The sequence below is a fragment of the Magnolia sinica genome, chromosome 9, assembly GCF_029962835.1.
Source record: "Magnolia sinica isolate HGM2019 chromosome 9, MsV1, whole genome shotgun sequence".
In the NCBI taxonomy this organism is placed as follows: domain Eukaryota; kingdom Viridiplantae; phylum Streptophyta; class Magnoliopsida; order Magnoliales; family Magnoliaceae; genus Magnolia; species Magnolia sinica.
The window spans coordinates 1,677,144-1,821,322 of record NC_080581.1 but is presented as its reverse complement, the minus strand read 5'-3'; the positions used below and the strand labels follow the sequence as shown (position 1 = coordinate 1,821,322).

At 40.2% G+C, this 144,179-nt stretch overlaps 8 protein-coding genes across 14 annotated transcripts; 3 read left to right on the top strand and 5 right to left on the bottom strand.

Moving 5' to 3' along the window:
• Positions 1 to 1,479: 1,479 nt before the first annotated feature.
• On the bottom strand, positions 1,480 to 16,128 carry LOC131256617 (18S rRNA (guanine-N(7))-methyltransferase RID2). The gene is made up of 9 exons (XM_058257547.1): positions 15,856 to 16,128; positions 14,830 to 14,905; positions 13,272 to 13,355; positions 13,121 to 13,176; positions 10,639 to 10,695; positions 7,275 to 7,324; positions 7,029 to 7,181; positions 2,666 to 2,798; positions 1,480 to 2,036 (listed from the first exon to the last, which is right to left on the bottom strand). Exons 1-9 carry the CDS (start codon positions 15,955 to 15,957, stop codon positions 1,872 to 1,874), a joined length of 876 nt encoding a protein of 291 aa, XP_058113530.1. The 5' UTR covers positions 15,958 to 16,128; the 3' UTR covers positions 1,480 to 1,871.
• Positions 16,129 to 24,767: 8,639 nt separating this feature from the next.
• Positions 24,768 to 29,904, bottom strand: LOC131256616 (large ribosomal subunit protein P3-like). Its single transcript, XM_058257546.1, has 2 exons — positions 29,627 to 29,904; positions 24,768 to 25,125 (listed from the first exon to the last, which is right to left on the bottom strand). Exons 1-2 carry the CDS (start codon positions 29,822 to 29,824, stop codon positions 24,955 to 24,957), a joined length of 369 nt encoding a protein of 122 aa, XP_058113529.1. The 5' UTR covers positions 29,825 to 29,904; the 3' UTR covers positions 24,768 to 24,954.
• A 10,677-nt stretch (positions 29,905 to 40,581) lies between these two features.
• LOC131256098 (uncharacterized) lies at positions 40,582 to 41,342 on the top strand. The gene has a single exon (XM_058257147.1). The coding sequence runs from the start codon at positions 40,656 to 40,658 to the stop codon at positions 41,220 to 41,222; it is 567 nt and encodes a 188-aa protein (XP_058113130.1). The 5' UTR covers positions 40,582 to 40,655; the 3' UTR covers positions 41,223 to 41,342.
• Positions 41,343 to 41,993: 651 nt separating this feature from the next.
• Positions 41,994 to 51,606, bottom strand: LOC131256615 (bZIP transcription factor RISBZ4). 2 transcript variants are annotated; one of them, XM_058257545.1, is made up of 6 exons: positions 51,214 to 51,606; positions 47,250 to 47,361; positions 45,050 to 45,203; positions 44,723 to 44,798; positions 43,183 to 43,308; positions 41,994 to 42,564 (listed from the first exon to the last, which is right to left on the bottom strand). In XM_058257545.1, exons 1-6 carry the CDS (start codon positions 51,517 to 51,519, stop codon positions 42,226 to 42,228), a joined length of 1,113 nt encoding a protein of 370 aa, XP_058113528.1. In that variant the 5' UTR covers positions 51,520 to 51,606; the 3' UTR covers positions 41,994 to 42,225. The 2 variants fall into 2 exon arrangements, with proteins under 2 accessions (XP_058113528.1, XP_058113527.1); XM_058257544.1 differs by having other exon boundaries at positions 45,050 to 45,251; positions 51,214 to 51,605.
• Positions 51,607 to 57,990: 6,384 nt separating this feature from the next.
• Positions 57,991 to 67,481, bottom strand: LOC131256614 (probable mitochondrial adenine nucleotide transporter BTL1). 3 transcript variants are annotated; one of them, XM_058257543.1, is made up of 6 exons: positions 67,194 to 67,481; positions 66,918 to 67,055; positions 64,974 to 65,068; positions 62,747 to 63,080; positions 61,657 to 61,894; positions 57,991 to 58,456 (listed from the first exon to the last, which is right to left on the bottom strand). In XM_058257543.1, exons 2-6 carry the CDS (start codon positions 67,005 to 67,007, stop codon positions 58,206 to 58,208), a joined length of 1,008 nt encoding a protein of 335 aa, XP_058113526.1. In that variant the 5' UTR covers positions 67,008 to 67,055; positions 67,194 to 67,481; the 3' UTR covers positions 57,991 to 58,205. The 3 variants fall into 3 exon arrangements, with proteins under 3 accessions (XP_058113526.1, XP_058113524.1, XP_058113523.1); XM_058257541.1 differs by having other exon boundaries at positions 67,248 to 67,481; XM_058257540.1 differs by lacking the exon at positions 67,194 to 67,481 and having other exon boundaries at positions 66,918 to 67,158.
• Positions 67,482 to 78,136: 10,655 nt separating this feature from the next.
• LOC131256613 (RNA pseudouridine synthase 3, mitochondrial) lies at positions 78,137 to 88,032 on the top strand. Of its 2 annotated transcripts, none has more exons than XM_058257539.1 (9): positions 78,137 to 78,640; positions 80,182 to 80,253; positions 80,455 to 80,613; positions 81,128 to 81,175; positions 81,273 to 81,353; positions 82,012 to 82,128; positions 84,164 to 84,232; positions 85,888 to 86,046; positions 87,290 to 88,032. In XM_058257539.1, exons 1-9 carry the CDS (start codon positions 78,230 to 78,232, stop codon positions 87,665 to 87,667), a joined length of 1,494 nt encoding a protein of 497 aa, XP_058113522.1. In that variant the 5' UTR covers positions 78,137 to 78,229; the 3' UTR covers positions 87,668 to 88,032. The 2 variants fall into 2 exon arrangements, with proteins under 2 accessions (XP_058113522.1, XP_058113521.1); XM_058257538.1 differs by having other exon boundaries at positions 78,140 to 78,640; positions 84,131 to 84,232.
• Positions 88,033 to 89,822: 1,790 nt separating this feature from the next.
• On the top strand, positions 89,823 to 119,038 carry LOC131256610 (uncharacterized). Of its 3 annotated transcripts, XM_058257534.1 has the most exons (22): positions 89,823 to 90,066; positions 93,787 to 94,171; positions 96,799 to 96,915; positions 97,066 to 97,148; positions 99,791 to 99,937; positions 100,063 to 100,211; positions 100,302 to 100,432; positions 100,578 to 100,700; positions 100,855 to 100,928; positions 102,441 to 103,025; positions 103,283 to 103,394; positions 103,601 to 103,738; positions 104,874 to 105,203; positions 106,890 to 107,160; positions 108,093 to 109,798; positions 109,899 to 110,301; positions 110,408 to 111,339; positions 111,469 to 111,534; positions 111,611 to 111,736; positions 115,186 to 115,430; positions 115,519 to 117,152; positions 118,491 to 119,038. In XM_058257534.1, the coding sequence occupies exons 1-22, from the start codon at positions 89,945 to 89,947 to the stop codon at positions 118,643 to 118,645; spliced, it is 8,034 nt and encodes a 2,677-aa protein (XP_058113517.1). In that variant the 5' UTR covers positions 89,823 to 89,944; the 3' UTR covers positions 118,646 to 119,038. The 3 variants fall into 3 exon arrangements, with proteins under 3 accessions (XP_058113517.1, XP_058113518.1, XP_058113519.1); XM_058257535.1 differs by lacking the exons at positions 89,823 to 90,066; positions 93,787 to 94,171; positions 96,799 to 96,915; ... (1 more) ...; positions 99,791 to 99,937; positions 100,063 to 100,211 and having other exon boundaries at positions 100,332 to 100,361; XM_058257536.1 differs by lacking the exons at positions 89,823 to 90,066; positions 93,787 to 94,171; positions 96,799 to 96,915; ... (2 more) ...; positions 100,063 to 100,211; positions 100,302 to 100,432 and having other exon boundaries at positions 100,842 to 100,928.
• A 631-nt stretch (positions 119,039 to 119,669) lies between these two features.
• On the bottom strand, positions 119,670 to 132,416 carry LOC131256611 (cation transporter HKT1;3). The gene is made up of 3 exons (XM_058257537.1): positions 131,101 to 132,416; positions 127,323 to 127,547; positions 119,670 to 120,007 (listed from the first exon to the last, which is right to left on the bottom strand). The coding sequence occupies exons 1-3, from the start codon at positions 132,309 to 132,311 to the stop codon at positions 119,809 to 119,811; spliced, it is 1,635 nt and encodes a 544-aa protein (XP_058113520.1). The 5' UTR covers positions 132,312 to 132,416; the 3' UTR covers positions 119,670 to 119,808.
• Between the last annotated feature and the right edge of the window lie 11,763 nt (positions 132,417 to 144,179).

Below are 144,179 nucleotides of genomic sequence, written 5' to 3'. Positions count from 1 at the left end.
TCCCAAAAAATCTGACTAATTCAACACATGGGTGTGCCACTCCCAAAAGAGTTATACCTAAAACCCTAAAATTCATGTGAGATAGCCAACCGTAGTTCTGTAATACTGAGGCATATCAAATGAATGGATTGGATGGCATATAAACCCCAGAGTAAGCCCTACACAAACACAACAGTAGGTGTTCCATCCTGACAGTTTCTTATGTTGTGGCCTACCTGAATTTTTTTGTTATCGTGATTTTTGGGTTCAATGGTTAACATGAGGCAGTGCAACTGATGGACTGTCTGGATTCAATGAAAGTCCCACCCACACATCTCTTGCTTTGGAAGGCACGTAGTGCGGGTTACCCTAGAACGGTTCATCTCAAACATTGATGGATGAAATATACATCATTTAAGTACCCGCCTGAAAAAATTTATGGAAGAAAGAAAGCAGAATATTAAATACCATACAGGAAAAATAGTTCATCAAATAACATACAGCAAGAATGCGACATACGAAAGATATTGAGGACACTATCCTATTGATTGAGCAATCCTAACCTTTGATTCATGGACAATTGTTTGCTGAATTTGGGCCTTGGCTATTTTTTCAATTTCAACCATCCAATAAATTTTCAACGATCTAAATTAGGCACAACCATTTGGATGGTTTAGTTTGTGTTACTTACATGCAATTTCTTAGTGCATGTGTATAAACCATCATACTCCTGCCGACTACCAATTATTGAAATCTTCTGAGATGATCTCTTGTTAAAAAATCTCATGGGTCGTGTATTTGCCGGCCTAAAATTAAAAGGTCAAGCACGTTATTCTTATAGAGAAGTTGGACCAACATTATTATTTGGTGGTTGAACTAGAAGTTTGGTGGTCCCCAACTCCTATTACTCTTGTTAGGGAAGAAAAGATTGAGATGAACAAGTCATCTAATGCAACGCACCATCGAAATGCAAGCATGGCAGATTGGTGAAATATCCAAGCCATCCATCGAAAGGGTACAGCTATGAAGATACCTAATCCCAAAAATTAGATCAGTCCACTAGTCAGTTGTGCAACAGTTAACTGAATAAATGTATGGCTGTAAATAAGTTTGCCGATGTTTTCTAAGCAGTGCACCTATTTCTAATATCATGGCCCACCTACTAAGTGGACCAAAAATCACGACGATCGGACAGTTCTTCTTCTTTTTTTTTTAAATAGGTTGTGAGTTCCATATTAGGATGGTTAGTACTGTACCATCAGTCTGACTTTCGGGCATTGACCCATCTGCGGGACCCACCAGATGAACCATTCAGATCTTGCAAGTGTTCAAGTCTACGAGATTTCGAGTTGCTGATAACTTGTAGCGAAGTTTTGCAATCTCGTGTTTCCCAAGAATCAAAACCAGGACGGCCATGTCGGCCAGTCATGTACAGATACAGTCAAAAAAGGCAGCCCTTAAACAAATGCAGACAAATCTATAAAATATTGTTGAGATATATACTATGAAATCATGGGGGTCTAATCAGAGCACAACATGCTAATTTGCTTATTTGGTGTCCTGCACTCAAATTGGACAACTTCCAATGACCTGGACCATCGGTCCAGTGGGCCCCACCATGGATGGACCACTGTGCACCATCAAGCAGATTTGACTATCCTACACATCAAGTTTGGTCATTGGTGACCTTTTCCCATCGAGTACTGACAGCAGTATTTTCTTCTACCATCCAAAGGGCAAAATTGTGTTTTGCAAAATGGGGAGAGAAAAAACAAAAACAATTTTTTGCCATTGGTATGATTCTACATGAACCAACATTTCCTAATAAAAAGAAAAATAATGTTTTACCAAAAAAAAATTGCCGCCAAATGACTTCACAAGTTGAGAATAGATCAGAAGCGAGACTTTCGTTTGCGGGCCGTGTATTTCGTATCAGGAGGCAGGCTATGCCCTTTTCTCCTCATCTGTTCCTTCTTCTTCAGCACCCATTCTCTCCCTTTCCCCTTCTTGTTTACTTTCATCTTTTTCCTTGGCCTATGCCTATCTGAAATAGTGACCTGTATACCGAAAGATTCGAGGTCATCACTAAAACCAAATAGAATAATTGCATAGCAAATCCAATGCCATAGAAGAAGCTAGGTAGATCCTTGTGTTGTGAAGCATAAAAATAGAAAGATACATCCATATGAGAGTGTTGGAAGATACTTTATGTTTAGATGTTAATTCTTCAAGTTCTATTAAGTCTGCATGAACCTCTATGCACCTTCCTGAGCAAGCCTTACACTGTGTGTGGGGCATCCGATCTGAGACATGCACCAGGTGAACCCTCCTGAGTAGATGAACTGGTGCCAAAATTAGGTCGATCCATTCATAAGATGGGTCACTCTAATGCAGACCACTGGCAAGTTACTTTAGCACATGTTTTTGTGCATTCATCCCACCTGTAGAGTTGGCCAGCCTAATTTTCCAGCCTGGTCATCCATATGGTGGACCATCCGCTGCATGGCTCAGATGTTACACATATATGCCAGGTGAACATGTTTGGTTGCATGTAGGCTCCACAAGGATTTTAATTCCATATTAAGGTAACAAAATGGGGGGGGAGGGGGGGATCTAATAACATGTTCCTTGCAGAAAATGAATATAAGCATCAATAAATGAAGCATTCCTCAAAGTGACAGCTTACAGTATGATTCTCTTCATCACTGCTATCATCGTCACTGCAACTCTCGCCTTCTTCACCTTTAGCCTTTGGAAGAGCCGTGCTTAGGGACGGTGGGCCACATGTGAGAACAAGGAAGTACTTCTTTGCCCGCGTACTGTCATAATCACAAAATTCTTGGGCTAATGAGTGATTAAAATTGTGAAAGGAACATACTAACAGTAAATCAATATGTTCTATATGCAAAGTCCCATAAACCAACATCTTGGGAACCTTTTAGCCAAGGGAGTTTCACTTGTCAGTTGTAGATGAAGACCAGTATACAAGCTCCGATTAATATGATCTCACAAAATAGGACACCAAAGCAGAACATATGTACACATACACACACATATATGTGTGTACGAGCGGGTATCTTCATCTCATCAAAGGAGAGAATATAAATAATAAAAATACCTGCATTCTGCAGGATCAAAAGAACTATAGCCATTGATTGTGGAATGAATATTCAGGCTTTTTAGCCCATGGGCAAGTCATTAGCAGATTTGGCTTTTTTTAAGTATCAATGAATGTGTATGACATTCAATAAAGCAAACAAGCTTCTATAAAGGGGAAAAATGAGTTGGGAGTTCTGACCAAGTCCACTATGTTATGAAGCTATAGGTACAGCTGTGATAGGCTCATGGCCTACCATAGGGCTCAACACCCACCGTAGGGCCCGGCATGTGTTGATTTTGGACTATATAGGGCCTAAGTATTAAGAACCACAATTTACTATTTGTGGAAGATATGAGGGCTGATTTAAAGATGTTATTGAAAATTTTGAGGATTATTTCCTAGATTTGCCTTTACTATTATTGTGTTTGTTGCCATATTAAGTAGATTACATTGATTTGATATTAATTATGCTTGATTTAAATCTTCAAAAAATTTACGATTGATTTAAAATCAATCTCTTAGTTGGGGGAATTCTCACTAAAATATTCATTCAAGTGTAATGAAAGGGGAGTTGGTGTAGGAGGTAGGCATTTGAAATTTTCTAAGTGTGAGTTTTCTTAAGTTTTGTAAGAAAATGTTTGATATTAATTAAGTTATTTCTCCCTCTCTGCTCAAATATTCTTGTAGGTGTAAACTTGTCTGTCTTTTTTGCAATTCAGGTGTCCAGATCTCATTGACTCGATAACTAGATTGCACCATTTTGGTATCAGAGTGGGTGATCATTGGGGGAAGGTCCCCATCAAGGTCTAATCAACAAGTGACCCCAGCTTACGAAGATGCTAATTATTCGAATCCTTTGAATGTTGGAACGTGATAGGTAATCCAGAGTTAAGGTAGAAATTCCAAAATTCCATGGTCAGTTGCATGTTAATGACTTCACCTATTGGCTAAGCAAGGTCAAAAAGGTGTTCGAGTATAGGAAAATCACAGACAATCAGAAGGTGAAGTTAGTAGCTATGAAATTTTATAGTCACGAGTTAGCATGATGGAATGATCTCCAAGCAGAATGAATCTTCTATGTCAATGAAATAAATCAGTGAATGAATACTGAGGAGTTTCATACATTGACATTACGGTCAGGGTTCCATGAGTATGAAGATCAAAAGATTTCAAAATATCTTAATGATCTTAACCCGAGCATCAGAAATGAACCGACTTTCAAAGATGTATTTTAGATGTCTGATGTATATGCACTTAAAGTTGATGGGATAATTAATTGGGGAGTTGGGAGACAATTCAGTACCCTACCAAGATCGTCATCGATGACAGGGCAACATACTTCCCGCATTAGGCAACCACAAGACCTCTTATAGGTCGAGGAATGATAAGCCAACGTCTAACAACAAAGTCAAACCCCAACCCAGTAAGAGGTGGTTATGGATGAGGGACTAGTTTGCCTAAGACAAGGCAACACAATACTCCTTTCATGTGCTTCAACTGTGGGCAACCAAGACATTGTTCTTTTCACTAACCTCAACATCAGTCCATGATTAAAGTGAATTTGGCCAAGGAAGGAGAATATGTTGAAGACACTCCCCACTGCATGTAAATGAAAGCTAAATATGACACAATCTGAAAAACATCCATACAAGGATGGGGCACATATTGGGGAAGATGTAGCAAATGCATATGGTGATAGAGGTGAGTTATTGGTTATCCCAAGGACTCTGCTATTGACACCTGTAATTGATAAGGGACGATTGTTATGACACTACCTTCTACACCACTTGCACTTTTGGTGGAATGTGTGCACAATTTTGGTTTTGACGGAAGGAGCCATGGGAACATTGTCTCACAAGATATGGTAGATAAATTAAACCTCCAAGAACATAAGCATCCATGCCCGTACCAGATTCGTTCGTTCAAAAAACAGAGAAAAGTTTTTTTTTTTGTCAACTCCACGTGCTTAATTTCCTTCTCTATTGGATCTAAGTGCACAGATGATATGTGATGGGATGGGATGCATGCCACATTTTGTTAGAGAGACTGTTGTTTTGGGATCAAGATATGATGTATTTAACTCGGGTTAACACTTATTCCTTTATCAAGGATAGTGTTGATATCACATTGCACCCAATAAAACATCTTCCAACGCCCAAATCTGATAGAGAGGAAGCCATAAATCCTTCAATGTAGAAAAGATAGAAAAAGAATAGCAATTGACATCATGTATGTCTTGGTTAGTAAACGTGAAGTCAAGGTATTGAAAAATGGCTATGCAATGACCATAAGCTAAAGGTAACAGTGGCCACCGTTATGCATTACGAGGTTAACGACCGTTATAGAAAAATGACAGGTTACAGCCCATTTCGTACCATTACAGAATACTTTGGACGAAGAAACACAATCAGATGTTCTGCCTCCCATTGAGGAGCACCTTTGTGAATATCAAGACTTGGTGCCTTAAAAACTCCCAGATGGACTTCCTCTTATGAGGAACATTCGGCATCATATGATTTGGCACTAGGTTCGACTCTTATGAGGAACATTCAGCATCATATTGATTTAGCAATACGGACGAACATCCCGAATCTTGCACATTACTGAATGAGTCAAACCAAAGAAGTCGAACTCCTATTGATTGAATGGTCCTACATAAAGAAATTCAAAAGAAGAAAGAGAGGGAAGAAAATGAAGGAAGAAGTTGAACAAGTGCTGAAAGTGAAGACTATTCTCAAGAGGCCAATATAAGCACTACTTTTTGAAATGGAAGAAGAAGCCATATTCTGAACGCACATGGATCACAGTGACAAATTAAAAAGATTGGATCAGGACATCTGCACTTGTATGAAGCATCCAACTTGTTGGAGTGGAGTTCTTTCCAACCTAGGGGGAATCATGTAGGCCCACGGCCCACCATAGAACCCAGCATGATGTAGGCCCATGGCCCACCATTGGGCACGACATGTGTGTGCCGATTTTGGACTATTTGGGCCCTAAATATTAAGAATTGTAATTACCATTTGTGAAACATATGAGGGCTGATTTAAAGATGTGATTGAAGATTTTGATGATTATTTCCTAGATTTTCTTTTACTATTGTTATGCTTGTTGCCATCTTAGGTAGATTTTTTTCCTAAGTCTTGCAAGAAGTTTGATATCCAAAAAAAAAAAAAAAAAAAGATAAATAAAAAAATAAAAATTTGAATGATTACAGAATTTTATTAAGAAAGAAAAACAGAGGCCAAAACAAAAGTAGAAACAAGGGAGACACCGAGCATGTGGCCCAAATAAAGTTATTTCTCCGTCTCTACTCAAATATTCTTGTGGATGTACTCTTGTCCATTTCTTTGCGATTCAGGTGTCGAGATCTCATAGACTCGATAACCGGGTTGCACCAAACTGTTAGAATCCGAGTCCTACACAAGTATGGACTATGGAGCGTCGGTTAGGGAAACCCCAAAAAATAGGATTCATGGATTCGAAGGTATATATTTATCAGTTCTAGAAAATAAATCTCTTTACATTATTAGAGTTACAATGGCTTATACAGTGGGAACTTCAATGGGTCATATAAATGTAATTCATGATTCCCACTAGAAACAAACACTAAAATTAAGGTAATTGTAACTTCATGGTATGTGAAATTCAAATAAAACTGAATGAAATGAGATAGCATTGTCATGTCCAGACGATAATGTCAGAATCGCAACAAATTCGACATGGGTACTTCACCCCTTAGAACAATCCACTCAACATAGAAAATGTTACAGTAACCTGAAATGGGCAGCCTTCACTCGTGTATTCACAATTTAGCCAGGTCATGCACATACTACCGTAATTGCTACTAACTGTAGGTATTCCATACAAACAAGCAGCTTTATGGTGATTTATATAGAAGGACAGAAGACGACTTTGAGACTGCTGAAAATAAATCTATGCAATATACCTATGAGGGAAGTCAACAACCACGCCACCTGCAAATCCAGAACGCATTGCAGAAGTAGTTATCATCTCAAGCTGGGCTTCATTTTCAGGATACAGCTGCAAAACTGCTCTGGCTCCCCTCGTCAGGCATCTATATAGAGATCCAAAGAAAGCCCTGCAAAGAGGGTTGGCAAAAGTCAACATACAATCACCCAAAAGACATCCAATAAACAAAACCATTGCAGGATAGGCATTTTTTAATACGCACTTTAACCTCAATCTGGGCTCATTGGAAGCCTTGTCGGCATTGCATAACCACTGCTCCACCCAAAAAAGAAAAGAGTATCAAATCCATAGAGCCAAATACATTGAAACACATCTATAATGTTCCATCATCATATGCATACACATGGCAATACATACAAAGAAATTTTCTCCTAGGAACCGTTTCTCACAATAACTTGTGAGAAACCTCTGAGAACTCATACCACATAATGTGTATATGCAATCCAGGCCATATAGATCCTTCATGGCTTGGGCAAAAAACACGCCGTTTTGCAACTCAAGTGGGCCCCAATGAAAATCACGAGTGGACATCCCCTCCCACTTTTCTATGGCCCATCTGATTTTTGGATCAAGCTGGTTTCTGGACTGATGCAAGTTGATTTGGACCCACAATCCATGGGCAAGGCCCAATCCCATTAAGCCCAAGCCCAACAATTGGCCCATGAATAAGGAGGCCCAAGCCTCCTATTTAGGTAGTTAGCTAGCGAAATCAATTAGCTAGCTAAGAATAATCTAGTAGTCAAACATTTTTAATGTATTCTTATATCTTTTTATCTATTTTTATAATAAATCAGTTGTTGTCAATGACATTATATATTTTTCCTTATATGTACGTTTCAAAATCCCTTATAAAAGGGCCTAAGATGAGTAGCATGAAGGCACATTTGAATTGAATCAAAATCTCTTGAATTGTTTTCTTCTAATTGTTTGTGTCTCGTGCTTAAGATTGAAGGTGCCTACACTTAGGTGGATCCTTCCTATCAACCGGTTGCGCCAGTTTGGTATCAGAGCGGGTTCCAACGACTGGGTTGAAGTCTTGGATCAACAACAATCTCGATATTATTGTTTTCAAGTTCTTTAATCATAAAATTCTGCATATTTTTCTTATTTACTTCATTGCATCCATTCATCCTACCCCCATTCACCTTTTCCTTTTTTCTTTTACAAAACCCAAAAGTACAATTTACAGGGGGAAATTCTACCGAAATTTTTTAGCCATCTACCTCCAAATTCGCATCCGACCTGATGATGAATGAAAGACAGCATTTAAGACGAAAGACAGCCACTACGAGTGGCTAGTTATGTCATTCGGTCTCACAAATGTGCCTAGCACTTTCACGCGCGTCATGACGTAGTTGTTACGCCCTTTTATTGGTAAGTTTTTGTTGTATATTTTAACGACATTCTTATCTATAGTACGTCAAGAAAGGAGGACATCAATCACCTAAGTCTTATCTTCAAAGTCCTTCGTCGCGAGCGCTTCTACATCAACTTTAAAAAGTGTACCTTAATGAGTGCATTAGTGGTTTTTCGTAGGGTACATTGTCTCGTCACAAGGTGTAGAGGTGAACCCCGCTAAGGTGAAAACCATAGTTAATTGGTCAACACCTACGACTATCTCTAAAGTTCATAGTTTTCATGGCCTCGCTACATTTTATAGACATTTTGTGCGGAACTTCAACAGCATCATGACCCCAATCACCAATTGTATGAAACAAAGGGAGTTTCGTTATACAAGTGCAGCAACACGAGTGTTTGATAGGATCAAACGACAGATGACCGAAGCCCCAGTATTGCGCCTTCCAGACTTTAAGAAGGTATTTGAGGTGAGTTGTGACGCCTCTAATGTCCCCATTGGTGTTATCAGTCAGGAGGGCCATCCAACAGCTTTCTTCAGCGAAAAACTCTCCGATACCAAACCAGCGCAGCCGGCTAATGGGAATGATCCACCCAAGCGTAAGCACCTTCAATCTTAAGCACGAGACAAACAAATAGAAGAAAACAATTCAAGAGATTTTGATTCAATTCAAATGTGCCTTCATACTACTCATCTCAGGCCCTTATATAGGCTTTTGAAACGTATATATAAGGAAAAAATATATAATGTCATTGACAACTAATAACTTATTACAAATATGAAAAATAGATAAAAAGATATAAGAATGCATTAAAAATGTTTGAATTCTTAGCTAGCTGATTGATTTCGCTAACTAACTACCTAAATAGGAGGCTTAGGCCTCCTTGTTGGTAGGCCAACTGTTGGGCTTGGGCTTAATGGGCTTGCACATGGCCCATGGATCATGGGCCCAAATCAGCCTGCATCATGGGCCTAGGAGTTTCATAAGGTAACTCATCTAGTGGGGCAGATTGGATTTGGTGCACACATCACGTGGAATGAGTTCTCAAAGGGTTCTCACGAGAAAACCGGTTCCCAAGAGAAATTTTCTCATACATATCCGTGCATATATCTTTGTGTGTATATATGCATATATCTATATCAATACAAACACACACGTGTGTGTGTGTGTGTGTGTGTTGAGTGTCAGCAACCACTCAATAATTTAGTAAAGAGCATACTAGCATCTGGGAATGGCTTCAATAGCATGGTTCTGTATTTAAAGAGAAATATGCTCAAGTTGTAGCACAACCTATGTACTATGGTGCAGGAGCAGGTTGCATCAGCATGCCAAAGGCCGATACTGAAACAACAGTATACTGTAGATATACAGAAATTGTGCAAAAGAAATGCTTTCTAAAGCTTAATATGGATTCTAGTAAAGGGTAACAAGCTCCCTCAGGCATTGGCCATTTTCTGATACGAATGTCCCAAAATTCAAGCCCCTCCTTAAATAGCCCGAACTTACAATTCAATCTCCATTATCTTTCTGAAGTACTGTATCCCTTATCTCTCTTTTGATTGACTGAATTTCATTCCCATTGACAATTTGAAGGTAAAAACATCCATCTAGCATGATGTTTTGAGAACCCCAACAGATTTTTTATTTTATTTTTGCACAATAGAATTAAGCTAACCAAAAGTAATTATCATATTGTAAACTGACCAAGTTAACAGTGACATCAGAGCATAAAGGACCTGTTACTGACATAGGAAAACATTTCTCACAAGAATAACTGGACTGCTACAGTATGCGTGGACGCTTAAACGCAGACCAAGGAAACTAGCAGACACCTATGCATAGCCAAGGTCCCTGATTATATTGATTTAAAAATTAAAATAAAATAAAAAAAGATTGCCTACATCATGGAGTACAATGAGAACGGTTGCTTGAAACCAGCATTTAAGTAGAGTATGAATATCCAATACTACCAACTATTTCTGATATTTGACAATCGAAAACTATCAAGCACAGGATACCGGGGATGAACCAGATTGACTGCATTTGGGGGAAAAAAAACAACAACGATACCTAGCACAAGAAATCAGGAATACTGCATTAATAACAAGGTAAATAACCACAATTTCCTCTACAGCATTTCTAAAGGTGGTAAAACACCAAAGTCACAAGTCAGTTGGCCTAACGGAAATGTATAAGCAAACTGCTAACCTGAACTGCAGAGATACTTATGGCACCATCAACAACGCCAGGTCGCAAGCCTAAACCCTGGGTCATTCAATCACAAAAATTAGGTTGGCACTGCCCAAAAAACAGCAAATGCTAGTAAAACAGATTTGCCAGATAATTGTGCATATTTCAGATAGATCTGTTATAAATGAAATCACAAAAACTGCATATGATAATCACTTCAAAGATATACACGTGAACTTAATGTAAAAGATTCTCCTCTTTGTTGATGGTCAATATAATATACAAGGTTCTCCAGGCAAATGAATAGTTATGTATGCATCTATTGCATCAATATAGAAGTAACCACCCTAAGAGAAAGCAATGGACTCTCCAGTCTCACCCATGATCTGCAAACTAATTCAATGAATTGATTAGCATGTCCAAACCTTTTCTCCATTAATTTCTTGCTAAAAAGGTGAACCGTAAATCATGGGAGCCAACTGAGCAAGGAACGGGCAGCTATGGGATAACCTGTTTTCGGTTCAAGAAAAAAGCAACCTATGTTGACATATCTCCCTGATGCAAGACGGATGGCCTAAACTAGGATGATGTAAATAAATAAATTAACAACTTACCAGAGTAAATCAAAGCATAAAATAAAGCTAATCTACCAAAAATTTAGAGAAAGCAAATATTCAATTAAGCTCAAGTTTAAGACCACATCACAATCCCACAAAATAGATCGTTAAGGTTATTGATCGGACATGGGCCAATGGAAGGTAGAACTGGATTCGGGGATTCACTCACGGTTTGCTAGGGTTTGAATGGATTAGGCTTTGGGGTTTGGAAATCAAGAAATTGAGAATTTAGGATTTTATAAAAGGCTAGGGTTAGGGTTAGGGTTAAGGGTTAGAATTTTATAAAAAAGAGAAGAAGAGAAATGAAAAATGGAGGGGAGGCCGTTCGGTTGTATAGATGTTGTATGGACAGGTCCGTGTAGTGTACGATCACATCCATACAGTTGTCTGGACAGTGTGGTGGAGCTAGGTTGGTTTGGTTGGTGATGAGTTGGGTTGATGATGATGATGGAGTTAGGGTTTGAGAAGAAAGAGAAAAAGAATATATTCAATGGAAAAGGAAGGTTTGAGAGAAGAAAAAATACATTGATATGAATAAGAAAGATAACTTATCACTCAAATGGCTTCACACCAAATTCCATTCACAGGAAGTTTTCTTGCTCAAAAGAAGCAATGTAGAGAAATTCCATTCAATATGTCCATAATCTCAAGTCTCAAACAAGTATATATAAGAAAACCTAAGCAAACCCTAAGTCTAAAACTATTCTTAACCGTCTAAATCTATTAACGGTCAAGATCAAAACATAAAAATCTAATAACCTAAAATAAAACTGAAAAATAAAGCAAAAATAAAGATGTGTCACACCACACGGCACAAGGATGATCTCCAACGTACAATAGGTACACGTGATCAACGGCCTGGATGGGTGTGGTCCAATGTGTCCTTGGCTCGGATGTGCAGATTAGAGTATCTGTAAACCTAAACCCGAGTATCCTAACATATCCAACAATCCGGATCACCAAACTGATGTGTCCAAGATACTCAATGGCATGGTCTAACATTTGTAACGTCCAAATGTGGTCTAGGTCAGGCTACGTGACATCCAAACGGTCCAAAGATGTATCAATCAGTTCCAAATAAGCAATCGACATGCATCTTCCAAGTGTGGGGTCTTCAAAAATGCATAACCATGCATGTGGGGTCTTTAACACGGCTAAGAGCTCGAATTGGGTCCATTGGGCCCCATGTAATTATCATCCAACCGTAATGAAATTGGGGTTTCATTACGGTTGGGGCCTCGGCTCTCCTCCTCCTCGTGTAGGTGCTCGAATGCCCTCATCAAAACATCAGAAATCCAAATATAAAATCGACTAGTTGCAATTATCTCTCAAATCTGTCTCCTGACAGAGCATGTAGGAAAAATGGTGCAACCACTAGACCCAACTTTATATATAAATTGTAAAACATTTTTCTTTAAAACAGTGAACGGTGTGCAGCTTACAATCCGATGGAATGTACCATATGCATCCATACTTCAGCACCAACCTTCCAATTTTTTTTTCAATGTAGGAAAAGGGGGTTTCATTTACTCAAGCCTTGGGTCCCTATCCTTGTTAAGGAAAGATAGCATCATGTTGAAGGGCATTCTTCCCAGATATAAAGCTCATGCCCACGCTCCCGAAGTAGTCTGCTTCTCTCTTTCCTTCAGCTAAGACGCATAAATATCCAAGGTTCCAAGCCTCCCCACTAGCAAGCAAGTTATCAATTTTCACTAAGATAAGTAACCATTGATTAATGGGTTTCACATTTTTTCTAAACTACGATCACAATATACAGGTAAGTCCTTTGTTAGTGAATCCTATCCATTATTTCACGTTGTAGTTCCCAACAACAAAACAATCACATACACAGGGAAGTATGATTTCCAACTTAAAAAGGATACCTGACCCATGTCTGCAAGCAAAAGATCACCTTCCACTTCCCGCTCCAAGGCAACATCTGAGGTGAAATGATCATTGATAAAGATAGCAAAGGAATGGAATTAGCACGCTATCCACTTTAGATTATATGCAAAACCAGTGGTGTTCACATACCAAGCATCGATTGCGAGATATCTAGGCCAATCCAATGGTGCCCATTCTCAGAGAGTGTCTCCCCACTAAGTCCTGACCCACAACCTACATAAGTAAGCAAGAAAAAGTGGTCACATAACAACCCTCCAATATCCTCCCTTAAATAAGATAAAAGAAACATAACGAGTTTGGTTCAAGGGGAAAGCCATTAACAAAATATCCGGTATCAAGATTTAAAAACTTGAAGCCCAAGTCAAGCAAAATGAGGTATGAATCAACAAAACTCAGTTCACTACCAAAACAAAATTTTCTAGTTTAAAAACCTTGATCTGAATTTTTCTTTACTAATACTTCAAAATTTTCACGTGGCCTATAAATTTGTTGTGGGTTTAAACAAAGGAGTGTGCCAACCTGACTCGCATAGGCACATAGAGAACCTGATTTGCAATAACTGAGGGCACTACTTGGGACAAACATGCATAAGATCCACCTCGTCCATCAGGTGTGCCACCACATTTTGACCATGGATCCTAAAAATTAATTGGATCTAATAAGAGAGATGGGTCATACCCTAATGAACAGTGTGAAAGCATGCTTAAAAACCTTTAAAGCCATGTGGTATGGCGATTTTAATGTTGGGACTTCCCATCTTAATAATTTTCCATGTTGTATCCCACCTGAGTGTTGAATTAGCCTCTTTTCGGGCCCCAGTCCAAACACAGCACAGCAAACTTCATGGACGGGGTGGATCTCATCAAAGCCAACCCCCCAACCAAAAAAAGAAGAGTACAAAAGTTTCATGGGAGACTGGACGTAGTTCATTCGACTCATCAAATGCTTTGCGTACTCAAAATGAGTTTTCAAACAATGTTAGCACTTCACGACTGCAACTATTGGACCCGGATCCGAGCATAATCCTCTCATGAAATTCAATGCTCGGCCTTTCCTTAGGATTGAAATGGCTGGCTTGTGTTTATTGATCTTCCTCATTTCGGTGGGCACTTGTAGATGTAGGGCCACTTTTAATTCATCCGTAACATTCATCCAGTGAGCTGCGTAGCTGATGCACAATACTGCACAAAACTCTCCACTAAAACAAGCCTAGCCATTCAAAAATTAAGCTGCAAATAGACAACTAAAAAAGAAAATACAGCCAATGGTCCTATGATCAGGAAGAAGTCTACCATTCAGGTGGCTGTAATGGTTGAGTGAGGAGATATATGGACCATAATCAATCCATGGTGGGAGCCATCATATGAACGACAAGGGTCATGGAAAGATGGTCCCAACCTGTACAAAATGCTGGCCAAACGAAATGTTGAGCATTGCATACCTTTTCATTGTACTATAAAGGATGGAATAATGTGCCTCTGTACCACCCATGATCTGTACCATGACCATGACCACAAACACGATTTCCAAAATTGGCAATCCCGATTATAAAAGGACGAAAATAGCAATCAGTATCTAAATCAACCGATTCAAACAATTGAGAGAGTGATGGATCTCCCACTCTACCCACATTCGAATCCGAAAGAAAGAGAAGGCGAGAGAGGGAGAGAGAGCTCTAGTGATTCACCTATATCAAGTAGAACTCTAGGAATCCCATCATCTGGCAAAGCAAGAAGCTCCAATGCTCTCTCCGTAAGCTTCGCCTTTAAGAAACAAAAAACACAATTTACAAATTAAGAAAGGAGGCATAATAAAAATCGCATCCCCAAAAAAAAGGGGGGGGGGGGGGGTGGGGGAATTGGTATTTCCAACTTAAAAATCGTTACTTTCACTCTCCACAAGGGTAATTTTGCAATTTCAAACTTCTTTATAAATACATGATAGAAAAACAATACCATGACTAATTACCTCTTTAGAGATGAAAATTAAGGCCGGATCCACTACAAAGCTTTTTAAGTTAAGCTTGACCTACAACACGATGTGTGGGGTCCACCGTCACATATACATGACATCCACTCCATCCATCATGTGCACCCTTCAGGTTCTCCGTGCTACCCAAAAATCAGGGCAACCCAATACTCAAGTGTGCAACACCACATGGAACAGTTGGGACGACTACACCCACCATTAAAAACCTTCCAGATTGTATGTAGAACCCACCATGTTTTGTATATGCCATCCAATCCATTCAGAAAATGTGCCCCACTAGGATGACTAGACAACCCAAAAATTCACCATTCCCAAACTCAGGCCACGTGATTTTAGAATGTCTTAGGCATGATTTCACTACAAAGTTTCATAGCAGGTCCGGCCTTAAGAAAATATCCAATTTCAGAAACTGAAACTACATCACTCCCCAAAAAGGAGGAGAAATGCAACTTCAGTTTGTGGAATTGATATGTACACCAAACCTTTTCATAGCTACAGCTACATACCGAGATTTTTGGTGATCCAACGGTACAATTCTATCTAACCGTAACACCAAAATGTAGAATAAGGGAGTCTCAATCAAAAGAAAAAAAAAAAAAAAGAGCTGAAACTAGCATTTTTTTTTTTTCCACACATTGATAGAGAGAGAGAGAGAGTGGGGAAAAAGGAATTAAAGCATATACACAGAAACCATTTGCAGTAGAACGGAATCAATGAAATTCACCTGAATTTCGATTATACGTGATGAAGTGGTGTATTTCCGAGCTTCCTCTTCGTTGTAGAAGAACTCCGGAGGGGCTTTAAGCTCCGGCCTTGACGACGGCATTGTTACTAGAAAATCGTGATGTTTTTGGATTCGAATTGAAAAGGATTGCGATTTATCAGAAACCCAAAAGCCTAAAAAACGAACATATAAATTGGGTTTTATCAGAGAGACTACAGAGAAGATGAAAGAAAGAGAGAAGTTGAAAGGGTTAGGGTTTTAGAAGTTCTGGCGAGTTGCGGGCGCCGCGCCGGACAGGAAGTTGATGCGGTCGGAAGTTAGTTAGGGCCCACAGAAATGTCCGTGAAAAATCCTCCCCGTCCATCAGTTTCTCCGGATGATATTAGGGAATCTTCCAAAAAATGAAGTAGATCCAAAACTCTAAGTGGACCACACTACAGGAAACAGTGGGGGTGGAACGCCCACAGTCAAAACCTTCATGGCGCCACAGATGTTTGGATCAGGCTAGTATTGGTTTTTTCAGTTCCACCCGGTTGGAATGACCTTATGAACGGTTTTGATGGCATATAAACATTATGATGGCCATGGTACAGTTTCAATGGTGGGTGCGTGGTCCACTTGATTTTTGGATCTGCCTCAATTTTAAGAACATGTCCTAACATGAGCTGGATAAACTGATGGACGTGGTGGATTTCTCATGGACATTCTTGTGGGCCTTAAATCCGTGGCTGGAATGAGATTCCCATGGTAAATGATTATTTTCAAGTTATGGTACCATTTAGATGTACTATGGACGAAAAATCAAGCTTATTTAATCATCTGAGTATTAAAATTAAATTAGTGGACATTTATTTAACGGTTAAAAATGAAAAATATTGATGGTTGTATTTTATTAAACAAGTGTCCAAAAATCAGAGGTCAGGATTGTTCGAACAATATGTTGTTTTACTGGAGCTAACTAATGTAAGTTTCACAACTTATTGACGGTTCACATTTCTGATGGGTCACAGCATACGGATCAAATGAATGGCTCAGAAAAAAATCTCTTTTTGGCCCTTTGTGCATTGTGGCCAGCATGGGGTGAAACCGTTCTGATTGTATCAAAGAGGATCTAGCCTTCATCACCGGCCAGATGGAAGGATCAGATCTCACAAACATAAACCACAGACGTCAGTGTGCGTGAGTAGATTAGTTTTGGGATACCGCCTGCCTTCATGGAGCCCTGTGCCAGAATGGGGGTAATTAAAATGGCCCAAAACTATGATGTAATGTGGACTATCATTATAATTTCAAGCCATTGCTTTTTTAGCCTTCTAGATATTTTTTAGCTTTTTTGAGATGAAAAAAAAAAATCTCTCTTCGAGCCGACCTCTCAAAAGACGGTAACTTTTCGCATAAGCGGAGAGGGTCTTTTGTGAATTGAGGAATGGGCCCCACTAAATTAAAGATTGGGTAACCCCTAATCAATAATAATCGTGAACTCACAATAGGATTATTTTAAAAAATATTTTTTTTTGTGGCCTACGACTACATTAACACGATGAGCTAATTTCAAATTGTTTCGTTAGATGTAGTCTATTCATAATGAGTTTTGCCCTCAAACTTAAAAAAATTACATGAAAATAAAACCTATTTCATGTGGACAATTTAGATATGCTACAAGATGACTTGGTCGGCCTCTCACAATATGTGAGATGGGTTTAATAGCATTTTCTCTCTCTTCCTTCTTTATTTATTTATTTTTTTCACAAGAGGATATTATTTTGACCATAAGGATTATTGCCACCTTCGGGCCACCTACTCTGGTGAGCTTCTAGCATGCACCAAACATCATTTTCTCCATTCTAACAAGTTTTTGAGTGTTTTTTTTTTTTTTTTTTGTCACTCTCCGACGTAGAAGCTATGATTATAAAATGTAGGTTTATGTCAGGATAATAGTGATTTTTGTGTGTGTATGCGTGTTTTATAGATATCAATGGTTGGAATTTGTGAAATGGAGGAGAGTGTGGTGGTTCCCTTTATAATTATTTTTTAAAAAGGAATTATGGTAGTTTGTGAAATATATAATTTTTGTAATGAAAGAATGTTGTAATAGATTAAAATTGAAGAGGATGAATGTGATGAACGTCAAATTGGAATAATATTGTAGTGGATGAATGTTAAGATGGAATAATGTTGTAATCGATGAATGTTGTATGGTGGATCGCTGATATTCACTATTGATCGTCAATAATCACCGTGGATTGTCGATATTTAGTGAGGATTGCATGTATTAACTATGGATCGCTAATATTCATTGTGGATTGTCAATATTCACTAAGAATCAACAGTATCAACCGTGGATCGCCGATACTCAATGTGGATCATCGATTCGGTGAAAACTGTCATAACTCTCTCGTTACATATTCGATTTTGATGATCTTATACTCGTTGGAAATTTAATTTGATTAACTTTCAAACAACTTTTGAATCATATCATTTAGATACCATTTGATTGCCTAGTATCGTCGATATGCACTATGAATCATTGATCCAAATAAAATGATTACAAGTCCCTTGTTATGAAGCTATGATCGTTTATCTATTTCAACATTTTCCACTATAACATTAATCCATTATAACATTCATTCATTACAATATTCTTTCGTTACAAAATTCATCAATGTCGCACACTATCACAATTCATACTCTCTATTTTTTTTTATTTATTTTTTTTTTTTTTAAACATTTATAAAGAGAGCTACCACACCCTTATCCATTTCACAAACTCTCATCATCGATACTCACAAAATACATATACACACATAGAAAAGCTACCGTTATCTTAACATAAACATACATTTTGCTGTCATAACTTCTATATCGGAAAGTATGACTAAAATATTAAAAAACACTTAAAAGCTCAGTGGAATAGGTGGCAATGTTCCTAACCGCCAAAATGATCCCCCCATGAAAAAAAAATAAAAAGAACAAAAAAGAAGATGCTATATTACTAAATCCATCTGCACATATTGTGTGGGGCTCGCTGGATTGTTTCGTAACATATCCACATCGTCCACATGAAAAGAGTTTTACTTTCATGACATATGCCTAAGTTTGAGGGAAAAACTAATCAAAAAATAACCGCACTGAAAGAAACAGATCATAATTAATTCACAACGTTAATACAGTTGTAGGTCACAAACAAATCTATTTTTTTTAATGACCATACTATGAGTTTACGGTTGTTCGAATAAAGTGAACGGATAAAATCAACCAAAGAGTGGCCCCAATTGTTGATTTAGTGGGCCTACACCCCATTTTCAAAAGGCCCTCTCAACTTTTCGTGAAAAGTTGGCAGGAGACAAGCATATGGATTTTTGGTCCCGGAAAAACTAAATGATGCCCAGAGGACTAAAAAATATGGACTTCAATTTTGGTGGCAACACCTTTACTTCATGCCATTTCAATTAACGACCCCCGCGAGGACCGGATTAAGTGTGGCCCTTATTGTAAGGAGGTTCTTGATGTATGTATTCTATATCTATGCAATCCTATATTAGGTCATCTTAAGGTTTGAGTCCAAAAATAAAGTAGATCCAATCCTTAGGTTGACCATACCATAAGGAAACAATGTTGATTGACCATTAATTGACCACAAAAGTTTCAGATCGAGCTGCTATTTGTTTTTGCATTCTCTCTCTCTCTCTCTCTCTCTCTCTCTCTCTCTCTCTCTCTCTCCATTCTGATTTTTGTCTCCATTATGATTTTTGTGACCTTATAAATAGGTGGGATGGCAAATAAACATTACCGAAACATTACGTTGGCCCCAATCACTACTGTTTACTTTAGTATGGTCCATCCGATACTTGGATCTTCTTCAAATTTTTTGGCTTATACCCTAAAACAGATGATTTGGAAGGTCCACACCATCCTGGGAGAGGCCAGCTCCACCGAATATATATTCCAGTTTAGATGTATCATTATTCGACTATTTCATTAGTGGACACTTAGACCCTGTTGTAAAACCTAAGTCTAAAGACTGAATTTGAAATTTGAAGCCTGAATCTGAAATCTGAAGTAAAAAAACTTGTTTGATAATTATAACTAAAGTCTAAAAATTAAGTACTGAATCTTAAACAAACTGTTTGTAAACAAACATCTTAAATGTTTCAAATATGTTAATTTGACACATTTGCCCCTACCTCTAGTTTGGAAATGTTTTACATTATAAAGAAATTATTTTTTATTAAATGAAAATAAAATCATTATATTTAATTTAAATGAACTAAAATACTTAATAAAAAACTAAAATATCATCATAAAGCCCTCAATTCCTCTTAGTGGGAAGATTATCACTAAGGGCCTTTTTGTTAACGTTGAATTTTTTCGCTTAACACGGAATTGGAAAAATGTTCCATGTTTAGTGGTGTTTGTTAATGCATTGTTAACGCAGAAGAAGGAAAGCGTTAAGTAGTTTTTCACTAAATTCTTTCCATGATAAGAGTCTGAATTAATGGTGAATGAGGAATGCACGCAGTGAATTTTTCATCAAACAAAATTTTTTGCTTCCAAAATTACCCATTTTCAAGTTGTTATGGGAATTTCTTCTCTTTAAATTGTTTGCCCAATACAAAATCAACTCTTAACTGTGAAACTTCCTTATGCCCCACCATGATGTATGTGCTTCATCCATTCCATTCATCCATTTTTAAAGATCATTTTAGGGCTTGATACCAAAAATCAGAGGAATATAAATCTCAAGTGGGCCATACCACGGGAAAACAATAGTGATTGAATATCCACCATTAAAATTCTCCTAAGGCCCAATGTACTATTTGTTTGACATCCAATTTGTTGATTAGGTCATATAGACCTAGATGAATGGAAAAAACAAAGATTAGCTTGATCAAAAACTTTTATGGCCCCCAAAAAGTTTTTAATGGTTGACATTCATTCAACACTATTTTCTTGTAATGTGGTCCACTTGAGATTGGGATATATGTCATTTTTTGTCTCATACCATGAAATGATCTAGAAACATAGATAGACGACATGGATGAAACACATTCATCATGGTGGGGCCCACATAACACATGTCACCGAGTTATGTGGACCCATCATGATGTATTTTTTGTATCCACGCCGTCCATCCATTTGGAAATATAATTTTAGATAAAGATCCAAAGAATGAGTCAAATTCAAAGCTCCAAGTAGACCTCACCACAGAAAATAGTGAGGAGAGTGACGCCCACCACTAAAAACTCAAATAGGCCACAAAAGTTTTTGATCAAGCTAATATTTGTTTTTTCCTTTCTTTCATGTCTGTGTTAACTTGTGAACAGGTTCGATTTAAAATAAAAATCACGGTGAGCCTTAGGAAGGTTTCAACGGTAGGCATCAATCTCGCCACTGTTTTTTGTGGTGGGGTCAACTACATATTTGGATCTGCCTCATTCTTTAACTCATGCTCTAAAATTAAATCTCCAAATAGATGAACGTTGTAGATAAAGCACATACGTCATAGTGGGCCCATGGAACTTGATGACATCACTTCGGTAGCGAATCTCGCTATTCAGCTTGTCAGGATCAGGATTGGTTGGTGTACCTCACACTAGCTATTACGTCAGCAAGTTCTGTGGGTCTCATCATGAGGTATGTGTTATATCCAAACCATGCATCCATTTAGCGAACTTGTATTAAAGCTTGAGACGAAAAATAAGCTGCAAAAAGCAGTGGGGGATTGAACGTCTACCATTGAAACCTTTTTTGGGGTCACATAAGTTTTAGATCAATATGATTTATTTATTTTTCCTCTTCATACGGATATTTGTGACCTTATGAACATATTGGATGGAAAATAAACTTAAATAGGCCACAGGAGTTTTGGATCAATATGTTTTCACTTCATCCAATTGGGAATGACCTTATAAACGGTTTAGATAGCACATAAATATAAGATGGGCCTTATTTGAAGGTTTTGTTGCTATTAGTGTTCAATCCCATACAACACATAGTGACAATTTTCCCACTAAGAGGAATTGAGGGCCTTATGACGACATTCAAGTTTTTTATTAAGTATTTTAGTTTATTTGAATTAAATATAATGATTTTATTTTTATTTAATGAAAAATAATTTCTCTATAATGTAAAACATTTCCAAACGAGAGATAGGGGCAAATGTGCCAAATTAACATATTGCAAACATTTAAGATGTTCAGATTCGGTACTTAATTTTTAAACTTCAACCATAATTATCAAACAAGTTTTTAACTTCAGATTTCAGATTTAGGCTTTAGATTTTAGATTAAGGCTTCAGATTTCAAATTTGTCCTTTAGACTTCAGATTCAACAAATGGGGCTAAGTGTTGTATGGGATTGAACACCGGTAGCAACAAAACCTTCAAATAAGGCCCACCTTATATTTATATGCTATCCAAGCTGTTTATAAGGTCCTTCCCAATTAGATGAAATGAAAACATATTGATCCAAAACTTATGTGGCGTATTTAAGTTTATTTTCCATAAGGTCACAAATACATGTATGAAGAGGGAAAAAAAAATCGTATTGATCCAAAACTTCCATGACCTCAAAAAGAGTTTCAATGGTAGACGTTAAATCCCCCGCTTCTTTTTGTAGCTTATTTTTCGTCTCTAGCTTTAATATGAGCTCGCCAAATGGATGGATGGTTTGGATATAACACATACCTAATGATGGGACTCACAGAACTTGCTGACGTCAATACAACAGCTATATAGTTGATGTGAGGTACACTTCAAGATTCACTATGGAAGTGACGTCATCCAGTTCCATGGGCCCACTATGATGTATGTAGCCTCACTATGATGTATGCGCTTTACCTACATCATCCATCTATTTGGAAATTTAATTTTAGAGCATGAGTTAAAGAATAAGGTAGATCCAAATATGTAGTTGACCCCGCCATAAAAAACAGTGGTGAGATTAATGCCTACCATTGAAGCTTTCCTAAGGCTCACTGTGATTTTTATTTGAAATCCAATCTGTTCACAAGTTAACACAGACATGAAAGAAGGACAAAAACAAATATCAGCTTGATCAAAAACTTTTATGGCCTATTTAAGTTTTTAATGGTGGGCGTTACTCTCCCCACTGTTTTCTGTGGTGAGGTCCACTAGAGCTTTGGATTTGACTCATTTTTTGAATTTTTACCTAAAATTATATTTCCAAATGGATGAACGACGTGGATACAAGACATATATCATGATAGGGCCCACATAACTTGGTGACGTAACTTCAGCAGCGAGGCTCGCTACTCAACTATCAGTATCAAGTCCGCTTCCGCGGAAACAGATTGGCTACTCTCTGCCATCGGCCAATGGTTGATGGTCGGTGCTATGTGGGCCCACCATGATGTATGTGTTTCATCCATGCTGTCCATCTATGTTTCTAGATTATTTTATGATATAAGACCAAAAATGAGGTATATCCCAATCTCAAGTGGACCACATTACAGGAAAACAGTGTTGAATGAACGTTGACCATTAAAAACTTTTTGGGAGCCATAAAAGTTTTGGATCAAGCTGATCTTTGTTTTTTCCATTCATCTAGGTCTACATGACCTAATTAACAGATTGGATGTCACATAAAGTACATTGGGCCTTAGGAGAAATTTAATGGTGGATATCCAATCACTATTGTTTTCCTGTGGTATGGTCCACCTAAGATTTATGAAACACATACATTATGGTAGGGCATAAAAAAGTTTCACAAGTTAAAAGTTGATTTTATATTGCAAAAACAATTTAAGAGAAAACGTAGTAACTTAAAAATGGGTAATTTTGAAAGCTAAAATTTTTGTTTAATGAAAATTTGACTGAGCACAGCCCTTGCTGTTAAAAATGAATAAGGTCGGATGGTCTTATTTCAACGAGCGAATGTCCGGGAACTAGGGTCTAGGATTGTACAACCATCTCATTGTTGGACTGTTAACTTTGGAAGCGACCTAGACCTATTTCACAATTTATCCAGGTAATTCGAGTTCATATTGCCCTGTGCACCTTTTCAAAGTGCCTGTGTATCAAGTGTCATATGCAGAGTATCAAATAAGATCCGGATCATCCATATGCGAATGGACTAAACTTGGATAATTGGCCCATGACTCTGCCAATGACCAAGAAACGAAAGGCCATAGCCCAATTGTCAAATATAGACTGGATAATTGTAGATGTTGATCAACTGGTCCTCACCCATCAGCTGTCCAATCGTAAATGGGCACTACCATGGTTAGTGTCCAAAAATATTGGACTGATCATCCTACCGTCCGTTTGTGTTGTTAAATGGATGGTTCAAACAACGCTAATCAACAGTCTTCATCCACTTGGAAGTACACTCATTAGTGCACCAATTGGCATGCTTTGTACAATCCTGGGCCCACCATAAGAACGGCCCGGATTGTCCAAAGGGAACAGTCCAGTGATGAATTCGGAGGATCTATTGCCCTTTTGTAGTGTTCCAGGCCTCCACTGGTTCTTTTCATACTCACGAAAACAAATGGGGCATTCAGAGGCTACATGACTCGACGGTGTGTACTATCCATCTGTTGGGCCCAAAGGATCAAGTCATCAGGCGGGCCAGTTAATCAGATTTTGTAATCCAATCAGGGACACAAGGCATACAGATGGGGCCCATATATTATGATGGACGAGTCAAGTCAGAGAGGAAAAAAAAAATATCCTTCATAGAAGGTTTCAAGTATAGCCACATATTGCCCTATACAAACCAGCTTCTGCCATACATGAAATGGGTGTACCAGCCCGATACAGGCCAGAGATGGGGAGATACAACCCAGTTTCAGCAGTGAAGGATGCATGGGTCATGTGGGCTCACAAAAACCTAACTTTTAATAAGCTTGTTTTCTAATCCAAACCGCATTGATAAATATAGAAAAACTCTTTTAAACCCAAAGATACTTTTCTCATTTACTAAGGTAATAATCATCAAAACCACACCAAACAATCATTGCCATTGGCCCTAATTTGCAAAACCAGGTTTTATCATCCACTAATGTTGACAATCTCAAATGGAGAAAAAAAGGGAACAGAATTCCCAACTGCTAGCAACTTAGATAAATATACTTCACTAATCAAAGAGTGAAAATCCCATGTCATCATCGCTCTCTTCTTTCTCTTCCTTCTTCTCCTCAGCGGGAGGTGCCTCGGCTGCGGCTGCACCGCCCCCAGAGGCAGCTGCAGGAGCAGCTCCTCCACCTCCGATGAAAGCGCCGCCGCCGCCCCCACCTCCGATAATCACCTACAGAAAAAAACACCATTAACAAGTTAGAAACCAAAAGGAAAAGAGGACAAAAAATACAAGACATGCATAAACAAATACACATTAAAAGAAGTGATCCTATAAATTTAATGAAATTTATGAGCTGCCCCAATTGATGATTGCACATCCCATGTGCCACAAAAGCTTTGGAGACATTGCTAACGTCCCGTCAAGCATGGTATTAAAAAATGGTTAACACAACAGTGACAGTGGGACTCACTACCAGATACAAGTCTGTGACATCTGTTCTGGAAAAGAAAAGAAGGCCCGTAACGGGCTGACATGAAAATTTGACTATTACAGGGGTCGTAATGCCCATAAAGCTAGCAGTTACTGTCACTGTTACTGCATTGAATATCTTGCAGTCAAGGTGCACGCACACACGCACACAATTAGAGAAGCAAAAATAAATAATGAAATTTACAGAGCCATGATCCTTTGACAATTCTTTGCAGCTTACTACAGTGTGAAATCATAGGTCAGGTCCATGCAAGATATGTGGAAACTGGATTATAATGCAACAAGATGTATGTACATTTTTGGACAACTAAGTAACTAACAGTCCACACTCATCCACAAAAGTCATCCAATTTGTTACAGTCACATGGACAGCTTACGTTTGGAGTGGGGGATCATTTCCATGTTAAGGATCCATACACGAAAGATAGAAAGCCTGGATGTAATAATGTGTCATGCGTACAGGGATAACATGCTGTGTACCACTGCCATCATCGTAGCCTTGTTCCAGTTATTTGGGGCAAGTTATAGACCACCAGGTATCTAAAGAACAAATCGTCATCGTCATCTAAGCCTTATCCCAACTAATTACAGTTGGCTACCTAAATTCATCTCCACCATGGCACCATTCCACTCTATCAAAGGCTATATCATCAGTTAGACCACAGGTCATCAAATATTTTATTACTACCTCCACCCACATCCTTTAGGCCTTTCCCTTGCCCTTTTAGAGCCTTCAATTTGTACAAACTCACTCCTAACTGGTGCAGTTCTTGGTCTACGCAATAATGACCAAACTATCCAAGCCTACTTTCCCTCATCTTGTTATCTATTGGTGCTACTCCTATATTCCCTTGAATGCACTCAATCCTTCACTCGTCCATCTCAACATCCTCATTTCAGCCAAACCCATCATAAGGACTTTTTTTTTTACATGCACCCCACACCTAGAGCTGTACACGAACCGAGTTAGCTCGCTCGACTCGACTCGACTCGAAAAAGCTTGATTCGAAACTAAGTTCGAGCCGATTTTTGGAGCTCGAAAAATTTCGAGCCGAGTTAGAGCTTGAATCGACTCGGATCTCGAATTGAATCAATTCGGTGACTCGGTTATTTTGATATGGAGGTTGCTCACCAAGTGTTTGATGAAATGACTCAACGAAGTGTTGTTTCGGGTGCATACATTCTCCACGGGATCGGCTGGTGGCGAGGAAGGTATGGATACGAAACAAATCACTACCAAAAAAAAAAAAAAAAAGTTTACATGATAAAACTATCCTTTAATTTTGATTTTGATGCTGCCTATCGAGTGTTTGATGAAATAACTATAAATTGTGGCTACCGTTTTGCATACTGTGAGAAATTGAAGGTGCACTCTATATGTTTGAGAAAATGCCGCACAGGCTCGAACTCGGCTCGAATTGGCCCGAGCTGCTGACCAAACCGAGTTGAGCTGTGGCAAGCTCAACTCGGTTCGACTCATGTACAGCTCTACCCACACCACATGGGCACTCGATCCCACGACCTCAATGTTGAAACAAAGTCTGTCTACCATAGAGCCATGGAGCCCAACCTATGGACATGTTGTCCTTAACTGGCCAACATTATGTCGCATAAAGCATGGCTGGTCCTATAGCCATCCCCTAAAATTTCCCTTTTAGTTTAACATGGTACTCTATGACCACATAAAACTCTATTCGCACCATCTTTGTTCCTTTCACTCTGCTTGAATTCTATGGTCAACATCCTTCTCAATCTCTCCACTCTCATGAATTATCAACTCAAGATATCAAAAGTGGTCATTTTGAGGAAACTTCTTAGTTAGCAATCTTTACCAATTCCTCGTTCCCACTCCTATTATTACTAAAATTGCACTGCATATACTATGTTTTAATCCGAATAATTTTAAGTCCTTTGTATACTAAAACACCTCTCCATAAATCTAGCTTCGTGATTACGCCTCCCTCATCTTGTTAATCAAAACCATGTCATCTACAAATTATGTACACCATCGGATCTCGTCTTGCAAATGCCTAGTTAACTTGTCCATAACCGATGAGAAAGACACAATCTTAGTGTGGAGTTGCCGACCCTTAGTGCAGGCCTACAATAATTGGGAACTCAATTGTCTCTCCACTAGTGGTCCTCACATTTGTTATTGCTCCCTCACACACGCCAATATATCCTCTTGAAACTCCTCTCGCTCAACACAAACCGGATTAACTTTCCAGGGAACCTATCATAAGCTTTCTCCAAGTCAATAAAGACCGTGTATCTAAGAATAAGTATATTCTAAATATATTATAACAAATTTTATCTCCAGATTTTGCACCATACACATGAGGCACTTCTAAGGAAATCAAAACCATATATTAGGCAGCCTGCTGGGTGAAGGGCCCACCTACAACTCGAAAACCGTGGGAATCTATCTGAACCTTCACATTAACAACCAAAAGATGTACAAAAGAAAAGGAAAGAAAAAAAACGAGAAGGGAAATGCTAGCATCCTCAACTTCACAGGGGCTTTTAAATGATATATGTCACAATTGATAAGCAATCTGGACTATCCATTCATTCAATACCACAATTGGCACTCCCATTGTATCACAATGAATGGGTGATCCTAACCATAAGCTCAATCGCAGGAAAAATGAACAGTCAAAAACAAGGAGGAGAAAAAGGTCCAATCATCATCTTGAAACGTCTATTTAGTAGGCCCCACTATGGATTACTTATGGCTCCAAGGACACACTTTGAGTCAGACCTATATACGAGTCAAATTGAGTCAAGCTTGGTATAGCTCGGCTTCGCTCAGCCAGTAGCTAACCCCAATTTGAACTCAACTCGGATCGGTCCTCGAGCCTGACTGGCCAGCTCGGCTCGGTTTTGTCAGCAGCTTGGGCCAGTTCGAGCCGAGTTCGAGCCTGTGCGACATTTTCTCAAACACATAAAGTGCATATTCAATTTCTCACAGAATGCAAAACAGTAGCAACAGTTTATAGGTATTTCATCAAACACTCGGTGGGCAACATCAAAATCAAGATATGAGGGTAGTTTTATACTGTAAAGTTTTTTTTTTTTTTTTTTTTTGTAGTGATTTGTTTCGTATCCATTCCTTTCTCGCCACCAGCCGATTCCGCGGAGAATGTATGCACCCGAAACAAGACTTCGTTGAGTCATTTCATCAAACACTCGGCAAGCAGCGTCAATATCAAAATAACTGAGTCACCGAGCTGATTCGATACAAGTTGATTCGAGTTGAGCTTCGATCCGAGTCGAGTTGAGCTCGGGCAAGCTCAAACTCGGCTCGAAATTTTTTCGAGCTCCAAAAACCAGCTCGACTTGGTCCGAATCCAATTTCGAGGTGAGTTGAGCTTTTCCAAGTTGAGTCGAGTGAGCTGACCAAGCTAACTCGACTCATGTACAGCTCTACCTTGAGTGTATGATTCTACCCATCTGATGTGGCTTGCAAAATATGGAAAGTTATAACAAATTGACAACATTAAAATGGTTAGGACCATCCGGCCATTGTGACTTTCGTATGAGCATTGAATGAATGAACAGTCCAGATTGATGATCGGATGTCCCACACATCATTAAAAGGCTTCAGGGACGTTGATAGTGTCCCAATGAAGGTAGGGACTACAGCATTAATGGTTCACATTTAGTCTGCGAAAATTGCACTTTTCAGATGGCTAGTTTTATCAGATGAGTTCATTCTGCCCATGTCGAGACTCAGGATCCAGCATGTGTCGCCCCCACCAGGGCCCACATGCTGAGATGGCGATATGATCTGAACCATCCATATTCTCTTTACCAGCATACATAAACTATTGTCCCATAATGATAGGATGGAGAAAGTCCTAGCCTTTGAATTTAGAGTAGAATGAAGCCATTGAAAAACTTCTTTTCACTGTTCTAAACTCATCTATAGATAGTGATGGTCACAATCATCTTTTCAGCATAACTCTCTTATTGTGGCCCGCACAAATAGATGGTTCCGATCATCGGACCACTCAGCATGTGGGCCCAGTGGGCAGCGGCCCTGGCTGGATCCTGAATCGTGATGGAGGCAAAACGAACTGCTGCCAGATTGCCGTGACCATGAGCTTTGGATGTAGGCCTATCAGATCAACGGTTCCGACTCTACAGAGTGTGCCACGTGTGAGGTGGATATGCTAGAGACGAGCAAGATCTGAACAATACTAAAGATAAAGGGATGAAATGGAGAAGGAATCGGAACCTGAAAAACAGCTGAAGACGGTGAGATCAGGGAGAACGAGGACTGGACCCCACCAGAAGAATCGGTGGAGAGAGCTGCTTGGACGAGCTTCCTCTGCAGATCGAAGGTCGAAGATGCCGAAGCTTCGACTTCACCAGACAGCTGCTTCCCGCTCCAATCGTCGCCGGATCTCTTGCAAACGAACGTGAAAACTCCCATCTTCTCTGCAAAACCCTAACCCTAATCCTCACCTTAGCAGTCAAGACGAGAACGAGAGAGAGAGAGGTGTTAAGTTGGGATCTTCTCTTTTGTAATACGAGGCGATGGAAATAAAACCCTAGACCCCAGTCTGGTAGTCCGCGGACTACTGAAGTGAATTTGAAGTCCGCTCGTTAGGCCCATGCGTAATGATCGGAACCGTCCCTCGATGTTGAGCCACGCCCATCATGAAACCTCAGGGTTAGCCGCTTGGGTGCCTGTCAATCGTCCAGGACGGTTTAAATTTCAAGCCTGAATTTTAAGCCCAGGTGTGGAAAACTATAGTAAGAGTCCAGAACAAGCCCAGACCATGGAAACTGCAAATGGGCCTAACGGAGCTGTCTCAAGTGGAAAGTGTTGTTGAAAAACCCAAGCATGAATATGGTCCGTTCATTTCTGGCCTACAAATAGGGACCATGCCTAACCCATGGACCCAAAAAAAGTAAACCCAGGCTCAGCTCGTTGCCAGATGTGCCTGGGAGAAAGTGGACCAGCTTGACCCCAGGATATCCCAACTCTTAGGACATTGGGGAAAGTTGGGTTGGATTAGTAAACAGGCCGGGCTTGGGTCAAGATCATCCGTCCATTGCGCTTGCTTTGGCCCCTGTTCACAAGGGGTAATGGTGCAGTATTACGTGTGGCAATGGGTGGGCTTGGGTTAGTAACTGTGGCCTGTTTAAGTAAATGGGTTAGGCTCGGGTTGAATCCTACCCAACCCAATCGATCCATTGCGCTTATAAATGAGCCATAGACCAGATGATGTGACCAGACATCGTCGAGAGCTCCAAAGAGTCTTTTTAAACCACACATGTACATTGAATGGAACTGTTCACAAATGTCTTTTAACCATGCATTCTTCGATTGTGGCCTACAGGATGATTGGACTGGAGCCGCCCCTATAGTGGTCCTAGTTTCAAGCCCAGGCCCGCTTCGGGTCAAGTTAAGGCCCAAGCCCTACATAGCCAGCCTGTCAGGTCATTGCTAGAGCTGTATACGAGTTGAACTGAATCTAGCTTGGCCCAATTCAGCTTGGCTCCGCTCGGCCAGTAAGCGACCCGGCTTGAACTTGGCTTGGCTCGGTCTTGGAGCTTGATTCGCCGGCTCAGCTCAGTTCTACTCCATCAGTAACTTGGGCCAACTTGAGCTCGATTTTTCAAGCCTCTTAGGTAAATCAATTGTGAAATACTTCCGTAGAATGTCCAATATTTGTTTTACATCTTCTATGCAAAAATGTTCAATTCTCATAAGATTTTCTTGACTGTTACTCAAAAGGTCCAATAATGTATGTATATTGGACCTTTTGAGACAATTATAGGTCCTGGGAGGCAATTCTGATTGGTCAATAAAAATACATTTCAATAAGTACCAGTCTACAAGTTGAGTTTGGGTTTAAGTTTTATTCTTTAATATATAATGTATATTATATATTATAATATAAATAATATATAATTTATAATTTATATATATATATATATACACACACACACACACACAAAAGTGAGCCTAATCCAAGTCAAATTGATTTGAACCGAGTCAAGCTCTAAACAAGTCAAGTTCACTTTAGTTCGGACTCGGCTTAAAATTTTTTCAAGCTTAAAAAATCAGCTCAACTTGGCTTGGCTTGAACTCAATTTCACGCAAGTTAAGCTTTTTCGAACCAAGTGGAGCAAATTAATCGAGATAACTCTATTAATGTACAGCTCTATCCATCGCCACTTTGCATTACAATGCATTGTAGGACATTTGAGCCGTGTATCAGGAAAGACCCACCTGCTGTTCTTAGAGTTGCATGTTTTAAGGGGGGGTGGATGTAGGGCCAGAAAATCTAGTGAAAACTGGGGTGGTAAAAGGGATGGAATGGCCCATCTAAATCAAGGTTTGGGCTGGCCAACGGGTCCGTGAGCTGGATTGGGCCTCAGCTTATGGCCCAAAAATTAAATGGGCTGGATTTGTCTTGCATGTGCCTGTAGACCAGATAAGTAGGCCCTGTGGGTAGGCTGAGTCGTTGAATGGTGGGCTTGGCCAGGGTTGCTGAGATCATGGGCTGAGATGGTCCTGAACTGAGGCCCTTAGCCATGAGCCTGACTTGAAAGATGGGCTGAGATGGTCCTGGTGCTCCACGCCTGTTGAATGCGTTGGATGACATGTACAAGCACGGTGGACCCCACATCAGTAGGTTGACCTACACACAACATGGTGGATCCAGCCATAGAAAATAATGTATAACCATTGAAGACCTTTGAATTCACGTGGTGACCCACATGATGGTTAGATCAACTAAATCTCGAGTCTCTAACTTTCAAAAGAGGTTGACCCTACTTGTAAGTTAGATGCCATACAAATATCTTTACAGGCATCACTTGAGCACTTGTAGATTAATTTAAACTTATTATATATTATAAAATAAGATCTGAAAACATATAATTACTATTAATTAAAATGAGATGAATTAATTTTCAGAGCCCAAGGTAATTTTGAGCCTTGCCAAAAAATCAATATAACTGATTTTTAGTTGACATGAAACATATTAGTTGTCCACTTCTATAAGCTGTTAACAGTGAGTATGCGCATAACTAAGATACTTTTCGGGTATATGCTTTTGAGCCATCAGATGATATGTGAATTGTCTAAATCTTTCAAAATGTGTTCCTGTTCCTCGAAGGAGGTGAATAAAGGATGCCTCTATAACTTTTTTGAAAAGATTGTGTTCAGCTATTTTCATTAGCAGTTGTGCTGGTTTGGGGGACTTTTTTTCTCCAAAAAGAAAGTTTGGGCTCAACCCCAATATGCATGAATTAAAATAAAGTAATTTTAGTGTTGCACCCAAACAGGCTCAGGAGTGGGGATTAGGTGTGGCCTTGTGGGGCCACCTTGATGCATGTCTTCTATATCCACTCTATCCATCCATTTTGCCATATCATTTTAGCGTGACATTTAGGTATGGTTATATAATCCTTTCGGAAATTCTTCTCATTACCTGTCAGGAGAAATGATCCTACAAATAAAGTAATTATACGGTACAAAATCATATAAAAACAAATAAATTAATTCTATATACATACATATACATACTGTTTGTATAAGCCTTTATCTGTGGAGGTACTCTTGGCCCAATGAATTTCACTTATTTTAATGTTCCCATTGAAAGTAAGGATGGGATCATTTGTATGTGCCATATAAGAGGTGCAGAGTTGGCGATTCACAATCATTTTAGGTGCATGGCTTCTTCTAACTTACAAAACCAATCAATAATTAGAAACATGGGAATAACTTTCCTACTTTCATTTAGAAAAAGCAGTGAGAGGACTAGAGCAGGCTCAATTTTAGCGAACAACCCACAAAATTTAAAAACAAAAAGTGCCCTATCAATGTTGAATTGAGAAAGATCCCCAAGCGAAGAGGCGGAGGCCATGGACGATGATGAGGAAGGAATAATGACTACGAGAAGTGTGAGACAAATCATGTTAAGTTGGGTATTTTCATCTTGTTTTAGTGTTCGGGGGGTGATCATATTATTCTTTGTCTTATGGTTGGTTTACTTGTTTGTTGTTAGTTATGAAGTTATAATGATAGTTAGAGTTAATTTTAGTTAGTAAGACTTAGATACAGTTAAAAAGTCAACACCAAGATTAATTAAAGGTTAGGAGATTACAAAAGACTACTATTAGGACTAATTGTACAGTGTCCATTAAAGAGAATTCTCTAGAATTTAATGTAGCTTTTCATCTTGTATAATAGAAATTATGGAATTGGAAGAGATGGCTTACTTTTGTGCATTTGGTGAGTTGCCCCAAGACGATGATATGGCTTAAAAAACCAAACATTAGGTTTGTGTGCATTAGGTGGTTTTCCATTATCTTCTTTGGTGCAGAGTTGTGTGGGCCCCACCATGATGTGTATATTAGACATCCACACCAAAAATTCATTGGGTCTCCTTTAGGTTATATGATATCCCAAAAATTAGTTGTACCCAGAACTCAATTAGCCACACAATTTTAAAAGTGTGAAATCATGTCTAAAATATATAAAAGCCACTTGTTGGGGCCTGCTTGAGTTTTGGATACGGATGAAACTTGGTGCGACCCCTCATCCAAGTGGGATACGCACAATGGATGTATTTCTAAACCACATCTCAGTGGGGCGCCCTATAAACACTCATAAAGATTTCAAAGGGTTGATATCCACTCTCAACTGTTGTCTATGGCGTGGCCCACCTAAGTCATTAGCCTATTTTTAGGTTCGTTGCCCACCATGGAAGGGTGCGTCTAATTGGTGAGATGAATGTCCCTCACACATCACGTTGCAGCCTACAGAGCTCGACGTCATGGTAAGGTTCCCATGAGATCAACCTCATAGCACCTTTTCCCTACACACACCCTATGGTGGGCCCACACAAATAATTGTCATAGAATAAGCCTATTCTAACAAATGTAACAAAAGAACTAGTATCTAGATGTAGATTCATCGCGATGTCCCCCCACACACAAACGATACATAGGGAGAAGGAGAAAAGAAGAAAATTTTACATTTTATGTGGTTCATCACCTTGTGGGGTTCCGTTCATTCACTAGGATTGAATATCAACATACAACAACCAATGAAACCAGTTTGCATTTTCTTTTTGGGCCAGTATATATGGGCCAATACAACCATATCGCCTATAGATGAAGCCTGTCCTGATAGGTGAATATGTATTGATTTTGGGATGATACTTTAACCCTTCGCAAGTGCATGCACACGTAAGATCTCTCTCATGCACTTGTGCTCACTCACACACTCTCTCTAACACATGCACACATGCGGCCAGCTCAAAATACTTGGCATCTCTTCCAAGTGACAACTAAGATAAGCCATCCCCATGTGTTTGCTAAAATAATGCAAGTAATAGTTTTAAACTAAGTAATCCTTTGTTTTTTATTTGCTTTGCTAAAATAATGCAAGTAATAGTTTTAAAGTAAGTAATCCTTTGTTTTTTATTTGATTTTAGATCCCAGTTTTTGAATCATAGAAGAGGGTATTTCGTTAGACATCTACCTGACTACTAGATCTAGAACTAATAAAATACAATGCTTTCTTTCCCATCAGCATGCCACTTGTAGGAATATCTGATCTTTGAAAGAGGTGGGCCGGCCACACCGCTAGGATCACATGTGGTAAGAACCTGGCCATTCCACTCAGTAGGTGGCAATTGCATCAGTACACTTAGAAATCCATTGATTCCTAGAGTATCAACCACCTGGTGAGTGGACCGTCTTTTTTCTTTTTTCTTTTTTAGTCCACACCAGATGTCTTTATAGTGTAGGCCACAATTTTCATGACTCAGATGTGCTACACAGGTGAACGTGAAAGTTCACAAAAAAAAAAAACACAGCGTCGCTTGTGTGCCTATTTCACTTTTTAAACATGGAGCAACTTTATTTTAAGAAGCATGTCTGGTCACCGTGTCATTGTGTATGAAATCCACTCCGTCCATCATGTGAGTTAGCTCATTCTCAAACGCATGCACCAAAACAAGTCCGATCCAAAATTCAAACCACATGGAAAACTAGGGAAGGAAATGCCTACCAATTAGGGTTGAAAGCTGGGTGGGTTCAACCTGATCGACCCGACAATGGGTTGAGCTTGGGCAAGATGTATCGAGTCCGGTCTCAAACTTGGGCTATACAAACATCAACCTAACTTGGGTCGGGCTCAGGTTGAGGTCCTGGGTTGCCAGACCCAACTCGAACCCAATCAATATATAAGTTACTTATAAATTATAATTGCGTGTGGATTGTTTGTGTTAAGGGCATAGGAAATTCCAATACTATCATGTCTCATTGGTCTACATCATTTCCGATGACTCGAGCTAACACGATATGCCAGATTTCTGTCTCCCAAATAGATTGGGTGCTACACAACACGACTTTTAAAGGAGTATTTGTCCTATATTTTAGATTGTTTGTTTAGAAAAAATGAAGTTTTTTACGATAAATAACTGCATATATAATTAATAAAATCATAAATATAAAAAATAAGACGTGTATTGAAATATAATAAACTAATGTAATAATGAAAATATTAGCATGTATCCACCCAACTAATCCGACGGAGCCCACTTGGATTGGGCTTGGGTTGAGAATTCCTAACCTGAGGTTGGGTTAGGTAGGGTTAGGATTGAGGCATGGTAACCTTGAGTTGAGCTAGTGTTGAGTACCAACCCGACCCAACCTGTCGGACTTTCAGCCCTACTACCAATGAAACCTTCCGGGTCACACACAAAAAGGCCTCAAGGAACGTTCTCACACCCCCTCCATTTCTTATCTCACCTGAGCTTTTGTATCCCGTCTTATATTTTGGTTCATGTTCTAACATTATCTGCCACAAAATGATAAAAGCACTTTGGGTAGTGACCCTATCACAACCAGCTAGGTAGTGTTGGGTGTTGTGGGGCCACTGTGATATATTTATGTTATTCATGCCGTGCATGTATATATTATGCAAGCTTATTTTAGACCATGAGCCCAAAAATAAGCAAATAAAAAGTTCAAGTGTGGGCCATACCATAGAAAGCAGTGGTGGTTGAATGCCCACCATTGAAAACTCCTCAGGGGCCTTAAAAGATTTGGATAAATCTAATATTTATGTTTTTCCTTTTATCCACGTCAGTGCAGCCTTATGAAGAGGTTGGATGAAAAATAAACATAAGTTTCTACAAAGGATGTCATTATCTCTACAAATTCATGCAGTACTGTGGTCTGCTTCAGCTTTTAATTTGCTTCATTTTTCGGTTCGTGCCCGTAAAACACTTACATCATGGTAAGCCCATGCCTTAATGTATTTATGCATGCAGTATCATGCCGTCTATCCCCTGTATTAGATTATTTTAGTGCATGATCCCAAAAATGAAATATATCTAATTAGTAAGTGCACTGTGATATGGAAAACAGTAGTGATTGACTATTAATGGGTCATAAAAGTTTTGGATCAAGCTTATATTTGTTTTTTTTTCCTCATCTAAGCTTATGTGATGTTACGAGGGATTGGATGTCAAATGAACACCATGGATTCATTAACCTACGCAATAAGAAGTTTTTAATAGTAGGGCATTCAATCACTATTGTTTCCAAAATTATGGCCCACTTGATATTTGGATCTTCTTCATTTTTAGGATCATGCCCTACGATAATCTAGGAAAACATATGAACGAACTTGAATACATAATAAATACATCAAAGTGGGCCTCACGATAAGGCCTGGGTCACATACAAGGAAGCGGATTGCGTAGTGAGTAACTCAATACGCTAAGCATACTCTCCATGGGGTCCACCGTGATTTATATATTCCATCCACTCCTTACATCCATTTTAGCATATAATTTTAAGGCTTAAGCCCAAGAATGAAGTATATCCAAAGCTCAAGTAGGCCACACTACACGAAATAGTGTGAATTGAATGTCGACCGTTGAAAATATCTTGGGGTCCACAAATTTTGGATCAATACGATATTTGTGTTTTTCCTTCATCGGTATCCGTATGATCTTATGAATAAGTTGGATGACAAATAAACGTCACTGTGGACCCTAGAAAGATTCCCAATGTTTCCTGTGCTATGGTCTACTTGAGTATTAGAAATTATTCAATTTTGATCTCAACCATTAAAATGCGGTTGAAAAATGGATGGCCGGCATGGATGGATGACATCCATTCACATTGGGCTCAACAAAGTTTACTCAATATGATAATAGCGTACCTGAGTAACTCAGAACGCAATCCGATTTCCTCACTGGAAGCGGATCGTATACTGAGTAACTCAATCGAGTAAACTCTGTGGGGCCACCGTTATTTATATATTCCATCCACTTCCGACATCCGTTTTAACATATAATTTGAAGGCTTAAGCCCGAGAGTAAGCTCACTGGCTATTGGTGTTGGGGTCACCACCCAACGCACTCCGTACAGTGTGGATGCCATAAATACGCCACGGTGGCCTTACAAAGCTTTTTATTACGAAATCGGATTGCGTTTACTCAGTACGCTCTTATCGTACTGAATAAACTCAGTTGAGCCCACCCTAAATGTACGTGGTCTATCCACACCTTCCATCCGTTTTTCCATCTAATTTAAGGGGTTGAACCTAAAATTGAAGTATATCTAAAAATCAAGAGGATCGTATCACTGAAAACAGTGGGGATAATGATTTCCACCGTTGAAACAATTCTAGGCCCGAAAGTGATGTTTATTTATCATCCAACCTGTTGATAAGATCATGCAGACATGAATGAAGGGAAAAAATAAATATAAGCTTGATCCAAAACTTCTGTAGCCCACAAGAAATTTTCAACGGCAAACATTAAATTCAACTGTTTCCTGTGGTGTGGTTCATTTGAACATTGATATTCCTCTGTTTTTTGGCTCTGGCCCTAAAACTATCTAAGAAAATGGATGGACGTAGTGGATAAAATACATAAATCCTGGTGGACCTCAGTGAGTTTACTCAGTACGCAGTCCGCTTCCTTTTATTACACGGGCTCCGTTGTCGCAGCAAATTCAGGTATTTTAAATATTAGCACTTGCGTCGCATGCACACGGTTCCAACCTGCATACCTACTAAAATAAAGATATATTATAGTCGTCCAACATCTATGCAAATCTCCAGAAATTTTTATTTATTTATTTAAATAAGAAAAGTGTTCGGACGAAATTTCCATTAGAAGGGAGAATCTCACTTCCCATTATTTTCAAACAAGAGATTTGCTAAGCTGTACCAGTCACCGAATGCACACGCACACATGCCAGCGTGGCATACGGGTGGAATATCCAAGCCATTATCCATCATAAGGATCTCATCGTCTAATTACCTATATAAAGGTGGTCCACTAAGTTAGTATGTCATGATGTTAGAAATAAATGCATGGATTAGAAAACTTTAGCCATTCTTTCACAACCGTACAATTCTTCAGTTAGTTGTGGCCCACATGATTAATGGACCGACCTGATTCTTGGGATAGGGAATCAAAATATTGGACCTCTTCTGTTGAATAGCTTGGATTTTACCTCCGTGAGTCACGCTGGCATGTGTGGTGGTCTGTGCATTAGCTGACTCGTACACGCGCGTGGATTTAGCAAAGTTTTTGGGCGAATACTCCCGTGTTAGTTTACCTCCATTTCGAAAACGGTGGTGATTCATCCTTCTTACACGTGGCACTCGTACTGCCAACCAGAACACCTTACTTGTGGGCAAATCTCTAAAATCACACTGGTTGAGTAATCCTAACCGTCTGATTGGTTGCAATCAAATGGGTTGTTAAAATAAAAACTCTACGTTGTCCAATTCATCCGAGTCGACTCAGATTCAGTAGTACCCTTTCACTCTCTCTCTCAGGCGAGTCACGATTCCACTCGAGACCACGAGTTGAGCAGATTGCATGCAACATCCAACACCTCTGATAGGATGGCCCACCATGAGGATAGCTTACAAAAAATAAAAAATCATCCTAATCTGCTCTTCAGGTGATCCACCCAATTGAAAACAATGGATACTATCAGTATAATAAAAATATAAGCGTGGCCCACCTGATGGGTAAATGAGGCTGATCCTTGTGATGGTGCCTATGTTTTGGATGGGTTGGATGTTACACACACATGATAAGATTGAAATTGTCTACTTGATTGTGTCCAATCAAAGGGCTGAGTATTGACCGAGTTGTGATTAGATCGACCCTTTTGGAGCCTCTGATGAAATACCATCTAGTCGAGTCAACTCAGCTGAGTCAAGCCCAGTTTTTTTTTTTTTTAAATTTTACCGGTTCATTTTCTGGCCATGAAAATGTATTGTTAGGATCATTTGGCCAAATGAATGGTTTAAATTGACGATTGGACCTATTTTCTATGATGGTCGTTTGATTTCAAACGGATTCAGATTATTTTTTCCATGTTGCTAAGGAAGATCCGGTTCGATTGGATGGACGGTCCTGATCATTTGATTGGAGAGTTCATTGTCCAAATGCAACTCATATAATTTAACAAAGCTCTGCTAAAATCTAAATGTCATTTTAGTCAGTTTCAAAATAACTCTATTTTTTTAAAGAAAAAAATGCCAACCCAGTGTTGACACGTGGAGGAATCTGATTGGATTAGGTGGGTCCCACTCATGCTTCAAGGAAGGTGCATGGCTACATCGAATCTTAATACGCGGTGGACAGCCTTTTATTGTCTCCCGATTCCCCTTCATGGATCTCACGAGCCAAGTACACATACATTGTCTATTACTATTGCTTGAAGCTCTGACGGAGTACGGAACATCATAAACATTCATACACCCACAGTACACGTGGCATACATCTACCTCAATCCATCCCAATAAAAACATGGGCCCTACATTGGATGGGCATAGCATCACAGATCTTATTGATCGGACGGTTCTAACTATCAAAATTGGACATTTTCTTTCTGAACTTCAAATGCTTGGTGACAACCCAGAAATCGGTTAGGATTTGTTTGGTCTTTTGGGGCCCACTATTTGAACGTTTGAACGTTTTGGATTGAAATACATGTGTGTCACACGGGTACAGTCGTTGTGTACATGCATGTGCTATGAATCTATTATATGCATTCATCAGCCAGGAAATAGCACGCATGGCTTCCTTCAGTGGAAATGGTATTTTATTAGCTCTCCCTCTATATAAGAGAAATGCACCCACAACATGGAAACAGAGTCATCAGGTGCAAGGAACTGTATCTGAACTGGTTCAATTACAAAAGAAAATTACAGTTTTAAGTTCTTCGGTGGCAGCCATCGACATTTTGTGAATATGATCGACATGATTGGCAATTTTTACCGATTCATCGGCGATCTCCTCCAACCATTAGTGGCCCCACGTAATAGATTGGCTCAGCTCAATGCTGATGATGGTTCGACCGGTTCGCATGGTTTGGCCCATCTCGACGATCTGGCCGCTAGGGCGCTGACTGCAGTTTTTGGTATGGATGCCGAGGGGAGAATAAGGAAGGAGACGGCACGTTGTGTGGTGGAGAAGCTTGGTTTGATCGGTGGCGATGAGGATGGATATGGGTTCGAGCTTGTCGGTGGGCCGGAAGATGAGCTCCTGCGGGCCGAGGAGATTGTGGGTGGAGCGGAGGAGGAGGATGGGCCGCAGCAGCGTGTAGAGCTCCTGCGGCAGGCCTTCATGGTGTTTGACGAGGATGGTAATGGTTTTATAGAAGCTGTGGAGGTGAAGAGAGTGTTGGAGTGTCTTGGGCTGGCTAAAGGGTTGGATATGGGAGAATTTGAACGGATGGTTGAGATGGCGGATTTGAATTTTGATGGGAAGGTGGATTTTGATGAATTTGAATTGATGATGGGTGAAAAACATAAATAAGGAAATGAAGATCTTTGATTGCTTGTGTATACATTTCGTGACTTTGCATGTAAAAAAATGTTTTAGGGTGCGTTTGATTGCACCAAAGTCAAGAACTTTTTAACCATGAAATTTCATGACAAGTGGTGCAACCAAACGCGCCCTTAGAGATTAAATTCTCTTTCATGTATTGTTTTGAGTAGGATTTGTGTATGTTTACTCATCCCAAGTGATTTGTGGGGCCCCACACAGTAGATTTCAACCTCTAGAAAGCGTGGGCCCCAAACCTCACTACAGTCAGTGCATGACTACTCAGTTTATGCTCTAAATACAATCACTTCTCCTTTGACGAGGGGGGATTGAAATTGGGATTAAACTATAGAAAAATAGGATCTTTTCTTGGTACATGATTCAGCATGTGGGGTCCATGGTTCAGTTATCCAGACCATTGATATGATGGGGCCCTGTGTGGATGAGAGATGCTCCAAAAATCTTCCAGATGTGAAGGTTTCTAACCCTTCAATATCCATCCTAGTTTCAGCTGATGGGACCATTGCAGTTTTTAATTCTTAGCCGTCTAATTTCCATGCTTGTAAAAACAACTCTCTCTCTCTCTCTCTCTCTCTCTCTCTCTCTAAATATTGATGATGTATCTGTATATGTACGTATATGTAAATGTAAACATCATCTCTATACTACTATTAGCTGGCCCAGCACAACTAGGTTTGGCCCCACCCGGCCCATTTACTTACCAGCCGTCCAAAGTTCTAAAACTAACAAAAATCAACAAAATAAGAGATCAAACCATTAATTTACTGTCTTTTCTAATTATCAGAAATGAAAAGGGCACAAAGCAAGCAACATTGTTTTAACATAAAATTCAAACACAGGGAAGAGGATAACATGAAATCTCTACTAACCATTTCATAGCCATGCAGCCCCCTACACTTCAATTTTCAGTGTATACACTGCATCAATGTCGTACCTGTGTCGGACCCACATACTGTAGGTAGCGTTGTAGGCCTCAGATCTGCTTGGATACCGGAGTTACTTGTGCATCCCACGGCCAAATCTCGGACCCACAGCTCAGTGCCTCGCCGGAAATCCTGTTCTGCAAATGTTCCAAGCTTGCGATCCTTTGCAACTGCGTGATGTTATTCACTCTGGTCCTGATATTCCCATTGGGGGTGTCGCCATTTTCTAATACGACAGTCGGGATCTGTCCGCAGACAGAGACACCTATGTCTGGGACTCCTAAACGGCGGGCATTGAGTGATGGGGATGGTGGGGAATGGTTTTGAAGCAGGTGATTCAAGCTGCAAGTCAGAGAGCCTCTGGCAACCATGTCCTCTGCCATTTTCACCTGAAATCCACAATTCGAGTTCATTTAGAGATTGGTTTTTTACACAGATTCAGCTTCTGTTTATAGCATCTGTTGTCGAATTGCAGTCCAACTCCACCGAGATCACAAGTAGCAGTTCCCAAACTGAATCTCAACCATAAGTAAAACAGAAAATGGACATTCTGTTCTCTAGGCCATTCATCAGGTAGGCCCCACTGTATATCTGTTGCGCCGGCAAACCAGGCCATGTTCTCTAGGCCATTCATCAGGTAGTCCCCACTGTATATCTGTTGTGCCCCCAAATCAGGCCATGTTCTCTAGGCCATTCATCAGGTAGGCCCCACTGTATATCTGTTGCGCCCCCAAATAAGGCCATGTTCTCTAGGCCATTCATCAGGTAGGCCCCACTGTATATCTGTTGCTCCCCCAAATCAGGCCATTCTGGCCATCAGGTGCGTGACGTGTCCATTGAGAATTGGACAGTTGGAAAAAGAAGGCCAATTGTCCATATTTGTCTAGACAGCAGCCACATGAAAGACATGGCCCACCTGATAAATGGTCCGGCTCTCGCAAGCCTACTCTCACTAGTAAAGCCTCAGCGCAGGCTCAAATGCATGTATGTAATAGACAAAGGTGTACCTTCATTCTCAAAGCTTCCACATCTGATTTCAGCACCCGATTATCCGTAGCGGCTTCATTGAATTGTTGACTAGCATCCGTCAGCTGCTTGTATAGAGAAGCATTTTCTCCTCTCAGTTGATCGACCTAAGCAAATAGATTGAAGTTATTGAATTATGGAAAAGGAAATGAGAATTGGTTTTGGTGTACCGTATCAGTCACTACCGAAACAGGGCTGTATCAGGCCGATACTGATGGATGAAACCAATCCATATCCGGTGATATGTTCCTGTTTCAGATAATACTTTAAACCTTGGCAAAAATCTCCTTGAACTTCTTCTAGCTGTTAGAGTATACAGTCTTCGATGTATGTCTGTACATATGATATTACAAAAGATACACCATTATCTCAAAGGATATAGTGCATCACATACACTGAATATATGTGCATTGCCACATTCAAATATACTGCAATTTACATACATCAAAAGCTGCATTAGCATTCAACACAATAGGCAATGTTCTGTTCTTCCATCATAAATAAATCTCCAATTCCCTCTACCATACTTAGACTCGGCTATTGATTTTCGATAAAATGCAATTAGCATTTTGTTAGATTTTCATGTTTCTGATTAGAGTGAATTCATCTAAATGAATGTCAAATTACACAATAAATACTAAAAAAGGCTGTGAGATAACATTTTACATGTTTCAAAGCCGGCTGTCCAAAGTAATTTCTTTGAGAATCGGTTTGTTTGTTAGATCATGGAAAATAGGAAGAAGAATGAAAATCACAACACTATTCATTTGGGTGGTGATCAACGGTGCCGATCTTCTTTCATTTCACTCACCCAAATGAAGAAAAGAGTGTTGTGAGACTGAGAATCACAATGGGAGAGTGTTCTTCCTTGTAGAAGAACAAGTCAATGAGACCAATTCATCCGCAGAAGACTCCTCTATTTCAAGAGTTCAAAGCACCTCAACAAACTCCACTTGTTTAGGAGTATATCTAACAACTTTTCAATTTTGAATGCATACGTTGTATAGGCAACTAAGTAGGATAACAGTTAAAGTTCTGTTCTATTCAAAATCTATTTAAAGTCTTTATATACGTACAACAAAATACAATAGAAATTCAATCCTTCAGATATTCATCAACTTGAGTATATTTCTATATTCCTAACAGCAGGTGGTTTTCTGTGTTTTCTTTTGATTTTTTCATATTTTTTCTATTGTTTCTTGTTTTATTTGTAATGAGATTTCTACTTCCCTTCTATAGATATCCAATCCACAATACTCTTGGTCTGATTACCAACTCTCCCAAGGTAAAATGCCACATCAATCCCCTCCTTAACCTCGATTTTTAATGGTTCAGAAGTAGTTTTGAGAATAAATAACATGAATTCTAATAATAACACAAAATGAAAACATATTAGAAACTTTATCAACAAGCCAATGTAGTGATGACCCAGGATCTCCACAACAAATGGCTAGGATCAAGAGGGCCTCGTGTCCATTGATCCAGTAGAAAATCACCCACCACTTCGAATATACTTGATACCTGTGATTCAAGATCAGCCAAATGCGCTTGCTTTCTTCTTCTTGATCGTCTAGCAGACTCCCGATTGGACACCTTTCTACGATCATCACAAACAAAAAACAGTTGCGAACGATAGAAGATTAATGCTAGTAACCCAAATGAAGATAATTCATGGGGAAACAGTTACAAGTGTGATGGAAGACTTGTATATGAATCATCAACAACTGGAATTTTTACTTAGGATGCGTTTGGTTGCACCATATATCAAAATTTCATTATATTTGGTGCAACCAAACACACCTGTACCGACTGTTGAAACAACCAAAAGAAATGCTAGTGTGTACGTACCTTCTCATGCTCCTCAAATCGATGCCATCCTTGCTTTGCTCACATGGCCCAGCTTCATCATCATCATCCGACTGCTCCCTGGAAGAACCGCTCGTTCCTCCTTGTCCTTGATTATCTCCACTTTTAAGCTTATGAGGCGAAATCGGACTTCCAGCTGAACCAGTGTATGCAACTGTTAAACCGCTACATGCGGATGCAGGGCCTACAAAACCATACTCTCCAAAGAATCAAACACTGACCAAATAGGTGAAAGGAGCTATGATATGTATTGATGTTGAGAAGCACCAATTTCAATTTTACATGGCGCACCTTATGATGCGTTTGGATGCACTGATCAAATGAATTGCATTAATGAAAATGACTGGATTGCAATCACTTATTGCAGTTCCGTTCCGTTCAAGTCCAACGTGAAAGCATTGTGATTGCAATTAGAACTATAGCCCCTCAATATGAACACTAAATAGTGTAATCTCAATTGGGTCATTTCCACTTTACTGAACAGATTATCACAATTTAATTCATTGGTGCATTCGAACACGAGCTTATATTTGAATCTAAATGACAAAACAGAGGATTTTCCATATAGAATTAATGACATGAAAAAGAGCAAGAGATGCAAGATGATAGCAGTCATCCATCAATACGATGTTGGCATTTTCTTTTGAGGTGCATTTGGTTGCAAGAAATATCATGAAATTTCATGATTAATCACTCTATTGGTGCACCCAAATATTTGCCTCCTGCCTCCTTTCTTTGAAAGACATGGAATCAGTGGATCATCTCTTCACCTACTGCCCATTCGCTAGAGTATGTGGGATGGCTTTCTAGGCTTTTTCAAGGTCCCATGGGTAATGCGAGCTCTATCAAGGGGAGGGCCTGGGAAAAAGGCAGGTCGAGATGGCAGCTAGGCCTGCTTGCCAGTCTTTGGAACCTTTGGGGAGAGAGGAATAATCGCTGCTTCCGGAGTCGCAGTGATTTTCTTTTTGAAGTTGTAAGGAGCGCTTTTATGTATATCAAGGTGTTGGATTCCTGAGTTTTTTTGGGTTCTGATTGTTCTAGTTTTTTCTAGCTGATCTTTGTTTTCTCTTTGGCATTTTTGGCTTTCTTAATAAAAATTAGTAATTCTCAAAAAAAAAAAGAAAAAAAAAAAGGAGTACAAAGTATCATGAAGTTTCATGTATTAGTTGCAGCCAAACGTGCCATCAGTTTAAAAACTGCTTTCAAAAGCAGACTACCAACTTCCAACAATGGCATTCTTCACAACTTCTTGAACAAAATGAAAGAGATATCTCATTTTAAATGGAAACTAAGAGAGAAATTTCATTTTAGATGAGAAAGAAACAGCAGCATCTGTTACAGTAAACATTAGGTGGGCTATACATAGGTAATGCATTTGATCAAACTGGAGAACCCTAATTTCAGTTAACTTGTTTCCGTGTATATATATATGAGTCATGCTCCCCTGCGCACCTACGCACGTGCGCACCTTTGCACACGTGTCATGGGTGTCTAATCTGAACGGTCCATGTGATGCGGAATTCCATGAAACCTCATGTGACAAATTTTCACCCTGATCTAAAATTCTGTTGGGCCATAGAAAAGAGAAATGCAAATCAAGGGAGGAAAATGTTTTCATTTTTCATGGCCATCAAATTTTTCGATCAAAGTAAAACTTGGGCCCGGGGGGTTTCACGAGGTTCTGCTTCACATGAACGGTTCAGATTTTGGATCTACATCACGTAGGATGGGTTCTCAAAAAAGTTCGTACGTAGTACGTACGAACTGGTTCGCAGGTGAGCGTTTCCGATGTATCTATATTACAAGTTAATCTACACTACGAGTATAGAACCCTAATTTCAGTTCAAATAGGCAGAAATAACAATCCAAATTACTAAAGAGTTTTCAGATTGGATTAGTGGGGCCCATGGTTAATTGATCCAGACCGCTGATTCTCCCATTGCAGAAGATCTTGGGCCTTTTTTTAACAGTTCAATGGGTCGCAATTTGAAATCAAATCTCATTCGAGGATATGTTTGGGCCATGATCCATCGAAACAGATAAGCGATCTGGACCGCTTGATATTGTGGACCCCACTTGTAAACACTAAGAGAAAAAGAGTGTACTGTCCATACATTCTCAGTTATGATTTTCTCTTGCTTGAATGCGGAAAACTACTGAAATGTGAGATACATGGACATACCACATATTGATGATTGGGAATCAATGGTCGGAGAAATGCTTGAATGCCTGGCTGTTGGATTCTGTGTCCACATTCGTGGGGGACCACAAGCTGTAATGCTGCTTACCGTATCCTGTCTTCATAGTAAAATATCTTAAAATACATCGCCATTAATAAACACATGCAATTGGGTTTGGAAATCTTTGCCACCTTGGTGATGTTAATCTTCAACGGACTCTATTGGTGATTATGAAAGTTGATCCAAACCGTCAGTTAGAACGACCGCATCTTGGATAAGGCATTGATCAAAATCCAGATTGAATCAGGTGCTTCTTAGTAGCTTAGAATGTCTGGTTAATGGGATGGTCAATACAACATTAGCCTCTTTTTTTTTTTCAACCTTCATGGCTGAAATTCATTGACCGTCGAACTGATGTATACTTTTTTGCATGGTTCAGATCACCGAATCAATCTGAGCTTTGGCCAATGGCCTATCCAAGAGGTGGCCACTCTAATGGATGGCCCTGATCAATGAAAACATTGGCCGATTATGCTGGTGAAGACGGTCGAAGGCTAACACATTTCACTAATGTGGTGAAGGTACACAAAAACCCCTTTGTTAAAAAACAGTTTCTGCCAACTATGGGAAAATTATAAGTGAGGAATGATGACATCGGTTTGAATGTGTGGTGAAAATTACCACATGTAGGAGCTGTGGGTGACCACCCGGGATGTATGAGTGCCATCAAATCCGTCCATTAGATGTGCCGCGTATGTTAATCCTAGATTCTAAAATCCCAGCCCAAACAGTAACAAAGGTGGACCACACCAAGGGGAAAAATGGGGGAGATTGGGGAAGGTGACAGCCACTTCCAGATGGAATGTGGGGTCACTGTATTGTGTGTATGCCATCCAAACCATTGACCAGGTAAGCCCCACCTGGATGAAGAGATATACCAAAAACTCAGGTGGGCCACACCTTATGAATATATAGTTTTTTGGTGTGTTTGTGCATTGCTTCATTGGTGTGTCCCACCTGAGTTTTGGATCAGGATAATTCTTGGGCCGTACAGTGAATATGAGGGTTTTCACTAGATGCATGGCTTTGATTCCAAATACAAATCACGGGTGGGCCCACGGAGATCAAACATATGTTGATCATTCCTTATAAAGGACGTACATGGGCTCCACATAGATCCAACACATGGTGGGTGGGCTCCACATAGACCTAACGTATGGTTGGTCATTCCACATGATAAAGAACTACATGCTTTGGATGTCTGAAAACCACCTGAGACTTAGGGCCTAGAATTGCAGCTCTGCAAGCCAGGGCGAGGAGAGACTTGTCCAAGCCCAGACCCCGCTCTATCTAGGGACCAGACCAGGTTCCAGACTCACGCTGGCCCAACTCACTAGCAGATGCAAAACTCAAATGAGCCACACCACAAGAAACTGTGTGGACAGGAAAGGCCGCCATTGAAACCTTCATGGCCGACCGTGATGTTTATATGCCATCCAATCCTTTCATCAGGTGACTTCCCTTCATAAACACAAATATCAACGTCATCCAAAACTTTGGTTAGCAATGCCCATATGGCATGGCCCACTTGAGTATTGTATAAGCCTTTTTTTTTAATTTAAATCATGTCTAACATAATGTGGATCAAATTATTAATTCGTGGTGCCGTTGCCGTTAGGGAAGACGGCTGAGAGATTTTTATATATATATATATATATATATATATATATATATATATATATATATATATATATATATATATATATATAAATTTTCTTTTTTTCTTCCTTTGCATGTGCGCCTTACAAAAACTATTGTATGGTTGGATGATTTTGACTGTCCATCCTGTGGGCTCTATTTTGATCTCCCGTCATCCAATGATAATGCTCAGAAAATTATCCTGACTATAGATTTTATTGGGTTGAATGTGAACCATCAAATGCTTTCCTTAATTTGCAATGGTCATATGAAAAATAAAAACCCAAAAATATATCATTCCAAAACTCATGTGAGCCACGCCATGTGATTATAGAGGTTATAAGCATGATTTTATGTGGTATGGCCCGCCCAAGTCTTAGATCACACATTTTTGGATAAGTCTGGGACAAATAGCTCTTCTTCTTCTTTTTTTTTTTTTTTTTTTTGGTTATATGTCAAATAATTGTTTCCCTTTTCATTATTACTAAATAATTCTATCTTTTTTTTTCATAAAAAGTTATAAAACACCTTGTTTAATTTACATTAAAGTTGACTTTTAAAGAGACATTGACCATTAACTTCAACTATTGACCATATAAAATAATGCTTTTACCTTTTACTCTATAGAGACGAAATAAATTATCATTTTACTCCTATGTAAATATAAAAATATTACCCTTGAAATTTTGATGATTTTAATGCACCATTCAAATGATATAGAGCAAATGACATGGATGCCCACTATTGGACAATCCAGATCATGTAACCATGTAGGAGCCCACATACCCAAGTAATGTATATCTCATTCAAAATGAAAATTTCACTCATCTTTATTAAGTTAAAAGTAGAAGTGTTATTTCACGTCGTGAACAACTGAATTAAAAAATTAATCATTTTCCTTTAATAGTCAACTTTGAAAGAAATTAAGTATAAAATGTTATATAATCATATATAAACAAAAATAAAATATTATTCGACAGTATGAAAAAACAAAGAAAATTTTTATTTGTAATAAAAATGAAATAACATAGGCCAAAAAATCTTTTCGTGGATGTCGGCCCTACATGATAGTAAGATCGACATAGCTAATAAACTATACGAGGCCCACCATGGATAATGTATCAAACCACGTCGTCCATTCATTTTTTTAATCATCTCAGAGCATGTCCCAAAATTCAAAAATATGCAAAACTCAAGTGGACTACACTCCTGGGAAAGTGTGAATTGAACTTATATTATTGAAAACTTTACGGGTCTAGGAAGTTGGTCCACAAAATTAAGTTTTGGATGAAGCTATATTTGTATTTTCCCTTCATCTGTATCTTTGTAAACTTGTAAATAGGCCGATAACAAATAAACATCACGGTAGGCCCTAGAAAGATTTCAATGGTGGACGTTATTATCCCCACTGTTTCATGTGATGTGGTCCACTTAAGCTTTTTTATATGGTTCTATTTTGTACTAAGTTCTTAAAATGAGCTGAAAAATTAGATGGACGGCATGGAAAAGCAAAATTAAGCAGGACCATAGGCATGGTTGTACAATAATCATATTCTATAAAGTTATAAAGTTATTGGGAGCTTAGATGGAAAGAAAGAAAACAAAACAAAACAAATGGAAGTCGGCGAACTATTAGAATAGTACAACTACTCATGTAGGGCCCACCTTTACTCCATCCACACCCCGTCTTTCAAAGACCATGTTGATATAAAAAATAATAATAATAATAAATAATTAAAAAAATCAGGTGGGCCACCCCATGGGGAACAGTTGGGATGGAGAAGCCTCTGTACTGTTAAAACATTACAGATTTTATGTGAGGCCCATCATTTGCTTAACATGTCATCCAATCCATTCATAAGATCTGGCCCACAACCATGAATGGAAAAATCAAAAATCATCCCATTCCAAAACTCAGGTAGGCCACAGAACGCGATTTTAGAGGTTTTAAACACGATTTTACATGGTGTGGCCCACCTAAGTTTTAGATCTGCTGATTTTGGAAATTTAAGGAGAACATGAGGCAACCCAAATGATCCACGGAGTGGATGTGGACGCTACACAAGAATCAAAGTATTGTTCCAAACCGGTACGTATCGCCAAGAATCGTCGATGAACGATACAGCAGTATCGGCCAAAACAACCCGATACAGAGAGATGATTGGCTGATGGAGCGGTGCCCGATAACACCGATTTTAAACCTTGGGCCGTACATCAAGGTGGGCCCCACACACATAAGGTTATTCTAAAAGAGAAGAAAGAACGAACCGTGCAGTTGTTGCCGGAACCGAAACTCAAATCAGCACAGGAAACGTCTACTCCATCTGCGCTGAAAATCCCGCCACCGTTCCTTCGCTTCTCCTCCTCTTTCGAAATCCGATTCTCGTTTTCCTGTTCTACTCCCATCTCCAGCCCCAGCAGCTCATCCAGGTCCGGTCCCAAGCCCCAAACGCCACCTTTCATCCCTGGAAAGCCCTCGGGAATTCCGAGATTCCTCGATAAGTCCTGATGGTGCTGCTGATGCGATCGATTCGCGCTGCGACAGAGCAGATCTTCGTTCGAATTCCGCTCCATTTATTATGCCAATATCTGCTTACCTGGTGCTGGATTTTTCAAAGGATGTTGGAAGAGAGAGAGAGAGAGAGAGAGAGAGAGTAAGATCGGGTGGGAAAAAAGCACGATTGTGTAATTCCGTCTCCTTTTGCAGGAATTTTTACTAAAATGCCACCGCCCGCCAGGGTTGCAATTCGAGTCGGGCTCGACCCGACCCCGATTAGCCCAACCCGAATTTGAGGTTAGGTAGGGTTTGGCTGATCTGGAGCCAAGGCCCAATCTTAGGTTGGGTTGGTCTTAGTTTGAAGTCCTAAACAACCCAACCTCATATGCAACACATGCACAAGAGCCATCATACAACGTTTGACACTAGGGGCAAATAGACATTTTTGCCCACATAATTAGCTTTAAGAAACCAACTGTTTTTTAGATTCTACGGAATATTAAATAAGATTTTGTATATAAATTGAGGATATTTATGGAATTTGAAATTTTCAGCTCTACCCATTTTATCATGATCACTTTGTAACATTCAAGTATACTTATTCTGTCTTTTTGTTTCTCTCTTCCCTTTAAAAAGGTCTTTTTCTCTCTCTCTCTACCTGCATTGCACATTTCACTAAAATCATGACATTTATGACAATAGGATTTATAATTGGATCTATCATGACTATCTTTAAACATTCTTTCTTAGATTTTTATAATATTAATAAGTTATGTCTACTTCTTTAGAGATCAGTTGGTAGCCACTTGAAAAATCAGTTCATATTATTTTTTTATTAATAAAATATTAGAGCTCGTAAGAATTATTATTTTTTAAATTACTTTAGCAAAATATTAATCTATAATACATAATTATCATTAATTAAAATGACATCAACTAATTTTTTAAGTTGCTATCAAAGCTATTGTTAATTTATCTATTCATATATGATAATTGTAGATTTTATTTTGCTAATTGAAATTTGAGTAACTCTTTTTAAATTTAAGTACAAAAAATGAAAGGGACAAACCTCCGCTCTCTGCACTAATACAGAGTTATCTTGATCATTCAAATTATAGGTCCCATTGTGAATGGAACATATATCTAGAAACACATTAATCTAGCAATTTCTAACGATCCAACCATAGTTATTAAATGGGTGATTAAAAGTAAAACAATAAGTAGTCCAAATTGGAAGTTTTAAATTAGATTGTTAGTTTAATATTATCAATGTGAATTTTAAGGCCATGCCCAATTCCCATTTGATTCAGCAATCTGGATTGCGGTACAACTATGGCATGTGTATGGATGAAGAGTCACCATCATTTTTTTAATTAGGTAATAGTGACAAGTGTTGTGGGGCCACCATGACACATATTTTATCCATATTGCCTGTCTATTTTGCCAGTTCATTTTAGTGCATGAGCACAAAAATTAAACAAACCCAATACCCGAGTCGATCACACCATAGGAAATTGTGATAATTATATGCCTACCATTAAAACTTCTCGGGGCCACAAAAGTTTTAGATCAAGCTGATGATATTTGTTTTTTACTCTTCATCAAGGTCTGTATCAAGCTGATATTTGTTTTTTACTCTTCATCCAGGTCTGTGTGATTTTACGGACGGACGGATGGCTAATAAACATCACAGTGGGCGCTAGGAATGTTTCAATGGTGGGTGTCACTATCCCCACCATTTCCTATGGTGTGGCCTACTTGAGCTTTAGATATGTTTCATTTTGGGCACAAACCCTAAAATGATCAGGAAAAAATCGATGGATGGCGTGGATATAAAACAAGTACATCAAGGTGGGCCCCACAGCGCCTGCCAATCCCCTATTTTCATGTGCGAGTAAGAAAGAAAGAAAAATGAAGACATTGATACTCTGTCAGAGTGTGAAGATCCGTGCACTTGCACACTTGGATTGGACACGTGGCATTAGTGTACTTGATCTATCGTCCAGATCATGGATCCCACCATAAACGGCTACAATCCAAAAATCCACCGCACGTAGATTGTTTCGTATCGTTCGTGGACGATACCGGTACGGATCGGGCGATACTTCAAACCTGCTAACCTCGTCCACTTGTAAAGACTGCGACAGCATTGGAATAAACAACTTTAGTAAGCGCACACGCGCGTGTACAAAAAGCTCATGTACACGCCACGCATGTACCAGCATGGCAAGATATGTACTAGATCCAATCCGTCCATCAAAATGGGACCCCCATCTTAATTACCTAGCCAAAGAATAATTTTGGTCCATCGGTTATCTGGGCAACAGTTAGTAGAAAATGTACGGATCTCAAAGTCTTACGAGTTGGACGCGGATTCGGTGGATACTTCTGTGATGTATGCGTTTTATATCCACGCGGTCTATCCATTTTAACCAATGCACCATGCTGGCATATGTGTGGCGTGTCATGAGCTTTATTGCACACGCGAGAGCGTAGCAGAGCTCTTGTATAAAACTCGTTAGTGGCAGTTTTGGAAATTTAATAGAAATCAGGGGCATTGATGGGAGTAAGGGAGGTTGATGGTGGTTGATGTGGACTCGCACCTACTATCAAAGTAGATTCTTGCATGCATGTAAAGGCTCTTTCTTTTGTTGGCATTCGCCTCTCCACCTTCAGTTCCAGCTCCCTGCTTTTTCCTGCTTTTTCATCCCATATTTGCCAATACTACCCTCGGCATTGTCACACAACTACAATTATACCGTTCCCCAACGAGCACGTTACTCCAGGAGTCAGGGCAGTAGGAAAAGCAGAAACAATCACCTACAAGCAAGGTACTGCAATGTATGGTACATCACCTTTTTTCCTTACAATATGCCATCATACAAGAAATCAGTACCATCAAAATAGTAGATCCCGCCATGGAGATTATATATTACGAAAAAATAACAATATATGATTATCAAGTGGGCCATATCAGTGGAACCATGTAAAACCGAAGGTCTGTCCTAACAACCGGTGTGGCCCGCTTAGTAAGCATAAAAAATTATTTTTATGTAAGGATAATCTTGATGGTGAATACTATCATTTTAACGATACAGATGTACCGCATGAATGGAACGTGGGAAGAAGAAATGGTACGGTAACACAACTCGTGGCACCGTTGCCTGTAGGTCATACAGAAGTTCTGATACAGTCATCCTTTTCCCTCCAATATACATGCAAAAAGTGGGCCCGTGATCATCATCTGATACAAAACCAAAATCAATGGACAGACAGTTGTATGACTTAAGTGTTGTAGTATGGCCCACTCAGTGATTGAATCATCCTGATTTTATATTACATGATCTTAGTTTTATGGCCCACCTTTTGGACGGATTGGATATTATATGAATTTGATATGTTGGTAGGAAAAAGGGGATGTATTAGAACTATTGATACAGCCGCTGTATCTTATCATTTTTCAAAAAAGAAAAGGGCGATGATACGGTAGAGCCGGAAGGACTGGAATATGGTAGAGTTATCGCTCCGTATTACACGTGGCATGTGAGGTTCAACTCATCTACAGTATGGATGGCTTATATTTTGAAAATAAAACCCATGTGATCATCAAATCCATTACTTTTTCTAAAGTTTATCCACCACCTAATTTGACGGTCAGCTATCTATGTATTCCACCACTACTTTAGTGAGCACAGATCAATGAATGAGATTGTATAACAAGAGTAATTTTTGCGTCATAAATAATCCATTTTAGCCGCTTCATATGGATGGATTCGATTCGTACATCACAAGGCCACGTGTACTTTAGAGAGATGAATGTACCATATCCAGTTCTTCCGGCTCCACCGTATCATCTCCCGAAAGGAAAAGAAAGAAGTAATACATTCAGCAGCTGTATGTGAACTTTCACCTACAGCCATTTCTTTCATTCCAACGAGTCACATGTACAGAATATATGATACATCCAAAAATAAGTCACATCATGGAAATCCCCTGATGCGGAAATCGGGCTGAACCATTCATTGACCAGGACACAACGTAAAAATAAAATGCAACCGTTGATATGAGTTTGCATTTTCAGCGAATGGCTCAGATTCATTTTCATATCATATGATTACCATGGTGTTCCATGACTTTTGTACGGATCAGATTTTTCACATATGTCACACATTGACGCAAAGGGATGGCTGTACGTGAACATTCACGTACTGCAGCTGTATCTGATGTTTCACCTGAAGCTTACGAAGTGGAGTCGGCAATCATCTCACTTTATAGTTCAGCCCTAGAAAAGTAGATGTTCAGCTGGCCCACACGCACCAGTCCCAACACATACCCCTACAGTAAGATGCACGTGAAAAAATGACACGTCTTAGTACATCCGATCCGTGTATCACGTGGGACCCACTGTCCAGATTATAATGCTATTTACATGTCATAAAGCCACACCCAAAACCAACGGATAGCCTACAAGCACTTGTGGCCTTCCATCTCTTTCATGCATGGGTGATCTGATCAATAGTTGAACAATCTCAAACTTTTGCTCAGATCATCCAAGACTATGGGCCTTACAAGATAAACGGATCAGATTTCTTCTTCACTGGTCACGGTTGCACGCGTGTGGAGGTTCATGTGGGTCGAGCGAGCCTCTGCATTTCACTTGAGTAAGGGAGAAAATATGGTAGATGCAGGAGAACCGAAATATGTTACATCCACCTCTGCACAGTACACGTAGCAGATTGATGTATCAAATGGGTTATCCATCTAGTGGTTAAGGGCCCCGCTATAGATACCCGATTACCCAACATACCCGATTCCTTAAGTAGGTTGGATATTGGATATTTATACCCAATTATCTGGACGGATTTGCATAACCTAACCCATCTAATAATATTTTAATTGTAATATATCAATATTAATATATATCTTATTAAATTGATATTGACATGGATGACGAGGTTGATATAGTAGGACACAGATTGCCCGGCGACTGAATCTCCAGGGCCCAAGTGCCCAGATTTATGGTGGGTTTGATGGGCTCATCTGACCCAATCAAAGTCCACCGTGCCAGGCCACTAGAGATGTCCCCAGTGACACCAGGCAATCCACTTTCAATACTGTTATCATTGTTAATCATTCAACGTGGAGAATTTTTATTTATAAGTTCTAGAATTTATAGCTTCATATCATCCTATTATGTTATTTGGCATCTACCATGAAAATAATTTTTTCAAAAAAATACTTTTATTACTTTTATTAGATATTTAACTTTTATTAAGAATATTAAATATTTAATTTATTTTTTAAGTTTTTTTTTTAAAAAAAAGTAGGCATTACTCATATATCAGACTACCTATCTGTCCCCACTTCTTTGGATGATGTCAGGATCCATATCCAAATCCAATATCCAAGTGAAATGTCATGTCCTTCACATAACTAGATATTGCAATGTTCAACCCCATATCTACCCCTGAGTAAGACTCAACTTGCTAGGTCCGAGCCAGAGAGAGATGATGATACCTTGCCTGAGACCAACCCAAGTCCAGCCTATAAACCCATTTGTGCAAATCCAGGTTATTCTTTTTTCTTCTTCTTTCGCTTTTTTTTTTTTTTTCAAAAAAAAAAGAAAATTATTACACACACCCCCACACACACGCTTACACACGCACGCCGTGGGATTTCACCACTGGTGGGTACTCGAATCCTTGACCCGGTGTTGCAAATCCAGGTTATTCACCGTGCTTGGACCATGGTCCGAAAATCAGATCAATCCTATAAATTTACAAGGGAATGAAACGAAACGAGTGAAGTAAATTATACATGTGTATCACAAGCACAAATCCAGGTGAACATGAGCCCACACTCCCACCTAACTAGGGGTGGGCCATACACCCAAAATCACACCAGGGGGATGACCCTAGCCAACCAATTGGAAGAATCCTGCCCATTGATGATTTATCTTTTCTTGGATTGTTTCGCCCTTTACAGCCACTCGGTCGTAACCTTCAAAATCCATCCAACCATTGACTAGGATGCACTCACAGTCCACCACAGGTTCCAACAGATGAACGGTCCTGATCTCCCACATTTACACAGCATGCACAGAAATTGAAGCCAATAACTTGTATTTTTTCTGGAACCAGTGACACGAATACCATAGGGGAGCTATTTGATACTCCAACTGAGCAGGATGCTTGATACACAGGCAGTAAGAAATTTTACACATGGTATACAATAAATCAAACTATAGCAGGAAGTAAGAGTCCTAAAATCAAAGTGGTTTAACAATCCTAACATCCAAATCGATGGACACTTGTATGTGGAAATTGGACCATTGTTTAACTTTCATTTCTAACCATCCAATAAACATCCAATAGTCGCATAATCAAACAAGGCGTTCGTTTAAACTGGGACCCATATTTTGGATGGTTTACTTTCAATTATTTTTCATTGCATGGAGCCAATTTATATGTAATCTCCAAGTGCCTGCGTATCATCCATCACACTCTGCCGAGTATCAAAATTTTCTCTTCAGCTAAACATTGTTCAAGTGCAAAAGAAAGCAATTAAATCATATCAATGTAGATCAACATCTTGCCTGATCCAGGAATCTTGTTAGCATAAACCAATGCGCCATCCTGACAATTTCTCTTACCGGACCAATCCCACCTCAGCCATATAAATCACCGCCTCTCCCCAACAGCATTGTGCATGGAAGGGCGCCAGAAGCGGATGAATTCAATCCATAGCCCCACATCAAAATCAGCTACAAATGAGGCCTGTCAACGAGCAAAACATCCTTCCATGCTTCATAGAACATCCATGTAATGCCAGATGACGGCATTACTTTCAAGCAGCTTGCGCCCCACCCTCTATAGAGACCCAGCAGCCCCTCCTGCTGAATGACCTCCGACAATGCAGCGGATATGTTAGCTGGACACTTCCCTTGCAGTGATCCAACCATCAGGCGCTTTCTCGCCACTTCCAACGGATAGCTGATCGTGCTGGCTGTGAAACCTGACAGGAGAAAAGGAAGAGGTCATACAGCGAATGCTGCTTTTCCCCTTTTTTTTCTCGATACTTTAGCTACATGAGACTAATTCAACTATGCACAAGTTATCACAACTTAATGTACCACAAAAAAGGTAGGGTACTGGAGGTACCGCCCAAATGTCATTTTTTCAGGCCCACCATGTAGATCGCCTGTCAAAAAAACCTGGCCGTTATGCTCATCAGGTGGGCCATACCATCACAATCAATGGGCAACCAATGATCTGAATCAACATGTAGGTGTGGCCCACCTAGTGAGTGGACAGCTTGGTTTTCGAAAAGAGGTGATTTACTAGACAAGTGGTTAAGCGCATCATTTTCATGGTCCTGATTTCCTAAACATTTGCGGAAAAGATGGTACGGTACCACAAGTTGTGGTACATTGCCTGTGGGTAATCAGTTCTCGCTGAACAGAACCATCAAGGAACCAGATCCCTTTATGCACCTTTTCTTGTCCACCAGAGATGTCTCTTCACATGCATGCCAAACCAATCCAGGCACCTCCACACGTGGGCATGACATACCAAACTAGCATGTCTAGGGCATCTAATCCATGCACCAGGTGGGACCACCATGCAGATCATTTGAACAAATATTCAGGGTGGTCAAATATCAGGTACACCATACACAAGACCTGTATGGAAACAATGGATGCTTTATAAAAACTTGCAAGGTTTTCCAGACCACCCATTGTCCAACCTGATAGTTAACCAGCTTGATTTCTTCCCGAATACAGTGGATCCCCATTTATGTACAATTTCTTAGACAGTGGTAGCCATCCTCCATAGATGTGCATTATACATACATATATTGAAAGATGAGAAATTTTATTAGGCTGAAGCCGAAGAAAGAAAAACAAAAGGAGAACAACAAAAACAAAGACACAACGAGACGCATCCCCCTCTTCCTCGAATTCTCTACATTGAGGATTTGGTTTCTACTTACCAACCAAGCCAGGGGGGGGGGGGGCGGTGCACATGACCATGACCAGACAGCACATGTGCATACTATAGTTATATGAAGCATGATACGAATGGAACAGATTCAAGTGCAGGAGCGGGGAAGCATCCGTTTCATGCTAGGAGGTACATGCAGCTACGAGCCATGAGTATGAGTATGAACATGAGCCTGAAGCACAATTCAAAGCAGGGACGACACCTGACTAGGATTGTGCAATAAGGTGCATACATGAACACTGATCCAAAATTGCTCCATTATCGATGGAGCACATCTCAAGAAACATGTTACTCGCACTCGGTTGATCATAACCATCCAATTTTGTGGTTAAACAGAGATTGTCAACAGCCAGAATTCCACAGCAGATATCTATGGTTAAGAATGACTTCTCAATAAGACTGGGAATTCTGGATCAACAACAAAATTCGATGATTGTAATCAACCTACCTAATATACTATTAGATATTGCTTGATTATAATCAACCTATGTAATAGTTTATTACATAATGTCTATGTAAGGCCCCAACTCCCAAGACCATAAAAAGTGGGTTGCATCAGGTTGGCAGCCAGCGTCAATGCCATAACTTTCATCACGAATCAGGACAATATGGCATTCCAAACTCATGCTAGGGCATTTGACCTATGGTCTAACTAAAGTTGTAGCCCTTGATACAGCGGAATGGTGGAAAAGGATTCACGTAGCGAACCCCAATTGGTTGGGATAAGGTTTAGATGATGATGATGATTGATCCACAACAGGCAGATGATTTGGACAGTTCATAACACGGATTGATACCCATGTATGGTGACATGCACAACCCAAAATCTGGATGAGTCACCACCATTTACAAAATGGTGGAAGTGGGCATATTAGTCTGGCCCCAATCTCAAATGGAAGCGTTTAACAGACACCCAGCATATGACATGTCAGTCTTCATTGCCCTATCATATCTCATGCCAAAAACCCAACACATCCACAAAAGACACTGCAGTTGCTTCCCCAAGAAAACGATAAAACAAGAGGGTTTCAATCTAAGCCTAATGAATCAGGAATCCGGAAGCTTTTGCTTTCAGCAATCTCAGAGAAATTCACCAACATTTGTCCCTAACAAGGTGCTTACGATTGTGGAGAACCCAGAAACAAAATTGGATTCCATGGAAAACCAATAATTCAAATACTCGAAAACTTGACTCGATTCATTATCTAGCCAGGTCAAGTCAATTTGACGACACATCCTGGTCTTCAATCAACTCTACTCGATTTATTTTTATTTTTATTTTTCGGAATTGTAACTCAAATCAATATTTTAATAATTGATTTTTTTATTATTTAACATGTTTAAAGCTGTTGGATATGGATAACAGACTAAAAATACCCGAACAACACAAAACTGCACATTGTAGTACAGTGGTAGCACATTCTCTCCCTCACAAAAGAGGTTCTTCGACTCTCATGCCAAGCATTTTTAGTTTTAAAAATAGACCCCAGCTGACTGGGTCAGTAACTCGGTCCAGTCATGCTGAGTCGTATAGAGTCGGTTGAGTTCTTGAGCCAACTCGACCAGTCTTGTCAAGACTTGGACAAGTCACGCTGCTCAGCGAGTTTCCATGAGTCATGAATCAAATCCCGCCGAATCAAGTTGACTCGGCTGAGTTTTGAGTCAACTCACCAAGTTTTAGAACAATGGGATAACCCAGTTTTCCACCACTTGAGAAGGGGGAGAAAAAGGAGCCTTGAAACTGATTTCCATTTCTCAACTTTTTTCTCAAAAACTATGGACATTCATTTTCTCGAAACAGATGTTGAATCGATTTCCAATGTAGAGAAGACAACAAAGGTAACCGTATGTGGAATCCATGAAAAACTGGAATCCCAAACAAACAATGGATAGATGGAAAATCAGAATCCATGGTGTTTTTATTCCCTGGCTCCTGAGGATTCCAGGTTACATTTGTCTCATGTTTTAGTTTTCCTCCATCCAAACACCCCTAAATGGAAATGCCAAAGGGTTCGAATTATTTTGTTGTGCAAGAACATGGAAAGCTAAAGCCAGCTTCTCACCTGATAGCAGGTCTCCATTCATGGCTCAGTGGTAGACTCACAGGAGTTTCAACACTGAGACCAGGAATCGAGTGCCCATGTGGTGTGAGTGGGTGTGTGAGTGGGTGGGGTGTGTGTTTAAAAAAAAAAAAAAAACAAAGGTTCTCACCTGATAGAGCTCCTATTAGAAGCAGCTCTGCACGGTTTAGTGAAGCCTTCTTCTTTGCTTGGCAGTAAGAGTTCTTCATCCTATCATACATGAAATAGTAGCACGTACTGTATGGAAGCATGCCAATCAGAGTTGGTGAAATACCAGCATAAAAGGCGCCAATTCCACCGTCCTTGTAGATGTTGTGAAGAGCAAGGCTAATAGTAGGGTAAGCCCCGGGATTTACGGTCAAGCGATCCTGTAACATACTCCAATGAGGATTCAAAGAAACAGTAGAAACTTTTTATTTTATTTTTTTGTTTTCTGCAGTCAACGGGCCACTAGATGCATTTAAAGATAAAAGGAACCCATTAAAAAAGAGGTCTCAAGTCTAACCAGTTGGACCACAAGTTATGGTCCACCCAATGGATAACTTCTAATCTATTATTTGAATGCAACATCCAACCCTTCCAATAGGTTGGCCCCACCATGAGGATCACCTAGTGCTTATCTGGTGGGCAACACGATAGAAAACAATGTCTAGCCATTGATAAATTGCTAATTACAAGTATGATCCACTTAATGAGTTGATTTGGTTCATTTTGCCTAAGGCAATCCTGATGGTGGGGCCAACCTATTGGATAGATCAGATGTCACATGCCCATGAAACGTTGGAAGTTATCTGCTGGGTGGACCATAAAATACATGTTGTTCTAGCTGAGCAAGCAATAGGTCTGTCCCAGCTTAGAACATTTATTTCTTGGGCCTGAAATTTATCTCGGGCTGCCTGGATTGGTGTTTGGGCCAGGCCTCGGTGGAAAATGACATCAGGTGGAGACCCTGACCTCACCCATGCATTTGTTAGGCCCCAATGAAAAGGCACAGACAGAGCCTACATGCCAAAAGATGAGACCCAAGCAAAACATGTTGCTATACAGGCCTGGAAGCCTAATCAACCAGCCCGGCCCATTGAAACACCTACAAGCAATGGAAGAATATTGTAAGACAGCACAAGCTGATAACAATATTTGGCTTCTCCTAAAATAAGTACTTGCCCACTCCACTTTCACTATTCATCTTACAGGTGACTAGCATTTTGCAATTTCTTTACCTTCATGACTTCTAGAGGATGACAGATAAGCGTGCTCACAATCCCTGCAGCTGCACCACCAACAGCCACAGGAGAGATGCACGAAAAAGATAACTCGAAATTGAAACGGCCGATTCGCACTTTCGGACACTTGTTTTGGTTGTGTTTCCCTTGGGAAGATGTTAACGTTCGTTTGACCCATTCGAACGTGCCAAGCTCAATTGCTTGAGTTGGGATTATACGGAGCATATTGATGGTGTTGCCTGCCCAGAGTCCTTGCCAGCCTTGCTGTTCTATGACCTCAATAAAGCTGCCTGCAATGTGTCTGGACCCGACACCGACCACCATTCTAGTCCTGCAAAAGAAAACATAAAACAGGTTTGGCATTTTGTTTTTTAAACAAATAGAGTTTTACCCATATATAATGTCAGCCAATGTGAGTTACTTTCCATTGCTGATGGCACCACTGCTGCCAATCTAACGGCTACCATTACATTTCTTGCTCTGTAATCACAGATCTCATTCATGTTGACAGAAGGGAATGGAAAAAATGTTTACTTTTTCTAGAAAGTCATCTTCTTCACCTGTCAGGATCACACTCTTGCAAAGAGACCCACTGTCAGCATCAGACGTGGAAGTAGAGTTGTAGAAAGAAAATGAGTAGAGTCAATACAACTCAGACAGATTTCAAGTCAACTTGAAACTCAACCTTTCAATTTGGTATTACAAAGCTTGAAAAGCTTGAATGAAAACTCAGAAGACTTAGCCAACTTTCTTGAGTCAAACCAGTAACTTGAAAAACTCAGTTGGGTCAACTCATTACCAGCTTCATGACAATCCCAACAAACCCCACAACCATGACAAAACTAATATGTTGTCCGATAAAAAATTGTACTGACATTGCGGTCAAGGCCACACCAGACGAAAACATATTTCTTATCCCCAAAAAAGTATAAGATAATGTGAATTGTGTGAGAAGATGCTGTAATCTGCACGAGACCTGACTATCATATCCCAAAATCATACCCACAAGAATAATAAGCTGGGGAGCGATTTAGTAGCAAGTAGGACTCATAACTTCCAATAACTTTCTTAAATCAAATAGGCAATGTACTATATAATAGAGTTAGCACACATATGTTTAGGCCCAATCCTATTTTATGCATTATGTCATCAATCATATTTCTATAAGATTCATACAATAAAACAAGACAGGAGGTGAAGCGTGCTTGATGTGACCTGCAAAGGGACTGAAAATATGAAGTATTGGGCCCGCTAGGAATTAGGATACATTGTTGAATCAAATTCAATAACTAGTTTGATGAGCTTTGCTAACCCACAAACATGTACAAGTCAGATAATGCATGCGCCACGCATGTGCCAGCGTGGCAGATAGTGAAATATCCAAGCCATCCATCAGAAGGGTGCCACTATGTAGATTTCTTGTTCCCTAGTCAGGTGGAAAACAGTTCACCGAACAAATGTACGTTTGTGAAAAAAACTCCGCCAAAGATTTCTAACCCGCCCATTCATTTCTAATATCATGGCACGCCTAATCAGTGGACCACCTTTATCTATGGGCAGTAACATCTACATGGTGAGGTCCACCTGATGGATGGCTTGGATATTTCACCTGTCTGGCATGCTGGCACATGTGGTGGCATATGCATTAGCTGACTCATGAATGGCCAAATTGCAGCTGGCTTCCTTAATATTCATTTTGGTGAACAAGGCTCTAAATAACAGCCGAGTTACCTTCTGAGTTGGACTTAAAAAGGAATCTAACTGCAATTTGTGGCTACTTCCTTTCATGGCTACTTAGGTAATTACAATTTGGTCATTATCTCTTTACTGGACTTACTGCACTAATTATTGCAATTTGAGTTAATATTTGTATCTGAATGCAGCCTCACAGAACTGGGCTGCCACAAATATTCACCTAGCTGGCATTACAATGGCAAACAAAGGCATCATGAAAATCATACAGGGTTGAACAAAGTGGCAAACCCTCCCTCGGAGCCATCCAGATATTTCCATAAAGCTCACAAATTCAACCTATTGTCCTAATTCATCAACCAATATATGCGTGTGTGTGTGTGTGTGATGAAACAAGTTCCTCATTAGAGATTATTGGCGGCTACGTATACCTGTGTATTTCAATAACTACTTGATAAATAGAAAACAACAGCAGCAGCTATGAAAACAAAAAAAAAAGAAGACAATACAAAATAATTGTAGAAATGCCCACCTAATGGTTTCAAGAGGAGCCAAGACAGCTTTCGTCATGGCACCTGCTAAAGCCCCACTGAGAAACTCACCAACTTCTCTATTCCTTAGAAAGCCCTGCATGACGTCAACCCATCTCAACAACTTTCCAATCAAAATCATAATTTAATTCTTCATGAAGCTCATGTAATATGTAAATCACTCCCCTATCAGCTCCACTCCGAGTAGAATCAAAATATAAATGAACATTCCTGACAGCCCAATAATTCAATCTTCAATCTGAACAGAAGTGACGGAAGTAGCTAATGCAGATCCATCAACCATTCCTCTATGTAAAGGCAACACAGGAAATCATCATGGTGATGATGATGATAGTAATAAAGAAAACAGGATTATAGGAAACATATAATTTCATCTCTCTTTTTTTTTAATGGCAACATATAATTTCATCTTCATTTCAAGAAAAAATGAACGTAGAAAGAACTGGAATTGACTGTGATCCCACTTGGTTCCTCCTCTACCCCAGCAGTATCAGCAAAATAAAAATAGCCCATGAAAAAGAAAGGAAAACGAAGATGATATCAACACATATCTAAAAAGAAGAGTAAATTTCAAGTGCATCGCACATGGGAATGGTTGCACATTAACACATGAGTGAGCATTTTTATAATTTGCAACTTAGAAAAGCATAGGAACTTATAAAATCCTTTTAAGTTAAAGATCAAGCACATAAACCCATGCATGCCAGATAGTTGTAAGTGATCCAGACCATTCTACCATTGGACAATCAAAGGCAGGACCTGTGTGATGGATGATGAGGATCAATGATCAGGCCATTTCTAGTATAATTAATATAGACCACCCATTTCCCTCACCGATGAATGGATGGTTAGATCATCCAACCAAAGTGATTCTTGAGAGGATGGCAATCAATGGTGGAGCCCAAGTGATGGATGGTCTGGATGAAGATCAGACTGTTACTATTATAATTAATTAAGATCAGGCCAATGAATGGACGGTTAGATCATCTGATCAAAGTGGTTTCTGAGAGTATGCACAATCATAGGTGGGACCACATGATGGATTGTCCAGATTAATGATCAGAGCTTTCTTTGTACCATTGCAAGACCTTGATGGAACCATAGGATTTTTCACAAATTTCAACAAACTCAAAGTCATCAAAATAAAAGAAAATAATTAGTTCTGTTCCGTTGATCTCCCTCTTGATCTCAAATGGGATAGGGATTCGGTGAGGCTGGGAAAAACCGAGTTCGGTGAGGCCCTGACGTGGAGGTCTCCCATTGGTTCAGCCCACATTATGTCACCCCATTTCTGACAGCGCCCAATCAAATCCTGCCTAGCCAGGGCCTCACCGAAGTGGGTGTTTCCCAGCCTCACCAAATCCGGTTCCTCTCAAATGACCATAACAGAAACAACCTTCAGATGAATAACAATATACGACAGTGGTCATCATCGACATTAAAATACAAGGAAATCAACAATAAAACAAGAGAAATGATCAGATACAACTGTCGACGGAAGTTAACCTACAGCCATTTTTTCTAACCAACGTGTCACGTGTAGAACATCCAATCCGCACAGAAGTCAGGCCATACCATGATGATCGCCCGATAGGAGAATTAGACCGACTCACTGGAACACAACATCAAGATCAACAAACAGCCATTGGTGTGGCTCAGTGTACTGGTCTGACTCATTAATGACTGGATCAGCCAGATCTTCGTACCACGTGATCATCATCGTATGGCCCACCTTTTTCATGGATTGGATATTATAAACATGAGACGTGTTGGCGGGAAAGAGCGGCTGCACCAAAACTTCCGATACAGCCACCTGTATCCGATCATTTCTTTAAACATTAAAGATACTCAGAACATAAAGAAATCAAGAATCAAAATTCAAAATTCAAAGAGAAAAGAAAAGGAACAGAACAGAAAAAACTCACTTTCATTGCTAGCCGAACATCAGGTACTTGAAAACGGAGCTCGAAACAAGCTTCCTTGTCAAGATCAATCTCCTTCGGCGGCAGCATCATCACACTATATACATCTGCGAAAAACACCAGATTCTTCTTCTTCCTCTCCTGAGATTTGGATTCAAATGCCATTGCAAGAATGAGAAGAATGACATAAAAGAGATGGAAAAAAAAAACCCTAGAAAAAGGGGAAAAGGGACGAAAAGGGAAGATGAAATGAGAAGATATTTGGTATATGATATATACATAAAAATGGTTATGAAAAGACAAAAAAGTGAGAAAAAGGGGGTGTTTGTTAACCGGAGTGGGTGTGATTTTTTTCTTTTATCGGGGGTGAGATTTTTCCTTCTTTCTTCTTCTTTTTCTACTTTGTCGTTTGGGATATTTTGATGGAGTACCGATTTGGGTGGCTCTCGGGGCCGACCAGATGAGTACTTCCGTCGTTGTCTTTCTCTGTCTCTTGAAAAGGATAAAAAGAGCGGAAGGACATCTCCCTCTCTCAAAAGGGAACAATGAAGAGAGATGGGAAACCGTTGGGTGAACCACGAGGACACCTGAAAGTTTGAACCGCCCTAAAATATCACGCAGACTCTTATGTGAGTTTTGCACCATTTTAAAACCAGAGAGTCTCAAATCCACTTGGACGCTGAGCGGATTAGGTACTACCGGTGTTTTCCTTGACTGTGGGGCCCACCTTGATGTGTTTTTTGTATATCCACGTCGTCCATTAGTTTTTTACAGCTTGGTCCCAAAAATTAAGCAGATGTAAATCTCAAGTGGACCACACAGCAGATATTGAATGTCCACCATTAAAAACTTCCTATGGGCCACGAAAGTTTTGGATCAAGTTGATAATTGTTTTTTCCCTTCATCCGTTTCCGTTTGGCCTTATTAACAGGTTGGATGGAAAATAAACATTACGGTGGGGCCTAAGAAGTTTTTAACGGTGAGTGTTTAGTGATCATTGTTCGTGCAGTGTGGTCCACCTGCTATTTGGATCTACTTCATTTTCTGGATCATTTCCTAAAATGAGTTTAGGAAAAAACTTATAGACGGTGTGGATATACAACACATATGTCAAGGTAGCCCCACAGCCAGGGAACCACCCACTACGGTCTTACACGGGTATACGGATCTGCTCCACAGCCAGTGGTGCGGACTCGGACGCTGATTTACTGCGAAAGCCCTTCCCATGAGTTTCCTCCGCAGGGATTCTAGGTGGGGTCCAGCTCGATGTTTGTTAGAAATCCAACTTGTCCGTCCGTTTTGTTTTTCGAGCTCATTTTAAGAAGCCAGACCAAAAATAGTATAAATCCAAAACTCAAATGGGCCAAACAAGATGAAACAGTGGGAATTTAGTTACCACCATTGATATATTTATATGGCCACGAAAGTTTCAAATAAATTTAAGTTTCTGGTGTTTTCACTTTATCCCATTGAAAATGACCTTATAAACAATGTAGATGGCATATAAACTTCAAGGTGTGTCTCATGAAGGTGGATCACTTGATTTTTAAGTAGTACAAAACTCGCGCAGGAGTCTCGCACAATTTAATTATCCTTAATATACATTGGTTATTTGATATGGTATTAAGAGAGAACATTGAAAGTAACAAAGATATCATTGGAATATATTATCTATAGGAGAGTTTATGTTAATCCAAATTACATATTTATAATTTATGTAAAATAATAAATAAATTGAAATGTTAATGACTTGTTGAATTACGTGTGATCACTTTGTCCTTAAAGTGTTATCCATTCATTCTCATAGTGATTGAGAATGTTGATAGGTTGCAGCCAAATAACTTGTAGAATACGTTGAGCCTGTATGCAATTATGCGTTCAACAAACATGAAGAACATGAATGAAATTTTGTGTGCACAATGTCATCTTGTATATAAATAAAAATAAAATCTCATATTAGATATAAGATTAGAAATCATAGTTGGATTAGACCACTGCTTTAGTCTATTTCTTGAGGAGTGTTGGCTAAGGTTCATATTAAACCTCGCTAACTTGATTAGAAGTCACCGCTGTTCTTCTTGTTTGGTAATATGCAGTAATAGTTCGAGTTGTTGGTGATGGTCCAATGATCCACCTAGGCATTGTTTATATAGGCTAGGATTGCTTGGCGTTTTTGTTAAGGGTTATAACTCTATGAGACCGTTTATGATTGTTGGTGAGAAGCTAACCGTTATTTAGCGGTTTTTGACCATTATACATGTGGGACAAACCAGCTGTCACATGCTAGCCATTTAGACTTATTGGCTAGGCATTTTATGACTGTTGGGCTAGCCATATGGAGCAGTTTTGCATGATCCAGTTTAATAATGCATGTGCAGTTATACCTCTTTTAAACGGCTAGTTTTCATACTATATAAAATACTGAATGGTCTCATTTAGACTACTTGTCCAAACACTCCAACTACCTGACCCAACGCTTCTGTTGTACTCGTCTCGCATTGGTTCGCGTAAAGTCGTGAATGAGCGATCTATATGCGACATGATGCGTATGTGCGAAATGTAAAATATGTCATTGGTGCCTCTACAACCATACTACCTCACATGCTCACACCCCTACACCGATCCCGAGATCGTGACCATGACTATGCCTGAGCCTATGCCCGTGCTCGTGCACGTGCGCACGTATGAGTTGAGTGTTCATAAGGTCATAAGGACATGGATGAAAGGAAAACACAAACAGCAAATTGATCTGCTACTTGAATCCACCTCATTTCAATGATCATGTCCTAAAGTGAGATGGCAAAATGGATCAAGGAAGTGGATATATAAAGAATGCATCGAGGTGGGCCCATGCTCAAGGCCTCACCCACCGAGTTGCTACCCCTGCCTCACCTAATCCGTGCCAAGGCCCATGCACACGAAGAATTTGAATATGGTAGGGCCATGATACAATTGGTAAGGGGTGTAGAAATCAGAACCGTCCATATGCAAGTCAGTATAATTGATAGCTTAAATATTAAAATTCACACCTATTAGAAAATCCTAACCATATGATATGTCACCGTGGGTGTTAAAGTGATGGCATATGCAATTTGAAAATCAATAGAAAAAATGACGGATAGTATCATCTAGTGGGTCTTAACTTTAAAATGTGCATTAACCATCCTCATTCCTCTTTATACCGGATCATAACATCAACACTCTACATCTCATGCGCTGGTGCAGGGATGGATCAAGATTACGCATTGTCGTGATATGGCGGGATTTTATTGGATAATAAGTTGTCACATCGGGCCGGCAAAAGCAAAAAAAAAAAAAAAACTGGATATGGTGGGGGACTGGATCTAGGGTCTCACCCAATCCGCTCTCGATTAGGTGAGACCCTGGACTCACCCAAGACAGCGTGGCCCTTACTATGAGCTCCACCTTGATGTATATATTTTATATTCAGGCCGTACATCAGTTTTTTAATACCATTTTAGGGCATTATTCCATAAATGAAGCAAATCCAATTATCAGGTGGATTGTGCCATGAGAACAACGATGATTGAATGCCCTACCATTAAAAACTTATTAGGGCACACCATAATATTTATGTAGTGATAACTTGCCATCCAATATGTTGATAAGGCCACATAAGTCCGGACCAAGGGAAAAAACAAACACAGGCTTGATCCAAAACTTACGTGGCCCACTAATGGTCAATTGCCACTATTCCTATGATATGGTCCACCCAATAATTGGATCCGCTTCAATTTTTGATAATGCCCTAGAATGATTGAAAAAATTGATAGACTGGTGAGTACGTGATACATACACAATCTTGGGTGAGTCTAGGGTCTCACCTAATACGCTCTCATTTAAAAATGAGGCACATTGAGTACCTAAAGGGGTCCTTACTCTTGCTCCGGTGGTAGAGTCTCTAGAGTTTCAACACCTGGCTAAGGGTTCCAGTACCCATAGGTGGTGAAATCCCAAGCTTTATGTATAACAATTAACAATAGACTATTATCCAATCAAATCTCATCACGTTGTAACTATATGACTTTAATAAGGCAGGGACAATACCCAAACATTAGTATATAACTAAGCTTATTTTTAATGGCGACTTGCCGCCTAATTAAATTTTATTATGTTATGCCATGCTTGTGCTAACATTGGTACAAGTTGAGGCAATACTCAATTCACATTAGTTTGAAAGTTGTTTGATCAAGTTTGTACTTAATTGGGCCCATGTCTAACAACAGTCTACCATCTAATTAAATCCTACTACATCATGCTCAAACTAATATTGGTATGGCTAAATAAAAGAGCAAACCCAAACCACATCTGGGAGAGACGACTCCATATATCTATTGTTCCTATTGTATGTAGATGATATATGCAGCTAAAAGAACCTGAATACAGTAGAGCCACCATTCCATCATACCCATGGAAGAGCAACATATCAACTGGGTTCATGAACATGCTTGGCGTGGTATTGACAGCCTTTTTCTTTCTATTTTTTTCTTTCTTTTTCTTTTTTTTTTTTTTACACGCACACACACACTCCCACACACTCACGTCATAGTGGTATTTCACCACCTGTATTTAAAAAATTAACCAATTTGACAGCCTATATTTAAAAAATTAACCAATTTGACGGTCTTATCCATCAGGTTTTTTTGGTTTACCTGATGAATATCTGACCGTTAGCATTCTCCATTTTCTATTGTTGTTTGATGTCCATCCATCAGATGAGTTCATATGTGTGATTTTTGAGTCATCAGGTATGCATGCCAGGGTCCAAGCAGTGAGTGGGGCTATCATTATGTCTACGAGAAATCCATCGTTCATCTATTTTGTCAGATCATGTTAAGACATGGTCCAAAAACGAGGCAGATCCAAAACTCAAGTGGGCTATGGTGAGAAAAAGTTGGTAGGAAAATGTCTACCCATTGATACCTCATTGTGTCCTGACATTGTCCATGGAGAAACCACCAAGAAGGATAAAAAGTGAGGATTGAACATCCACTGTTGAAGCATTCATAGGGCCATATAAGCTGATATTAAGTTCATCCCAATAAAAATGACCTTATGAATGGTATGGATGGCATATAAACATTATGGTGGACCCTTGACGTTTTAACTATAGGCCCATCTTACTTCTTGTTGGAGAGGTGGATTTCTCACAAACATGGTAGTGGGCCCCATCTTACTTCTTGTGGGAGGGAGTTTCCTAATATGATTTGGATCGAATTGTATGTTTTAACATGCCTTGGCCGGTCATCCGGTTTGCTAGCAGTCCTATTTTGGAACTTTTGAATTCGATGCTATCAGAAACATTTTACTATTAAACCGAAGGCAACCTATAGGAAACCATGCATGAGGTGACTTGGACTTTTTGTGATATTTTGAAGAAAGGAGAAATTCCTTCTGAGAGGTGGGCTTGAAATGTCCTTTGTTTGGATGCCTTGTGTGTCCTAATTTGCTTTAGTTTGGCCGTGTTTGGAAAAGCGTTGAAAACGAACATTCCACCCCATGCGTGTCATGCCCACATGCCTCATGCAAGACGCCTGGTTTAAAACCCAAACAAGACATCGACCCATTTCAATATTTTTGGCGGGTTTTTTTTTTTTTTTTTGACACATATACCACACACTCACACACATCACATGGGCGTATGATCTCATGATCTCGGTGTTGAAACAGAGTCTGTCTGCTATTGAGCTATGGCTAGGTTCAAACGGTGAGACCCACCCTGTAGTATAGATTTATTTCAGGTAAAATCATAAGAATAGATGGAGATACTAATGTTGTTTGGTTGCCACTTAAAAATGAGTTTATCCAGAGGTTTTGGTGCGGATTAAAAATAATAGCTTCCGAGCCTTCGTTATCCATGCCTCCTATGTCATTTGTGCGGATTAAAAATAATAGCTTCCGAGCCTTCGTTATCCATGCCTCCTATGTCATTTGAATACCTGGCACACATGGATTGGATTAACAGTCCATTTCATGGTTCTATTATTGTTTGGGCACGGTCCAAAAATCATGGTTTTTGGGAAGTTCTAGCCATCCATGACATACAAGTGATCACTTAAAGACAAATACCAGCACTGGGTCCTATTAGGAGCGAAAAGGCCTATTTATTAGATGTTAAGATAGTCTATTAGAATAAATTTAGGTTAATTATCAATTTATACTTGACCATACAGGAATTTTAGTTCAAATCATCAAACACATCTGTGTGGGAATCACCTTATGAATGGGCTGGATCGCATATAAACATCATGGTGGGTTTAGAAAGGTTTAGCCGGTGTGTATTTCCATTCACACCATTTCCTATGTTATAGTATTGGATTTATTTCAATTTTAAACTGACATCCTAACATGAACTTGTTAAACTAGTGAATAAAACTAATGGCACATGAACTTGTTAAACTAGTGAATAAAACTAATGGCACATATACGTTACGATGGGTCCATGGATGAATTTGCAACTTCAACCAAGCTTTACTCGCCCCTACAGATGTCTCATAAAATAGGAGCCCACCTTCTCGGTGGGCCTTGCCGATTATTGGCCAAAGCACAAATTGATGGATGGATAGATTGGATCTCATACCTTTGTGCTAGTTTCGCAAGTGTGGTGTGCATGTGAGATATTGTAATCGCGCATGTGCCGAGTAAGCTCTTAAATCTCAATGTTAGTGCTCATCTGTGGTGCTCTAGCGCGCCTTTGTAGCTAGAGCTGTACATGAACCAAGTTAGTTCGGTTAGCTCGCTCGACTCAACTCAAAAAAGTTCGATTCAACTTGGTTCGAAACTGAGTTCGAGCCAAGTTGAGCTGCTTTTTTGAAATCGAAAAAATTTCAAGGTGAGTTTGTGCTTGCTCGGGCTTGACTCAACTCGAATCGAACCCTAAGTCGAATCGAACCAGTTCAGTGACTCAGTTATTTTGATATTAATATTGCTCACCAAGTGTTTGATGAAATGACTCAACGAAGTGTCAGCTGGTGACGATGAAGGTATGGATATGAAACAAATACCCTTGTATCTTGATTTTGATGTTGCCTACTGAGTGTTTGATGAAATACCTGTAAATTGTTGCGGTTGTTTTATATACCGTGAGAAATTGAAGGTGCACTTCATGTGTTTGAAAAAATGCCACACATGCTCGATCTTGGCTCGAACTGGCCCGAGTTGTTGACCGAACCGAGGCGGGTTGACCAGTCAGGCTCGATGATCGAGCCAAGCCATGTCCAAGCTAAGGCCAACTAGTGGCCGAGCCAAATCGAGCTATGCTAAGCTCGACTCAGTTGGACTCATGTACAACTCTATTCGCTGCTCACATCCAACCCAACCATCATGTGACATTTTTTGGGACCCACATGGCCTCATGTTTGGATGATCCAAATGGCCTATCTGCCGGGAACTTCCATGGATATCCATGTTAGGAGAAAAAAAAAAAAACTCTCATCAAACTCAAAACTGCAAAATTAGTCAACAGTTGGACAATTGGATTGTGGCCCACCGAGGACACGTGCTGGACCACTGTGGGACCTACATCCCAGCAAGAATAATTTCGACCAACTCATCCAGTGGCGAGTCATGACTCGTCCGAGTCATGCACATGTAAGTCCGAGTTGACTCGGAAGAGTTACATCCAACTAATACAAGTTACCAATGTCCAATGTCGAAGAAAAATAAAAATCTAGACTGAGGGACCCAGCACATTGTCCATGTGAGCCACCTTTTCCTTATTCCAAACGGGTCCACGGCACTTCCGAAACGTCAAAGACCGCCACTAAAGACTCGACAGTGAGTCCAAGAACATATAAATCCACGGATGTAGCTATCATGGAAAGCTCGACCCTTTTGTGACATTTTTAGCGGCTTGCCAAAAAAAAATTCTTCAAAAATATCGGAAGGCGATTATGTCATATGGCTATCACATCATGGTATTTTGATGTTTTTTTTTCACCACATTTTTATTTTTTATAACTTAAACGTGCATAATGTTTTGTGATTGTCCGGTAAAATGATTTGATTATCCTATTAAGAAATTTTTGTTATGTTATTTCTTTGTCTTTTTGTATTTTTATGGATTATTATTATTATTATTGTATATTAAAGCAAAAAAAAAAAGTCTTTTTAAGTAAATAAATTATTTTTTAAAAATATATTGTTTTTATGATGTTTGAAAATATGCCACTGAATAGAAGTGTATTATATATTGCCCTTACCTAAATAGATGGGGCCCACCGTGATGTATGGGTTTTATCCACACCGTCCATTTAATTTTCCAAATGATTTTAGAGCATGAGCCTCAAAAGAAGGAAGATCCAAGGTTCAATTGGACCGCACAATGGGAATTGAACGCTAGCCATTAAAAAATTCTAAGGGCCACAAAAGTTTTGGATCAAGTTAAAGTTTGTGTTTTCTCTTCATTAAGGTGTATGTGACCTTGTGAATGGGTTGGATGGCAAATAAACATCACGGTGGGCCATAGGAAGGTTTCAATGGTTTGCATCGTTATCACTGTTAACTTGTGTGGTGCGGCTAATACGAGACTTCGTTCTCCTCATTTTTGGGCTCATACCTTAAAAAATTCTAAAAAATATTGGTAAAACCCATACATGAGGGTGGCAGCATAGACCCCTGCTTAGACGGATTTTCATTGGGCCCATGGGACAATACGCTTCCCATGTCAATTGTCAATTCGAAATGATTTATTATTATTATACTATAAATGATATCCATCCCGAATTTATTTCCCAACCTTTCCAAAGATCTGCATTACTTAAGAAAAAGGTTTATTTTGTCACTTTCAAACTTATAAATTTTTTTGAAAAACTAAAATAAAATAAAATTTCTAGAAGCTGTTCAAATTAAATGATCGAATTGCACATAGGTTAGCATGCAAGAGACTGCTGCCTGTTGGCACTCACTTATTATTTTTCCACACTTCTGTGCATGCACACATGTTTACCTGTGGATGCCACCCAATATATGCTGGGCCTATTTCAACCAAGTAATTGCATGAGCAAACGTACATGACATCGAATTCATACATAACTATAAGATACATTTGACATGAAATATGGGTTTTATCCACAGTCTATTTTGCCATACTATTTTAGAGAACAAAAGCTAAAAAATAGACAGATTCAGTACTCAAGTGGACCACACCATAGGAATCGTGATAATGACACTCACTACCAAAACCTTCCTAGGGCCCACTGTGATGGTTAATAAGGTCTAGTGAACTTGGATAAAGAGTGAATACGAATATCAACTTGATCCAAAACTTTCAAGCCTTCCAAAAAGTTTTCAACAGTAACCATGTGATCCACTTGTGCTTTGGATCTATTTTTTTATTTTTTATTTTTTATTTTTTAAAGCCCCTAGCCCAGTATGATAGGACAATGCAGATAAAGACCCAGACATCACGGTGTCCCCTCAGAGGCCCCTGTTTGTTTCTAAGTAGGGACAAGCAAGGGTGGTGGTACCCAATCTGCTTGGTTTCATTTCATGTGGAAATTCCTGGTGAAGGGCGAGGAGATGGCACTAATGAGGTTCACTCTAGTGGTACCAATACCATCATATCCAATGGTGGTAGCCAGCCGTTGTGGGACCACGCAACCTAAGCACAACATCCAACCTATCCAATGGATGTATCCATGCGCATTGTTATGAGGAAAAAAGAAAAGGGATTTTGGTCATTGGATATGGACTTTTCCATAGTCAAATCTTGGATTTGGATTTGGATTTAGGATCATGATAAGAGAGAAATTACACCCGGATCCATAGCTCAAGTGGTAGATTGAGTGAAAGATACCTCGTTTCAATACTGAGGTCTTGGTATCAATCCCTAGTGGGGGTGGTTGATGGTGAAGTGTGAACTGATAGTAAGGTGTACTAACAAGCTAACAGAGAAATTTAAAAAAAAAAAAAGATAAGAGAGAAATTAAGAAAAAAAAGAAAAATCCAAAAGATAGAAAATTTTTATTTCGACATTTAAACTCATGAAGTATTCATAATTAAAGAGATGACTTATATTATAATGAAAATAGTCAAATAATTAAAGGATTGAAATACTGCAATGTAACAACTGCTATTTTTTATCATACAAAGTATAAACATTTAAGAACATTAAGAGATGAACAAATGACAAACCACCATTGGTATCCTTTTATATTATATTGGAAGTGGTTAGAAATAGGGTTGTATTTTTTAAATAAAATTTTTATGTGGCATTTTTACAAACACCTACAATGCACCTTCAAAATCCAATTATTTGTAAAATAGCAGCAAAGGTTGTTCAAGTATTTTATCAAATACCTTCCAAGCAACATTAAAAAAAAAGGTATTTGTCTCATATACATACCTTCCTTGCCACTGGCCACACTTTGTTAAATCATTTCATCAAACACTTGGTGAGCAACGTCAATATCAAAGTAACTGAGTCACCGAAGTAGTTCGAATCGAGTTTGATTTGAGCTGTCCAAGTTGAGTCGAGTTCGGGCCAGCTCGAACTCATTTTTGAGCTCAAAAAATCAGCTCGACTCGGCTCGAACTCGGCTTCAAACCGAATCGAATTGAGCTTTTTCGAGTCGAGTCGAGCGAGCTAACCGAGCTAGCTCGGTTCGTGTACACCCCTAGTTAGAAACTTTGATGTATGTGTGTGTATGAGAATAGTCCTTTCCAATGTCGTGGGCCAAAAGCATGATTGAGCCTGGCTTATGAACAAGGCTCCGAAGGACCCGGTCGCATACCGGTCCAACCGTTCGATGTGCGGCCCATAAACTAATCAGGCCTGGGCCCAATCCCACAAGCCTTAAGCCCCATACCAAACCTAGCCCGAAGGGAGATGGATTGGTGCATCCCAGCCCTTTTGGAACTTTTCTGCTAATGCTTCTGGAATGCGGGTGTTTTCCCTAAATCTTAAATTATCGGGGGCCTTTTGAACAAAAAATCCCAGCGGGGACTGGATTGCAGTTCCTGAAGTGTTAATTTGAAATGCCTGGCAGAGTATGTTGCTTCATACACATGCAGTCATTAAATGAAAACATGGATTGGAAGAAACTCAAATCTGACCGTCAGAATGATGGGACCCACTGTAGATGGGCCATAATCTGAAACATCAGATTGATCAGGGTATATTAACTTCTGATGTACGGTCATTAAGTAATCGAATTTGGAATCTTGATTATTTATAATCTTGGACGTTCACTGAAAATATTGGCTTTATTTCATTTTTTAACCCATCTTAAGTGGGGCCCATTATTTTGACGGTTTGATCATGTCTTGTTTTAAGTGCATGAGCATGAACTATAATGTTCTGCCAGAGTATAAAAAAATTCTCTCCTTCGAAGCCGGGAAACGGAATGCCCCGCCCTTCCAATCCTCCGTTGCAGCATGCAGTCATGCCCAATAACCTCGTTCAGGCCCTCATTCTGCCCGCGGTCAGGTACTTCTCTAGAGTTTCTCCACCCCCTCCTGCCTATGCTGCCCCGGTCATCCGCGTCTCCAACAACGTTGCCCGCCTGGGCAGCCCCAAAGAAGGCCCGAAGCCCAGGCAACTCCTCTCGCTGCCCCCTTTCCCCGCCATCGCCAACCCCCTAGTCGGGAGGAATACGGGCAGCTCTCCCGGGCAAGCTGCCCGTGTGACCGCCATTAGCTGGGTCAAGCACTACTTCGCTGACATCCCTGGGTCTGTCATCCAGAGCCATTTCAACAAGGGCTTGGTGAGTGCGCACGTTAGCACTCCGTGCATGGGTTTACTAACTTACGCAACCACTGTCTGTACCGAGTACTGACCTCTGTAGCATGGTTTGAAATTTACTGATTCGCATCTATTTCTTGCTATATATATATTTGGGGCTTTTTATTTTTCATAGAAAAATCCATAATACTGCATCGGATCAATGCTTAATTTCATTTATTGGACTCTTTTGATGGTTTCAAGGAATTCTGATAGTGAATCAACAGACACCCATTTTCTTTTAAAATCTCTTTTCAAGGTTGAAAATCACTGTGTTTATACATGTTCTATTGATTAACGAACAAAGGAAGAAAACCCAATTTTTTGTATCGCTTAATCTTTCCTAAAATTGGAAGGTTTCTGCGATCAGTCTAATTCACGTTGAGTAATTCAATTTAATTAGACTAGTTCACTGGAATTTTTGGTATTTGTAGCACGTAGAAGCGACACCATACGAACTTTACGAAGCTAGCTTTGAACGATATACAGAATTTAAATTATAACTGATGCTCAGAAAACCCAGCTCAGCTGAGTCAACTTGAACTATCTGGGCTTAGGGCAATGAGTCCAGATTATGGAGTTCATTGATTTGGATACATGAATTTGTTTGCTTTTTATTGAATTGGTTGAGTTGAACTCAGGACTAGAATGATATTTAGTTGAGTCCAGTTTTGGAGCATAGCTTCCACTGACCTGAGACTTTCAAGTTTCTTGCACAATGCTGGAGAGTAGGCACTGATCTGTAATTGTGTATGTGGAAGTGAAGATAACGAGGAATCTTAGAAGAGAACATTGAGAAGGAGAGAATTACAATCATGGGTGGGACTATAGGATCTGATTTTGATATAAAAGATGCAATTTACATCTGAGTTGTCATTTGGTGCTTCATTGGAAGAGGAGATGTCCTTTTTTTTTTTTTGGTTCGAACTAGGGAAATTACAGGTGGGGCCTGCTTTCTGGTAACCTAAGCTGCTGATGTTTTGGGCCTCATCGTGGGATGGGCCATTTTGTAATGTCTCCCATATCAGATGATTGTATCCATTAGATGGGATGTTTACAATGAACGGTCCATATTAATGGGGAGCATCATCCAACGGGGAGTTTTTTGCAGTATCTCTCCACAATGGGGTACCCTCATATGAGAGCATTCGAGGATCAAAAGGTGGGCTTCAAGTGTACAGTTTACTGGGCTGAACAACTACTCAATTGATACATCCCATGGGCATATGGATTGAGGCAGTTGAGTGTCATGACTCATGAGGAAGTAAGAGCGAAAGCAAGGGGAACTGGTATTCCTAGAGTTGCACTTTTCGCAAACTCCAAAGAAAAGTGGACGTCATGACAACGACTTGTCCTGTCTCTCCGTCCATGTGTTGGATTGTACTGTTGAAAACGTTCAGATAGTAGTGTAACAGGGCCGTGGTCTGTAATCAAATTTCCTGACAGGCCTGACAATGCAAACATGTTGTTAGCTTAGCTTTTTGAATACTTGCTCAAATGCTTTAATTTTCATGTTGCATACAGGTTCAAGTGGAATGCTCAGATCTTGATACTTTGTCTGAGATAGACGGACCCCACATTCAATGCTTAAGAAAGGTATTGGTCTGTTCATTGCAAAACGTTCATGTGAGATACAAAATACAGAAGTGATTTGTATATGTGGGTTCTATTGGTTGAAACGCTATGCAAATTCTAGGAATTACACTTTATTTGGTACTTTTCCTTTTATCATTATTTTGTAATTCGTGAAACTCTATTTGGGTTGATTTATTATTTGACTTCATAGTCTACATACAGATTAGCTGTAATGAGGCAATGACGGCTGGTATGAAAATTTATGTTCCTGTTTCGGTGGCGGAGACTGGGATTTCCAAGAGATATGACACTATACCAAGCGCAACTCTGTATCCAAATGCTGACGAGATAGAGTATTTACAGAGGCTTGTGATGTACAAGGTACATTTTACTTTCTTAGCCTGATTTTAATCCGTAGGATGTTGAATTTTTTGGATGTGTCGGATTCCTTGTTCCCGCCCTGTGTGTGTGTGATTCCTTGTTCCCGCCCTGTGTGTGTGTGGAAATTATTTAGGTAGTGTTGAGTCTACCTAGTACCCACACTCGAGTTTGTGTGGGCCTCACCAGTCACCATCCATGAGGTGCATGTGGCATTTGAACTTTGCTGTGTGTGTGTGTGTGTGGGTGGGTGTAACTTATTCAGGTAGTGTTGAGTGTTTTGTGTGGGCCCGACCATGATTTATGTGTGGCATTTGAACTGTGCTTCTGGCGAGTTGTCTCTATAGATGCCCAAAAATCAGCCGTATCTGGGCCACACCATCTGGAACATTGCAAATTATGATTGCATACATACATATATGTATATATATGCGTGTGCAGTTGTGTGTTCCCAATTTCAGGATACACTTCCATTAGTGTTGTCATATTCACATGATTGCGAACTATGACATTTCAGGATTCTGCTATAATGGTGCTAAACAAGCCCCCTAAACTGCCCGTTAAGGTTAGACTATCTATTGCTTATCCTTCATAGAGTTTGATCAGCCGTTCCTGTTGCAGTTATGTTTATTGATTGTTTTGCACCTTTGGATGTTCTTTAGGGAAATCTACCTGTTCATAACAGCATGGATGCCTTGGCAGCTGCGGCGTTATCTTACGGTTATGAAGAGGGTCCCAAACTGGTATTTAAAAGCTTTCTTGCTTCATTCACACAAAAAACTGTTAGGATCTTCTAACATTGTGTGCATTATAGAAACCAAGTCCCCTTATTTACATTCTTGTTTCTGGTTGTGCTGTTACTTTGCAACTCAAATGAGTGACTTTTCAAAATACGGTTTCACCACAAACTCGGATCGTTGTGATGCTTCTACTTTGTGTTTTGAAACGTGAGATGGTTGATATCTTTCATAGCCGACTCGTGTATTTCAACAAGACATACTGAAATGCAATTGAAACTAAGCTTTCTAGGCAAACTTGGCTCAACTTGATATCCAACTGGGCTGGGTTGACTCAAAGACGGATTGGAATCGACATGATATTTAATAATTTAACTAGGATTCACAGAGAGCTTTTGTCCCTTTGTATCTTGGATGATGGCTTGTTATCCTTTTGTATAGTTTCGCTTTTTTCAATAAAATTGTGGTATCCTTGAATGGTGCTTGGTCCGATCTTGGCTACCGTCACTAGAGTTAAACGTCTTGTTTGCTCTCAGGCGGTAGCCACAGTTTTGGCAGCCCTTTCCAACTATGGTTCTATGTCTTACAACTGGTCAGATATTCTCTGTAATGTGATTGTTTGTCAATTTTCTAATGAATCATTTTGATTTCATGATATTATTAGGTGCACAAACTTGATAGAGAGAGCAGCGGTATCCTGTTGATGGGGAGAACAAAAGAGAGCATTGCTCGGCTCCATTTGTTGTTCAGCAACATAAATAAAGCAAAAACTTCTTTTGAGGTACTCATCACCGCTGACCCTTAGGTGCCGCTACCATTAATTGAAGAGAAATGTCGGTCACTTGCCAGAGTAGAATTGTCAATTCCTCTCTCACCTTGAACTTGCCAGGTTGGCATGAGTGGGTGAGAGATGTCTGTTCATCAGGTTGGCCCACCATGTATGTGCTTTTGTTAAAAAATCAGGCTGGTCTGATAATCAAGTGGGTTGCATATGAAAAAGATGGATGGCGAGGAGAAAAGAAGAAGAATGGTCCACACTCGACTTGCACATGCGGCTGACCTGATGTTCTGACTGGTCAGTTTTTTTTTTTTTTGGCCATGAATCAATAAATAATCGACCCCACCTGCTGCATGGTATGTATCTTGTGCATGTGCCACATTGGTGGGATTATGATCAATAATCGCAAGGCTCTTAATTGAAATAGAATTTTAGGGTAGAAAAGAAATGATAAGGAAGTTAAAAGCAGGCTGTAGTTGCTGCACAGGGCCTGAAAACAGCTGCATTGAGCTGCTTCACCAACCTCATGTTGGAGAATGCTTCCACGATTCTTCCAATACTCACGTTTCCTTATTTCTGTGCACCATTCAGATTTCTACAAATACAGAAGTCGGAGTGCAGTGAACCGATGGCATTCTGAAAACAAGCAGTTCGTGCTTCTTTTGCTTGTCAGAAGAGCCATTTTGTGATTCTTATCAAAGGGATTCACTTGAAAACTGATAAATGGGGCTAAGGCTGCTATGAGCTTTCTCCTCTGTACGAGTGGTGGAAGTGGTTAACAATCCTGACTGTCCAAATCATGGGATCCATCATGGATGGAGCAAACCCCCCAAATCTCACTGATCATAAGACCTGCACCATTCAATTGGTGGCCACCAAATGGACAGTTAAAAAGAAAATTGTCAGCATTCTAAACTGATCACGTATATCAGATGATTAAGATTGCCCGAATAGAGCATTTTCAGGCTATGTTCCATCCTCAACATGCTGAAACATTGGGCTGTCTGGATGGATGTCTACGATGTCTATTTAGGCTACTTGCATGGTGGATGATTCAGCCCTGCTTAAGTATGTTGGAAAACAGTGGTTTGTGCTTATTTGCTTTGTGACTTTGCCAAAAGTTACAGACTTACAGTGCAGAATCTAGTTTTCATTCGTTTACATATCTGACCTTTAAGGGACTTCATATGTGTAAGACTCTGAAATGGCACAACTGTTTTGGGTTTTGCAAGGGAATATTCTATTACTCTTGCTGTTTTGGTTGGTGGAATGAAAAAAGTTATGTTGGAAAAGAAAACATTTTTTGCAGGTGTGATGTTTTCCACCAATTGTGAAAATAAAGTAACTCATGGAAAATTGTTTTTCCTTTTGACGGTTTTCCTCAAATAAGGGTGCTTTCCTTTTCCTCCAAAAAACTTGACAATCCTTATTTCAACACTTCTCGAGAGATAGGTTTCACTTTTTGATCACCAACTGTTCCACATTTCCCTGGAAATCATGAAAACTAAAACAAACAGCCTTTTAGGGATTTTTTTTTTTTTTTTCATACTACTTATCTGCGGTTTCCTCCCCCACCCCCGCGGGCATTTCACCAATCTAACAGGCCCTTAAATCTTTTGAGGTAGGTTTGATGTTCTATCGAATTGGACTGCAATTAGTCTGATAACATTATTATGATCAAGTAACCATTTTCTTTGTGATATTAATATTGCAGAACTGGTCTCGAAATCACATCCTTATTACTTTCAAGTTTGACTTGAAAGGGATGCAATTGCAATTTGAGTGCTCTTCCTCGTTATGAACACTAGGGCACACACTATCACAATTTGTTCATTCTCTCGTTTTAAATGACCATTCGCATTTCAATTCACTTTTGCATCCAAACATGCAGCATGATAATTGTTTAAGATGAAGAGCATCTGGACCTTAAATGTTTCCTTAGCCTGTTGCTTAGTCTTTCTTACTTAATACTTTCGGTAAGATAATGTACTAATCATTCATTTAGACTTGGAATGATGCTTGTGAAGCAACGACACAGCGGTATTGGGCATTGGTCATAGGCTCTCCCAAAGAAAAACAAGGAGTTATTTGTGCTCCGCTTTCAAAAGTAAGCTACCGTCTCTCTCTTTTACACTTTTTGATGAGTAATAAAGATATTATTAAAAGGAACGGAAAAATAAACATACTACAACCACCATAGACTCAGGGTCAACATGAGAAAAAAACCTTGATGTGCACTATGGAACAATTACAGCAACAGCCGCACGGGTGTGTTTGAAAGACAGTCTCACACACACACACACACACACACACACACACAAAAGAAAAGAAAAGAAGAAGACTGATGCAGGACAATTAACCATATGCTTTAAAAGCTCAAACTGATAGAGCATGGCGAATCAATCCCTTTATCTCATGGCCCAAACCCCACATCCCATGGGTTAGGACCGTAGCCGAACCCCCCTCGTGGGCCCCACTTCACATGGGTTCCACTTCACATTAGTCACCCACCTCATATGGGTGGGGCCCACCTCACAAAAACATTTGTGATGAGGACATCATGTCACGTACACCCTTACGTACATATCAGAGGAGGAAGTTCGCCTCACATGGGCCGCCCACCCTGAGTGTGCCCTGACATCCCATAAGCCACCTGCCTCACACAGGCCGCACACCCCGAGTGTGCTCCTGCATCCCACAGGCCACCTCACTCAAGCCCGGTGTGAAAATGTCCCTGCATTAAAGACTCCACAGGACAAGAACGAGTCAACGACTGCAAAGAATTATCTTTTGCCTATACCCAGAAACGATGCCTCAATGATCCCTCTTTGTCTGAACGATGTAGGGCTGTTAATGGGTCGGGTCCTACAGCAACCATACCCGGGCTAACCGGATTTGGGCCTTGCCAAGTCTGGATCTAGTTCTTGAATGCCCGGACCTGGATTTGATCGGGTTTGGGTACCTGTCGGATTGTTTGCCCTAGGTTTCAAGCTGGGTTTGGGAAAAATAAGAATATTTACATGGGTGGGGCCACCGAATGGATGGATTCAATCTCGCACGCTTATGCCACTATGACACTTGTATGGTGTGTAAATGGGCTCTCTTACATGTATGTGGCTTCGGAAACCTCTTCCCAAGTGGAGAGCAGCGAGCAGTGTAGTATACCTCCAAATCTAGCATTGATCTTCACCCACACTGTGATTAGCCTAGAAATGTTCTGGACTAGATTCCAAACTGAGGTGGCCTTGCTAGAGAAGATCCTACTATTTCTCTCTAGCCAAATGGACCAAAGCATTGCAACATGGATTCAAGACTCTTTCAGCCTCAGTTGAGTTGCAGCTTGGCTGAGTCAGGTCTGAATAGGCCCAACTTGCTCGAGTCAGTGTTGACTTGTCCAGGTGACTCATTGTACAAAACCAGGACTTGTCTGACCGAGACCGAGTTGACTTGGACAAGTTGCATAGGACTTGTCCTGGTCTTAAAACCATCCATTGCTATAAGGCCATTCCCCAAATAATATGACCGGTTGGACCCAAAACATCAGTGTACCAGCTATTGATCAGGTCTGTATTATAGCCGGAAACACCCACAGAATCTTGAAACACCACCTTCCATTTTTGAGCGACTTGTATTTTTCTGCGAATCGTGAAACCAACATCTTTTTTCGCAATTCAAATCAAATCTCAGGAACTGTTGATTGTAGGATTTTGGTGGCGCACCCGTTTACTTTCAACTAAATCAACCAATTGTCATCAATTGCAGGTGCTCCTGGATGATGGGCAAGCTGAAAGAATCATCTTGGCTCACTCATCAGGCATAGACGGTTCTCAAGAAGCTATAACTGAGTATCGGGTGTTGGGACCCACAATCAATGGATGCTCGTGGCTTGAGCTGTGTCCACGTACTGGCCGGAAGCATCAGGTACGGATATCCATTTTGGGTATTAAAATTTATGTTCTTGTTGAACTGTCCACTGACTTAGGGAAGAGAAGTGTTATTCAATGCTTGGTCTGAGCTACTGGGGCTTTTGCTTGGGCCAGCATCCCAGGTTGGGAACGTCATTCAGTGATCCACACCATTCATCTGGTGGGCCTCACTGAGGATGGTTAATGGACAAAAATCTCCTATGTCAACCAATCACAACCATCTGGCAATTGTCTGAAAAAAAAGATACATGCGGCGTTAAGTGTCCGTAAATCCAGGCTATCCAAAATGTTGGCTTGTTGTTGAAGTGCAGCCCAAAAACTACACTGCCTGGGCAATCTCAACCATCCAATATTGGCTGCTGAATTTGGACTCATGGACAGTTTCTTGTTGAGTCTCAGATGGCCACCAATTGGATGGCTAGAATGATCAGATAAGAGAGGTTTTTAGGCTATGCTCTATCCACAGCTGGGCCCACAACTTTGACGGTCTGGAAATGCGTACATGCATGCCGTGTGTGCAGTGGATGAACCACTGCCATTTAAGAAATGGTGGAAACACACGGCACTCGGCTTAAAAGGAAATGTAATCAACTGGCCATATGCAACAAGCTACTGGAAACTGTTCCAAACAAAAAAAAATGCCTGTAATTCGGATGAGCATTGTATATTGGGGACTAATCACATGTTTAAATGTATGGTAATTATCAACGTTCATGCTTTGTGGGGTCCACTGTGATGTTTGAGTGCAATCCAACTAGTCCATTTTATGTGCTGCCTCTGACCCATCCATTGGATGCACCTCCTCATGTTAAGCCTAGATCTCAAAATCCAGCCTCCATTAGGGAGAGTTCAGTTGGCTCCCACCATAAACACTTCCAGATGGAATGTGGGGTCCACCATGTTGTGTTGCGCATATGCCAACCCAGTCATCATATGCGCCCCACTAGGATGTAGGGACACTACAATACTTAGGACATTCCAAAACTCAGGTCAGCCACACAACCTAAATATATGAGTTTTAGGCATGGTGGTACATTTCTGCTTGTGGTGTGTCCCACCTGAGTTTCAGATCAGGCGATTCCTGCGACGTACGCTGAACATGAGAATTCGCACCAGATGCATGGTTTAGATTTCGCATAAAAAATCATGGCTGACCCAAACCATACATTCAAACATATGTCATCATATCTGACTCAAACGTGTTTCAAAATTTACTTATTGGGCTCCTCTCTTCACAGCTCAGGGTCCATTGCGCTGAAGCTCTAGGCACGCCAATCGTCGGTGACTACAAGTATGGTTGGTTTGTGCACCGCCGATGGAAGCAGATGCCACGGGCGGACTACGAACCAGTGACGGGAAAACCATACAAACTGCGGAGACCGGAAGGCTTGGCTGTTCAAAAGGGGAGTGTACTGTCCAAGGTCCCTCTGTTACATCTCCATTGCAGAGAACTGGTCCTCCCAAACATAGCGAAATTCCTCCAAAATCTGGCGCTGCATGAACATGATCGTGGCCAGCTGAAGCCTAATTCAAAGCCGGATGTTCTTCGGTTTGTGGCGCCGATGCCGTCACACATGAAGATTAGCTGGAATCTTATGTCTTCCTACTTGGTGTGACTAATAGGTGGCCCATGATCTAGGCCATGGTCTAAGCCAGGCCCATCCAAGTTGGTGAGATAGGGATTTGGGCTGGGCCTTTATGCCATCAAAGCCTGGCTGCTGATGTTAAGTGAGTTGGGCTGGGCTGGGTGTACTTGTTGAGAACTCAGACAGATGCAAGTCCATGTCCTGCTCAATCAGTTGTCTGGTCTAAAACTAATGGCTGGATCAAAACCATGGGCCGCGCGGCACAGACCAAGCTGACTGGGCTATCTAGCCCAGTTGTTTCCGTAAGTGTAGGAAGATTTTTAGGTAGGTTGGTTGAGGATGTTTGGGTCATGTTGAAATCAGAAGGGTCCCAACAACAATGGTTTAGGGCTCGACGACGCAACGTCGAACCCATGTTCGGAGATAAAACCCTCATTTCGGTTGGAAATGTTGGGTTTGCAGGCTGTTTGGAAACCCCACCCAAATCTTCGTTTTCAAGATCAACCGATGGAATAGACACTAAAAAACCCACTTGCCGAAAACCAACCGAATCGGCTTTTGGCGATGCGAAGGAAATGTTGCTTTCATGGCAAAAGGATTTTTGCAGAAGTAGTGTTGAGATGGGCCCATAGATGTATTGGCCCAAAACAGCCCGATATGGGCCCATATCCGTATCGGCATTTATATGATACGAACCTGATACAACGATTTAAAACCGTTTATAACAGTGGATTTTTGAATTCTGGTGTCACAACCAAAGGAAAGGCTTTGGAAATGTATGTGAAACATATTTCAACCACTGATTTGGACTCTTTCATACATTAGAACCTGCACATGGCAGGATGAATTATCAATTGGGTCCATCTATCTATTGGGCCAGATGGCCTTCTGTTTCCAATCAAGCTTATCAAGTAATCCTAACCATCAATTTTCTTCTCACCATTAGCTAATTTTGTCTTCAACCGTTGCTTTAATGACCACTATCGGTAGCATTAGCTATGGCGCAAAGATAGGTGATAACTAGATCGCCTGCACGCAACTGTACCGCAACTTGTGGTACGTGTCATCTTTCACGCCACACATGGCACCCGCTTAGGAAATCTGTACCGTGAAAAAGGTAGGCCCCATTAGAACGTCGTTGTCGAAGGTTAGGCATAGGTCGACAGGATCGCTAGGTGGGCCAATCTTGTATGTTGAGTTCATCCGTTGATTGCAACAGTGTGGTCTTAATCGGGTCCGTCCATCTACTTCCCCTTACTGATGCATCGAAAATAATCTGATATAAAGTTATACCATCCATATGAAAGGTGGCCTTTGATTCGACGGTTTGAGATGAAAATAATAAATGACATGATTGTCCAATTGAAACACTAGCCGTCCATGCTAGGTCCTACGGTATGGAAGGCCCTCGTCGATGCATATACATGCGACGTGCACTGTGAGTGGGCCATCATATGAACGGTTTGGATCATTGAAATATGACTCCGGAAAGGTTTAAAGTCCTGACGTATCCAATAGCAATACATACGGATGTATTCTACAGCAAGCCCGTACATCTCCTGCGATCCTCCCAGCTGCGTAAATATATGTTTCAATAAAGGGCAAAATTGTCATTCGCATCCTTTAACTACATGGGAGTGGATTACGTGTCACTCGTGTAACACGTTAGTGGGTGCTACCCTGACCGTATGGGGTCCTCTTGATGAATATGTTGCAAATCCACGCCGTCCATCCGTTTTTCTAATCTCACTTTAATACTCGATCCCAAAACTGAAGCAGATCCAAATCTCAGGTGGACCATACCACTGGAAACTGTGGTGATTGACTATTAAAAGTTTATTGTAGGCCATGAAAGTTTAAGATCAGGACGATCTTTGTATTTTCCTTTCATCCAGGTCTGGTTTACCTTATCTTGGAGGGAAAATACACATTATGGTGGGTCCTTAGGTAGTTTTTAATGGTGGGCATTCAATCATAACTTTTCCCTGTGGTGTGGTCCACTGAGACTTGGAAATTATTAATTTTTGGTTTTACCTCCTAAAATGATCTGAAAAAACGGATGGATGGTGTGGATATACAATACATTCATCAATGTGGGCCCCACGGTCAGGGTAGCACTCACCTACGTGTCACCGGGGAAACACCTAAGTATGCCTGTAACTACAAAGCTCGCTCGATGCGCTGTCATTCTTCGCCCTTCTTTCCTGCAAGAGCTTTTTTCCCGCGAAAATAGGAAAAAAAAAACCCTAATTCCATCACAGCATTTCCATGCAATGGCGTAGAACAGAAAAACCCTAATCTTTCGAAATGGCGAATAGAAACGTAAGCCGAAGAGAGCTTTTGGATCGATGGAGAGGCATCGAAGAAGAAGACGACGGCGATTCGAATCCGTTGAAGCAGCTTCAGATTCGCCATGCAAAGGAGGCATGGTAAACCCCAATCTGCCCCCCTTTTTTGCGATTTCAATCCGTTTCTTCTCTCATTTTCCCCAATTCGACTTTATTTGGTGTAAGAACGGTTTTTTTTTTCTTAGATTCCCGAGTGCATTTGCTTCAATTGAAGAAATAGATGAAGTGTTTTAAATTTGCAATAGGACAACACTACAGTGTAGTTCACCACCATTTATTGAGTTGTGGTCCACTATACACTTGGCATGCATCCATGCTCGCCAATCCGGTCGTTCTGATTTTAGGGCCCATTGTAGATGGAGCATAGCCGTAAAATTGCACTGATCAAGCTGTTCTAACCATCCAAATTGTGGTTATGTTGGAGATAAAAAAGGGCCAGTATTCCAGTGTTGACGAGGAAAGTCAGTTTTTTTAAGATCATTCAATCAGTTTGAAACTCAAGCTGTGCTTCATCCATTGACAATTGGGTCTGCAATTTGGACGGTCTGGATGTTGTACATGTATGTCATGTGGACAGTGGATGAGATGGCATGATTTTAAAAAGGAGGTGAACTATCACTGAAGTATATCAGTTTGTAACATTCAGATATGATGATGTGAGTGCATGGCTTCTATTGAAGAAATGTAATGTCTATCAAGAGAGAAAGATGAAAAAGTATTGTAAATTGCAAAAGGACTGACAACATTACAGTGTAGTTCACCATCATTTATTGAGTTCTGGTCTCTTATCCACTATATATATATATGGCATGCATGTGTGTCAATGTGGTTGTCCAGATTGGAAGGCTCATTTTTGATGGAGCATAGCCATAAAATCATATCGATCAAGCTGGTCCCACACATCCAATTTGCAGCTATGTTGGAGATAAAAAGGGCCAGCATTGTAGTTTCGATGAGCAAAGTGACTTTTTTAATATCCTTGAATCAGTTTCAATTTCGGGCCGTGCTCCATCTATTGACAACTTGTTCCATCCATCGACAACTTGCTCCATCCATCGACAACTGGGTCTGCAATTTGGATGGTCTGGATGTTGTGCATGTATGTCATGTGGACAGTGGATGAGACACTGCAATTTTGAAAGGGCGGTGAACTATCACCGTAGTGTATTTGCTTGTAACACAATATGATGAAGCAAATTTAGCTATGAATCTGGTGAAGTAAGAATTCAGGAAAAAAATTGCAATTAAATAATGATTCAAAGAGTTTTTGAAAAATTATGACTATATTACATAAATGTTTTGAGAAGTGCAAGTTGCTGAAGAAAATTGTGATGCTTTGCAAAACTTTAACATGCGAAAGTGGCTGGAAATCTGTGTGGGTTTGTGGCATCTGAAGGAGCATCAGCGGCACATTGACAGCACGTACATGTATGTTGTTTTTGATAATCCAAATGGCATGTCCATTGTGGATGGGGCATGGCCTGAAAATTGTGCTGATTGCATGGTTGGTCTCTTTAATCTATGGTTGAAGAGGGAATTGGAGGAAAAGGTCAAAGTTTGACAGGCAAAACCGGATGGTTAAGATTGCTGTGGGCAGATTTTATCAGCGCTAGCCTTGGTAGGTAAATTTGTGTTGACTCCATCTTTCGGTCGCAATCTTGGAGGCAAAGGGATTGCTTGTCTATTGCATCTCTTGGCCATGTTGGAGAGAGTCTACATTCCTCTGAATGCCTCAGATTGGAGGATCTGGAGGTTTGAATCAAATGGCAATCTCACAGTTATCTTGCTCCCCCCTTCACTGAACGAGAGTGAAAGTAGTCACTCCGCTTGCTTCTCAGGAATCTGGTTATCTATGGCTCCTCTGAAGGTTACAGCATTCATCTGGACTGCTTTGCATGACAAGATTTTGACTATAGACAATAAGTCAGTGAATGATGCTACCAAACCTCTGTGCTCCATGTATTGCTAATGAAGAATCAATGAATCATCTGCTGATTCACTGTGGCTTTGTAAAAGAAATTTGGGCCATTGCACAAGGGCATGGGTCTTCCTGAGTCAGTCACAGGCCTGATAGAAGGTTTGTTGTTGACGGGTTGGGGCTTCATCGGCCGTTTGCTGTGGAAGACAGTGGTTTAGGTGATGCTTTGGTCCACATGGTTAGAAAGAAATATCAGCATTTTTGGAGGGCAAGACGATGTCGGCAAATGCAGGTGAAAATCGGCCCAAGACTTGAGAGGTTTCTCCCCCAGGTTGCTAGCCTCAAATGGGAGGGAGGTCAGTGCAACCTCCCTAGTCCGAAGCCTTCCATGAGATGAAGGGAACTCTAATAACAACTTCAATGGTCGCTCATTTGGCAACCCAAGTCTTGCCAGGATTGGGGTCGTGGTTTGTGATGTGAGTGGTAACATGCCCGTGGTCTTTTCAGGGCATATTGGTGTTTGTTGCTCAGCCATGCGGAGGCAGCTATGTTACTTCAAGCAATCAAAGTGGCTTTAATCTTCAATTTCTTTCCAACGATTATATAAGGAAATTCTAGAAATGTTATCTCCCGGGCCACATGGAGGAGTGCACTGTGGAGGCTTGCTGTTGTCTTAGAGGAAGTTCTGGATTTATGCCATCTCTGTCCCATGTCCTTCTCTTTAGTGCCAAGGGACACAAATGATGAAGCTGACAGGCATGCTAAATCTGGTGCTGGAAGTGATATATTAATCATTGAGGATATGAGATGATCTTTGGCTTCCGGTGTGGCATAAAGGCTGTTCCCGGGTTGTGGCTTTTGGATGATTTCTAGCTGAGAGGGCTATCTTGTTCTATTCTTTTTTCCTTTTTTATTTTTTCCTTTTTTATTTTATTTTTTCTCTTTTAATAAAATTTCCAAATTATAAAAAAAGGGTGTGTGCACACTATTTGGACAGCTGGATTGACACCATGTCTTCCGTATGTGTTACTGCTCCCTTACGTTGAAAAAAACTCATGTTGAAGTCTAAATTCTTGGTTGTCCTTCCAGCAAGGTCCAGGTTCAGCTTCAAATCATGTTTTTGCATACACGCTCACTCTCCTAGCTGTTTTATACTTTGCTAACATTCTAAAACAGATGTTTCCCTGCTCTTGCAGCCGAATCTAGTGCCACGTCGCTTCACGCTTCGTGCAGCTATAAGTCTAATCCATGGGAAAAAAAAAAGTATAGATATTATCTCATACTCTTGGCAGTGTATGGTGGATTACCACTGACAAATAGATCTACCTACATGTAGCATACCTGCATGTCAATATAGCTTCCAGAAAATTGCTGGACCACCATGGATGGACGTTGATTAATTGTCAACACTTACTGTCAATTCTAGCTGTTGCACTTTTTCCATTTGAATTTGGATAATTGACCAATTTTCTTTTCGTAGATCCATTTGATGACCATGAACTGGATAGTAAGAGTTGTCTGGTCAAGATGAGTTTTGGGATTTACCCCATTTGTGGTGCAGTGGAGCCATGGTTTGGATGCTCTTATGTGACTTACAATGTCGTACTTATGCCACATGGGCAGTGAACGTGTAATTATATGATACATGTAACATGATAAGATGCAGTCAGGAAATGGTTCCCAGCAAAAGTTATGCTAGTGAAAGTATTGAGTTGGACATGTTTAATGCCTTCTGTTTTGGTTGTTTACACTTGTAATTTCTATTGATACTAATGATGATTTTGTATTCGTTCTTAGATTGCCTGTTCCAATCTCTCATTATCACTTGCTTGGCATTGATAATACCAAGAACAGATTAAAAGAGGATCAAAATGTTTATTCAGGTTTTCAGATGCATTCAACTTCCTGATTTCTTTGTCAAACGAAACACACATCTGGTGTGGTTGCTGGGATTTGATGGGGCCTCTCCTGGAGACTTTCTACCAACACTTCAAGGACAATAATAAGGATTCCCCTCTCAAACTTCTATGGAAAAGAATTTCGCAAGAACTGAGACAATGTACACAGTGCATTTGTCAGCACCATCAAGCTCAGGAAACATATAGTACAGAGTATGAAGCAGAAACTGTTGCCCCCCTTCTTGCTGTGTTACAAAGTATGGATGAGGAAAGGGTGACTGAACACCTTAAAGAGATCAATGCAAGGATAGCCAGGAGAGACTATGACCCTGAGATACACAATGCTGAAGTTGTTAGCATCATGTTCGAAGTACGTAGTTTTCTGCAGTAACTTTCACATGGACTCTTTGCAATATACAATGCAACTCATGATGATAACTGCTTCCTTTTATAATTCTTTGCATGGACTCCTTTTTGTGTTTTTTTATTTCTTCTTCTTTCCACGCAAAGTGTATGGTAAATCTAACCTTTGCGAGTTATTCTGGGCCTGATAAGGGAATGTATAATGATTTAGTCCACGTGCATGCTGAGTGCTTGAACGTCTACGTGATAGAACTGACCATACCCCTGATACTGCTGTATTTGATACCTGTGTACTGTCAGGTCATATCGGTTTCGGGATTGGGCGCCTTGAAGGAGCAGCGTGTTTGGGGTTTCAACCGGGGACTGATTTGTTGTTGTAATTGTAGTTTAGGACTTTCGTAGCTTTTTTCTAGGTTTCTTTCTGGTTTTTTTTTTTCTTTTTTCTTTTGCTCCTTTTCTCTTCTTCTGTCCTTGTTTTCCCTTTTGGCCTTTGCTTAATAAAGTATCATCTTTCGAAAAAAAGCTAGCTCATATATGCTAACCCATCAAATTAAGCCATCTATGACAATCCTGTTGTGTGGGATGCCTTGGATTCTGCTAGTCTGAGAGTCGATGCAAGGCTCTGTCAGTCGGACTGACAAACTGTCAGTCGGACCCACGGAGTGTAGGTGTTCTCAGACGCAGAGCATGGTCTGATGGTCTGAGTCGGTCCGACCGACGGACTTCAGTTTAATTACATGGTTTTGCGGAAATCAGAGTATTTAAGCCTAATTATGATTAGGGCTTGGTGAGATGAGGGTTTTCTCTTTGATTGTGAGTGTTTTCTCTCTAAGGGCAAAGATTTTGCGAGGTGAGAGGGTTCTCTACACTTGTAAGGGCTTGGGAATAGATTTTCTCAAGGGCTAGGATTTTCCTAGGTGCACATTGTAAGGGGAGATCGGGTGATCCTGTAATCGGAGAAGGTGGGTGGTGTAAACTCTAAGGCTTTTAATTATAGTGGAGATCTCTGTTGCTTTGTGCCGTGGTTTTTCCTCGCAAGGGTTTTCCACGTAAAGTTGGTGTGTTATGTGTTTGTTTGCTTAATTGTTTTGGTTATTCTAGTTATTTTGATTGTTCTAACTTCGTTGAACGTGCTTTTGCAAGGTGCACGGATTGACAATAGTGTTAGATCCAAATTTCTAAAAACTAGTGTTGATCCGGGTTTGTTGTGGCTTGGAATTACATGATAGTGGTGTGAGATTAGAGCCGGTTAATTCTAACAAATCCACTTGGTGAAGTTAGTATTATTTTTTTGATGAATATGATTTGAATTTATTAAGGGCCTCTTTGGCTACATGGAAAGGAAAGGAAACATAGTTTCCCATGAAACTCGCTTCCCGTTGTTTGTCAAGCCTTTCTTTGAGAGAATTTGTGGAAAACGCCATTTTCCACTTTCTTTGTTGGAAAATAAGCAAATTTATTTTCCCACCTCCAACCCTAAGAAAGGCACTTTCCCACGATAAGAGGAAAATAGGTTTATGAAGGTTAGGCCCAAATGTGTCACCATCCATCTTCAATTGCCTCACATGTGCCATATGTGCTAATGTGCCAATATGCCAGATGAGCCATTGTCCCTCTTTGGTTGTGCCCCAAACGTGCCACAGCTACATGTGCCACCGTCCATCTTCTCGTGCGCCCCACATGTGCTAATGTGCCACACGTACCACCATTCATCTTCTCTTGCACCCACATGTGCCAATGTGCCACTGCCATCATCCATCCCCAATCATTCCAAATATGTTGCATGTGCCAACGGTGCTAATGTGCACAAATGCTGCCATCTAGCTTCAAGCGTCTACATGTCAAATGTGCCAATGCATGTCTTGTGCACATGTATAGCTTCAAGCTCTTCACATGTACCATGTATGTCACAATTCAACTTCAAGTGCCCACATGTGCTGCGTGTGCCACTATCCATCTCACATTTGCCACACGTGCTAATCAGTTACATGCTAGCGACTACCTATAATTTTTTCCTGGAAATTTTTTGTTTTGCTAAGAAATTTGAAAATAGATCCTAAATTTCTATGAATATCTTGTTGAAAAACAACCAAGGAAAACAATGTTTCCTTTCTCACAGTTTCCTAGAAATAAGGTTTCCCAAGAAACACTATTTCCTTTCCAATGCTTTCCATGATTCCAAAGGCCCTAAGAAAATAAAGGGATAAAATACAGGGAAACAAGGCTGATCAATCCCAGGAGACAAACCAAATTACAAGTACATCAGAAGTTGTCCTTGTGTTGATACCTCATACAATTTATGTTGCTTGTCATTTTTGAGAATTTTTTAAGTAAGAGAGCTAAAGGCAAAACTACACCCCACAGTCTACGGCAACTAAGAGACATGAGGATATGTGCCCAATCCCTCAAGAAATCATTCCTCCTGAGACCCAAAAACTCCTTTAAGATCAGTGGCCAAGAGCTGATGAGATATCTAACTCTATCAATCTCCTGGAAGAGCACTTCACTCTTGTTGCTTGTCGTGTCCTCTTAATTTATGCCATTTGATTCATTACTCTACATAATTCATGAATTTATTTGATATTTCTTTTGAACTACTTCTGACTACTAATATTGATTTGTGTTCAATCACAGGTGTTATCGTTTCCTATTCTGTTAGATGATCAATCTTTGGTTAGTGAGTTTCAAATCTTTATCGAGGCGATTGATAATTCTCATGAACTAACTTTGGCTGGGCATCAACAATATCCGGTAGCTCTTCTTTAATGGGCCAGTACTAAAAATTCTGTTCCTTGCCCACTTGTCTTTGAGTTTACTATGATCTATCCTGATCTATCGTTCTGTTTTATAATGAACTCACTGTGTTTGCAAACCATATTCTATTTCTATCTTCTCCATCAGGGTGTATATGCACTTCTTTTCCTCAAAAGTGGAAGGGCTCGATCGATTGGTTTTCGTCTCGCTGGATCCATGGGAAAGTTGAGGTATTATTTGCTTTAATCCTGTTATCTTCATTGCATACTAGTTTCATTGCTAATACTACTCTAGAACAGTGTTTTAAATATCGACGATATCGGCTGATATATGCCACGATATTTCTTGTATCCCACCTGTGCGATACGAAATGCACTAGTGGTGGGATATATCCCACATGTTCGATCCGGTGAGCATTTTTTTTAAATTTTATTTTCAATCATTTTTTTCTGTAAATCATGTTAAATCAGTGTTGAATTGTTACAAATCCATGTTTTTTTTTTTTTTTTTTCCATGTTTTGCATGAAAAATCATGGATTGGGAACTTTGATTTTGATATTTGGAGAAGGACCGAATTGTGGAAAATTGAAAAGAAATAAAAATTTCCCAATTTCTCGCAAATCGGTCGCAATCTTTGTGTCCAAACACAAAATCAAACATATATGTAACCTGATTTAGTGATTCGTCTTTTGCTTTTGAATATATTGCTTGTGTTTCCACATGTCTTCTTACATTTATAAATTATATGAATAAACTTTGAATATACTTGCATCAATTCAGTTAGACAACGCATAGATTAGGACCCCATACAAAGAAAACCTATTACGTGCACTTGTTTTTTTGTAATGTTTTAATTTGTAAGTGTGTATTAATGTTTTTTTTAACAATCACTGAAATTTCATTGAAAAATTCAACCAATTTCCAATGTTTCCCCATGTTTCCAACAACAACAATACATTACGCGATATAACCGATATATCCCATGCGATAACCGATATGTATCCATATCCCAAGGGCACGATACGTAACGCGATACCGATATTTCGAACACTGCTCTAGAATCCCTCTTCTCAATGAATATTATGTAAGCATTTGTTTGTTTTGCTGATAAAATATCATTTATTTATTTCTTAGTTCCATGAACCTTCTAACCAGGTGCTGCTCCTGCTCATGGTTAAAAAACTCGGGGACTTGGATCAACCTGTTTGGCCTTGAGTTGAGTTGGGACTCACGATAAATGGGGAATGAATTGAATCCAAGTAGACTCGGGCAATTCGAATTGGACTCATCCGAGTCTTAAACCATGCTCCCACCTCTAATCGTGCTTCAGAATGCCCCTCTCCTTCCTAGCTGTTTATGCTTGCCAACATTGCAACAGACCTTTCATGCTCATGCTTCTGAATCTATTGCCGCTTTGCTTCATGCTTCATGCAAGTATACTCATTCCTTTTAATGCGTGGACTAGCTTTATGATGCTGTGCATATATCATTTTGAATTGTTATTAATATGAATGTCAACTAATTCAGATTGTGAAGCTGTGAATGGCTCATTAAATCAGTTACAGTTCATCTAACTGTTTGATTATAACAAAAGCATGTTGGTGGCAACTGTCCTTCCATGGCCCTCATTTACGTGCCTTTTGGGGCCTCAATGTCATAGTTGAGATGGGGCTCACTGTGCTAGCACATGGCAGCTGATCCTAAATCTTTTCCAATTGATCATTTAATGTCAATCACCAAATTGCTGGAGAAGGGCTAGGACGACGACGACGATGATGAATTGATGATTAGTATACGAGAATGAGGCATGTAACTGATGGGCATGTTTTCTTTATTTCTCTTTCGTGATTATATTTTACTTGAATACTTAATTACAGAACTAATAAAAAGTACACCCAAACTCTCTACACTGTTAATTTACTTAAATTGCCCCTAACCACACCACTAAATTTAAAGCCTAAAAGTACCTCAAATAATTGAATTTTTTGGAAATAGTTTAGAGAGTAGGTCTTCTTGTGTAAGTATTTGAGTACTAAATACGATTGGATGCCCGTTTGTATCCTTTGACCTCTTTAATCATCACTGTGTCATTCTCCCTTGGCTGGAGAACAACAAACTCCTGTGGGCTTGTATCAGCACTTCTCAAGGGGTTCAGTCCAAAATAATCACATAGTTGCGAATTGCAGGTAACAATCTGTGGCTGCCAAACCTGCTTTGATTTCAAACCGATGCAATGGAAATTTATTCCTTCCGAGAGTTTCATAGCGTAAAAACACAAGAAATTGAAATTTATTCAATATCAAGATCTATATTCTATATTATTGATCTATTATTAAAATGCCCATCTGATGGAAGCAAGCCTTTTGATTATTATAAATTATAACCTGAAGCTATGTATAGTGAGTCTAGTGACTTGTATCTAATTCCAATTTGATATGTTTCCATATTTTCAACGTTCACATATTAAAGCAGCAGGGTTGAAACTTTTGTTTCATTAATAGAGAAGAGATAGCATGTTTATACTTTTAGGCCAGTGTCATTGTAGTGCTGCTTACCAACTGGCTGTCACAGTAATTGATATTGTTAGGGAAACATGAGAGTGATGCTAATAGGTCTAGGATGACTGAAAAGCATGTTGTGCTGTATTCGAAGAACACTGTGAGGGTCATGATGAGTGGGTTGACTTGCTCGTTTTCTCTGATTGTTTGCCATAAATGCAGGTTAGTTTGCTTTTCTATTTCGTGTATACTTTTTAATTAATGTTGCTGATCTTTTTCAAAATAATTTCTTTGACATTAGGGTACTGGTTTTGTTGTTGATGATGATGATTTAAAACCTTGGTATGTATTTATATTTTAATTACCATCTTTAGGAGAGCAGTAGACTTGGAACCCTTGCAGCCATTGTTGAAGAAATGCATCAGCCTTTTGGAGACTGAAATTTTGCCATCAACGTCTGAGACGTCAAGGTCAAGGGTGCAGCTTGAACGGTTGACTGTATGGCTTGGAATCAAATCATTGTACATAAATGCCGACCTTCAAACTTGACTTTTGCTTAGTATTATTTTTTGGCTTTATGCTTTTTCTTCATATCTATTTGCATTGACATGTGACTTTGCTGGGATATGGATCTGTAATTTTATAGGCTTGGGTTCCTAGAGCCTCTGGCATTTGAAGAAGGAATATTGGAACGACATCCCATTTTTCTTACTATTGTACTCAACCACGTCAGTGATGATACGCTTGAATTCACCTATGCCATTAATTGCTTGAGGCTACTCTTTGAAATGCTTGGTGGGTTCCTATTTGTGCTCTTTTACTTGATACCAATGTTATTGTTCTCAAAGGTTAGTTTATCTGTTTCATTTTGGCATTTTCTCATAGGATGCAAGCTCTGGCTAAGGACTACATTTTCACCTAGTGTGATGCGCAACACACTATTGGGTCAGTGTTTCCATACTAGAAACGAGAAAAGCCATAAAGAAATTTTTGATATTTTCCAGCCATTTTTACAGGCATGTCCATCAAACATTTTAGCGCTGATATTTACTTCCCTTTCAACATTCTGTTACCTTTCTGTTACCTTTCTGTTAGTCCTATATCTCCATCTTGCGTTTAGTTTTCTTGAATTACTTATGTATCTTCAATTTGTCCATCTAGTCTCTTGAAGCTTTGCAGGATGGAGAACATGAAAAGCAGCGCAGGCATTTTCTCTACTTTCTCCTCCATCAAGTATCTCAGAGTAGCAATTTCAGTATACTAATGAGGAAAAAAGCTTGCAAGGTTAGCTCATTTCTACTTAAAATGTCGAATAACCAGATAGATCACTTGGTAGTTGAACCCCTTTCGAACTCATTTTATTAGATTCATTCATGTTTTTCCCCCTTCTATTTGTGACTTATCTCTCTTGCACTTTATTGCAAGATTGTATTTTCAGATAGCTCTTTTGATCATACACCGCGGTTATACGATGGACCCCCCATGCCCGCCTTTTGAGTGTGCACATATGTGGTATGCAAGTTTGAGCCATTTCTGCTTAACATAAATGCATGTGTAAACAGGATAACAAATCAACTGTCTGTTTACTCTCTCTGTTATTTTCAGAATTCTTCACCTTCTAACTAATCTGATGGAATTACCTGGTTAAAATAACAACTGCTTGAGTTTCTTCACCATAAAAAGAGCCAAGGATGATTTGCAAATAATCTTCTGAAACTGTGATTACAGAATTCTGGAGTCATAAATTATTATTATTATTATTATTTTTTTAATTTTATTTTTTGAAAGAAAACGGATTGTATATTAAAAGAAGAAACAAAATACAAAAGAGGAGTCTGCTGAGAAAGCAAACACGGCTAACCTCCTAGAAAGCGAAAATCATAATCCTTTAAGGATGCTACATTAACAGCCCATTCTGTAAGAAGACACTTTGCCTTAGATGCAACTGTCTCTGCAGAATTCAAAATATCCCTGAAACATCTCCCATTTCTTTCTTCCCACACAGCCCACCAGATTGCCAGAATAGCCATTCTCCAGATTCTTGTTCTAATCTTATCAAAGCAGACCCCATGCCAGGCTGAGAAAAGGGTATCTACCGAACCAGCTATACACCAACTGTTGTTGAAGCAGGAAAAAAAATTCAGACCATATCTTACCAATGAATGGACAAAGAACGAGAAGATGATGAACCATCTCTTCATTCTTCATACAACATAGTCAGATATTGACTGAAAGCATCCCCTTTTTTCTCAAGTTATCAATAGTCAGGACTTTCTTTTTACCTACCAACCAGCCAAAAGAGGAAATCTTTGGGGGGACCAAATATTTCCAAATGTAGTTTAACTTATGATCTTCCTTTACAACTGACTTATTATGGAGCAGATTGTATAGCGATTTGACTGAAAATTTACTGGACTTATCCAGTCTCCAAGTAAGGTTGTCAACACATAAGGGATTTGGCATTGATCTCTGAATGCAAAGAAGCAGCTCCACATATTCACGAATCTCCCAATCTTGGAGATGTCTTCTACACTCCACATTCCAGACTAACTTTCCAGCAGTGGCCTCATAGCAATCAGCAACTACAGTTCAGCTCCACATATTCATTAATCTCCCAATCTTAGAGTCATAATTTTTTGCAAATGAACACATTCCACTGATTGAAGGGATAGGATTATTTCCCTGTAAAAGAACCGTTTTATAATGCATGTCCAAATATTATGGTTCATATATATCGTGGGACCATTTTCTACTGCATATAAATAATACCTAGGGCCTGTTTGGTAGACGCCTGAAGATGGGTTCATTGCATCATCATCATCCTGAAGATGGTTCTTCTCGTTTTAGTTAATCATATTTAAGTATTAGAGATCATGATATAATTATATATTAGAGATCATGATCTCTAATACATAATTACGATTAACAAGAATGAGATGAAGTTATTTTCATGTGTCTACCAAACAGTCCATTACATGCTTGCAATGCAAAGATGTATAACTTTATGATGAATTGGTTGTACAGGGGTCCTCCTTTGGTTTGTTCTTTGAAGGATTCATCTCTTCACAGCTCTCTGCGTCAACCAGCATTCGATCTCATTCACACTATTATAGTGTCTGATGCTTCTTCTTTGGTAACTTTGAAATTGAAATACCATGTACCTCTGAGTATCGATACGAGCATCTCTGCTGATTTTAATGATGAAGAAGATGAGCTTCCTTTATCCCATGATGTTGAAGAGAAGGAAAGCAGTTGTTGGAATGAGTTTAGTGTCCAGAGCAAACTTACCTCAAGGGAATGCAAGGAATGGATGTGTATTCCCATGTTATGGTTCGATGTTTTGATTGGACTGGATCCCTCTACCCTTCCCATATCATTTTCCAAGGTGGTTTTTTGGGCTCTATCTCGTTTTTCTACAGTGGAGCCTGAATCCAGTACAGAAATGACACTTTCAGTTAGAGATTGGGTGTCAGCCTATGCCGGAAAAATCTCAGCTTCATTTGGGTGGGAGACTCCAAATGGTTCGGATGATGGCGGAGGTGGGAAGGAGTCAAGAAACTCAGTTAAAGCATCAACACTGTGTATCCCTTTAATAAGAACATTCAAGAGGTTTGCAGCGTTCCCTCTGAATTTTTCTGTGTATCATGCATTTGTTTAAATGATTGTGATTCATGACGTGCTCCATTGCATTTTGAAGTTGAGCTTCATTGCATTTCATTATCTTCTCTATATTGCTGACAAAACTTGAGTGTTGTATCATCCACCATTCCTATATATTCATTTCCTTTTGTTTGTTCATCTGATGGCAGCTGCATTGTCCTTCACACTGCAAGACTTACATAAAAGTTGTTTTGAGCTTCTTTCAGGTGTGCTGCACACTTTGTTGTCCAAGTGGAGCAAGGTGATCTTCGTAAGCAGTGGACATGGGAACCAAGGATGGCTGAGAGCTTGATCCTTTTGCTTGTTGATCCAAATGATGTGCGTATATTAGTTTTCTTGTAAAAATCTAGAGCATGTCTTGGGTCCATTTGAATGGTTTCAAAACCATTCCTTCTTACCAGATGCCAATTTTGACTTGCAACTTATCTTTTAATTGTGATGAACATCCATTCTTTGTTTGTGAATGAGGGGGCGAAGGAGAAGTCTGCTTTATGCAATTAATGAAATCCTTCTGCTTGGTGCAGAATGTCAGGCAAGTTGGTAGGGTTATTTTGGAACATGTTTCGAAGACAAGAGGGCTTTCTTCTGGGCTGCAATTTCTTTGCTCCAGTGCTTCTTCTCTGTCTGCCGTTTATTTGGGTTTGAGACATGCAATGAAACTGGTACGGACTCCTTACAACTGGTACAATCTCAGTCATCAGTAAAAGTCTAACAATTATTTGTGAGATAGAAAGTAATATCTTTTGGATTTATTTAGAATTATTCTAGTTGACCATTTATCAACATGTTCCATGTTTCATGCAGATATCCATGTGCTGTTTGATTACACATTTACTGCTGCATATAATTTAGTTGACCTATTCATTCAAGTTCAATGAAGTTGATGTGCTAAGTTTCCTAGATTCTGCAGAATAAGTCAAGCATTAAAAATTTAGCATCGGGGTGCTTATTGCGCATCCAAAAACTCATGTGCATCCTCTGATATGAATTTTAAGATAGTTTGTATTTGGATGATACGATGAACATATTGGACAATGAGCATATGCTTTTTATCCCTGTCCAAAGGTCCAAAAAACAATGCATATGATATTTATCAGATTTGATGGTGCTTAAAATCATTGGAAATTGGTCTCTTTCTTTCTTTCATTCCTCTTCTTCTTCCTCTTTCAGAATTATGTAATACAATTCATATTAGTAGTCTTCAGTTTTGTATGACAAAATCCGCTTCGTCGTAATTTGTAAACGGTTCCTTTTATTGAATGGGCATGAATGCTTATGGGAACATTGTTTTCCCATTCCCAATAGACCATAATTGTCAAAAGGGCATTTAACATTCTTAGAATCGCATCTTTGTGTGGACTTTTCAAGAAATTTGAATTGTTTCTCATTTTCATTTCTGAAATCTTGCCAGATTATTTGTTCGTCATTTGGTGCATTTTAAAGAAATGTAAGGCATCTTTCCAATTGAGAAGGTCCTTACACCTTTCTTTTGGATTATTAATGTTTTTGAAATATAATCAGATGGAAATAGGTGCTTATGTGCTTACGTAAAAGCTTTCAGCATTTGCTCTGCTTATGAAAATTTCAGATGGAAAGTAACACATTGGAAACTTCCAACATTTTTATTGCTGCAATAATCATAAATTTTGCTCGGAGCAAAGCTTTCTTCATTTCTATTGGTTTTATCATGTTGATCAACTTTCTAATCTATTGATATCTATTTCATCCAGAATCCTAATGCATTAGTTTTCATTTCATAATCTCATTATTGCTATTGTTATATTTCATTTTTTCCAGGTCCTTTTGGATTCTGTTTTATCAAATTTTCATAATTTGCACCATTTATTCTTCGTCATTCGCAAGCTTCTCAAGGAAGTAGTTTCCTCTCCCCAAAAGCTACCTAATAATTCAATCAATGACTCAAATAGTTCAAAGTTTCTATCTGGAGGGGGCTTTCTTCACCAACCATCCTTTGATAGTCCCATCTCTACTCCTGGATCCTTGTCAAATGCGGTGGACCTAAAGTCATGGGATAAGTTCTGTTGCTTGCTATCCGGAATTCTATGGCCTTCTATATTGAAATGCTTGGTAGAAGGGAAGGCATTTATCGAGAGTAAAACCTCCCAGGTAAGATTCCTCATATCAATGTGTGTGTGTGTGTGTGTGATCATATTTATTTATAACTAAAGTTACGTATTTATTTATAGGGTTTTACTTGATGACCTTTAAGAAAAAGGTTTTGCTAATGTCCCCACCTTCATGTGACATTAGGAACATCTCCAATGCTTTTAAGTGACACGTGGAGTGTCTAATCATTTATTCGGGTTGTTCATTCATTCATGCAATTGGGAGCAACCCATGGTAAGAAAATCACGCCGATCGGATGATCCTAAACATACAATCAATAGTGTGGAAAATGGATGTCAAGATTGAACGGAGGAACAAAATAAGTCCAAACATCATCTTGAATCTACTTGATAAATCCAACTTTGTATTGCTTGTGATTCCAAAGTAGCGCTTTGGTTTTATGATTCTGACCGTGTGAACTATTGCTCTTAAAAAATGGATGGCTGTAACAAATTGATCCCATTTGAAGGGTTATGCTAATTTGATCAGTGTGATTTTTTCACCATGGCTTGCCCCCAATTGTATAAATGATGAACGGCTTGGATCCATGATTGGAGTCACTGGACACACCATGTATCACTTAAAAGCATTGGCGACGTTGCTTACCTCCCCATGAAGGTAGGGATGCTAGCAAAACCCTTATTTATAACTGCAAATGTATCTTGTGGTACCCATTGTGAGCAAAGCTTATGTTTCACATGATAGAGCCATGGTCTTTTCATTCAACTAATTAGATTTTGAATTTAATGAAATTTTGAATAATACGTTTTTAATGCAGGGGCATTTTCACACCGGGCTCGAGTGGGGTAGCCTGGGGGATGCGGGGACACACTCGGGGCGGGTGACCCATATGATTTGGGGCCCATGAGGGAGGTCTCGTATTCTAGACTCCTCACTGGGGGTGATTAATGCAAGGGCATTTCACACCGGGCTCGAGTGGCGTAGCCCGTGGGATGCGGGGACACACTTGGGGTGGGTGGCCCATGTGATTTGGGGCTCACGAGCCTACGAGGGGGGTTCGGTCGAGGTCCTAACTTATGAGATGTGGGGCCTGGGTTATGAAATAAAGGGATTAATTTGCCATACTCTAACAGTTTGAGCTTTTAGAGCAAGTGTTAATTGTCCTCATCAGTTTTTTATTTATTTAGAATGGCAATGCAATGGCAATAAAAAAATAAGGAAAAAAAGAAAGAAAGAAAGAAAAAGAAATGCTGAAGTGATTCACATGAGGAGAGATTGAGGAGAGCCATAAGTGATTCTTGCCACACAAGCCAATGCGAGTATGTGACACGTGCAGGATCGGGGCCACTCATCTGGTTGGAGGTAGTGTAGTGTGTGCACAACCTAAAAATGGGAAGGTTGGTGGGTCAAATATTTAGGTTGAATATAGACCATTGGACATCTCTTTTCCAACCATCCATTTTTGTTTGTTTCATACTCTTGTGGCCCAGATAATGGTTGGACTGGCCTGATTTTTGGGCATGAGCATGTTAAGGTGGCCCCTACTGGATGAAGGGTCCCGATCTTACCCATATCTGCCCATTTCCAAGTCTGTTGTAAATCATAGCTTAAATGTCCTTGAGTGATCACTCTAGCTGTTCTCTAAGTTTTCTTTTTTCCTTTTCCTCTGTCAATGCCTAGCAGTCTTCTTTCATTATGTCTTGAATATTTGAGTTGTTGTTTCAGATGACATGTGTCCGTGTACTGGAGATGCTCCCTGTCATATTTGAGAGGCTCAGCTCATCTATGTTTAAGCTGTTTGGGAATTCTGAAATCTTGGCGTGCGGTGTTTATGACTTCAAATGGCTTCGTGATTTGATGGATTGGGGAAAATCATCGCTCGTGGTTTTGAGCAGACATTGGAAGCAGTGTGTGCTGTCTTTGCTAAGTTTACTTAAGGATGCGTGTTATGATTCAGCCTTCACGATAGGAGCCATTGAAAGGCTTATTTCATGTGGTGAGTTTTTTTGCCTCTTCTACATCTTCTTACCATCACACCATGGCTCCTCTCCTCCCCTCCTGCTCCCCCTGTACACACACACACACGCAAACACACGCCGAGGAAAGGAGGGATGGAGAGGATGGCTAACGTCCAAAAAATTCCCGACTTACACATGGCACAAGCAAAAGCAATCATTAATCCACCATTATTCACATCATTATGGGCAAGTCGGGGTGCAAAAATCTTGTGGATAGATTCAAACCATCTGATTCAATAGTATGAAAATATATGGTCAAGATCAAGTGGAGAAAGAAAATAGGTCCAATCATCAACTTGAAACATCCATTCAGTAGACCCACATGGATTGTTTATGATTCCAAAGAAGCACTTTGCTTTGACGGTGCTAACCATCCAATCTGTTGCTCATCAACAACCAATGGTTGTAACAAAATTGCCGACATTGAAAAGGTGAGAATCATCCAGTGTGATTTTTTGCACCATGGCTTACCATGGCTTGCCCCTAGTGGTATCTGGTATGAAAGAATGGATTATCTGGATTGATGAAGGCTGTCCCACATGTCCATTAGAAGCTTTGGGGATTTGGAATATAAACAGGAGGATAATGATAACTCGCTAATCAGTTTGCTATTTTTCTCTTTAAATAATTCTTTTTTTCCTTGAAAAAAGGAAAGAAAAATTGTGTTTTCTTCATCTTTTTTTCCTTCTCAACAAAGTTGCCTTTTCCTTTTGAAAAAGGAAGAAAGAAAAAGAAATGAAAAGAGAATGAAGAGGGGCAGAGATCACAATTAACATGACAATGAAGAGGAATGCGGACTGGTGCATTGTGCTGGGCTCTCTCTCTCTCTCTCTCTCTCTACACCCACCCACACACACACACACTCATATATGCAATACCACCTGATGGATGATTTCCTCTTTTATTTCAGACACCGTTGCAATGGATGACCTGAAGGATCAAGTATCTCGCCTTTCTGTTTCATTATCAATTGAAACCGCCGATTTTGTTGAAAAGAAAACCTTAAAGCCAAAAGCTTCAGTTTTTGAAGGCTTGTCATTTGAGAGAAAAGATGCAGTTACAGCCCCTTCTTCCTATGATAACAAAGATGTGCACGTTCAGGACAAAGTAGTGAAGTCGAAATCCAGGATTGAAAATAAGGTGATCGTCCTTTCAGATGATGAGGCAGAAAATTTGGTTTGCCCCGATGTGGTCATTTTATCCTGCAGCAGATCAACTCAGGATACATCGGGTGTCAAGAAGTCAGCGGCAATTGGCATGTTACCAAATGCCGATCAGGGGAAGCCTAAGCCTATGCGAGTTACCTCTTCAAAGAATTTACTAGATGCGTTTCAGTTCACAGAAGTTGCTGGGCATGCTGGACTCCCTTCCCGGAAGCAGGACCCTGATGCACCCAAAAACAAACTGCCTTCCAAACTACCATCTTTTGGTCGAACACCTGCCTCACTTGTGCATTCAAGAGGCATAGACTATAAGAAGCAAGAAAATGACATGTCTCTGTTCCAAGATATTGCTGATTCTGCTCACAAGAACACTTATGATCGACCTGTTCATAACAAAAGTTTAGATCAGTCAGGTTCTATAAGGACTCATGTTACTAATGTGGATCCAGAGGAAAAGGATATTGTTAAGAAAGAATTAATACATTATGGTGAGGGTGATCCTTGGGAGCGTGCACTCAAAGCTGCAGGAAGTTCAAAGTTATTACTAGCAAAGTCTGTTGTCGCTGTTCCTAAACTACAACCGATAAATGATCCTTGGGAGCGTGCGCTCAAAGCTTCAGGGAGTTCGAAGGCATTACTAGCAAAGTCTGGTGTCACTGTTCCTAAACTACAAACGGTTGATGAAAAGAAACAAGAAAGGAAAGCATGTGATGTGAGTGACACTTTCCCACCCAGAAATAATACTGATTCTGTCTTTGAGGATGTTTCTAACCAAACTGTCCATCCCAAAAGCTCTGGTCAGGCATGTACTGTAGGGAGTTCTAGGACTGATGAGGATCTAGAAACAAGGGATACTGTCATAAAAGAGTTAATATGTGATACTGAAAATGATCCTTGGGAGCGTGCACTCAAACTTGCAGCACGACCACAGTCAACAAAGCCAGGTGTCTCTGTTGCTAAACGACAGGTCATTCAACTCACAATGCCTATGGGAAACAAATCCGGCCGTTTTCAAAGGATGGATGCTGCTGTCAAAAGATTTAAACCTCCAAGGTTGGATGACTGGTATCGGCCCATTTTGGAAATAGATTACTTTTCTGCGGTGGGGTTGTCTTCTGCAAACGAAGATGAGAATGCGACTATAACCAATTTTAAAGAGGTGCCCTTGTGTTTCCTATCACCTGACCATTATATGGAAATTTTTCGGCCATTGATATTGGAAGAATTTAAAGCTCAGTTACAAAATTCGTATGTAGAGGCATCTTCAACAGAAATGTGCTGTGGCAGACTCTGCATACTGTCAGTGGAAAGGATTGATGATTTTCATCTTATTCGCTGCATTCCTGATGATGGTGAATCTGCTTCATCTAGAGGCTGTTCAGAAAATGACCTGGTTTTGCTCACCAAAACGCCTCCGCAAAGTTCCGCCCAAAATATTCATGTGATCGGAAAGGTATTATTTTTCTTTTTCTGACGTTTTTTTTTGGGTAATCTAATCTAATATTAGTTGAGTGGTGTGGTCATTCCTGAGTCATGGTCCCACTATATTTCAGGTGGAGAGGCGTGAGAAAGACAATAGAAGTAGGTCGAATATTTTAGTAATCAGGTTTTATCTTCAAAATAGTTCATTGCGTTTAAATAAAGCAAAAAGGCTCCTTGTTGAACGGAGCAAATGGTATGTAAGTCGCATTATGAGCCTTACTCCTCAACTTCGAGAATTCCAGGCACTCTCATCAGTAAAGGATATTCCTATGCTCCCGGTTATCTTGAATCCTGTTGATCAATATGTCAGTTGTTCTGAATTGAAAACAATTGAATTGGGTAAGCTCTCACTGCCAATGCAGCAAGTGTTAAAGTCATCATTTAATGACCGTCAGCTCCAAGCTATCAGTGTGGCTATTGGAACTCATGATTCAAAGAAAGCTTTTGAGCTATCCCTCGTCCAGGGTCCTCCAGGTTTGTGGCACAGTGGCACTTACTATAGTTATTTCCATATCTTTATAGAGAAGAAAAATTCAGTAGCTAAACTGTATAAAATATTTTCATTTGCACCCATTTGTAGGTACCGGGAAGACCAAGACAATTGTTGCTATTGTGAGTGGATTGCTGGCTTTAGGTGCATCGAAAAAGAACGATTCCTCAAAAACATTTACTAGCAGTTCAAGGCCAGTAAGTACGACAGGCATAAATCCCAGAACCCAGATTAGCCAGTCTGTCGCAATAGCAAGAGCTTGGCAGGATGCAGCTTTTGCTAAACAGTTGGCTAAGGAAGGGGAAAAAAGTTCCGGATCAATTGAAAGTTCTTCAAGAGGAAGGGTGCTCCTTTGTGCTCAATCAAATGCTGCAGTGGATGAACTGGTGTCAAGAATATCTACTGATGGTCTTTATGGCAATGATGGAAAGATGTACAAACCTTACCTAGTGAGGGTTGGAAATGCAAAAACCGTTCATCCTAGTTCGCTGCCTTTCTTCATTGATACTCTGGTTGAGCAACGTTTGGCAGAAGAAAAGATGAATGGAAGTGATGCAAAAAATGATACGGACAGTGATTCTTCCATGGCACTCCGTTCTAAATTAGAAAAATTAGTTGATAGCATTCGGTTCTATGAGTCTAAACGTGCTAACTTAAGAGATGGCAATGTGGATGCGAAAAGCCTTTCAGAAGATGGGGACCTTAAAGAGGATGCCAAGCAGGAAATGTCAGATGAAGTAATTGGGGTGAAGCTCAAAGTTCTGTATGCACAAAAGAAAGCTATTTGTGTGGATCTAGCGGCTGCTCAGTCCCGAGAAAGGAGATCTTCCGAAGAAGTCAAAGCACTAAAGCACAAATTACGCAAAGCAATCTTAAGGGAAGCCGAAATAGTGATGACTACTCTCAGTGGCTGTGGTGGTGATCTTTATGGAGTTTGCTCAGAACCCATCTCTGGTTACAGATTTGGAAACCCATCTGAAGATTCTCTGTTTGATGCTGTTGTTATTGATGAAGCAGCTCAAGTATATTTCTTCATTCTATCCTACATGTTGATCTGTTAGCTGTTTATTTATTTATTTTTAACACTGAACCAGATTTTGGTTTTATGAACCCTACTCTGCTGATTTTGCTTTCTTTTTTTACAAATTTAGGCTCTTGAACCGGCGACTCTGATTCCTTTACAGCTTCTAAAATCAAATGGAACCAAATGTATTATGGTAATTGCTTCATGGATTTGGAAAATACCTGATTAATGATCAATGGTTGAGCCTAATTTGAAATCTCTTCTTGAAGGTTGGTGATCCAAAGCAGCTTCCTGCGACAGTTCTTTCTAATGTTGCCAGTAAATTTCTTTACGAGTGCAGCATGTTTGAGCGTTTACAAAGAGCTGGTCACCCTGTAATAATGCTTACTGAACAGGTAAAAACAACATTGTAAAGTGCCCTGTAAATTACTATTTGTTGCATCCAGTTACTGAATACTTTTTGGATTTGGAATTGAAGTTACTTATCAATTGTTAGTATATTTTTCGAAACAATTTCGCAAGAACATACCTATGGCAAATTTCAAAAAAAAAAAAAGAAAAAAAAAAAGAAAGAAAGAAAGAAAGGAAAAAAGAAAAAGAAAAGAAGAAGAAGAACATACCTATGGCATAACTGAGCGAGATTCTTCAAAAACTTCATGATTAGAGTAAATCAACAACACATTCCCTTTGAATTCAACTCCAGATTTGCCAATGTTTTGAACTCTAGACTTGCTAGGCATTTAGAATTTTGGAGTGGATTGTACCAACCGAGCTGCAGAGCCAGCTTGTGTTTTGTTGAGGTGTGATTATTGGGGCCCAGGATGGTGTTGATAAGACGGAGATGAAGGAAAGACCTGCGAGGATTTGGATCAAGTTGGTGTGAAGAGTTGCAAAGGCATGTACGCGTACTGAGGATAGGTCCTTGGAATGATTGGTGAAATAGGATTCTGAAGCTGAAATCAAATAGTTGGATGAAAGGCTTTGATGATGACTGCGAGAATGATGAACACTGATGATGATGATGACATAACCAATCCTTGTATTTTGAGAACTGTCTTTGCTGTATCTTTTTTCCTGTGATTTGAGATAAAGAAGACCTGCACAATTGTGCATGATCTGTTTTCCCCTTTGTCAGTCTCGTAACTTTTGCTGAAAGAAAAGGAAAATTCAATTATTGAGATGGAATTTCATCCCAATGAAGATGCTTGAGAAAGGTAGTATTATATATGCTGAGCAAGGTATCCCAAATCGGTTACGTTTCGGCCGTAACAGCTGATATGTAACGGTAACGGCATCAACCGTTACGCGATTCGGCCCCGAAACGGGGCACCTCTGTTTTTTGGGTTCGTAATGGCCGTTACGGGACCATAACAGCCGTTACGGTACCGTAACAAACGTTACGGTCCATAACCTTAAAGAAAAATGAAAAAAAAAATGGTAAAAAAAAGAAGAAGAAAAAAAACATACCTTTTCTTCTTCTTCTTCTTCTTCTTCCTCTTCGGCCCGGGCCTCCTCCTCCTCCTCCTCTCTCTCTCTCTCTCTCTCTCTCTCTCTCTCTCTCTTCCCCTCTTCTTTCCCTCCTTTTCTTTTCGGTTTCCCTCTCCCGTTTTTTTCTTTTGAAATCGGAAGCGGTTTCACTGGTGTAGTATAGCCACTGTAGGTACGTGTCATGTTAAGATGAGCGCTGACACTCCTCGAGCTCTGAGTTGTACGAACGGTTCAAAGGAGATCAAAGTTACATGGGCTCCACAACGATGTATTTATTATATCTACACCGTTCATCTATTTTTAAATATCATTTTAGAGCATTAGCCAAAAAATGAATCGTATCCAAAGATTGTTTGGACCACACCAAAAATAGCAGCGAGATGATGATTTTCACCGTTAAAAAATTTGTAGGCCCACCATAACGTTTATTTTCCATCCAATCTGTTCAAAAGGTCAAAAAGACTTGAATGAAGAGGAAAAACAAATTTCATATTGATCTAAAAGTTTTATGATCCCAAAAAGGGTTTCAATGGTAGACGTTCAATCCCCCACTGCTTTTTGCAGTGTGGTCCACTTGATAATTAGATCTGTATTATTTTTCGTGTCAAGCCTTAACATGAGCTCGTCAAATGAATGGATGGTTTAGATATAACACATACCTCATGATCAGACCCACAGGACTTGCTTGCGTCAAATGAATGGACTAGTGCGCGTTACGCAGCATGTTGCACAATTTAATAAAATCTACACGTGCCACATGGGCCCCACCATGCTGTATGTATTTTATCCATGCCGTCCATCCATTTTGCCACATCATTTTAGGTTATAATTCAAAAAATTAGTAAGATCCAAATCTCAGGTGGACCACAGCATAGGAAACAGTGGTTATAGAATGCTCACCATTAAAAATTTCTTAGGGTCCACTGTAATGTTTATTTTCCATCTAACCTGTTAATAGGGTCACACTAACGTGGATGAAGGGAAAACACACATGTCAGCTTGATCTAAAACTTTTGTAGCCCCGATAAATTTTTAATGATAGTCGTTTAATTATTATTGTTTCTTATGGTGTGGTCCACCTGAGCTTTGGATCTGCCTCATTTTTGGGCTCATGCCCTAAAATTATTTGGCAAAATGGATGGACGGTGTGGATATAACACATTCATCACGAGTGGGGTCCAAAAAACTTTGACACTCGTGTGCTACACTTCACAATCTGAGTCCTACCTAATTCGGGCCTTTAAAAAATTGTACACGAGACATGTATTAACTTAAAATTTACCAATTAAATTATGGACTGTAATTGCTAACTCAAAATGCCAAAATCAAATTGTTTGAATAGTTTTAATTGTTAATTTGTGGACGCTTATTTTTTAAAATAGGGCCTTTTGATTTTTTTTTCATGATTCACTATCCAATAAATGTCCACCAATTCACAAGTGGGATAATGCCAATAAATTGCATGAATTTGAGGCTGATTTGGGGCATGGATTGGTCCTTCAAATTAGCCCCAAATTGGCAACGCGATCTACCTGAATTTAATTTCATTTTTTAAAAGAACTATTGGGAGAAATGATATCATATTGTTAAGTATATAAATTAGATATTTAGAAAATTAAATATATGAATTTTGTAGTCAAATTCAGGTTATCTGGTCCATAAATTCATTAGACAGTCTGATACAACTTCTCACCAAAGAGTGGACTGTTACACCACCATAAACATGTTCCAATTTATAAATGAATACATATTTGGAATGCTTAGAATATTCCGGATTTAATCCATATTTTTTCATATTTTTTTGGCCAAAAAAAATAAAATTGCGTTGTTACGGGCCGTTACGCCCCTGTATCACCGTTATGCCCCCGTATCCGTATCAGTTTCGGAGGGCACCGTTACGCCAACCAATACCGATACGGGACACCTTGATGCTGAGGCTGCATGATTGTTCTGTACCTTTTGGCTTTCAGTTTGTAGAAATGAGGTCCATTTTTCAGTGATTGATATTATGGGCTCCATTGTCAAATCTCCCAGATGGAGAAATCCCAAACCTCTCAATAGGCAGCCAGCAAAGAAATGGTCAAGGGAAAAAAACAGTGATGGTTCCCATTTAACCAATAAAAGACCGAATATTCTATAGTTAGGATCTTCCAATTGAGGGGATTGTTTTGGTGCATTGGGCATCCATGGTAAGTCCCATCATCTCAATATTTTGGATCAATGAATCATGGGCCTCACTGCAGACTGAAAACACAAATATAACTCTACAATCTCTTATCCAGAGCATTGTATAATGTACCTCTTTGTGAAAAGGCTGTTTTTTGACAAGTTTATATCCTGTTATTTTTTCCTTCAGTACCGGATGCACCCAGAGATCTGTCAATTCCCTTCACTACACTTTTATGAAAACAAATTGGTTAATGGAAATCAGATGGGTAGTAAATCAGCACCATTTCATGAGAGCGTGTACCTTGGACCTTATGTTTTCTTTGACGTCATTGATGGCGTAGAACAACATGGGAAGAATTCTGGTGGACTGTCCCTCTATAATGAGTCAGAGGCCAATGCTGCTGTCGAAGTACTCAGGTTTTTCAAGAAAAGGTATCACCTTTGTCCATCTGTAGGAGTGTCGGCTGATGCTACTGTGTTCTTTGCCTTTGCTCATTCTAATATGAACTTTTTGAAACAGGTACCCATCAGAATTTTTTGGCGGAAGAATAGGCATTATAACTCCCTACAAGAGTCAACTTTCTTTGTTGCGTTCAAGGTTTAATAATGCTTTTGGGCCTGGTGCTACTGCGGATATGGAATTCAACACTGTTGACGGATTTCAAGGACGGGAGGTTGATATACTTATACTTTCTACAGTGAGGGCTTCGGATCAGAGTGTTAAAGCTCCTGGGATCAACTCAAGAGTCATTGGCTTTGTTGCGGATGTAAGACGGATGAATGTTGCTTTGACACGGGCCAAGCTCTCATTGTGGATTGTTGGTAATTCAAGGACATTGGAGACAAATATCAACTGGGCTGCACTTCTCAACAATGCTAAAGAAAGAGATCTGGTCATATCAATGGAAAGGCCATATGAGTCCATTCTTAGGAAGCAATCATCCTCGTCCATGAGAAAACTCAGCCCGACCAGTTTGGATTCTCATTCAAGACATCTGAAGCATGCCAAAAAGGTTGAAAATAAAGGTAGACAGAGTATTAAAGAAACTGGGATCAATGCTGAATATGCTCATGAAGGGAGTACTAAAAAGTTAGACCGCAGAGGTGAAAAGCGGAAAGGGAGGCATATATCTGATTGTGATTCAAGAACTGTTAGAAAGCATAGAACGTCAGCAGACGGTGACAGTCCATCTGCAGTATTTCCTCCGCAGGACTGTGGACCTCCAAAGGATGTGAAATCAACCACGGCAGGAAGGCGCGAAGATAAAGTTGAAAAGATTGAAGAACAGCAAGGTAACTTTGCTAGTGTTGTCTGTACAGGTAAGAGGAAAGATACAAGTGAAAAATCGAGTGAGGGTATACGTGCTGATGTACAACCGGAGAAGGATGCTAGTATTAAAACTCCCAGATGGGAAGCATCAAAGACAAGATTGACATCATCTGGGCATGGTACGTCTGGTGATTTGAGTTGGAGAAACTCAAAGCTTTCACCGCCATCTAGTGAAGGTGGTCACCAAGAGAAAGGTGAAAATATTGAAGAACAGCAAGATAACTTAGCTCGGGTTGTGCGTAGAGGTAAGGAGAAAGATACGAGCAAAAAAGTGAGAAGTCAGGGTGTATGCTCTGATCTACAATCGGAGAAGGATGCTAGTGTTAGATCTTCCAAACATGAAGGTGATGGCAAAAAGGTTGGAGAACAGCAAGCTAACTTAGCTCATGTTGTGCATACGGGTAAGGAGAAAGATACAAGTGAAAATCTGAGCAAATGCTTATGCCCTGATGTACAACTGGAGAAGGAAGCTAGTGTTAGAACTTCTAGACGGGCTGCATCGAAGAGAAAGTCAACATCTTCTGAGCGTGGTGTATCTGGTGATTCGAGTCAGAGTAACTTGAAGCTTTCACTGCCCTCTGCTGAAAGTAGTCATCAAGAGAAAGAGGTGAATGGTGGTGGTAAGGCTTCTACTCAAGCTGGTTCACCTAAAGATTTGATTGCGTTGAGGAAAAAACAACGTGAAGCCGTCGAGGCTCTTCTATCTTCTGCCCTTTTAACTTCAAAGAAGCCTGAATCTTTATCAAAGCCCGCTCCTGCCAAAAGGCCTCTTTCACCCAGTGCAGCTTCAAGAGATGTCATTAAGCCACCCAAGCCCAGCAAAGGTAAACTTCTTTTCTGACCTGGTTTCAGAAGGTGTGAAAGAACATATTCTTTTGGCTGTATCGACCTCACACTTGTAGAAAGCTTATGCTGTTTGGGGCACATGCTTCTATTGATAATGAATAAATCCGCAAAGCTAATAGATCTTGGGTGGCTTTAGATTACGGGCAACTGGCCTTCAGCTTGCACTCAGTTTTTAGTGATAAAGACCTTAGATTTAGAGCTATTAGGAATTACCATTCTCTGCCTGATGATCATTATATCATAAGCATACACATGAAACATATGAAGTGTACTAATGGAATACACACCCCCACTATACCCACGGTGTGCATGTACCTCAGTCTAAACTGTCCAAATCTTGGGCCTGACCAAAAAACCACACTGACTGGACTACCCAACCATGCGATCTATGGTCATTTGGTTGCTGAATTTGTACTGTTGACCTTTTTCCTTTAGCTGTCCATTTAACAGCCACAGAGCAGACGGGGCTGTCCATCCATTGTGATTTTGTGGTTTAGGGCCCATATGTGGATGGTTTGGATTGGCACACATGCATGCCATATGTACAGAGGGGTTCCTGATATATATATATATATCTTGCGCATTTAACTATCCTCTCTTTTTGCAGTATGAATGCTTTATAGTGAGTTTTCTGAAAAAAGTTTTAAAGTGCAGTGTTGATGGTAATTGCTTATGGTTAAGAGTAAAGGAAGATCATAAAAACGAAATGATGGCTATATATATGTGCTTTTAATCATTCTTTTTCTTTATATTTTTTTCCTTTCTTTTCTTTCTTTTTGTTGTTTTTTGTTTTTGTTTTTTCGAATTCAAGCTTCTAATGCTCACGAAACATTATCATTTCAAAAAAGAAAAAAAGAAAAAAAAGTTCATGATACATTGCACTCTTCCTCCTATGTGTGGTTGAATGCTGGTTCATTTACTTATACTTTCTCACAGTCCATTGCAGGTAATTTTGCTATGATCTGTCCATTTTACTAGGTGCCACCAATGGTGCAAAGCACACTGCAATTGAAATAAGATCTTGATCTGAAGTGACCATGCAACAACTCAGTCATTCATGTTTTTTATTTATTATTTTTTTGGTGCCCATCGGAGCTTCTCAGTCTCTCTTTCCATGTGTTTTCATGCTTGCTTTTTGGTGTGAATGTGATGGTTGATGCTTTTGCATGTCCATACCAAATAGAGTTCTTATATTTCATTTTAGCTCATGCTGTTTTCAGTGCCTTGCCAACAGAGTCTAATTCACTTCAACTGTTCTCCTTTCAATATATTTTATTGCCTTTCTAATCCAGTTCCATGCATCACCATTCCGACAGCTCAACCAAGTGCCTCAACAAACCAACCACAAGAAAGAGCAACTGGATCAGTGCGCCCTCAGAACCCTCACTCTCAAAACATGAGAAACCATTCCGCACATGAAAAGGACTTGAATGAGGCATGGGAGTCTTTCAAGGACCTGATTCGAGACTAAAGAAACTAAAAAGCTGCCGTGTATAAAACCTTTGGACTGCTGCTTATCATGAGCACAGACCCCAAGTGAACTGGATGTCATGCTGAATTTTGATCTCCTCACCCCAGACGATGATGGATACTAAAACAACTGGGATTCACAGATTATCTATGGACTAAGCTACAAGTGTATCACTCTGCGGTAACCTCTGTAAATGAGCCTCTTCCACCTTTCTTGACAGATCCTCCTCTTTGTACTTCATATCCTGTACAGTTGGTTTTATACTAGGAGGATGTTAGAATTAGTTAGGCGGGCCCTTGTTTTCCATAAATGTCATCTTTTGTACAAGTAATTATTTAGTGTGATGATTTTGTTTGCTTAATGGAAAAAGGCATATGTCAGTATTTGTGGAGAGAGACTTATTGTGCAGGTGTTTCTTTTCGTGGATCAGTGATCTTACGGTAGCATATGCCAGTATTTGTCGCTAGCCTGACACTTGGTGCAGTTCTGGGGCAATTGGAACCATTTGTTGGGTGGGCCACCATTTGGATGGGATATAGATAAAAGAAATACAGCGACTGGACTCTCGTATCAAACTCATTGGTGGTTGGAGAAACGAGAATGGACAACTGGTAAAAATATCCAAGACGGAAAAAAATAGGGAAAAAAGAAAAGAGCCAAGCTCTATATTTGATAGGCGTAAATTACACTGATTGGATGGCTAGGTATTTTAAATCATTCTGACCTTTAGGGTATTATCTGTCTGTCGGTCTGATGCCCCGCTGGATCAGCGGTTCTGATTGACCTGGACATGTGCCATGTGTACAGTTGAGATGCCGATCAGTGACCTTACGTAGCTTCTTGTATTCATGCAGCACAACTATGGTAATATACCACAACTGTCATAATTACCATTGCTTATAGTTGAAAATATACGTGTGTCCCTTGTACATGAGCACTGCAATGACGATAAGATACCAAAACTGACCAAAACTACCATTACTATAGTAGTTGAAAACATACCTATTGCCGTTGTATGCGTGCATCACTGTAATGGTTGTAATATGCCACATCTGCTATATTTCACAATTACTACTGTAGTTCAAAACATACCTATTGTTTATGCTATACAACAGCTCTCAAACATCTCAACCACACACAAAAACATCAGATGTCCTTGACTGCTAGCTAAGCTTCCAGGCTTTACCACCTTTCATGTTGAATTTCTTCACTCTCCCAAAGAGCATGACGACGATGAGGATGATCTTTCCCTTATTGCTCCATCTCCCTGCGAATCCGTACCACGCATCCTTACAGTTACTGTCAGGTTTCAATTGCCGTTGGCAGCTGTAGCCTGTTGTGAAACCCACATTTCCATATGCACTGCAAACATATGGCAAACACTTCAGCTGAAAACTAGGTGTGGCAATGGGCGAGGCAGCCCAGCCCTAATAGGGCCACTGCTTGGACCCTTAAGCTTAGCCCAAAGGCCAAGGCCCAATATCAAGTGGGTCGCCTTTGGAGTAGATGATTCAAAGACACTTGTATGGACCCAGGGTCATGTTTCTATGATCTAAATCATTTATAGGATGGGACTCATGGTGGATGGTGAGGGTGTCCTACAAGATTTCTTAAATTCGGTCTTATTTCAAACCTATGATCATTCACCCTTTTTTGGGGCCTCATCACTCAAAAATAGGGTGTGTAACCAGTGGCAGCCGAAACAAATGTGGATGTGGAGTATTAATCAGTCAGGAGTGGGGCTAGATCATGTGGGGCCCACCTTTTGGTGGTCTAAAACATTTTTGTGGTTAGACATGCTGTGGATAGATGCCTTGGAATCTCCACCATCCGTATGATCCAATTGACAGAATTTCTCAGTCGATTGTGAACAACTGGTTCTAGTTGTGCGTATCTGCAAGCCACTACTTGGATGGCCAGTATAGGAGGTTAGGGCATAGTCATACCGATGGACTCGCTAGATGAACGGTTTGGATGATGGAAAGGTTGGGGTGGGAACCAGGCATATAACGAGGTTGAACATCGTATGGTCTTGTATAGGGAGAGGCAACCTGGGGCCTGGATTTCACTCAGGCTTCACTGTTGAAATGGTTGGGTTGGGTCTAACAAATATTTGATTATTCTCGAGAAAAGATCTAAATTAATGCTGATGGGCAACAAGGGATAAAAGACCAACATGTCCACCCCTGCTAGTAAAGAGTAATTGATTACAACATCAGAAATCAATGTCTGATTCCTATCAATGGTTGTGGACATACGGATTTCTAGATCCACACCAAAAATAAAAAAAAAGAAAAAAGAAAAAAAAAAGAAAAGAAAACCTCCCAAAAAATGGAATGCAATTGGTTCATGCCCATCAACAGATAGAAATTCCCATCCACAGACAAACTGGACAACCAAAGGGTCCTTGGGTAACTCGTTGCGAAATTGGTTTGTGTTTGGGTCGAGTCGACTCACAGGTTGGGTCCTTTTGAGGTCAGGCTGGGGCAGGGCTCATCCTCAACCCGACCCAACCTGCCCAAGCTGCACCCCTAAGTTGGAGCCCATGGCTGGATGGTAGTTGGTTAATTGCATGGTCTTAAAAAAAAGAAGTGGGATATCCTTGGTTATTTTGTCATGCACTCGTGATTGTGTTTGTGCATGATTGTTTGATAACACTGATTTTCACCACTACAAGTAGAAGTGCGCTAGTGGGTAGAGCTTGTCCTGTGTTTCTTATCTGCTATCATCTCAACTGTCAGCCCATTCTTTTGGCATCGAAGGAATATTCAGTACCGTTGTTATTTTTGTTGTCGAAGACGGCCGACAGATTTTCAACTTTGCTCCATCAAAAGTTATACTTGTGGCCCACCTAACATTAGCACTTGTCTTGTCTTGATCTGTTGTTCAACAAGAATCATCTCCTTCTAAAACTAAACGTCTGTGCACACGGCACACATGTATGAGATCCAAGATGTTAGTTGGCTAGGGTCATCTGACCTCTGTAGTTTTTGTTGAGATGTGGAGCCACATCTAGATAGGACCGTTCGGCCAGTCAAGGGTTTGCTCGACTCAAAGTCCAGCGAACTGTAATTTTTTGGGTCTGAGGTGCTCGACTGGTCGAGGCTCTTGCTCGACCAGTCGAGGGTCCGCTCGACCAGTCGAGGTTATGTAGATTTGTTTCCGAATTTTACACGGACTGCGTAAATATGAGGCGGTTTTTGTAGAGATGCGAAAGTGAAGTTGTCTAAACTATAAATAGGGGTTCCTAGGGTTATTCTAGGGTTATGAGAGGTATTTTAAGGTGTATGCAAATGATTTTTTTTTTTTTTCTATACATCCAAGGGAAGATGTTAGTATATTACTTGTAATCTCGTTTTCTTTATAGTGGAAGTTTGCACCTATGATTTATTTATTTATTTATTATTATTTACCATTGTTAGGGTTTTTCCACGTATATTTTATTTTGTGGTTTGTTTGGAATGCTTCGATTCTTCTTCTAGATTATATTTTTTTTCTGTTTATCGTTTGTGGGTAAGACCAAAGATTGGATCTCGGTTCATTGCGTTATTGGTGTGCTGCGCAACAACTGGTATCACAGCTATTGGTTTAGTTCAAGTGGGAGCGATGATGGAAGAAGGGAAGACTATAATTGAGAAGTTTGATGGTTCAAATTTTGCCTTCTAGAAGATGCAGATGAATGATTATTTGCATTAGAAGGACCTCTATATTCCTCTAGGAGGAAAAGAGAAAGATGGCAAGCTGTACAGTGATAGTTAATGAAACAAGAGAAGATGACAAATGATGAATGGTCTTTATTGGATCAGAAGGCTTTAGGAACGATCTGATTCTCTTTGTCTAAGAGCGTCGCCTTCAATATATTCAAGATGAAGACCACGAAAGAATTAATGGAAGCCCTAGTTACGATGTATGAGAAACCCTCAGCATCTTTATCTTATGAAACAGCTATTAAAAATGAAGATGTCAAATGGTGGGAGCGTGACTGAACATCTAAACGAGTTCAATATAGTCATGAGCCAATTGGAATCCTTTGATATTGTTTTTGAAGATGAGGTCAGGACGTTATGGATCTCGTCCAGTTTGCCAGACAGTTGGGATGGTTTGATGATTGCTGTGAGTAATTCTGAAGGATCGACAAAGCTGAAATTCAATGACGTGGCCGGTTTAATTCTCAGCGAAAAATCTAGAAGAAAGGTATCAGAAGTTTCACGGGATTCAGGAAATGCTCTAAATATTGAAGGAAGAGGAAGATCGCTGAATAAAGGAAGCAATAAACAAAGACGTTCTAAGTCAAGGAAGAAGTCCAAGGGACTAAAAGATAAAGACGGGTGCTGGCATTGTGGGAAGAATGAGCACATGAAACGCGATTGCAGGGCGCTTAAGAAACAAAAAAGAAACTCTCAAGGTGGGAAAGATTCGGTGAATCTATCTGAGGAGAGTGACATAGAGGCGTTGATCTTGTCTCTTGATGGGAGAAATGAGTCTTGGGTCATAGACTCGGGTGCTTCATTTCATGCCACTTCGTGTAAGGAAGTTTTGCATGATTATGTGTCTCGTGACTTGGGGAGAGTCTACCTGGGTGATGATGAGCCGTGCAATATTTTTGAAAGGGAGATGTTCATATAAGTCAGAAAGAAGGACACCCAGATCCATAGCTCAACTAGCAGACTGAGTGGAGATACCTCGTTTCAACACTTGAGGTCTTACTATCGATCCCTAGCGGGGTTGGCTAACATGGAGTGTGTGTACTGACATGGGTGTGTACTAACGAGCTAACTAAAAAAAAAAGAAGTCAGAAAGACGGAATGACTTTGAAATTAAAGTATATCAGTCATGTACCAAGTTTGAAACGGAACTTGATCTCAGTAGGGCAGCTGGTCGAGACCGGATATGTGACGACATTCACTAGTGATTCCTGAAAGATCACAAAAGGTGCCTTGGTGATATCTCGAGGTAAGAAGAAATGTATTTTGTACGTGACTTGAGGATCGTATAGTTTACTCGTAGTTGCATCAACTGGAGTGAATGGACAGTTATGACATTAGAGGTTGGGACATATGAGTGAGAAGTGGATGAAAATGTTATTGTCAAAAGAGAAGCTAACAGAGCTAAAGTCTATTGACTTGGAATTCTGTGAGGACTGCATATATAGCAAGCAGAAGAGGGTAAGTTTCAAGAAAACAGGACGCGCTCCAAAAACGCATCTGTTGGAGCTTGTACACACTGATGTGTGGGGATCGACACATGTATCATCTCTTGGTGACTCACGTTATTTTGTTTCTTTTATTGATGATGCCAGCAGAAAACTATGAGTTTATTTCTTAAAGCACAAATTTGATGTATTTTATGTATTTAAGAAGTGGAAAGTAATGATAGAAAACGAGACATGTAAAATAACAAAATGTCTCAGATCATATAATGGGGGAGAATACTGTGATAAGAGGTTTGAGAAGTATTGTGTAGCAAATGGAATCAAACATCAGAAAACGATTTCAGGGACACCTCAGCAGAATGGTATGGCTGAGCGCATTAACAAGACTATCCTTTAGCATGGCAGGAGTATGAGGTTACATGCGGGATTGCCTAAGATGTTTTGGATAGATGCTGCGAATATTGCCGCATATCTCATCAATAGAAGTCTCTCAGCACTATTGGATGGTGAGCTACCAGAAGTCAGAGTGTTCGGTTGCACTTCATATGTTCACATTGATGCAGAGCACATAAACAAGCTGGATGCGAAGTCCAAGAAGTGCACGTTTATAGGCTACAGGTAACATGATTTTGGCTATCATTTTTGGGATACAGAGAACAGGAAAATCATCAGAAACAAATACGTAGCCTTCAATGAAAAAGTAATGCATAAGGACAGTGTGCAGCAAAATAAAGCTGATGAGAAAGAATTCGTAGAGTTGGAAGAGTTACCGGACACAAGTGTTACAGTGCTACAGGATGAACATGCACAGGAGCATAGTGAGGCAGAGCCGCAGACACTAGTTGTGAGGAAGTCTACTCGGGAGAGGAGACTCACGGTCCAATACTCACCCTCCTTACATTATCTACCACTGACAGATAATGATGAACTAGAGTATTTTGAAGAGGCATTACATCAGATACACTGGTTAAGTGAGAGCAGGCCATGGATGATGAGATGGACTCTCTTGAGTCTAATCGTACATGGGAGCTAGTCACTTTATCTAAGGGCAAGAAAGCTTTTCTTAACAAGTGGGTTTACAGACTAAAGTAGAAGCACAATGGTTCGAAACGGTACAAAGCTAAATTGGTTGTGAAAGAGTTCCAACAAAAGACAGGTATTGACTTCACTGAAATATTTTCAACAGTAGTGAAAATGTCTACGATTCGCATGGTCTTGAGTAAAGTGGCTAAAGAGGACTTACATCTAGAGTAACTAGATGTTAAGACAACCTTTCTTTATGGAGACCTTGAAGAAGAGATATACATGCATCAACCAGTAGGATACGTGGCACCAGAAAATGAGAACAAGGTGTGTAGACTGAAGAAGAGTCTATATGACCTAAAGCAGGCCCTGAGGCAATGGTACAAGAAGTTTGACAATTTTATGTTGGGAAACAGTTTTAAGAGATGTCATGCAAACTACTGTTGTTATTTGAAGAAGTTTAATACGCCGTTCATCATCCTTATTCTATACGTTGATGATATGCTTGTGGCTAAATCAAACATGAAGGACATCTCAGATCTCAAAAGACAACTGTCTAAAGAATTTGTCATGAAAGATTTAGGAGCTACAAAACAAATCCTACGCATGAGGATAAAGCATGACAGGAAAAACAGAAAACTAGTTTTGCCATAGGCAGAGTACATAGCCAAGGTACTTAATCGATTTAATATGCGAGGTGTTAAGCCAGTTAACACTCCATTAGCCAATCACTTTAAGCTTTCTAAGTAGCAAGGTGTGAAGATGCATGAGGAACGAGACTACATGGCTAAAGTCCCACATGCGTCAGCCATTGTGAGTCTTATGTATGTTATGGTGAGCAAGAGCCAAGACATTGCTCAAGCAGTGGGAGTTGTTAGAAGGTTCATGAACAACCCTGGGAAGGAACATTGGAAAGTTGTGAAGTGGATCCTCAGATACTGATAGGTACTGTGGATGTAGGGCTATTTTATGGAGGATCGAAAATCAAGCTACAAGGCTATGTAGATTCAGATTTGGCAGGAGATATCGACAGCAGAGGAAACACTACAGGTTATGTCTTCACTCTGGGTAGTGTTGTAGTCAGTTGGGTCTCTCAGTTATAAAAGATAGTATCTATCAGTACAATGGAAGCAGAATATGTTGTAGTTACAGAAGTGTGTAAGGAGATGGTGTGGATGCAAGGTTTTATGGAAGAGTTGGGTAAGAAGCAAGCAGATTGCAAGCTGTACAGTGATAGTTAGAGTGCAATACACTTGGCTAAGAATTCAGCCTTTTATTCAGGGACCAAGCATATTGACATCATATAACACTTCATACGTTCGTTACTAGAAGATGGATTGATTGCTCTGGAGAAGATTTATACAAGTGAGAATCCTGTGGATATGCTGACCAAGGCGGTCATACGGGAGAAGCTGACGCTCTGTTAAGTTTTGATTGGTCTTCAGGGTTGAGGACGAGGAGGTGGTGCACTCCAGATAGAAGATGAAGGTTTATGGTAATGTGTCTCCAAGTGGGAGATTGTTGAGATGTGGACCCACATCTGGACAGGGCCGCTCGACCAGTCGATTGGGTTGCTCGACCAGTCGAGTGGCCTACTCGACTAGTCGAGGGTTCGCTCGACTCAAAGTCCAGCGAGCTGCAATTTTTTGGGTCCGAGTTGCTCGACCGGTCGAGGCCCTTGCTCGACTAGTCAAGGGTCTGCTCGACCAATCAAGGAGCCTGCTCGACCAGTTGAGGTTACGCAGATTCGTTTTCGGATTTTACACGGACTGCATAAATTTGAGGTGGTTTTCGTAGAGGTGCGAAACGGAAGTTGCCTAAACGTATGGCTATTTTAGGGTTATGAGAGGTATTCTAAGATGTATACAAATGGTTTTTTCTATACATCCAAGGGAAGAAGTTAGTATATTGCTTGTAATCTCGTTTTCTTCATAGTGGAAGTTTGCACCCGTAATTTTTTACCCTTTTTGAGGTTTTTTCATGTATATTTTGTCTTGTGGTTTGTTTGGAATACTTCGATTCTTATTTTAGATTATATTTCTTTCTGTTTATTGTTTGTAGGTGAGACCGGAGATTGAATCTCGGTTCGCTGCGTTGCTGGTGTGCTGCGCAACAGTTTTTGGGGTGGGGTCAACGGATGAGTGGCTTAGTTTTCATGCATAAGACCACCCTTTTGTATACAGAGATGTTTCACTCATGTACAGGATCACACCATGTTCTTCATTTGGACTGTTCATCTATCCTGCATGAGTCATACCCCAAAAATCTTACTCTGGTCATATGATCTGAGCCATCGGTAGGACTTTTGATGGTTAAAAATGGGTGGTTCATGAAAACTCCAACCGACCATGAACATTCAATGGGCAAAAATCCTCTAAATTGGCAGCTAAGATCATCTCAAAGCTATGATTTTTGGGGTACATATCATGTTTGGTAAATGGTAGCTAAGAATAATAGAAAAAGATGAAAAGGATATTAAATAAATAAATAAAAAAAACTTACCTGACCACTTCTACAGTGATGTTCAAGACATTGAAATTCAGGGGATCTTGGGATAACTTTTCTCTCTCTGTGATGCAGATGAGAATGATGAAGATAGCCAAATAAGAGGGAGGTGAGAGTATGAGATTCTTCAATAGTCCTCTCCTTTTGTGGCCATTTTGTCGATTTTCTAGAGACCTTGTATCATCTTCAATGGGTAGATATGCTGTATAAGGAGGAAGGTACCTGAAATTTAGTTAATCAAAGATTAGTTAAATCTAAGCTTTGGGTGGTCCATCATATCCTCTTTGGAAATCAATTTCACTAGTGAATTTTAGGACATGATCCCAAATGAGGCAAATCTAGGATTCAATGTGGCCACACTACTGGAAATAGTGAAGATGGTTGAAATCATTCCAGAGCCCACCATATTAGGGAACTTTCAAATTTTAAATTCAAATTATTAGAAAAAAATTTAAAATTTGAATTTATTAAAAACCTTTTAATTTTGAATTCAAATATCATATTAGGAATCTTTTAAATTTTGAATTCAAATATCATATTAGGAATCTTTTAAATTTTGAATTCAAAATTTTAACAATTTCACCGGGATGAAGGGAAATAAAAAATATCAACTTGGGAGTGTTTCAACGGCGGGCATACAACGTGTGTGGACCACTTGAATTATGAATGTCTGTTTTTTTTTTTTCTTTTAAAGATCAAGGGCCCGATGATGATCCACCTGTTTGGGGTCTTCGTGATTGGCAGTAATTGGATAGCCTTCTTCAACAAGATGGAGGCTAGAACCCATGACCTCAGTGTTGAAATGCACTGTGTCTACCATTGACACCCTCTTCAATTTGAGTCTAGTTTCTATCTAAAACTTTAGCCCATTACTAAAATGCCTAAGGTTGAGACCTATCTAAGCCCCATCTTTGGTTTGGGATTGGTTTCTATTGAAAACTTCAACCCCATTAGTAAATTGCCTGGGTTTGATACCTATCTAAACCCTTTCTTTGATTTGAGGTTGGCTTCTATTGAAAAGTTCAGCCCCATTACTAAATTGGCTGGGTTTCAGACCTATCGAAGCCCTATCTTTGATTTGGGGCTGGTTTCTATCCAAAAATTTAAGTGCATTATATATATATATATATATATATATATATATATATATATATATATAGCGCTAAAAACAGAGAAGTTATTATAGAAGAGATATATTTACCAATCTCTAATTTAAGCTGTACAAGGATAATAATAAATCCTAGAATCTAATTAAATCAATTTATAAATCGACAACTTAACCCAACCCGAACCAAACCTGGGTTGATTTAGTTGAGTGTGGTTAACCAAAACCTAAGTTGCAGCGCTGAGTTTGAGACCCATCTTTCCCCCTATCTAGGGTTGGTTTCTATCCAAATATTCACCCCATCGATAAATGACCTGGGTTTATGATTATTTTACACATGCATATTTCCCTCTACTTCCACGGTGTAAAATAAGCTTATTGTGCAATACATACTAACTCGTGTATAAAATCTATTCATCTGCCTATGTAGGACCCACCATATGTGTTTGCCATCCAACAAACTCATCAAATGAGCTCTACCACCATGATCTGATGTCAAAAAATCATTAAAAAGGCTGCACCATAGAAAGTAATTGAATATTAAAAAATTTTCAAATTCGTAAGCTGACCCACCTTATATTTGGGTCAGCTTAATTTTTAGGTCCTACTTTTATTGTGGAGAAATGACGTACACCCCACTAAGGCTTATTCCATGACATTGTATAGGAATCCATTAACAGATAATGTAGTAAAAGGAGAGCTTTTCACCTACAGATAAGGTACCACAAGTTATGGTACCGTAAGATCTTCCCTTCCAATATACCATGGGACATAAATGGTAATAAAGATGGTAGGGTCCGCCGTGAAGATGGCCCATCTTTGGATTTAAAGGGAATTTTAGGATACCCCATCTTTGGATTTTAACAGGTCCACCATGATGTATACGTGAGATTCGCTCTAACCATTAAATATATTATCTCACATTAGGCCTAGGATTAAAAATTTTGTCGATTTTTTATTTGATTATACCAAAATCCACTCTAAACATGATATGCTGCGCCTTTCTTTTATTTTATTTTATTTTATACACCAAGGATAATCACCAAAATCCACTGTAACCACTAAATGAGGAAGCCAGCTCACCGTAAACATTCTTGAAAGAGGCAGCAAAATGGAAATTAAACAGTGAATAGTTAGTGTTTTGTAAAATTTCCATTAATAAAAGGTCGGTTTGCTTAGTAGGAACATATGAAGAGACCTCGCCATCTACACACGCACACGTGTAATACTGGCACGTGTCTGAAAGTTACAACCTTTCCATCAGGTGGCCAGAGTGAATGGATACTCTGGCTCAAAAAATCAGACTATTTCACCCCTCAAGTGGGCCACAGTGTACAATATGCATCGATAAAATGATCCTTTTTCTAATTGTCCATTTGTTTTATAAAATGTGGCTGTTTCAAGGAGTGATATGTTCTTATTTTTAGTTCATCAGATCTAAACAATCTTGTCCACCTGATGGAAGGCTTGGATCTCACATAATCATGCCACGTAGGCATGTTACTTAGCGCGTAGATTTGCCCGGCTCTACACGCGAATTGGCTTAATAAAATTCAGAAACCAATTACTTGCTAAGCCCACACGCGTGTGCAGTAAAGCTCGTGTATACGCAAAACATGTGCCAGCACGGTAAATACTTATGAGATCTAATCCGTCCATCACATTGGTCAGAGCTCGTACATTTTAAAAATCCTAAATAAAAAAATATTGTCCAACATGTGGGGCTTTATTGGAAACAGTGGAGAGCCGTACATTTGTTTTGAAAACTGTGGCCCACTTGATCAGCGGATCAACCTGCTTCGTTTGCCAGGATAAGTCTTCCCTTCAGATGGATGGATTGAATCTGGTACCTATCGTGCCATTCTGGCACATGTGTGGCGTGCACGTGAGTTTTATTGCACACGCGCGTGCGCTTATTGAAAACATGGTTTTGCTAAGCACATGCGCGTGTACATGTCAGCCGCTGCATACGCCATCATATATGCCAGCGTGGCACACAGCCGGAATATCCAAGCCGTCCATTAGAAGGGGTACATATGCACATTCCCCATCTCAATAATCAGGTCGGTCCATTAGTTAGGTGGGCTTCAATTAACTGAAAAATGTACGGTTATGAAAAGTGATCTGAAGTTTTATAACCCGTCAATTTATTTCTGATCTCACGGTTAACCTAATGAATACAACACCTTTATCTTTGGGAAGTGACAGCTAGACAGGAAGGCCCACCTAATGGATGGCTGGGATATTTCATCTGTCTACCATGCTAGCATATGAGGTGGCGTGTGAATTAGCTGACTTGCACGCGTGTGGCATATGAAGGCTCTCTTAATACGTGATTAGAGATGATGCATGAAATAGAACTATGCATATGTTAATACATAATTGAGAGAGAGAGAGATTTTAATGGGTCCGGGTCCTGTTTATTCAACCCATCAAGAAATCGGGTATGGGTCTAACCTTCGCACATGTCAAAGTGGCACATGTGTTTGCAATCTAATCCATGAGTGGGCTTAACCATGTAAATGCTCTCGTTAACCCATCTCAAAGCCTATATCCAAAGAACCAGGGGTTACTCGACCGGTGAGAACCTAATCGGATCCTCTCCGGGTCTTCAAGAACAGGACCCGAATGATCTGAGAGAGAGAGAGAGAGGGAGAGAGAGAGACTAACATCATTACAACATACACCACCAAGATAGCCGCCGGCAGCGTCGAGAGATCGACGATCGACTCACCTGAATGCCTTGAATTTACAGACTCAAACAACCCGCCGACGATCTTCTGATAAGAATTCATCCCGACTAATGCCTCCGAATTCCACTCCATATAACAAAACATCACCAGCTGCACCACTAAAAACCCAAAAACAGTCAGAGAAAGAAACACACAATGCAGACTTGGGAGCAAATGATCATATCCAATCAAGTTCGGATTCTTCAACATATGATCGAATTCTACTCTTCCACTAAACTTCTTCAACACCCAAATCACCAATCTCAAGAACGGAGGATACAGAGTATTTCCGAGCAGAATCTGTGGAATAACAAGCAGTAGGAGACCTGAATTCTCCTTGAAAACTATCATATTCTCATTTGTAGGTAAGAACCCGCAATTTGAGAATGATGAGACAGTCGTGAAAATAGCAAATGTCTGCATCTGAATCCCCTTCTTCTTGAGTACATCTCTTGCACTTGAAATAAGGATCAGATACAAAAAAATCAATGAGGAACCGATCACATGAACTAATACAAGATAGACCAATACCACAAAACCCAAGTAATTTATACATCTATACTTCAATTCCTCACTAGGAAATTCCTGAATTTCGGATCCTACATCACCCAACTCAGAATGTTTGAGAACGGGCCTTTTCTCAATTCCCATTTCTATAAGCTCATCAACGGCCGTCGGGTCCTTAGAGCTGAGTTCTGCTGTAACAGAACCGACCCTGTTTTCGATCTTATCTTGTTTTTTGAACTTGTTCTTCATCAATTGAAGACCAAGACCAAGAATGGAAGTGAAAACCTCTCCACCTATTAGCATCAAAAGTGTTAAAATCACGAGTTGGGTATTTGAAAAAACTTCCAATTCAACAGTCCCCATGCTCGAGACTGTCGTGGCAGACACTGATGTGAAGAACATGTCGAGGTTCTTTGGCCTTTTTGAAGAGTTCTTCGGGTCTAGAACGTTCAAAACTAGAAAACCCACAAAGGAAATAGAGATAAAATAACAGAGATGAATCCAAAACGGATTTAAGTGGAATACTAAAAACCGATAAAGATCGGTGAAATGATGCCGGGAAGATGGCGTAAAACAAGCGAATTTGGATTGAAATGGACGAACATGTTGAAATTGCTTGCTAAAACAAGAAATTCTCTCCATCTTATTGGTGAGATTGAAGAGAAAATGCGTTGGAAGTGATTGAGTTTAAGAGAAATGTTAGATTGGGTTTTCGTAGGAAGAGGAATTAATATGCTTTTTTGTTTGCAGGTGGTTCTAGTCAGCTGCATAAAAGAGGAGAGGATGAAGTACATGTGTTTTTTTGACGACTAATGAGAAAGTGACACGTGGCATCACATGTGGGGTATGGTTTCCATAACCATGGTATTGGAGTTCTTTTTCTGATGTTCATTGATTGGATTGGTGGTAAGTGTTTGAAATAATCAACCCAGAAGAGAATTGTTCTAGTTGGATGGGGGACACTTGGGCAGTCCAATCCATTGATCTGTACCGTTCTTTATGTCCACCTAGAGCTGCGAATAGACTCTAATTGCGACAAGTTAGGGTTGACCTGACTCGATCTGGTTTTGAAATAGGCCTAACTTGAACTCATACCAACTCGGTAACGAGTCCAACATGCCTGGCCCAATCCGAGTCTGGGTCTGGCATGGACTAATCACAAGTAACAAGCTGGGTTGAGTCCAGTCAAGTCAGGTGCTGTGGGTATTTACGGGCTGAAATCACCACCCAAAGCCTAGATACACTTGCCAGAACTGGAGCCCCTAAATCCGCTATGCAATATCTCATATCTAAAATGTCAAATATGAGTGTTTTTTTTTTTTTTTTTAATAAAATGTGTAAGTTGAATTTCGGATCAAGTCGAGTAAGCACCGAGTTGGATTTCAGGTGGAGTTGAGTCCGAGATGTTGGGTGACTTGAACTCAACTTCGTTTGAGTTAGGATTGGACGAAGTCAACTCAATTCGGTTTGACTCACTCACTTAGTTCGATCGAATTGAGTTGGATCTGAATGAGTCGGATGAGTCTAGCTTGCCGAGTTGAGTCATCCCGTGCCCAGCTCTAGGTCCAGTTCACTTACAATGAGCTAGCATAAAAGTATCATGCTGATCTGACAAGTGTTAACCATTTGATCAATGGCCTTTAATGCAGTCCATCGAGACCGTCTATGCAAGAATAGGTCCACTCAACAATTGAATCCATTTGTTTGTTTGGCGCCATTATGGATTGCTTATGATTCTAAAGAATCACTTTTGTTAGGCAATCCTAACCGTCAATTGGTGGATTTGAAAAGAGATGGCTGAAGAAAAGAGGCCAAGTCAAGTATGGATTCGCACATTGATTAGCGTGATTTTTGCATATGGTGGCCCATGAAATGTCTTGGTGACTTAACGGACGGTTCAGATTGATCAATTAGATTGTCTAAGTAAACCGATGGAAGTAGGATCGCTATGATTTACAGCATTGAGAGAAAATTTGATGTGATCAACAACTCGACTGGGTAGACTCAGTTTGCCATACTCCAACTACTGAGCCCAACTCCAATCCCTTGGTGTGATGTTAAAGCATGTTTGGATGGGAAGCAGATTGCGTGGTGGTGCAGACACCACCGACATCTGCTGTGTGTTCATGTCACCAAGTTTTGTGGCCCACCATGATGTATACCGAAGCGGATTGTGTACTGAGTAACTCACTAGGCTTACCGTACTGAGTAAACTTTGTGAGGTCCACCATGATTTATGTATCTGATCCGCTCCTTCCATCAATTTTACCAGATAATTTTAGGACATGAGCCCAGAAATAAAGTATATATAATGTTTGAATGGACCACACCACAGGAAACAGTTGAATTGAATGTCTACGGTTGAAGAATTCTTAGGGGCACAGAAGTTTTGGATCAAGATTATATTTGTATTTTCCCTTCAGGATTATATTTGTGTTTTCCCTTCATCCATGTCTGTATGATCTTATGAACAGGTTGGATGACAAATAAACATCACTGTGGAGCCTAGAAAGGTTTCAATGGTGGAAATCACTATACCCACTGTTTCTTGTGGCATGATCCACTTGACGTTTGGATATGCTTCAATTTTGGGCTCAATCCCTTAATTTAGATGGAAAAACAGATGGACAGTGTAGACAAACTACATACATTCAAGGTGGGCCCAACTGATTTTACTTAGTATTTTAAGAGCTAACTGAGTAATTCAGTACGCACTCCTATTTCAATGTATATGTTATATCCGCTTTATCCATTCATTTTCCGATATCATTTCAGGGCATGGGCAAAAAGATGAGGCGGATCTAAAGTTAAAGTAGCCACAACATAAAAAGCAGGGGAGATTGAGCACCTATCATTGAAACTTTTGGAGGGCCACATAAGTTTTGGATCAAGCTAATATTTATGTTTTGTATTCATCCAAGTCCGTGTGATTTTATGAAAGAGGCTGGATGTCTCGTGCCTCGTTTTTGGGAAAATGATCTTAAAAAATGTATTACAGTGTCCATATAACACATGCATGGTAGGGCACAAATAGAGGTGAGCAACTTAGGCCCGATCCAGTGGATCCGACCCGACTAAACCCGACTCGGTACCGTTCCGAACAGAACCGACTGTTTGGTCGGACCTGATCGATTATGATAATCCAGATTCGATATTATTTCGAGTCAAATTTGGATAACACTATCCGAACAGATCCGATCCGATTACCCCGACCGAATGTGTCCGAACCGACCCAAACAGACCCGACCTGGAATATAGTAGTAAATCTCTCAAAAAGAAATAAAGAGAGGGAGCTATTTGATACTTTGGCACATTATGATGGTTGATATGCAGGTGTCGAGGAAGTGTACGGTGGCATATACAGAGTCAATCTAACCGTTCGAATTCTGGAACCTATTGCAGATAGGTTGTCAGGAAAAAAATAACTTCATTTAAAAATTATAACTTTTGATTAGTGGTCATTCACTCATTTGTACGTTAGATAGGAGGCTTTTCCTGTTTTCCATTCAGATCACAAATTAATTTAAATAAATAGCTGTAATTTTAAGTTAAGGTCCATCTAAATTAGTGCTAATATTTGAATGGCTTGATTTTATTTAACTGTATAACACCTGTGTAATTTATTAGTGTCTGCGTATCAACGATCACACTCCACCAGAGTATCGAAGTCCTCCTTTTTTGAGAAAAATGGGGGATTGACAGAGTTGTTGTAGTTACGTGTCGTGAGAAGACGAGCACTGATGCTCCTCGAGCTCTGAGTTGTACGAACGATTCAAAGGATGTCAAAGTTACATGGGCCCCACAGTGATGTATTTAGTATATCTACACCGTTCATATACTTTTAGAGATCATTATAGGACATTATCCAAAAAATGAATAATATCAAAAGATCATCTCGACTAGACTAAAAATAGCAGCAGAGAATGATTTTTGCCATTAAACAATTCGTGTTGTCTACTTGATAGTTAGATTTGTCTTATTTTTCGTCTCAAGCCTTAATACGAGGTCACCAAATGGATGGACGGTTTGGATATAACACATACCCCATGATTAAACCCACACAACTCACTAATATATATATAAAAACCAAAACTATGCATGTGCTTGCGTGAGAAGCAAGTCTTGCCGTGCATGTAAAGTAATTAACGTCCAGTGAAAATATGAATATGCACGTGAAATGCTCTTTCAGAGCGATGTGGGGCCCACCTTGATGTATATGTTTTATCTAAGCCGTTCATCCATTTTGACATATCAATTTAGGCTTTGAGTTAAAAAATAGCATATATTAAAGGTTGAAGTGGACCACATTATATGAAAAGTTAAATTATATTCATAAAGATCCGAATCATACCCAACTCGATCCGACTCGGTTTCTCTGACCGAGTCGGACTCGATTCGGGTCAGGCGAATCATGTATCGGATCTGTTCGGGTCAGGTGACCCGGATTTGATCGGGTTCGAGTCAAACCATTACCATTTTGGATCTGATCCAATCCGCTCCGATTCAGACCGATGCCCACCTCTAGCAGCAGCGCAGCTACCTGGTGTTGTAACTCTTGAGAGTCTACCACTGGAGTGAGAGTAAGGATCTAGGGGCACATAGAACCTAACCTGATGAAGTCAACACACCACATAGATCGATGGTGTGGCACACTACGCAATCCTTTGGATGGATGATTACTTAAAGTCTGCTTTTAACTACGATTGCTAAGGAATCATGATTAAAAGTTATCTTTTAGCCTTGATTAAAAGTTATCTTTTGTAAGGCCCGTATCCTAGTCCGTACTGTACCGTCGACTCCCGCGATCTTTCCCGTCGAATTCGGGCAATCCGCGACCTATAATCGGCGTTTGCGTGCCACCCTAAGTGGTATCCCGTAGATCTGAGTCGGCTCAATCTGAGACTTGTACCATTGCGACCACACCGTCGCCGTGGTTCCAACGCCGCGTCTTGCATACCGATCCGATACCCTGGCTAGGAGATGTGGGCCCACGTTTAGTTCGAGAAAAACACCACGCATTTGCAATCCCAAGAGAATCTCTACATCATGTCCCATCAATCAATCAATCAATTACCTCATGTCAAGGACAAGAGCAACCCCAAAGTCAACTCTCTCCCCCTCTCTCTCTCTTACACACCCATACATGCCAAGTACACCTATCAACTCACATCCATCATGTCACGCCCCAAACTCGGAAAACGGGCTCACAAAATTCTCGATCGCCGAATCCGGGGCCAACAGCCTCCGTAGTGCCTCATTCTCGGATCCCGGCACTCACATGCTAGATTTCTGATCTTGAGATCCTACAAGGAGGATTTTCAGTATGATTTTTTTTTGTATAATGGAGCATAACCACAAGCATAACCAAGTCACAAAACAACGTCACCACATATCCACTATATCAAAAACTTTAAGTACAATGCGGAAAGGAAAATATAGGGTGATCAAAAAGCGCCAAAATGATCAGATGCGCGCTCCTGCCTCAACGCTACTGCTGTCCAGCGACACCTGCACGCAACGGTCGTACATAAGCTTACAAAAGCTTAGAGGGTGGTGTAAGTGTGTGCACAAGGCAAGCGCCAAGTGTACAATATTGGAGTAATGCAAAAATATGCGGGTAAGTCCACGAATGCAATCAGCGATGCCAAAACGATGTGATGTATGGCATGAATGTTGTCGGCCATACCAAGGCCATGCGATGCGAGGCGTATGTAACCAAATGTCATATATGCGATGCAAAACAAGCATGCCAGTCCTCATCAAGTGCACATATCAATACAGTTCCTCTCTGGATATCACCAGGGTCTAGTACACCTCACACTAACTGCCTCCTCCCTAGTTACACAGTCAAGCAAGTGAAAGAGACTACACTATCCGCTTAACCAGTAGTCTGCCAATACCTACCCGGCTCGTCGATAGCGGACTCATTTGCGAGCTGGTCAAACTCAGCCTAGCTTATAGCCCCCTCACTTGGGCGGATAAGACCACACCCCCTTCCAACCGACCACGACACAGTGGGAGACGCGGCCTACTGGTATTCGGCACTCGGGCGCTCGTATATTCACTCAGTCTAGACGTTGGAGCATCTCCTGGTACTAAAAAGGTTCTGAAATTTTCACCTAAGGACATCCTAAGTGCCCACAATGCTAGAGCCAATATTTTCGATATCTGATACGACTATCCAAGATGTGTCTGTGGAGGCCACGGCCCTGATGTCGCTAGGGCGTGCAGTGATCAAGTCACACATATGCGAGATGCATGAGTCATACCAAATAATCATGCAGCAATCCTGCGCGTACCACGCACTCATGTGGGGGCACTCTGTCTCATAAGGAGTCCCGTAATGTCTCAGTCCAACGGCTTATGCTATGATCAAACATTCCTCATATCAAGCATACATATGATGCGTATGCGCACGAATCATGGAAGTGTACTAAGCATGTTATAAAGTGATGAATTATCAACAAGTATGGGCCTATTAATGGGCCTTAAGGAGAGTTATAATGCAGACATTTAACCAACATTGCACTTACAATGTGGACATCAAACTAACATTCTTCCCAAGGCATGGCCCACCATAAAATATCATTACACAAACCATAGGGAATCACACATTGCAATGGACCTATATACATCTCATTGGGCCTCGACCCACAGGCCTCAGATACATCAAATGGGCCGCCTCATATGGGCCTTATATAAATCAAGTGGACCGCATCAATGGGCCTTATGTACATTGCAATAGGCCATATCCCATGGGCCTTTGAAAACATCACAATAGGCCTCGTAACATATCAAGGTGGGCCTCAACAACGGGCCACAATTACATCAAGATGGGCCTAATAACATGGCCATTTATATTAAATGGGTTGCCCCAACTGGGCCCTATGCATATTAAATGGGCCATACACAAGATAAGTGGTGATAATGATTTTCACCATTTAAAATTCATAAGGCCCACCATAAAATATGTTTCCCATCTAACCTAATAATAAATTAACATAGTGATAGATGAAGTGGGAAACAAATATCAACTTAATGGGAAGCTACTATGGCCCTTAGAGGTTTTTGAATGGTGGGCATCATTGACCAATACTTAAATTGTGAGGTCCACTTGAACTTAGATCTGCCTCATTCTTTAACTCATTCCATAAAATGGTCTTTCAAAATGGATAGACGGTTTGGATGCAACATATGCATCATGGTGGGGTCCACTATTTGCCCAGCGGCTAGCAAAATGGCTGGACGGTTTGAATAAAACACATACATTACCGTGGGATCCACCGTCCGCCTGGACGGTGGCAATAAAGCACATGCATCACTGTGGGTCCCACTTAGGGCCCACCATAATGCTCAATTGCAATCCAACCCGTTGGTAAGGTCAAGCAGACCTGGATAAAAAGGAAAGACAAATTTCATCTTGATCCCAAACTTCTGTGGACCCAAAAATGGGTTTCAATGGCAGACAAATCAACCCCATTGTTTCCTCTGATGTGGGCCACCTGAGTCTTGGATGTGGCTGAAATTTGGAGGGCGCCCACTGCTGGAAGTGGCCCACCATATGAACGGTTTTGATGACATACAGACACCATGGTGGGGCCCACGGCTGGGACCGTGGGTCCCCTGCTCATTCGCCACCCGCCAGCAGCAGCAGGCGCTGCCTGCGGCTCTGACAGCAGCAGCGTCAGCTGCTGCATGGTTATTTATTTTTTTTGGAAACCTGTTTTTTCAAAGTTTTTCGCACGTGGGGCCCGCATCCTTAAAATCCATCCCAGCCATTGAATTCCAGGGCTCAAGGCAAGCCAAACAAGTCCAATATCGGATATTTTTCGGTGTAAAGAAATGACAGGGTGGTTTTTCAATGGTAGAAATCACTATTTTATGCATTATAGCCCGCTAGAAGGTCGGATGGACTTCATTTTTTCAGCTCAACGTCTAAGATGAGCTGAGGAATGAAATGGACGGTGTGGATTGAATACATACATTAAGGTGGAGCCTACATGAGCAGTCCACCCCAAACCCCCTTTTTGTCTTGATGTTAGTACACCTACTGTCAGCTCACACTTCACACTTCACTTCAGCGTCCAGGGACGCTGGACGACCGCATCTAACCCATTTAAGGTGGGCCCCACCCACAAAAGTGCTACCAGGGGTGGGCCACCAAATGTTTGGATGGGGTGCATGAGACCCACATCAAGGTGAGGTCCCTTTGATGAATGGTTTGGATAACTCACAACTCCTTGAGTGGGCCACACAATCATACCCTCACACACAAAACAAATGAAAAAGAGAGGGAGAGAGAGAGACACACGTGCATGGAGGGCTCCGCCACTATGAGCCCTTCCTTCCATACATCCAATCATACATCAAGTGGGTCCCATTGCATGTGGGCCCACCAAATCAAAGAAAAAAAAAGGTCAACGGTGGAGATTACTTCTCCACCAAAATGGAAGGTTTAGATGACCTCTATCCTTGCAAATAAAATGAACATCATGATGGGTCCATGGAGAATGGCCCCACCATGGAATGATCATGAGGATCAAGGTGGGCCATCGGCCACACCTAGGGTCCAAAATGAGATCCATACCATCAATCGGTAGGCCTCACTTGGCCCATCATCAAAATATGAAAAATCTAGCCTAAAGAGCACCCACCGTCGATCCTCTTGGTCTGTTGGAAAGCCAATCTCCTTGAGCTTCACTTTGATGGAGGGAGATAAGGTTTGAATGGCTAGGATGAAGGTTAAAGGGATGGGAAAGTAGGCCACATAAATCACATTTTTTTCTCTTGAAAATGGTTGGACGTGAGAGGCTCTTGCTTGCTTGGGAAATGTGATGAGAAATGAGAGAGAGAGAGGGTTGTAAGGAGAGAGAATGATGGATGTGAGTGATGGGTGAGGTGATGATGTACTTGACATGTATGGGCGTGTAAGAGAGAGGGTGAGAGAGGGTTGACTTGGTGGTTGCTTAACTTGTGGAGAAAGAAATCATGGGTGCTCTTGTACTTGACATGAGGTGATGGATGGGATTGATTGATGGGATTGATTTGACATGTTGTAGAGATTCTCTTGGGATTGCAAATGCGCGCTGTTTTCTTCGAAATAAATGCCAACTCACATCTTCCGGCCAGGGTATCGCATCAGTGCACGAGTCGCAGCGTTGGAACCGCGGCGACGGTGCGGTTGCAATGGTACAAGTCTCGGATTAAGCCGACTCAAATCTACGGGATTCGACTTATGATCACGCGCAAACGTCGATTATACGTCGCAGGTTGTCAAAATTTGACGGGAAGGATCGCGGCAGTCGACGGAACAGTACGGACTAAGATACGGGTCTTACACATCACCTCTCTTACAACTACCCTCTCTCTCTCTCTCTTTCTCTTCACAAATTCTAAGCAATAAAAAAAGTGGACGTCCAGGCTCTTCCATGGAGAGAAAAGTGTGATGTGTGTGGCCTACTTCCTATCCCAAGATCCATCATCCTAGCCATTCATTTCTCATCATCTTCTATCAAAGAGGGACACAAGGAGATCGGCGTTCCATCGGACTAAGAAGATCGAACGGTGGGTGCTTTATAGGCCTAGATTTAATGCTTTGATGATGGGCCAAGTGAGGCCTACTGATTGATGGTATGGATCTCACATTAGACCGTAGGTGTGGCCGATGGCTCACCTTGATTCTCATGATCATTCCATGATGGGGCCATTCTCCATGGACCTCATCATGATATTTATTTTCCTTGCTTGAATAGGGTCATCTAGACCTTGCATTTCGGTGGAGAAAGGATCTCCATCGTTGATTTCGATCGGTGGGCCCACATGTAATGAGACTCACTTGATGTATGTTGTGATGTATGGAAGGGAGGGCCCATAGTGCCAGGGTCCCTCCATCACACGTGTTTTTTTTGTCTCTCTCTCTCTCTTTCATTTTTTTTATAGTGATAATGTGGCCATGTGGCCCACCTATGTGGACCCACCTTGATGCAACTGTCCATTTATCTGGACATGTACCCATCTGTTGTGTTGACAGCAGCAAGTTCTGTGGTTCTGTATCATGAGGTATGTGTATGGGACCCACCCCACGTGTGGGGCTACACCATGATGTAAGGGTTTTATACCCACGCCATCCATCAGAAGTGGGACCCACGTGAGGCACATGTGGTGTCCACATCGTCCATCTGGGATGGTGGGACCCACCGTGAGATGTGTGTTTTCACCCATGCCGTCCTAACCTCTTGGACACTGGGCATTTAAAAAGGAAAAATAAAAATACCAGTTTGATTCAAGATTTTGGGTGGACTGCTCTTGCAGGCCCCACCTTGAAGTGTGGATTTAATCCACGCCATCTGTTGAGGGTCAAATATTGCATATCAGACCCAGTTATTGCCTGGATTTATGAACGTGATACCGTTTAATAGCCCAATTTAATCGTGTTTGTGTTGCAAGGTGTAATTGCGAGCTTGGACTGGATCAGGACGGTAAAAGTATGGATTTAACGCTTAGAATGCACCAAGACAAGGGACGAACTCCAGGGGACCAAGATCAATGCCAGAAATTCACTGAGAAACTGAAGCTCAAGTGGCTTGAAAGTCGGCCAGAATAAAAGATCACAGGGTTTTCATCATCTGTTCAGCTTGAAACTTCATACATGACCTGAGGATTATAAATGAACCGTACACGTCAAATTTGACCCATCGGATCCCTGTAGAAGTTGCCCAATGGACAGATCATCCCATTAAATCCTTAATTAGGGCCCACCTGATATCTAGATATGCTTCAATTTTGTTCTCAACCCATTAATTTAGAAGAGACAGAGGGTGGACGGAGTAGATTTCTTATTAACATCACCGCGTGCACTACAATAATATGGGCGTGCACATGGAGTATGCACATTCGCCGTGCACCGAATAGACAAAAGTCGGTCAGCATGCACTGACCAACGTATCTTTAAAATCCTCTTCTTTCTCAGACAGCGTCCGCACCAAGCCGACCGTTTTTGTGTAGTGGGGCCCACTCATCATCCGGTTAGATGATCAGAACCGTTAAATTGTCTCTGTAGGGGGAATTAACCTCACTTATATGATCTTTTGACACCATGAAAGCGATTGCAAGATCTTAGCCGTCAAACGCAGGATGGACGGCGGAATAAAATATCTTGTGAACCACACCGATTTCACTCCAAAAACCACCATTCCGGAATGGTTTTTCAAGATGAACACAATGGTCGGACTAGATTTCCTATCTAACATCTATCCTGGGCCCCACCATCTCACCAGTGTGAACAGACCTGCGTAAGCTCTGTTCTGTGGCGAGATTTGTCGATCCAGGTGGTCCACCACGGCTGGCCAATGAAAAGATCCAATCCGTCCATCATGAAGGCCACCCTAGAATGTCCTAGGGGAAGTTATTCTTTTGAGAAGAAAGCAAGGAAAATGGGTTTTTCTTGGACCGTTTTCTTGACTGCGTAACAGAGTTTACGCAGGGAGTGCGTAAATCTTCCGCACCGGCTTCAGACGTTGTGCGTAAACAACACCGATTGCATAATATACACGCAGCCACTGACCTCCGTATTCTATAAAAAGAAAGGATGTGAGAGACAGTAGGTCATTCTGGGATCAAGGGAGCTTGGCTTGGACGTGGAGCAGAGAGAGAGAGACACAGAGAGAGAGAGAGAGAGAGTAATATTTAATTTTTTTTATTATTTTGTTTATTTCTACTGGTTCTTTTTTTTAATTCTTTTAAGATGTTTAGCCTAATCATGTCTACTTTAGGCTAAACCTCTTAGCTAGGGCTAAGAGGTGAAGCTTGTAGCGTGATGGGGAGACTTTTTGCTTGTGCATTTTGTTTAGACTGAACTGATATTGATTTTAGTTTAATTAAGGGAATGTTTTTAGTTTTTAATGGTATGTTGTGACTAAAATTATAATGGGTCTGCGATAGCTTTGAGTATGTTCCTTTCCTTTTTATGTTTATGACATCAGGAAGCCATGTTGTTCATCATCGTCTCCTGGGCATGGTCGGATGACGGTACCCTTCCTAACCTTCATACATTGTTAAGTGGTTGGTAATTAGTTTAATTCTGTTGTTTACTTTGTCTCCTGAGCATGGTTTGGTGATGGAATCCATTCTAATTCATATATCTTTCATCTCTTGAAAACTATATCAAAGAAAGTTCATTTTGATTTTCATGGTTACGCCCTTCAACTAGATGAAGATGGGACTCTAAGTTCAGTTGAATTCTGAAGCAGGCATAAGATTTCCTTGATCTCTACAAGTGGATCCTCTGAATCCCTAGTTTCCTACCTTTAAATTTTCTAAATTTTAGATAATTATTTCACCATTATTCCTCAAATTACAATCGATTTAAATTTCATCTTAGTCTAATTCTAGTTCTACTTAATTTCGGATTACGTACAGGTTTCAGTCCCTTGGGATTCGACCTCAATCTCACCGAGTTTATTACTACAACACAACCCTATACTTGGGGAGTGAACAAGTTTTTGGCGGGCG

Bases quoted from the DNA above. Each gene is read 5' to 3' on its own strand.
- LOC131256617 (XM_058257547.1), bottom strand. From the start codon at position 15,957: ATGCCGTCGTCAAGGCCGGAGCTTAAAGCCCCTCCGGAGTTCTTCTAC. The intron at 13,177-13,271 runs GTATGTGAACAC...ATTTCACCTCAG, and splicing joins TATCTCGCAATCGATGCTTG to ATGTTGCCTTGGAGCGGGAA. The intron at 2,037-2,665 runs GTAAGCTGTCAC...TTCGGTATACAG, and splicing joins GTGATGAAGAGAATCATACT to GTCACTATTTCAGATAGGCA.
- LOC131256616 (XM_058257546.1), bottom strand. From the start codon at position 29,824: ATGGGAGTTTTCACGTTCGTTTGCAAGAGATCCGGCGACGATTGGAGC. The intron at 25,126-29,626 runs GTTCCGATTCCT...TTTTTTCTGTAG, and splicing joins CGTCTTCAGCTGTTTTTCAG to GTGATTATCGGAGGTGGGGG.
- LOC131256098 (XM_058257147.1), top strand. From the start codon at position 40,656: ATGATCGACATGATTGGCAATTTTTACCGATTCATCGGCGATCTCCTC.
- LOC131256615 (XM_058257544.1), bottom strand. From the start codon at position 51,519: ATGGAGCGGAATTCGAACGAAGATCTGCTCTGTCGCAGCGCGAATCGA. The intron at 43,309-44,722 runs GTATCAAGTATA...CTATTTGCTTAG, and splicing joins TGGCTGATCTTGAATCACAG to GTCGATCAACTGAGAGGAGA. The intron at 42,565-43,182 runs GTACACCTTTGT...TGTGGATTTCAG, and splicing joins TGGAAGCTTTGAGAATGAAG to GTGAAAATGGCAGAGGACAT.
- LOC131256614 (XM_058257540.1), bottom strand. From the start codon at position 67,079: ATGGCATTTGAATCCAAATCTCAGGAGAGGAAGAAGAAGAATCTGGTG. The intron at 65,069-66,917 runs GTGAGTTTTTTC...GACGTCATGCAG, and splicing joins ATGTTCGGCTAGCAATGAAA to GGCTTTCTAAGGAATAGAGA. The intron at 58,457-61,656 runs GTGAGAACCTTT...TTCTCCTGTCAG, and splicing joins TCTAATAGGAGCTCTATCAG to GTTTCACAGCCAGCACGATC.
- LOC131256613 (XM_058257538.1), top strand. From the start codon at position 78,230: ATGTTCTGCCAGAGTATAAAAAAATTCTCTCCTTCGAAGCCGGGAAAC. The intron at 78,641-80,181 runs GTGAGTGCGCAC...TGTTGCATACAG, and splicing joins GCCATTTCAACAAGGGCTTG to GTTCAAGTGGAATGCTCAGA. The intron at 86,047-87,289 runs GTACGGATATCC...CTCTCTTCACAG, and splicing joins GTACTGGCCGGAAGCATCAG to CTCAGGGTCCATTGCGCTGA.
- LOC131256610 (XM_058257534.1), top strand. From the start codon at position 89,945: ATGGCGAATAGAAACGTAAGCCGAAGAGAGCTTTTGGATCGATGGAGA. The intron at 100,433-100,577 runs GCATGTCCATCA...TTGTCCATCTAG, and splicing joins TTTTCCAGCCATTTTTACAG to TCTCTTGAAGCTTTGCAGGA. The intron at 110,302-110,407 runs GTTTGTGGCACA...ACCCATTTGTAG, and splicing joins CCTCGTCCAGGGTCCTCCAG to GTACCGGGAAGACCAAGACA.
- LOC131256611 (XM_058257537.1), bottom strand. From the start codon at position 132,311: ATGGAGAGAATTTCTTGTTTTAGCAAGCAATTTCAACATGTTCGTCCA. The intron at 127,548-131,100 runs GTTAGTCTCTCT...ACTAAATTTCAG, and splicing joins GTGGTGTATGTTGTAATGAT to GTACCTTCCTCCTTATACAG. The intron at 120,008-127,322 runs GTAAGTTTTTTT...ATATGTTTGCAG, and splicing joins ATCACTGTAGAAGTGGTCAG to TGCATATGGAAATGTGGGTT.